The following is a 117,875-nucleotide window of genomic DNA, read 5'->3' as shown; positions in this document are numbered from 1 at the left end:
AGATCTTCAACCAGGTTGTTTATTTTAAAGTGGGACTTAACCTGTCCTAAAAGGCAAAAGCTGTTTTAAGATGAAATACGGAGTCATTTTCTCGCTATTTGCTACCGACTGTCGTGTTAAAAATGTCACACAACTTGACATGTTTTTTGTTGTTGGCAGAAAGCTTGGACCTCCTTTTTTGGCTTGTAGTGTTTATTTTGTATATAAACTTGGCAGAAAAATTAAGGAAACTTGTGTTTGGTAGATTTGTCTTGGTTCTAAATCTTATATTCTTAGAAAGCCTGTTTATTTCCCTTTTAAATGGTGCCACATTTGTAAGGAACATGCATTTGTGGGATGAGCAGCACAGCTGAGTATGTGGGTTCTACCCATGAAAAAATTGCCAAATCTTCTCTGCCAATGTCAAACAGCTTATTTTGCCATTGACTCTTGTTTGGTGGATTGATTGGTTGAAATCTGAAGAAACAAGACATATTGGCAATTTAACAATTTATTCATTTAACCAACAGGAGCCTCAGTAGCATGTGGAAGAACTATACACAGCCACAACAGCCTGGCACCTCCTCCTCATGCTGGTCACCAGCCTGGTCACATACTGCTGTGGGATGGTATCCCATTCTAAATCAGGATTTTTCGCAAGTCAGCCAACGTGGTTGTGTTGGCCACTCTGGTCTAGTACTTTAAAAAGGACAACTACACAAAAAAAACATTACTTCCTTGTTTGAGCACAAAACTGATTAGAGTTTTTCTAACTGGTCACTTCTTCCTGGTGACCCCCCAACCCATCCAACTGTCCTCCAAAATCTGCAGTTAAGTTTAAGTGCACTAGATGCAAGCATTACATTGATATGACCTCTATTCAAGCCATATTACTGGCTGCAGTGCCAATGTCTATCAACAGAGTCGATATCACTGATAGCAATATCGAATCAAGTATCTGTGCATCCCTGGCTAATTCCAAGCCCAGGAATGAAGCTTTACTTAGTGGCCCTGTTAGAATAAAGAGGTACCACATGAAACTGGAGTACTATGCCCACCCTTCAAATCTGAAGTTCACTGGCTGTTACCAAGACCGCTCTTCTATCCATCCATTTTCTACACCAGTTATCCCGTTAAAGGTTGAAGGGGTCAGGAGCCTAGCCCAGCTGTCATTGGGCAAGAGACAGGGTGCACCTTAACTGGTCACCAGTCATACAAAGTGCTGACATAAACACCTATGGCCAAGTTAGAGACACCAATTAACCTAACGAGTATGTCTTTGGTGGTGGGAGGACGTTACCAGGAGAGGCCATGCATGCACTGGGAGAACATGAAACCTCTGCACAGAAAAAAGGCTGACATTGCTGATGTCAGTATCAAACTGATGTGTCGGTGCATACGTAGTTAGAAAAGCTGATGCACTTTTCTGAAGTTGTTTTTTTTATGATAATAGAGGATGCCAGGATGCTCGTGTAAAACTGTCTACTGTCTTAAAACTGTATGAAGACTTGATTAACAAAAGCTGTTGATTGGATCCATATAGACAGTCTGTAAAATGACTAAGATTGTTTCTAAGGTTTGAGTCTATCTTTATTTTTATGAAACTGTTAAAATAAATGTGTGCCATGTGGAATTGGAGTACTAGTACTGTGCCCATCCTTTACATCTGAGTTGTACTTACAGGTGAATGTCCACTAGGTGGTGGTATAAAATCAAAAGTTGTGCTGGACTCTGTGCTCTCAAAGGGCAGACTGAACTAAATTGAAGTCATTCACAAGTTTTTTGATGCAGTGGCTGCCTCAATCAACAATATCTTCATTTATGTAGCAAAGGGACGAGACAAACATAGAGAGCAAGGATATTAAAGGTTTATAGAGAAGACGTTCTTATACAAACGGCACTCCTATTCAGAGTAGCGGCTTGGAACAAACAAGAATGTTTTTGGGGTCAACATGGTTTACATATTTGAGTTACAAACAGCAGAGTGTGTTTGGTTGGTTTAGGTCTAAACTGATCGGAGCAGTTTCTCACTTCTCAGGTCAGCTGTTCTTCTGCTGTAGGTCTCAAATAGCTTTTCACTCTACTCCATGTTCTCTTTTTATTATTATCTACATTATAGATCACCCATGACCACAGTCCTGCATTATGTAAACGAATAACCCCCTTTAAAACTGTTCTCCCTTAACTTGTTTCAGTGAAAATCTTATTTACATGTTTGCATGTAAGGTGTAAAGAGGAACACTGAGTTTTCTGTTTCTGGTGTTTTAAGTTTCCATTCCCTTTCTTTCCTTTCTTTTCACAGATGCAGTGTTGAAACCAGTGGACAGGATGGAAATAATCAAATCAAAAACCACAGATCTGATCAACAAGGATCTGCTGCTTATGTGAGTTAGCTGTACTTATGCTATGTTTTCAACCAGAGCATTAAATTCATGCTACATTACTGTTTTTCCCACAGACTGAATCACATGCATTCCTCTGACATTTCATTCATGCTCAATCCATAGAGATTTTACTCGTTTTTTTACCCCATAATACCAGGATTATCTCCGCACATGTCATTCACCATCTGTTCAACCCAACATTCCCTGTCACATATTCTATATCCAGACACATATGTGCACTATACGTTACAGAGCGTGCTTGTGTAACAAAAAAACAACATAAGACACAGAAGGGAGGGTTAATTGTGAGTGAACAGTTATTTCAGTGTGCCAACGCCCTCAAACACTGCGCTGGTGGCTGCCTTGTGTGTAATGAAACAACAGTGAGCATCCTTTCACTAATCTGCTTAGAATCAGCATCTGCCATCTCTTCCTTGTTCTGTCAGTGGTCCTGCATTGTCACGAATACAAATATATGAACAAAAACACTAATTGATGCCATGCTGAGTCCTTGGATGCAAATTTTGGATATTCTTGTTCACTGTTTTTCTACTCTACATAGGTTAGACTTCTAATGTAAGAGGGGGCTTTTCTGTGTGCCTCTGTTCCACACACAGGCTTGTGGTTTACCACAGGGCGTCGACTCTTCAGCTTAACTGAAATAAAAGCCTGTCATAAACGTCTTTGAAGCTTTATTTCCCCTGTGACACTATGCATACAGCTACAAGAACCTGCATGCTCCAACTCCTTTTATTTATGCACTGTAGATACCATGATTCTACTTTGGCTGGTATGCAATGACGTAGCAGCCTGTGACTCTTGCATCAACAGGTGGCTAATGTTTCATCTGTGTATGCAAAGTTACAACCAGGAGCTGAGTTCGGCATTCACCTACCAGTCAAACCAACTTTAAATGAAGTTAGACCTCATATCATTTTACCATCTCGCTGCACAAACAGGACAGGATGTGGAGGAAAATGAAGGATTACAGTTGTTTTCTCTGTTCCATGACCAAATGTTCCCTCAAAATAAACTCTTCTCAGGAGGTTATTTGTACAGCTCGGGGTTATACCATGGTTATTATCTATGAAAATACCCACGCGGTTTTAAGATAAGATAGTCAAAGGCACGCAAACCATGCAGGTAACTGCGTCATTGATAGGCATGCACATGCCCAGTAGGCACACGTACAGACAGCAGTGGAAAAAGGGACTCTTTAATTAAATTCAAACATGAGACAGTCCATCCATTCATAACTGCTGATATGAATATTATGCTCGTAACTTCACACGATTTTTTAAATTGGTCAGGAAACAGCCTTGGTGAATACATAAAGGCCAAAAATAAATAAATAAATAAATATAGTTAACTGTATGTTAGAATCAATTAATAAATTTAATGAATAAGGATTTTTTTTCTTTTGCTTTTTTTATTTTGGTGACCTTAGTTCATAATAAATGAATGAATGAATGAATGAATGAATGAATAAATACATAGATTTTTTTTTTCACTTGATAACCTCAACCTATAATGGAAATATGAATAAATGAACAGAAAAAAATTTAAATAAATAAGTGAATGAATAAATAAATTATATTTTTGATTACAGCTACCTTAAACAATAATGAATGACTGAATAAATAAATAAATAATAAATAAAAGTGAATAAATTGATAAATGTATAGATACATACATGAACAGAAAATAATTAAATTGGAAAAATAAAAAAAATAAAAAATAAAGTGTTGCACACAAAAAGTTTATATTTTTGCTTTTGTTGAAATTGCCTGCAATAATATGAATAAATAATAGATAAATAAATAGAAAAATGACAAGTAATCAAACAAATAATAGATAGATAAATAGATTTTTTTTTTACTTTGATTCACATAACCAAAAATTAATGAATAAGTAAATAATCTACATAGAAGAAAAACATGAATGATTGAGTGAATAAATGAATTATTAGAAGAAAATAAATATATACATAAATTAATCAATAAGCCAAAAAGAAATACTTTCCTATATTTTGATGATCTTAACCAGTAATTAATGAAATTGATAAATAAATAAACAGAACAATAAATAAATAAGAGTGAATGAATAAATTAATTAATTAATTAATTAATCATCAATAAATCGATGATTAATTACATAAATAAATAAGTAAATAAATGGATAAAGGGGTCAATACATAAATGAGTGGATAAATAAATGAATGAATAAATAAATCTTTGTTGCACACAAAAAGTGTTTTTTTTTTTGTGTCTTCTTGTTGATCTTTGACTATCAAAGAAAGAAAGAAAGAAAGACATGAATCAGTAATGGTCCATAAAAACTAGACTGGTAGGATCCCAAATGAATGATGCTGATCAGTGAACATATAAATTCATATGTAAATGTATGATGTGTACATACTCATGCATGTACTGCTCATTTAGCCCTTGTTTAGAATAAAAGTGGTCATTATGTTTCTTTATTATGAATATATTACGGCTTTATATATCTATATATAAATGCATCAATTAGTTAGTGCCACTTAAACTTTTAAAGTTGCACCTGGTAGAGGCTAGTAGGGGCGATTGTTTTAAAACTTATATACTGTTTGGCAGTTTTTAATGGTGCTGTCAAGTTACTTGTTGATAATACTTTGGGGTTCCTGATCATCATTCAAGCAGTTTAGTTCTTTTAGAGTCAAAGCTTCTGTGACTTAGTGATGAAAAAAACGGCCTGCATTCAAACCCTTTCTAAGGTTAAGGCACAAGTGTATTAGGAGCAACATTAACATGCTGTGAGTGCTTACTCTGCACATAAAGGGCAACACGTCTGTTTATTATTTCTAATGCTTGCATATTAATGTATGAGCAGTTCTATTGAATTGTCAAGGAGGAATTACTTCAACTACTAAACATACAGGCACTATTAAGTAGCCACATTCATATGCAAGAGGAAAAACAAGCTCTGCAGACCTAAATGAAACGATGTGAGAGAGGAAATGTGTCTTTGGTGTAACTTGTAACATCAGAGACATCTAACATGAAGCCCCAGCCAGAAACGTCTTTTTGTTAGCTGTCAGTGAGCCGAAGTTTGTGATGAAGAGGATTAAACTTAAGTAAAAGTGCCTCAAAACTATTTTAAGTAAAGTACCCAGAGGGAGGTCTTTAGCTGCCTCACCAGTGAAAGGCTGCTTCTGAAAAGAGTCTGGAAACCAAAGATGTCAAATGAACTAAAGTAGCTAAAGTAGACCAAGATATTAAACAAGTGCATCTTGAAAAGGTTTCCAGTGCAGTTTTTGGGAGAATATATGGTTTCATTGTTGTTGCAGCTCAGTAGAGGCGGTAGTTTCTTCTCTTAAAGGTCAAGCAGGCCAGCAGTAGTGATGGGACACGTAGCCTAATTAGATTTAGAGCTGTTCTAAAGGAGACACAGATAATCCCAACACCTTGGCCGGCAAGAGACGCCCTGCAGTTAACTGTCACCACTCATAGACACAATGTTCGACTGTTCTTCATCCCTACATCTCTGCTGGGCTGGGCAGGGCTTGGCCAGCTGGGTTTGTAGAGTTTCCCTGCTAGAGTCAGGCTATTTAGAGAGATGTGGTCATAGTGATGTCAGAGGTGTGGCTCAGTGGGTTCAAAAGCGTGGGCCGCTGCTGACCCCTGAGTCTGAATCACCTGAATGGACCTTAAATCCTGTCAAGACAGCCTTCCAACAAAGCTGGCCCCTGGACTATTCTATTTATGTGTTAAACAGGGTCCAGGATCAGTGTCTGCAAGGAAACAGGGGCCATTATTCTTACGGATTAGTGCTGTTCTGATGTCTGGCCTTTGTGAGCACTCTTGTCTTAGCACTGGTGATGATGTGTCTGTCCGTTTTTATATTTTTCTGCCTGTCACCAAGTGAGTGTGACAAGAGTTAAATGGTATTAAGATATCCCATCTATGGAAATCTGAGAAACTTGATCTGTAATCCAAACGTTTTAACATTAAAGATTAATGTAGTTTATAGTTTAAATATTACCTCTCTCACTGGGTTTTAAGATGATTGCTTCCTTGTAATTGTGGAGATTTGATCTATGGTGACAGCCTCATTAGAAGAATATTTCAAGTATGTAAGCTGAAGCATACAAATTATTGCTCAGTTATTTTGACATACACTTTTGAATAGGAAATGTGTGGCATTGGACACACAGCAAAGAACTGAACAAGAATCTGTCTAAGTTACCTATAGACTTTCAGTAATGGCAAGGCCACTCATAAAGGGGGAAAAGAGGAAAACTTTCTGGGACCCAGTCCTACATATAGTCCATCCTACTTTTAAGCAATGACAACCACATTTTATTGTTAACATAAATAGAGTTTGTGTATTCATAGCTTTCACATGATGTTACACACTCATGCTGCCTTTATGAGCAGCTCCCCGGCAGGCCAAAAAGACTTCCTACCGTGTGAAGAAGTTGATGGTCTCGTTGTCACCTACATGTTTTAAGCCAGTTTTATCTGTTTTTTTTTTTTAGTGAAAGAAAGCTTTTCAACTATATGCATTTCCTGGTAAGAGGACAAGTCCAGTTTATTCTTCTACAGAGCCCCATCTATGACAGAAAGCCTAGAAAAGAGCAAATAGTGGATTCATTAGATGCTCTGCTGTCTCTGTGGGTTGCAATGGACATTAGTACTGAATACAATAATTCAAATCCTGCTGTCAAATATTGTGTTAACTTGATTAAAAAATTACTGCTTTTTTTTTAAAGATTTGTTTTTGGGCCTTTTCAAGCCTTTGTTTGATGGAGGGGGATGGTGGATGGGCTCGGGGATGGGGGCGGGGGGCCTCAGACCGGATTCGAGCCCAGGCTGCCCGCGGACATTGTGTGCGCCTTAACCACTTGACTACTGGCGCCCCCCCCAAAAATTACTGCTTTTAAGTAGCATTATAACATCAAAACACTGACAAAGAGCAACAGCATAAACTATTCTTAAGTAACATTTATAGGCTAATGTTAGGTAACTTGATACAATATCATATAATACTATACAATATGATACAGTATGGTCTATATCCTTGGTTCCCAACCTGGGGTCTGGGACGCCCTTGGGGGTGTGTGATGACCTGTCTGCTCTGAGGTTGTTAAAATGAGGTTCACTCACACTATCTAAAATCATGATTAAACCTATATGAATAGCTCATACCAAGGTATTTTGCTAATAAGACTTGTGGGTTGGGCTATTGAGTTTGGCTTTAAATGATGAAAACAAAGTTATTTAAGTGTAAGTAATTTATGTGCATTTTTGACAGCAATATGACAGTAATATGTCACTTTTCTTGATGTGGGTCCTGATGGGGGGCAAGCTCTTCTTAAAAATGTGAAGGGGGGGCTCAGTGGAAAAAAGGTTGGGAACCTCTGGTCTATATGATATTGTTGTTGTTATAGTGTGATTGATACGATACCGTATGATTTATACAATATAGTTTGATACAATACAATCCAGTATTGATTGATACCATGCAATGCGGTATGATCTAAACAATGTGATATGAAATGGTAAGATCATTACAATATAATTAACACAATGCAATATGATATGATTGAAACAATAGGATACAATACAATACAGTGTGATCGATGCTATAGAGTACAACAGATAGGATACAGTACTATTGATACCATGTGAGACAGTACGGTAAAATCGATGTAATACAATATGATACGATTGATACTATGATATGATACAATATGATATGGTGAGATCAATAGGATACAATACAAAACAATCAATATGATACAGTATGATTAATACAGTACAGTACAATCGATACAATATTATCTGTTATGATAAGATCAATAAAGTACATTTTGTTATGGTATGCTAAATATGGTACAGTGCAATCAATATGAAACAATCTGATATGGTTTGATAGAAACATATAAACGATATAATATGGTCAGTATGATACTGTATAATTGATACAATACAGTACGACGGATATGATACAGTCCAATTGATATATGATACAGTGTAGAGTAATGGATATGACATGATCAGTACGATACAATGCAATTCAGTATGATCGATATGATACAATATATGATATCACAGATACGATGCAATATAGCATAATCAAAATTATATGATACTATTCGATGTGATAGGACACAAGACAATTGATACAACACTATCTGGTGTGATAAGATCAATAAGATACAATATGCTTTGGTACAATCAATATGGTACAATCAATACATTATGATACGATATGATCGACATGATTCTACATGATATAGTCGATACAATATGATCGATGCAACAAAGTATGACTGATATGATACAGCATAATTGATGATACGATACAACAGTCCGATGGCTATGATGTGATCAATACTTTACAATACGATACAGTATGATCGATTAGATATTTTACAATACAGTATGACTGACAGATACGATACATTGCCATACAACTGATATCTTACAATAGGGTACGACCAGTACAATACATGATATGACATACAATATGCTTGTATTGTCCTCTTGGGGAAATTTGTCTTTGACTCCTAGTGCTGCACATATTTAGCTGCCAACATTACTACATATACTGTAAGTAATAAATATATACAAATTATGAATTAGAAAAATGGCAACAACAATCCACAAGTACATGGAGTAGCTACCAGACTCCAGTGAAAAAAACACAAATGAAAAATGTTGCATGTAACTGTATTGCACAACATTTCACAGAAATAGTCAAGATGACTTTAGGGAAAAGACAAAATATATTTATGTTTTAATTCTGAAGACTTTGTTCACTTTTCACTTTCCAAACAGCAGCATTATTGCTCCCAAACACACCCAGAGCACATAAAACCATGTGTGATTTTGTAGACTTTCATTCTTGCAGCAGCATAAAGGGAGAGATTCTGCACTACTGTGGATAAAGTACATAAACATCCCCAAAGCAAAGTTCTGGCTGGGACTTCCCTGATTTTCATGAGCTTCCCAGATGCTGTATCAGGGTCCAAACGAACAAAAAACTAACTGTTTAAAATAGTATCTCAGTTTTTCTGCGTTTGTCAGATGATGTAAAAGATGTGACGTCTTGAGGAGGTAGAGAATGAATGCCCCGGTGCTGCAGCATCACATGGTTTTCAGTGGTAGCTGCCTCTCTTCCAAGCTTTTCTGCCCTCCAGGCCTCTGCACCAGTCACATGACTGATAGCCATGAGTTGCCATACAGGACCATCAAAAAAATCAGGGAGCCATAAAGAAAGGAGAAGAAGAGGAGGGAGCTGGCTTGCCCTTATGATCACAACAATATTTTTTGTAACAAGTTTTATGTCACTCAGCTTTAAAATCCAATCTGAGTGAGGCCAAAAGAAAATTTATCCCAAAGGCACATGTTGAAATTTTTAATTCACATCTTATTAGAAAACATTCTCTGGGGGGGCCAAGCCATTTATTTGGGCGAGCCTCATGGTAAATGTTTCTGAGGGGGACTTCTTTTTTGCTATCAGGTAACATATCTTCACACAAATGTAGATGCCAGTGCTGATGTACGACTGTCTGTGAAGGCCCAGAAAGTCTTTATATGAACTTCTGAGACATTATAAAGTATGCGTAGACCTAGACTATGTCTTATATTGTTCATATAGTTTTCAAGTGGGAGAAAAGCTTATTTTTTATTGATCACAGTCTGAAAGCCCAGGTCGTGGGGGGAATAGCAATAAATCATTTAGTCCATAGGAATAACAGTGTAAATCCAGGTTTGTTGTTCTTTGCATCTGCAGCCCATTTGATGGAGAAAACATTCATGAGATCCAGTGGAGTCAGACTCGTGCTGCTGCATGTGGGGCCCTTAAAGGGGGAGTAACATTAGGACTCAGAGCAGCCACACATGATGCATCATCATTTCACAGAGGTAGGTGGTAGCGGGAGGTACAAATAAAATGCAGAGCTATTGGAGTATTTCAAGCTTCGCCTATAGCTACATTTCTCTTTCTTAAATCATTCAGCATTATGTGCTAGTTCTTGTCAATTCACAGGCTAGCCATCCTCATGACGTTTCAGTGTTGTGTGAAGGGTGATTAGTGCCTGAGTGGGGAAAGTGCAAGTATAGGTATGAGGGGTGATTAAGGAAGAACATTTCAATGCAATTACTGCTATTTCCAGGGGATTGGTGGGCTAATGTCCGTAATATTATTGCCAGTTGTGATGTTATTGGACTGTAAAATTTGTGGATGGAAACATGAGTTCCAAACCATTTATTAGCCTTCAAACTTGTGGACTCAGTTGTTTTTTCACTGACTTAGCTTGAGTGATAACTTTTGCTACATCAAGTGTGTAAGGATACTGTTTATTTTTTCATGAATAGAAATGTATTATCACCCTCATCATTTTATATCTAAACCTTGAAAGTCAGTGAGGTTTCCCTTTTTTACCGTGATGTTGGGGCACAAAAGGTTCAGTTACAACCAAGGCTGCCTATAAGAGGGATAAAGGGGAGAGCTTTTTGGGGCCCTGAAAAAGAACATTATTTATTCATACTGTAGTAGCCTTTTTTTAATGTAAACCCCTTTTTTTCCAAACAGAATGATAATGTTTATATATGGATGGGCATATTGAGTAAACCATTAGAAAAGAAATGTTTGACTTTATAGCAAAGCTATAATGTGCACAAATGTCAGGATACCAGAAAGTAAAAAAGTGGCAGAAATTGGATAAGGTGGCAAAAGAAGTGACAAAACGAGCAGAAAGTGGCAACAAAAGGGCTTGCATTGGCTAAAAAGTGGCTAAATTAGGTAGCAAGTGACAAAAATAGGAGAATAGTTTCACAAAGGGGTTAAAGTGGCAGAAAGAGGAGGCAAATTGTGTATAAAGTGGCAAAATTAGGGTTAAAGTAGCAAAAAAAATGTGCCACTAGTGGCAGAAATGGGCAAAAAGTGGCAAAGTGGACAAATATGGCAGAAAGGCATAAAAATGTCAAACTACACAAAAAAAAGTTAAATGGTCAAAAAGTGGCAAAATGGGCAAAACGTGCCACAAAAATGGGTAAAAGTGGCAAAATTTGGGTTAGAGTAGCAAAAAAAGTGGCTTAAAGTGACAAAAAGTGTAAAACATGGGCAACAAGCGGAAAGACTGGAATGAAAGTATCAAAATAGAGCAAAAGGTGTCATAAGAAGGGGTCAATTTGGCAGAGAGCAGTGGCAGAATGGGCATAAAGTGGCAAAAGTGGGTTAAGAGTTGCAAAAAAGTGGCAAAAATAGATAATTATTTGCAATAAAAGTGTGAGAAAAGTGGCAAATAGAGGCAAAATGGCTAAAAGTGGCGAAAATAGAGAAAAAGTTGCAAAATAAGGCCAAAAGCAGCAAAATGGGTCAAAAGTCTCAAAGTGTTTAAAAAGTGGTGAAAATGTTCAAAAGGTAGCACAAATTAACAATTTCAGCATCAGCACCCAATAATGGCCTCACACACTTACACTTTTAAAATGAAGTAACTGTTAGCCAGGATGCTAGCACCAATGCTACTGATCCAACACCCATTGTATCGACATAATCATTAACACAGTTGGGCAGGGCCCATTCACTGTTTATTTTTTTTATTTTTTTTATTTTTTTTTTTTCAGAGGCCCAGTAAATTCTGTGTGGACTGATTACAACAGCTAAAACATACAAAAGTTCTCTGGAAAATTAACCACATGCTGAGGTGAATAGATTTGAAGAATAGGAAGGTTTCTCTGAAAATGCAGTGCTTTTTTTCTGTCCGAAGTTTGGTCTAGATGCATAGCAAAACAAATATGAGAATGAAATGCTTCCTATTCATGGAATCTACGAAAATCAAACAACATATACGACCAAAAGAGGCATGACCTTCTTTGTTTTAACCAATTCAAAGATCTGAAGGCAGCTCCCATTCTCCAAGCATTTTTATGAACTGAAATATCATTCATAACAGCCTAACTACATTAAATGTCCATTTTTTGCTGTGTAGACTTACTCAATGAAGTTTAACTTTATTATCTTGAGTATATGTCTGGGACAGAAGGCTGGACTTGGGCTCTCAACAGTTTCCTCAATGACACCACTTTCTCCGCTTTGTGGCACGGTTCACCCTTCATACAGAATCAGTGGGCGGTAGTCTTACAGGACCACGCCCCCTTGGCTCGGCGCTCTGTGCTGCTGCTGCGGGGATTGGAGCTGAATCTGCTCTCCTGTTCTCAAGCAGCCAGCAGCAGCAGCATTGGTAGGCTCGGAGTATGGTCGCTGTCCGGAGAGTATAGATGTGCAAAACCCCTGGATTATCCGCGCGCTGGAGAGGCCACAACCGAGCACCCTGGAGGACTGTTTCTATCTAGCCGTCAAAAGGGAAAGAGCCACGGGGGAAGCATGGCGGTAGAAGAAGAAGGTCTGCGGGTTTTCCAGAGCGTTAAAATAAAAATAGGTAAGGAGAAAAATCCCTACCCCCAGTCTGAGCGCCTCAATGGATGGCTCCGTGTTAACGGGCCAAGCAGCGAAGGCTGGAGGGGGACTGATCTGTCTTGTTCCTGCTGTTATTGATATTCAAATCACACGTTTTTCTTTCCTTCAGAACATGGAGTTTGAGTTGAAAATTGTAAGATCGTAAAGAATAAAGAAAACGAGATTCAAAGCCTTGTGGGAAATTGTGGGAATTTGGCAGCTGGCATCAGAAGCCAGCTCTACATGATCTGAAAAGGCTGTCTGATTTTAAGCAGACTGTGCGACATAAAGGCTCCACAGCTGCACATTTCCAGATGTTTTTTCTAGTCACTTAACAGCAAATATTATCACAGCTTAGCTGCAAACACCCAATCCGCGTAATGTTTTTAACCCCCCCCCATTCCTTTCCCTCTCACAATATAACCCCCACCCCCTTCTTCCAGCTTCATGCTTAACTGTCTAGCTATTGATTGTTAGCCCACATTTCTATATTTAGATATCTAGCTGGTCTCCTGTGGGTACTCTTGGTTTGTAGCAGGCATGTGGTGCATGCATATCTTGTGAATGGAGCCATGAGGATGAGTGCAGTGTGCAATGGAGGACAGTGGTTTTATGCAATTCAGAAAATGGCATGACTGTAGGAACTTAATTAGAATGGGATGGAAGAAATTAATTTTCCAGATCTTGAGCTGAAGTGTTGTAATTATATAATAGAGTATCTGACCACATGTATTTCATATATTGCAGGAGATTTTGGTGAGAAAACTGCAGGGAAGATATGATAACATTGAGACACATGTACTGTTAGAGTTAGGGTTTGGAGGAATGAAGATTTTTCAGTCAGTCGTAGCTCATTCAATCGGTGTTCATACTTTAAAGTAAAAGTTCAATCCCAGCTCCCCTTCAGAAATATGCATTTATATTGATTTATAGTGATTTATAATGGTTAAACCCCAATCAAAGCCACATAATTTGTGTCTGTTTTTCTGGGGGAGTTATTTAAATAATAAATTAATATTGTAAAGGTTGAAAGCTATTCAACTACTTGTAAAAGTGATTATTATTAAGGCCAGGAAGTCCATACCTTTCAAACTTGATCCCATTTAATAGAAAAATATTGAAAGCACGCCTGCTTCCTCTGCCTGCTCTGTTATCTGGGGTCAATGTTGGATGTTTTCACTGACATCCGGCACCCGACTCATCCTGACTGACCATGCTGTCTGGTTTGTTTTGACTCCAAACACGCGACAGAAGGGATAAGCAGAGGAAAAAACAAAATATTTGACACAACAGCCACACACACAAAAGCTAAAGGGAAGAGGGGGTTAGTGATGCCAGCCAGCATTACACAAAAAACTGGTCCAGCTGTGTTTTTAAGCTCCTAACCTGCTGTTTAAACTGGCTGCAGGGTCCCAGGGAAACAGCTGGGAGAGTATACCAACCCCAGATATCGTGTTCAGACCTGAAACTCCACAGAGAGTTGGAGTGTTGAATCATAGAGGCTTTGTCAGATTGCCTCACTTTCTGAATGAACCATCAGTCCGCCGGCAGCGTTACTGTGAATGAGAACCTAATGACTGCATGACAAACATCTTTCCTTTAGATGTGACCTTCCTCTGAGGTGAAGGATGGGGTGGAGGGAGTATTCACACCCTTTACTTAACCCTTTACAGGGCAATCATTGAAATACTTGGAAATTCAAAGTTTAAGCCTTATAATGTTATTGGTGAACATCCCAATAACTTTTTTACCTTTGTCCCGTATATATTTTTCATTATGGTGAAAATCAACAGGGTGACCATATGTGGTCCCTTGCCCATTTATGGTAAAAAAAATCCATGTGTTGTATGCCTATTTATATGCTAATAAATGAAAAATAAACACATTTAGAGTCTATCAAGTATTTACTTGCACATTAAAATCTTGTTTAGATACAAAATATTCATTTTACAAGACATGGTGAGGTTGTCTTTAGATTCTGACCTCCTTTAGAGGCAGAACATGACTGTCCTCAGAACAGTGTATAAGTTGTGTTGGTACCACCAGCTTTTTCTTATAATCCCAACAGGACACCTTTAATAATCACAAATACTGAATAAGAAAGTATATTTTAGCAGTGATGAGAGTCATGATAAAAATAAGAGCTGATTTATGCCATTTAAGTTTATTAAATTGTCACACTGTTGTAAAACGGACTGATATCACATGTATTTCACTATTTATGCCACTTGTTTTTCTTTAAACTTCAACCAGAAAACATAGGAAATATAGACTTCATTTATGCCCTAAACAGGCGTATGTCCAAATATGGTTCCTCCATTTTTTGCGCTAAAATTTCAGTAATTGCTAGAAACATTCAACAAAAAAACCTATCATGACATTTAGCACTACTTTTCACCTTGTATTATGTGTAAGTTTCATCATCTTCTCATGGTTAGTTACGATCTCAGGACCATTTGTTTGAGACCAAATGAGATGTACAGCTGCTTTCTTGGAGCTCTGGAGAAAACAGGAAGTTTGAGACGATCTGTGTCACTGCTGATTGGCCGGTCACTTTCTGTGACGTTAACTGCTCTCCACTGATTGGCTAAGAAAAATCACTTTTGGTTCTACAGTATCAAAGAGAGTTGAGGTAAGGCTACAGAGGTAGTTGTCCGAAGTGACCACATATGGGTTCTTGACCCATAAAGAGGTAAAGATTAAAATGTCATATACAGCGAAATTTTTACTAATAATTCAGTGTATACTATCAGGGGTAACTGACAAATGGGCTGTCAAACATCAGTATGTGCATTTTAATTACTGATTATTGATTTCTTTCAATTTTTTTCAAGCAAACTGCCCCAAAAAATAATGCCCCAGCCTCCAGCATTTTAAAGTCAACTTGGCTTTCTTATGATATAACTATCTTATAATAGAATTTGGCTGTTGTTTGGACAAAACAAAATATTTAAAGTCTTAATCCTTACCTCTTTGAAATTACAACTGGTTTTACAGCTCATTTTTTAACATTTCATTGATAGAGTACAGTATATTAAATTTAAATGTAGTAAGCAGATTGATGTGGTTGGATTGAATGGAAACGTGTGGAAAATTTGGCTAACATGGAAATTGTGTCTAGATGCTGTCCTTGTACTTCAGATTCCTCCATCAGCCTAATGTTATGCTACGTAGAAAAGACTAGAGCTTTATAAACATGTCTTGACTTGTTTTTTATGGTTAACTGACGTTCATGAAGAGCATTTATGTTGTCATCACTTCCAAACATTGACTCCACAGCCTCCTCAATCTGCTCTTCTGTAACATCGCACAGTGACAGCAGCAGAGTTTACACCGTGTTGTTACCTAGCAGCAGTCACACTCGCTGTCAGTCCGCTCCCCATGGAGCTCTTCTCCTGGTAATGTCGGTGTAACACTTGCATCACATTGTTTTCATCAGAGCCTTGTCCTTTGGCATGAGACTGCGGCTGGCTGATGACTCAGAGCTGAAAACCTGCCACATATCTGTACGGCAGAGTTATGATTGTTGCGGTGATGACTCCTCTCAGTTTCCTGGAGGCACACGTGAATTTCGGAAACCGAACAGGGCTACTGGGCCCAAATCCGCGGTGTCTGGAGGAACACAGGAAACAGGAAACTACCCCCCAATTCACTTCCTGATTGGCTGGAATAGACTACAAAAAGAATTGTGTTTTTTCCTGCATGGCAACAAGCTAATGCAAAGCAGATGTAGTGGGACGGAGAGCAAGGGACAGAGGTGGTGTCTCACATACAACAGCGGGGCTGTGCTTTATCTGTCAGCGGCTGTGTCCCGGTCAGTGCCCAGAAAGACGGGAGCTCTCAGTGGCACAGCTGGGGTCGAGGCTTTGCTCTAATTAACAACAACATATGTGCATTCAACTGCTCTGTCATTGCTATAAACATAGTCAGGCAACCATGATGCCAGAGATGCCTTAATCCACATCATTATTGTGCACATTACTGTAAAAACCTTCAAAAAAAGTGTGTTACAAATGACTATGAAACATAATAAACACATATAATCAACATCTAAAACCTGATCGTGATATAAATTCATTTTAGACAGTCAATCTCAGTGCAGACTGCTCAGATATCCAGTGCTGCTTTTGAACATCTGTTCTCAGGGCTTAACATTAACGTTGTTGCTCACCAGCTACTGTGGCTAGTAGTTTTCCAAAATTGATAGCAACTGTGAATTTTCTCTAGCCACTATTTTCTTGTTGGAAAAAGCACCAAATATGACCAAGGTTGACTATGGCATGCAAAAATTTACTTGAACTAGATCTGCACTCCAAATGTAAATTAACACTGTACTTGCTACTTTTCTCATTCACCTAGAAAATACACAAAAAATGACCAAAAAGTTTAAGGTGTGATAGAAAGGAGGCACAAATCCAGCACTTGCATTTCTTGGGGAGAGAATGCCCTCTTTATGCATGAAACAGCCTCACTGCAAAAGAATCTACCTCTGTAACAATGTTCACAAACACATTTCAATCAGGAGAGACCAGTGACTGATTTAAAGATAACCTTTATTTTACATGTGAGATAATGAATAATATTTATTTACATGGATGTGATGTTGAATTATTGTCAGAGTCCCTTTGGCGCTTGAACCCCACAAGGACATAGCTTGTGATCGAAGGGTGTCTGCCCTGAGCGGCGGAAAGATCTATCCCCCTGTGGAGTCCAGACACTGGTGGTGGCGGTGATGGCTGAAGAAGTCCTCTTAGTCCATAGTTGATGGACTCGTAGACTTGGCGGTGATGGGGAGGTGGAGGGTCGCTCGGAACCACGCCATGAATGAACTGATGGGAGAGAAAGCCAGATTTAAAAGGGGCAGCAAAGATTTGATAGGCCAACAGTGAGGAAGTGGAGCAGTGCTATTGGATAGGTGTGACCAGGTGATGTGCACAGCTAATTATGATGTGACAGAGGGCAAAAGGAGGGAGTACATGAAATAGTCCAGGCATAAGCTACTAAACCCGCGTGGAGAATATGGTCTTCCTGACTGAACTTACGCTAAGCTTTATTTGATGCCATGAAAACAGTATGATTGGATATGATATGATACACACAGCACCTTCTCATCTTATGTATTTCTCAGCAAATGAGAAGTAAATCCTTCTATATTATTACCAACACAATATTTGGTAGATTATTTCAACTCATTGCAAAAGTGATATGAATTATTGTATTGAAAGGAATGATGGTTTTTCGCCTTTATCCATTTTAATAAGACAGACACATACAAAACAAGGAAAGTAGTTTTTTGCAAATTATTCTAGAAAGAAATGACACTTAATTGTTTGCATGCTGCGTCCAGTATAACATCTGTGCCTCAAAAAATGTATTAAACTGGTATTTCACAACAAATTTCAGGTCAAGGAAACATTGCACATTCTACGATTTCAAAATTGCAGGACATATTATGATTTAATCTAAATTTTGATCAATTGCCCAGCTCTCATATGATACGATACGATACATATGATTGGATAGATACAATATAAAATGAAACGTTACAATATGACATTATGAATAAGATGCGATACATTGTAAAATGATACTATACGAAATGGTACATTTCATGATACTGTATGATTGGATATGATATGATACGAGACGAAACAATTCAATACAGATATGGATTTTTGCATGCCAATGCCAACTGCAGTATAAAGGAATAAAATATTACAACAGCTGTTATATCAGCCAATTAAATTTTAACTAAATATTTTGATTATTATTAAATTAAAAAGGCGGCTACAACAGCTAGACTGTCCAAAAGCTTTTAACTCTTCTGTATGCTTCTTATTGAGGTGGTACTGGGTGTTGGTGTGAGGAGCATCATATTGATGAGTCTGTGATATTTTGCCAACTCCACTCACATACACCAGAGGGTCAAAATATTAGGAACACCTCTTACAACAGCAGTACTCACTATAATCTCAGTATTAAACATAACGAAGAATGAATCATCTCTCAGACAGCGTCTACATTTACAAAGTCATACATTTATTGAAGTAGAATTCATGGCAGAGATGTTGTTATTGATGTGCATGACATTGCACAGATGTGCGTAATGAGTGGTTCAGTGAGTGCATTTGTACTTGATGAATGCATTTTTATCTGTAATTAATAGGAAAGTGGATAAGCAGGGTCTGAATGAAAACAGTGTGGAGCATGAAACCAAGCCAACATGCATTAATAAGCTCCACTAACCCATTTCACATTATACATCTGATGATTTTTCAGTGACACCTCTGATACTATGAAGGAATATGAACCGTTAAAATGACAAATTAATCTTTGAAGGGCTTGTGGAAATGGGCAAAACCCCTAGTTTTGGCTAATTGATTGAAAATAGAGTTGTTGGAGTTAGGGGATTGCTCCATGTGAGACTGTGTCAAGCCACCAAATTTCATAATTCTGGGGCAAAGTTAAACGAGAAGGCTCCAACTTTGAAAACAGTTATTGAGGCAATCTGGAATGTGCGTATTTGAAACCCACAAAATATTGCATTGTTTGCACAACTTGGTGTTTACAGACTTTGACGACTTTTTTCAGCATTCAGGGGCCCTTAAAAATCCAATGAAAGAGGGGACGAGTAGGGATAAATTTTTCTAAAATTAAATCTAGCAGACACTTTTAACCAAAGCAACAAACATCTAAGAGTAAATAATAAAAACAAGATCTAACCAGGAGGAAATGACATCAGTAAGTGCCACAGAGTTCTCTAAGTCCACTTGGACACAGATACTGCCTTGCAGTGCGAGAGGCTATGAAGCTTTCTTAACTATAAAATCAGCAATGAAACGACAAATCATTAACACGAGACCTATCATCATCATCATCATCATTAATTACATTGCCTTCACCAGCAAATATTGCACTAAAGTACCAAGTACTGGGTCATTCACATTGCCCAGCAGACATGCTCTTGTTAATAAGATAATTCTCCACCTGTACATACACAAGGTCAGAAGTCCAGTTAAACAACCCTAGCTCAACTTTACTATGCATTTAATATCTAGAGTATTTCCCAGGATCTAATTGACCTGAACTGCTAAAAATGTGTACAACTACATAACAGCAAAGTTGGATATAGCTTTTAGAAAAAGTTGGACCTTGAGTGGACCAACATGAATGAAATAGTAGATGATTCTTCTTTGTAGAGGAGATGAAGTGGAGGTTGAGGAAATTCAGGCAGCTCAAGCTGGGTAACTCAGGCCTGGGAGGGAAATGCTGGTTTTTAGCGACAAAGACCCCCCCCCCCCCACTCCTTCCCTTGACAGCTGGCCAACAGAGGTTCCCAAACTTCCTCCTGTCCAGACTGAATAGGAGACATGAAGTGACGGGGAGAGGGAGGGCAGGAATGTGTCTGTGTTGAGCACTCCAGCTTGTGTTTTCTTTAGGTAAAGCGCTCAAGATCTGTTTAATTTGTTGAGAAAAATAACAATCTTCGCGAGGCTGTTTTAACATTTTGTTCAGTTGGAGTTGTGTGTGGTTTAAGCTTCCACACCACTAGAGTATGCATTCAGGCATTAATGTATGAAACAAGGTCCTGTTTTTTTCCTTGAAGGCAGCTCTCTTGGAAGTATAGTTTGCTGTAAACACGTGTGTTGTCTCTTTAGATGCATAATGTGTTTCGGTTCAGGCAGCTTCAGGCTGGAGGACTCATCCGGGCAGCAGCAGCTCCCGTTACCCTCACTAATGGAGAACACAGTACTAGGAATAAAGGGGAAGTATCGAGTAGGGCCAGCATGCAGGGTCAGCAGGGGTAAATAAAGGGCCAGATAGTGCCACTCCTTCAGGATGTCCTTCAGATGCCCCGATGGGATAAGCTGACTCCTCACTGGGATCACCCCCCTGACAGCAGTATGAAAACATTATAGATACTGTAAAGATATAGTTCCAGAGTAAGTTACAGTTAACCATATTGATACATCAACCATTTCCTCTGGTGTTCAGGGTGGGAACAAACAGTAAATGCTGTTATAGTCCTGTTTTCCAGGTTTTTGTTGTATACATTTAGGTCATCTTACAATTCAAATGCTTCTTGATGAATTCAGCATAGGAAAAACAACAGAAAATTCTTAAGGACAGTGGCTAATACTTCAATTAACATATTCAGTCAGAAAACAGCTGTTAGGTAAGTTTAACATTAGCTAGCCTGCTAGCTAATGCTAGCACTCAACCACTAGAACACACCCCTTAAGCTATGGAGTAAAATCCTTGCTAAAAGCACAGCTAGAAATGTGAGTCTTTTTTGGTGTTGTTAATAAGTGACATTTCCAAATTTTCAAGTCAATTTCTCTAACATATGAACCATAGCAAGAGCGTAACTAATGCTAGCGTTCAACCAGTTCTTAGCTAACAGATGAACGCTATGTTAGCTTTGGATTAAATTCTTAGCTAAAGAAACACTAAACACTAAATTAGCTTGAAATGCCTTGTAGGCAGTTGCTATTCCTGTAGTACTCCTGAAAATCATTTATAGAAAGTTAGTTTCACTGTTTGGCAAAAGGTCATGCATAGAAATTGGAAATGTGTCAGCATCAGAATGATCAGTCGGTTGAACTATCTATGAACATTTTTTATCAGTTCAGGCCAACAATGCTGGTCAATTGTCCATCTGTATTGTTGCCCAGCCACCCACCACTAGTGGCCACTGTAGCTGTTTTTAATGACTACTGCCGAAAACAGCTGGTGGTCTCTGGGTATACCACAAGGGGGGCCTGGACAAAAGCTTCCCCCCCATTCGAGTTGTTGGATTGTATTGTGGCCAATCCAGTCCCATTATACACTTGACTCTACATTTTGTCTTTTAACATCTACATTATGTCAGTTGGCCTGGAAAATCTTTCTGGATTTTCACTTAAAACTTCCAGTTAAATGGAAAAGTGTTTCACTGATAAAATTTGTCCAACTTGAAATACACCAGAACCCAAGTATTACTGCATTCAAGCTTTAAACCAGAAGGAAATTTCTCTAGATACCATTCAATTTCATTTGTAAAAGAACTTTGACAGAGAGGGACAAAAATTGGTCCACACTCACTGATTAAATCAGGTGTTGCAACAGTGCGACTCTCCTCTGGCAACATAGTCAGTGTCAGCTTGCCACACACTCAGACTAACACCCAACTTACTCTCCCTTCCTGTGCTTGCAACAGATAGCATATCTGCTCCCCACTGTGAATGCCAAGCCTGTGAGAGCGTGTCCATTAAGGGGAGAGTTGTCCTCATTTTACCCATTGAATTGAGTTTCTTGATGTGAAAAAATACTAACATTGTTTTGAGAAGTCTGTCAATGGACAAGGAAGCTAGCAGGAATGTTGAGATTACAGCACGTCCTCTACTCTCACATCCTGAATGAACATTTCTAAAATTTGAGCTGATTTTGAAGCTGATTTTTTCTTCACTGTGTCTGTGCTGCATACGCCCTTTGTGTGCATGTTTGTGGTTATGTATTTGTGTTTTACTCAACTTTTCCATCGAGACTAACCGATGTGTTTGAACATTAGCTGCAGGCAGGCTCACTCTGGATACGGAGTTTGATGAGTAACTGAAGGATGGTTTATCACACAGACTGGTGTGCATAACAGAAAGATCTTATAAACTCTGACTTTTCTTTCTCCCTGTTATTTCTTCTCATACTGCCCCAACTACTGTCATGGTTTATGGAAACTTCTGCAGAGAACAGCTCAGCTGATCTCAGAATAGTGGACAATTCATGATAAGCTGGGCCGCTTTTAAACATTGGCAAGTGGCAAGGTACACCCTTAACTGGTCACCAGTCAATCACAGGACTGAAATACAAAAAAAAAAATCTGGCAGTGACACTCTTATTTACTCTTTGTGTCATGATATAACCTATCGAACATGTTTTTGGACTGTGGGATGAAGCCATAGCATTCAGAAAGAACCCATGCATGCATGAGGAGGCCTGTCTGAAGGGGACTTGAGTCAGGAACCATGTTTCTGTGAGGCAACAGTACAAACCACTGTACCACCATGCAACCCCTATTTGACATTTTGCAGAATCAAATAAAAATAATGAATGTTATAGCTTGTTGTTTACATTTTTGTTGAAGATGAATTTATTTCTCAGATTTTTTGGGTGATGGTTCATGATGCACATGCATACAAGTTTGCTATTAAAAATGAACTGTTTTAGACTTGAAATGCATTACTCTGAGTAAGTTACTTTAGCTGATTATGAAACAAGCAGAATCAGGCATTGGTCTATCTAACAGAGTATGGATAAAGTATTTTTTAAATCGTTTAAGGTGCGTCAAATGACAGATTTCCATAACTGTAATCTTTTGTGTCCAAAATCTAGAAACTTTATTCCGTCCAACATCTCAAACTTCATCCTCAAAAATGCTTTCCTGGAGTTTTGTCTTCAGACACATGTCTGAACATATCATATAACATATGATATATCAATGTAACCAACATGCAAACTGACAACAGCTACATTTTTTGCATCAATACACCTGATATTTAGCTTAGTAATTCATGTTGATAGTCTTATTGTTGCCATGTTGAACAGCCAATCATTTAAAATTTTATTGACTCTGATTAATCATAACAGTTATTTACTTTAAGAGACATTCCTAGCGTTTTACATATAAACATGTGCAAGGAACTCAGTGGGAGTTGTTGTCATTAATAGTTATCAGAGTTTCGTCCTCAAACTCTAATTAAAAGGTATTTGTTTCGTTAGAGTTATGTTTTTAAAAAATCAGGCCCAAGTTTTTAGATTATCTGATGCAAAACCAACCACACAAGATTTCACATCTGCTCAACATTAGAGCTATAGTCTTCACATTACAAAGTAAACCAACAGGAATGAGCACTTCCATGTGTGTCTTGGTCAAAGCAGCACCTTTGAGCACAATGTTGCATTGTTACAAAAACATTCGCCAGTTTAAGTCTGAGATCAAGCACCTGCTTCATTAGCATAGTATGCTTCCTTATACAGATTTTATAAAGCTATGCCTTAGCTCTCATTGATGTCTGAAGGTCTTCATCTGGTGTTTGGTTTCATTTGATTTTCCAGACTTTAATATTTTGTTGGACCTCCAATTTGCTTAGATTTGACACTGCAAATGCAGATATCCTGGTCTTATGTTTATTTTCATATATGAAGGTCCATGTTTTTTGTAGATTTCCTTCAGAAATGTGTTTGGTGTAGCTTATTTTACATTCCCTGTTAGAGACTGTGCTCACTGTCAGTTTAAATGTGATGAAGATAGAGTAGGTAGGCAACGTCTTTACACCAATGAACTTGCATCCATGGTAGTAACAGAGGTGTGTTTGACAAAATGGCATCATTGAAGCCTTGCCAGCAAGACAGAAGAACTCTATCTTCAGTGACCTGATTTCCACCAGGCTGTCAGTAGAGAATAATATCTGTCTGGGTATTGTAAATGTTTGCAAAATTATCTTTATAAAATGCTATTTGAACATAGGCTAAGAAAAGGAAATCAATGTAACTTAACACAAATTCTGTAATGTGTTTCTTGCCTTTCATTCAGGGTGGCAGGTTAAAGAAATGATGTATCAATATCTGTGGGGGATTGGAAGGGTCGGCTGCCTGATGCGGGAATAGCAACTGGCTTTTACAGGCACCTGGTATGCTTTCCTGGTCCTGATCCAGCTCACTGGGTTCCTGGGACCCGGTGAGCTGGTCCAGACACCAGGGGATACAGTGGGCAGCTGGGTGGATACCTGAGAGGTCATCAGGAGGCCGAAGCAGTACAGGAGGCGTGATGTGCCAGACCAGCTAGGCACCCATATCTGACCAGACCTTTTGCCTGGCATATAGCTGTTTATCACAAGTAGACAAGCTTTGTTTGACAGAAAGCAGCACTATTGTTTTGACCAATCAACAGACTGCTGTGTCTGGCTTCTCCTTCAAGGGTATACATAGTACCCCAAGAGAGGGATGCAAAAAAGTTTGTGGATATGGATTAGTAATGTTGGTATCTTTCCCAACCTTTGATCAGTCCCTACACTGCTGCCAGCCACAAGGGGGCGACTGAGACATTTTAGCGTGCTGTCCGTATTTCCATATTTCTCGTGAGTGGGCGTGGTTTCAGCTCTGCCTCATTTTTCACGAGTTTTATAAAACTTAGTTTTATAAACATAGTGATGTGTTTTTCATGACTGATATTCGGCCTGGTGGTTCATAACTCATAGTAAATAAAAAAGTGAAGATTTATCACTTTACAGGGACTTTAAGAAAAGATAGGTACTGTGCAATTCTGACTGCTGCCATGAAGGAAAAAAATGCCAAAACATGTTTTGAATGTAGCAGCTGTGGCCTAAAAAGGCTCCATGAAGTTGCATTATGGGAAGAGAAGGATTTAGGGCTTGGAAATTTGGCCCAAAGTTAAAGTCGGTACATCTTGTCGTGTTGTGTTGATTATTAGCCAATGCTGTTTTGATCAGTCTCCTACAGTTCCTCGTGTTTATGAAGAAACTTTTCAATATTTTACTTTGAGGTCTGAACATTTCTTTTGAATTTTTGGAGATTTCACAGACTGAATGAGTAACAGAGACAGCAGATTGAAACCGGGCCCTAGTTTCAGTGTTGAAGAAAAGAAATGTGTAAATCTTTTATGTTTAGTCTCAGAAAGACATGAACGACTTACAGTTTTGTTTCGGTTCATGTTTTGACTCTTGACTTGGAAGCTTTAAAGGAACTGAGCATTTACTGTGGGATAATAAATTGTCACTGTAGAAGTTTCAGTCCTTCTTTCCATTCTCACGGTGTCACAAACACACATGCAGTCTCAGCCACTCAGGGATAACCGGGTTGTTCGCTGCTTTAAAACTACATCTTGGATCCAGTTGAAATTCCTTTCTCCTCATCTCATTTCCTGTTGTAGCTTTCTGCAGAGTGAGCCACTCTCCAGTTTTCTATCTGACTGACTTCTCTCTCTCTCTCTCTCACCCTTGATTGACTACACTCCTTGTGTTTTTCTCAGTGACCCCCTCCTCCTTTCCTTTCCTTAAAGCCTGAGTTTCACAGGCCAAACAGCCACCGAAAGCATCCACGCCTGTGTATCCTCGAATGTGTTCATGTCAGAGAAGATTAGAGTAACGAGAGCAGCTCTGCCTCTGTAACCGTTTGCAAGAGTGTGGCCGATTCAAACCAGTCGACAGAGGAGGAAGAGGAACAGAACTACGCATTCACTGAGTCCATTATGCTATTTCAAACACTCATGCTTCCTCATTTCTTCTCCTTTTTCGTCACTCACTTCTGCAAGAGTGAAAAAGGAATTGTCTTTTGATTTATCTCTCCAATCTCACTCTGGTTTTGTCATCATTATTTCACTGCAGATCTTCGCCGAACGTCCCCGTGTTTTGCGTTCACGCTGCCACATAGCAGTCACACACACGTGCCGCGTGTTTGTGTCTTTTCACTGAGCGTTTTTGCTCGTATACTGGGACGAGATATTCTCCACATGAAGCTGCAGTGGTGCACGATGAAAAGACAGAGCTGCTGCTGTTTTTATTTTCTGCTTATTTTGACTCCCAAGGAGGGGAAAATGCATCCAAGAGAAAGAAATAGAGGGAGAGATTTTGTCCTGAAACAAAAGGGAAGTGACTAAAAAAAGAGCAAAGTGCAATGAGGTGAAAGCTAATTTAAAAAAGAAATTGAAAGCGACTGTGCGGCACAAGCCCTACATGGATGGAAAGGGAGAAAAGGGGGGTTGAGATCAGACAAAAAGGAAACAAGAAACCACATTGACCATAGAGTATGAGAGAATGATAGGCAGACTCAGACGGAGGATTACACCCTCTGGTTTTATAATAAAGTCTTTAATCCTTATGTGTTGAATGAGAGGTTACTGGAGAGGCTAAGTCTTTCTTTTTTGTACCAGACTAACTCCCCATCAAACACAAACATACACATGCATGCACAAGACTACGTAACATGCAGGTAAAAGTCTCAGTGAGATTAAAATTAGACCTCTGTGCAATAGCAGCATAAACATTTTAATAAAATAAGACTGCACAACAAACAAGGAAACAATTTCCAGTATAACATATACAAAACGGAAACTTGTGTACTCCACCCTGGCTGTGGTCGTAAACTTCCCCAAACCCTGTCAAACCCTCCGGTATGTGCGCTGCTTATCAACTCATCCAGAGAGACAGCTGTCCGGCACTTCCTCCTGCCCTCAACAGGAAGCGGTGAGATGTCAACCTGCCTCTGTAACAATGCCAATGATGCGGTTCATTCTGCTCAAGATACAGTGATAACGGTTGCTAAACGCTGTGTTTTGTTCTTTTTCTGATGACTAAATGCTGAATCATCAAGCATTTCAGACTGACAGATATGGGTAATTAAAATGCCCTTTTCAATACAAAAATGTACATTAAGAAAACTCAAATCTGTTTGAAATAGTGAAGTGAATATTTGTTGAGATCTCCTTTATTTTATGTTTTTTTCAGTCTCCCTTTGTCAAGCTTCACCCTCCTTGGTTATTGTTACAAGGATAAAATATCTTGTCGTCAAGCTCTTTATCCCTATTATTTTTTTTAAAGATTTATTTTTGGGGCATTTTGTGCCTTTATTTTGATAGAGGAGGACAGTGGATGGATTTGGAAAGAGGGACAAGAGTGGGGAGAGACATGCGGCAAAGGGCCACAGGCCTGATTCGAACCCGGCCCCCCGTGCGCTTGGGGTACGCCTTAAAACACACGACTATCTGCGCACCCCTCTTTCCCTATTATAATATTTGAAAATAGCTGTTTAAATGTTTTGTTTTATTTTTCAAATTTATTTTTGTCAGGGAAAATGTACAAAATTGAATTAGTCTCAAAAAGAGAAATGATGGGGCGTGCAGATGGTCGAGTGGTTTAAGGCATGCCCCATGTACGCGGGTTGCTCGGGTCTCCCCACTCTCGTCCCTGTTTCCGAGTCTATCCACTGCCCTCCTCTATCTAATAGAGACACAAAAGGCCCAAAAATAAACACACTACTTCTGTCAAGCTCGTCACAAATAATGTTCACGGCTGTTGTTTTTTGAAACGCTTTTATTGTCAACACCTTCACCAGGAAACGTGCTGAAGTCATTGGCAGCTTAACACACATCACCAGGATAGAGATGAAATGTAAAACTTCAAGTGCAGTTAGACAGAAGTTAGACAGAAATAAAACAAACAAAAAACCCCACATTTTTTCTGTGCTCCTATGCTTAGACATAAATTGAGTATGCCATCAAAGGCTTGTTTTAAGGGGAGAAGGGGGTTTATGACACTTTAATTTGGATTGAAAAGCATTATTTTTAATTTTGTAATACTGTGATATAATACCATTCCGTCAAAGGCAAGAAAAGTACAGTGATAGGATTTTTTAGGCCACATCTCCCAGGCCTAATTCAGAGCTGCATCTGCTGCTTCCTTCTCACTCACCTGCCCCCCTCCCTTGCACTGAAACTTTACTTTAAACACCGTAATCGGGCTGCTGGTTCAGCTAAGTGGGTAGAGCAGGCGCCAATACAGAGGCTAACATCTTCAAAGGAAGCGCTGTTTGGTGCATGACTTCCCCACTCTTTCCCCACATTTCCTGTCTCTCTTCAGCTTTCCTGCACCAAAGGAGGCAAAAAAAATCCCCAAGAGTAATCATTAAAAAACTCTGATTTGTCCATTATAGGGAAATAAGCAATGAAACCTTATGTGCCAAAATTTGTACTTTCAGCCACACAACTGGGATGAATTTAAAAGTTGCACCCATCTCTCCAACTTGGCACAGTGCTGTGACGTGCTAGCTGGTGCTGTATGAAGATCTCCGTCAGGGGTGGATGGATCCATTGTTTTTCAAGATGTCAAAGAGGCACTCTTTTTTTCTTTGCAGTATTAAACAAGTTCCCACATTCTACAATTTTTTTTGTTTGCAGTGAACACAGCTAAAAGGTAGTGTGCAAGATTCAATTGTGTGATTTTTTTTTTTCAGATCACAGACCCAAAAACACCTGAAAGTAACAGTCTCAGTGTGCAAAGACCTTCATGACAAAACATTGTAGGATGTAAGAGGATAACTCCATATCTCTACAGACTAGCCTGATGCTGATGCTAGGGGATGTCAGTTAACAACATCTATCCCCTTGCAGCACATCAGATAAACTCAACATGCTGATGGGCCTTAGTAGAGCAGCAGCACTTTCCAACAGTGTACAGATAACAAAATTAAAGTCACAGTTTCACCGCAAGTAACTGATAAGACTTAACCAGGGCAAAAGTTTGCCGGATTAAATGTAAAGCAAGGGTAGCTATGACAGAGAGCTCTCTGATTGGAGAGTCAGCAGACCAATCAGAGAGCCAATGAAGGGTCACTTACAATGAATGAAGCAAGTCAGAAAAGCTCTGTACAGCCTGATTAGTGATACCGTAGGTATAAAAACACAGGATATAACAATATCATGGAATATCCTCCTTGAGTGTAGGCATTGTGATTTATGTTCATCACATTTTAGGAAAACTATCATATAAAGAATGAACAACTATATGCATTAAACCTGACTGAAAAAATGCACGATTTTATTCAGACGCAACAGAGAGAAATGCAAATTTGTATTTCAATCCATGTAGCCATGTAACTCTACTATTTGTTAAAATTGTGCAAAGGAAATAACAGTTGTTATTAAAGAAAAAGGATGAAAGTCTTTGAATATTAGAATGTTTTAATCCATGCATTTTTTGTTAGAATAGATGAAGTATCAATAACCACATGCTATGATGACAGAAGTATGTTGGAAGTTGGAAGCAACAGCCTTCCTGATGTCTGCTTAAACACAGTGTGTAAATGTGCTTACAGTTTCAGAATAGGAACTTTATTGTCATCATCTGAAGTAGTAGAAGCTGACAATATAACAAAATTATGATGGCTCCCTGTGTTGACTATAAGTAGATAATCATATAAGGCTTAAATGCCTTTTTAACTTAAAAAATAGCATACAAACTGAACCAACTGTAGCTGATGTGCAGACATGAATTAGACAGCAGCACACCACCATATGTGAACAATCACAGTTGTGAGGCACCCGGGCAAAGCATGGAAGGTACGGTTCCACTGAAGAGAAAAATAAAAATGTGAGTCCATGTATAGGTGGGTGGCACTGACTTACACATTATGAAAGAAAGTGTTGCAATGTCATAAGAAATATGATATTGCAACACTTTCTTTCTGTAGTTGCTCCTAATGTGGACATTTTGTGGATTTGTTTACTGTCTTAGATGAAAAGCTTTCATCAGTTTATCTCTGCATTCTTTCAGATTGACTGGTCATGTGACACCTTGAGGCAGGAGCAAGAGGTGGTAGAGGCTGTTACAATTAAAAGAAGTTGAAATCAGAGACCTTGATATTCTAAAATGTACTTAAACTGTACATTTTGTATGCTCTTGCTTTTTTTCCTGGGTTGGCTGCTGTTTAAGTTTATACCTTTAGGAGCCCCATAGTTTTGCTTTTAGAGCTAGAGGGTATGGTTGATGTCAGTGTCTACAAGTCACCATCTTTGAAACATAAATTACCTGCTTTCTACAATGTCTGTCATTATTTCTAATACAGAAGACGTCGTGTGTGTGGAGGATTGGGCTGAAAAGCTGAAATGAAAGAACAAGTACCTGATTTTATTTACAAGAACTGCAGTGTAAAAGGATAATGTTATATGAGAACAGTCACAAAGGTAGTCAAGATGAGCAGAGCAGCTCAGATTACTGTGCATTTGTATGTCCAGGTACAGTGTTTATACAATCATACCGTTGTTTATTATCACAGGGTGATGGGATCTCACCTCTCAGGGTTCAAATATGAATTCTTTGGCTTTGTTTAAGGTTGTGGATGTCACACCAGTCTTTGAAAGAAGAGATCTCATTGTCTAAAGGATGATGATAATTCTGCATATTTCTGCATCAGAAACCAAGGGCGCTGTAATATTAAGCCCAGCTCTCTGGTACTTTTCTGTAGCTGCTTGTCCCCCCTACAAATACATTGTCACTTTTATGACACACCTGCAAACCTAATACAAATCTGTCTTCTTTTAGGTAATACATTCCCACAAATGAAATAGCAATTTGTCTGATTTAAGGTCTTTATCACTGGTGCTCTGGTTCTAATAAAACCTAAATGTGGTACCTTCGAATGTCAGCCCTGTGGGAGCTGAAGGAAAGGGGGACTCCGTCATGTCTGCACGTTAGTACCAGTTATCCTCAGATTCCAGACACACTCTGAGATCTTCATCTGCTCAGATGAGCTCTCTAAAGTGCTCCCAAACTTTGTTGTAGGTCCCATCGGTTTAAAAAGTCATCAAATGCTGAATTCTATGTTGAAATGGGCATTAGAATAGATGCTAATTAGCACATTTAACAAGCTTACTGGCTATATTATGATGTGTTCAAGGTCAGCTCAGAAATTTAAATTATGTTTATATGTCAAAATATCAATAAAAATCAATAATCTAGTATTTGCAAAATTTATTTCAGTATTGGAAGAATGCTTATTTAAATGAAATTTATTTCACCAATTTTTTGAATATATTTTTTTATTTTATTTATACAAAAAAAAAAAACTAAGAAGGCCTGAGAGCTTTAACTGTCAATTCTGCAATTTCGACAATGTGTACAAGGAAAGTTTCAAAGTTCCAAGTTAAGAAAAAGAATTCTTTGTTTGCTTAAATCACCAAACCGAAAACGTACCAAACCAAAACTTCAAAACTGAGGTATGTATTGAAACAAAAAATTTCTGTAAATTTTCTGTTTTACATTTACAGATGTTCTGTAATTTTGGAAAAGATCAAAATTAAAAGAGCCCCTTTCAAACTCCAAATGACTGAATATATGACAAAAGGATGACTTTATGTGATAAACAAGAGCTAATAATGCAGGAATTTTAAGCAAACTCAAGTAGATTAGTTTGATAGGAAAATGTTAGACTGTGTTAGTGCTTGCTTGTTTCTCATGTGGGATCCACCTACGCAGGGAACTTTTCCCCTCTGTTACTGCACGTCAATTAAAAAATAAAGAAATAAAGAGGACAAAAAGTTCATGGTGATGGATGACTTATCTCATATGTGTTTCAAGTCTCTGCAAGTTGATTTTCATACCATATTGACATCAGTCGAAACCTCCGGTTGTTGAAAAAATGCATTCATCAGTCCAAGAAAGTTTAAGGAAGGGTGTCAGTGATGGAAAAAAAAAACAATTTTTTTCAAGTAAACATGCAAAAACACTTGAACAGTCATTGGAATGTGTTTGTGATTAAGCTGAGGCCTTTAAATCACAACAAAGATTTTTTTGGTGTTTTTTCCTTATATGAAGATCTTTTCAGTGCAGACGAGCTCTCAGGAAGTGGCGCTGATCTGTTTCGTTACTGCCATGGTGCAGTACCTCACAGGTCATGAACTGGAGAGCGCCTGAAGTGAACTCAGGGTGAACAAGGACGATTACAGGGGGAAAATAAAGCAGGAGAGTCAATGAGAGATGAGCTGAGAAGAAAAGTAGGCAGGAGGAGGATCTAATAACAGTGGGAAGTGGAGAGGATAAACCCAGTGACGTTATAGCCCTGCCTGGCATATCAGCACAGACGGAGCTGGAGTCTGTAACAACAGATTTAACCTGTGGATCACCTGTGTGTCATCTTTACAGTCCAGGTGTCTGTTAAACTTGTGAATGAATGATGTTGTGGATTGTTTGTCTAATGATCCACACACTGGATGAATCAGCCTACAGAGGAGCAGTCATAACAGTGTGTTGCATAGAGGGCTCTTAATCGCCTCTGTTAGTCTCTACATGGTTTATATTTATCCTCAAGGCAGTACTATACACTAAAGGTGGACAAATATGATAAAATCATCACAGATTTGGGATGTATTTAATAAGAAATGATCAAGGCATTTCAATTAAACACACCTCATAAAGGAGGGGACGTTTTCAAATTCAATTTGCCATCTTTATCCTGACATATGCCAAAAAAGTGGCTCTGTTACCAACTGCAATGCTTTTTTGTCTGCTGCAGACTGGTGAGCACAGGGAAATGCTATTAATTCCTTCCAGGGGAGTCTAAAAATGTGCTGGGTTAACCCTGTACTAAACATTAATCACTTCCGGCTTTTCACTCCAACCTTCCAGTGAATCCATCTGGAACAACTATAAATACTTTCAATTTCCGACATAGTCAGGGAACAAGAAGAGAGGCCACCATGAGGACATTTTTACATCGTTTAAAACACCCAGGACAACACAGCTGTTTTCATTTACAGTGGATGTTATAAAGGAAAAGATGTTCTTTGATGACAGCAGAGCATTTCCTCTAACAAAGTGTGTTAGAAAATCCCTGGGCAGTGAAGTTTAAAGCGTGAAGTTGGTGAATAGTTTATTGATAGCGCACTATTTTCAGCTGTGGGTTAATTCACATATAGAGCTCTTGAGTATTTAAGGCAGCAGAAGGTATATGCTGGATTGTCTCAAAATAAAGTGCAGTTTGCTGAGCAAACCTGCCAGTATGTAAATGAATCACAGGTTCTATCCAAACAGTGTAATTGAAGGTTAGTGGGTGTTTCATAACTAATGTGACTACTCACCTTCTCTCAGTTATGCTACATCATATGTTTTCATTATTTTGCGTAGCCAGCGTTTTCCTCCTGAAGTATGTCCCTCTAAGAAACTTCTGTTTGGTTATTTTAAGGTGGCAGCCTTGGGAGTTGTTAGTGTGTTGATTCTGAATTTTAAACTTGAAATGCAACATTCATGCACAGCTTCACTGATCAGAAGAATCTAGCCCTCTATATTGATGTTATACAGTCATTTTCCAGTCATCAGTGCTCTCATCTTCCTTTTCCAGGGTTGTTGAGACTGCAGTGTTTGAACGCCTTGTGTTCTTCTGCAGTGTAGCTCAACATTTCCTCTGCAGGGTCTATTTAAACACTTCTTTGTGCTGCAGGAGAAGCTTTTGTTCTTTTAAGAGGCTGTAGAAATGATGATCGGCTGTTTTTTAAGTTATTTTTAAGCACTGAAAGTCAAAGGGGTGGTAGAAAGTTGCACCTTATTGCAGATGTTTACTGGGGTTTGTTCTTTATTTTTACTGCTTTTACAGTTTAACAGATTCTACAAGCACTGGGGGCTCTTAATGTGATAAAATAACAACTTGATAAAACAAAAGAACTAAAACTACTGCCTGGTGGTTATATGCTCTGCAAAGTAGACAGTTGCCAAACATTGAAAGCACACCGCGGGATCAAGAAGAGAGGCTGAGGTGATTTCTGTTGTGGTGTGAAATCTCATGGTCATTTTACAAAGGATGGCCATGACACCCCTCGATGCCCTTGACCTTTGACTTCCAAAATCGAACCAATTTATCCCTGAGTCAGAAAGGAAATTTGTGCAGATGTTGTAGAAAATCCCTTCAGATGTTGTATTCACAAGCACGGAGTGGACAAGAAGTCCGATTACCTTGTCTTTGACCGATGACTTTCAAATTCTTCTCAGTTAATCTTTGAGTCAGAGCAGACTTTCCTACGAAGTTTGAAGAAAATCTCCAAAATGTTCTTGAGTCAAAAGATTGGCACTGGATTGGTATGTTTGTACTGATTGAGGATAACCTGAAAACGAAACACCTCCAGCCTTGAGAGGGGCCTGTCTGTAGACGGTACAACATGTTTCCAGTTGTAGATTTTTTTTTTTTTTTTTTTTTTTTTGTATTCAGCTTTGTTCATTGACAAAGTCTAGCAGTTACAATCATGACATAACCACAATGCAAACATAACAGACTGAGAAACATTTCATAAATAAAACAGAGAAAAAAAGTCAGGGGTCTAATTCAGGGGTCTAATCCAGGATACATGAACGGTGGCTCAGTTTAGCTTCATTAACTTTAGCTAAAGCTAACATAGCTACGCTAGCTATGTAATTGATGTTACTACATAGGCTAATGTAGCTAAGATCGCCTTAGCTGTAGGGCTGAACAATTTGCGAAAATAATCTAATTGCAATTTTTCCCCACAATATTGCGATTGTGATTTAATATGCGATTATTTTTAGGTTCCTAATCTTAAGGATTGTACAGCAAACACAAATAATAAACCATTCTATATTAAAACCAGCACAATAATAGATAAATAAAACTAGGGATGGAAGATGTAGAAAAAAATCTCATTATGATTTTGGCTCAGCTGATAGCAAATTTGACATCAATTGCAATACTGAAGGGGATGATGCAATTTTTTTCTCATTTTTTGAAGAAAATAATATACATGACCAAAAGTAAACTGTTGCAAAAATGGTCATTTGGTATGTAAACATAGCGTGTAGAGCATAAAATGTCTGCTGCAGAAAAATGGCATTTTGACACATTTCAGGTCAAGGAAATATTGCAATGTCTGTGATTTGAATATAGCAACAGGGTAAATTGCAATTTAATCTCATTTCTGATTAAGTGCTCAGCCCTACTTAGCAGCATGAGCTTTGGCAAACTTAGCTAAAGCTGACATAGCAGCGTAGATCCTGTATGTTCAGAGCTTACATGGCTGTTTTGAGAGCTTAATTTGAGATATTTTAGCTACATAGCTATGTAGCTACATTAGCTACAAAGCTACATTAGTTCTAGCTATGTTAGCTTTAGGAACTAAGTTTTAACAAATGTAGCTAAAGCCAACTTAGCTACTAAGTTGATAACCTAGATACATAGCTCACGTAGCTTCTTTGTGAGCTTATCTTTAGCCATCTTTAGCTTATCTTTAGCTACATTTACTGTGTTAGAATGTTTTCAATAAAAAAAAATGTTTATTAAACCTTTTGTAATCAAGTCTGCAGGTCAGGTTTTTTTTTTTTTTTTTTTTTGTAAGATTTATTTTTGGGCCTTTCCGTGCCTTTATTGGATAGCAGAGGACAGTGGAGACTTGTAAACTGGGGCGAGAGTGGGGGAGAGACATGCAGCAAAGGGCCACAGGCCAGATTCGGACCCGGGCCCATACATGGTGCGTGCCCCTGCAGGTCAGGTTTTTAACTTTTAACTAGGGATGCATGATATTGGTTTACTGCCGATATCCAATATGCCGATATTTACATATTCATTTTAGCCAATACCAGAATTGATACCGATATTTAAATATGCTTTTCTGACAAGAAATTTCAGTATTTTTGGACACACTTTAAGGTTTGAGGATGACCAAGGAATCAACCTTAGTGCTTAAAAACACTTAAAGTGTAAAGAATGAGGATAAATAAAGAAAAAACCTCAACTGGGGTCTGTTGGTTCAGCCTAAAACTCCACTAATTTATAAGTATATATGGACAAAATTTACAGTTAATATATGCTGAAATACACAGGCAAAATATTGGATGTAAATATCGACTATCGGCTATCTGCCGATACTGATACCAGACCAATAATATTAACTTAACTTTTACCCTAACCCTACACGGAGGTTCAATCTGATTTTATTTCATAAGTTTTATCGTGTTTTTCCGTTCTGAAATATACTGTGTCAGATGAGTGGCTGTTAGAAATGAACGGTCTGCAGCCATACTGTCTTGCCAGTCCTGGCTGTCACTTGCAAAGAGCCAATATAATCATCATACAATCAAAATATGATCAGTTCATCCCTGAGTCAGAGAGGACTCAAGGATTGAGTTATGTTCAAATGTGTTCAAAAGATTGACTGAGGGACATCTGAAAACATGATGCCTCTGGCCTTGGCTGTCACTGGCAAAAAAGTCATGAAAGTAATAATTCTGTTGTCATGTTTTGTTTTACTACAGTGGGGGTTTTGAGAGATTTACTTAACCTTTTCATGAAAGAGATTCTCCCAGCTACAGCTGTCATTATAAAGAAGTCACTCTTTTAAAGTCAGGAATAACAGTGTAAGATTTGCTCTTGCTCAGCTTGTCAGCTCTACATCAGCATCAGATTCCTGTGCAGATCATTTTCAGTGCTGTTGAAGCAAACAATGAGCGCAGAGGACTGACACACATGTAACTATAGACCACAGAGTCCTCAGGGTCCCCAGGGTGAGGAGAGTGAGACAATAAGAAACAGAGAGCTTACTAACATGAATCTATGGCTTCATAAAGGAGGATGTATTGCTCCTGAGGGAGGACTGCTGCACCACCTGTGTCTGTGTCTGTTTGTGTCTCAGTGGGTGGTTGGACCACATTCTTGTGAAAGGGAGTGCTATCTGTCACACGTTTGATGAACAGATCTGGATTCAGGAAATATCCCACACAGATTCTTTCATTCACAGATCTGACAGCACTGACACACATGCACTCACAGTGAAGACACAGCAGTCTACATGTTTTCAGTGTTAAACTATAATTTGTGTCTGTTTTTGAAAACACAGCTTTATATTGATGTCACCCTGGCAGACCTAATCTCCTCACACATGCCGTCAGATCATTCAGGGCTTAAACAAGCGTGAACTTACATAATGCTATTTTCATTTACACTCTGCGTGCTTCCAGTGTCTGTAAATAAGTAATCACTTAAGGGCATTAGGCTGAATCAACGCTTTTTTTTTGCCGACATTGTTCCAGAATATAAGTGCTCCCTTTCTCTACTTCTTTTTGCAGGAGAAGCAAAAAACATCCCTCCATACCCGGGGCCAAACAGGATGAGGGACTGCTACTGCACCGTCAACCTGGACCAAGAAGAAGTCTTCAGGACCAAAATCATTGAGAAGTCACTTTGGTATGTTTGGGGCCCCCTGTGCATGGATTTTAGGTGCAATGAGGAAATCCCAAAAAACTGTTTTGACTTTCTCAGATGTCAATTTCTGAACACGTTATATAAATGTTATCAGGTTATTTTTATGTAACTTGCTGTTTTTTAGATCAGAAGATTTAAGGTTTAATTCCCAGGTGTCAGGGCACATGCTAGCATTAATGGTGGAAATATCAGATATACCAAACCACACTACAAAGAAAATATTAAAAAGTTTGGATTGTAAAGCATATTGTGAAAATACTAGGGATGGCCCAATACCAGCACCGAGTATTGGTGCCAATACTAAGCCAACACACCTTTATGCAATATTTCTTTAAACTGATATATGTGTCAAAATACCAGTTTGTTACTTTTTTTTGCAGCGGGGTTGTTAAGCTCTACAAGTTATCCAAACATTGAAGTATCAAATTTCTTAGAATAGTTTGAAAAAAAAATCCTACTTCCCTTATTTTTGTGTACATTTTCTTAGTCCAAAATAGAATGACATAAAAATAATCACTCATTCCTTCAGTACAATTCAAGTCAGATTTGCAATACCCTGACCAGTCTCCCAGTCTCTGCTGCAGAAAAACACCCCAACCACATGATGCTGCCACCACTGTTAGGATGGTATTAGACAGGTGATGAGTAGTGCCTGGTTTCCTCCAGACATAACATTTAGAATTGAAGCCAAACACTTCATTCTTGGTTTCATCAGACCAGAGAATCTTATTTCTCACAGGATGAGAGTCCATCATGTGTTTTTTTGCAAACTCCAAGAGGACTTCAATGTGTTTTGCACTGAGTAGAGGCTTCTATGTAGCCACTCTGCCATAACCCCATCAGTAGGAAGCTGTAGTGATGGTTGTCCTTTTGGAACTTTGTCCCATCTCCACACAGGATCTCTGAAGCTCAGAGTGACCTTAAAGGTTCTTGGTCATCGCATTTACTAAGGCCCCCCTTCCCTGATCACTCAGTTTGGCCAGGTGACCAGCTCTTGGAAGAGTCCTGGTTGTGCCAATCTTTTTGTGTTTAAGAATTATGGAGGCCACTGTGCTCTTGGGAACCTTCAGTGCAGCAAAAACAATTTTGTAGCTTTCCCCAAATCTATGCCTTGCAACAATCCTGTCTCAGAGCTCTGCAGGCAGTTCCTTAGACCTCATGGCTTGGTTTTTGCTCTGATATAGGCTGTCAGCCATGAGACCTTCTAAAGAGAGGTGTGTGCCTTTCCTAATACTTTCAATCAATTTACAACAGGTGGACTCCAGTCAAGGTGAAGAAACATAACAGTAACAATCAAGAGAATGGGAGGGACCTGAGCTAAATTTAAGGTGTTTTTTTTTTAAAGGGTCTAAATACTTAAGTCAATGGAATTTTTGTTTTTTATTTCTGGTAAATTTGCCAAAAAAACCTCAGAATTTCTGTTTTCATACATGATGAAGGTGCTGTATCAGTTTATAAATATTCAAAATGCTTGACTAGATTGTGATATACATTTTCTTTCACAGGTACAATACTTGTTTATTGTAAATATACCAGAGTTATCCAAAAAGATAGTTTCAATCTGCAGTTTCTGGCCAGATTATGCCACAGAGGGACTAGGAAAAAAAATCCAAAAAAGAGCAGGCTACATCTTTCACTGAAACATAACTTAAAACTTCATAAAGGAATAACATGACAGCGCTAGCGCAAGCATGTAGGTAGCCCAAGGCATGATATACATAAGGCATACGGGAAAAAACAACTTGCAGCATTTAGCATTAAGCAACTTGTGGATTATTTTGGCCTCCCTGGGTCACTTTTGGCCTGCCAAGACACAAACACAGCATTTGAATAGAAGTTCACATCAAAGAAATATATATTTATTACCAAAACAGGTCAAAATTGAACCCTGGACAACATGAAGGTTTTAAATGCTGCATAGGATGCTTGTTCCATCGATGCATCCTCCCTTCCATCTAGCTCAGTCCATCTGTGTCTGTACTGAGCAACAGAAGAACTCAGTAATTGTTATCAGCCGGCCCGAGGGCTCAGCTCACAAGATCCTCATTGAGTTGATTTCTGTGGTCATCATTTACAGTAGGTAGCACTGAGTGTGGCAGCTGTTGATAATCACAAACAGGCCATTTGTTGCAGAGTAACACATGATTTATGGCAACATGTACATACATATGGTCGGTAATTAAGTGGTTGATAAACAACAGCAGCCATCTTGGAGCAAAAATGTGATGCTAGCATGACAGTGCAAGTCCAGTGTCAGCCAAAATAAAGCTGATTTATAAAAGGCAAGAAAAGGCATCAGTGACAGCAGAATGACACTAATCAAGTCAGAAGCAGAATAAAGGAGGAGCTGGGGTGGAGGACAGATGTCAAAAAGCAGCTTGCAGAAAGAGCAGCGAAGCATAGCCATGCTAGAGCAGCTTAAAAAAGTCAGCATGAGTGCCTTTAGCAAATAGCGTGCTTAGAGACAATCAACTTTCTGTCAGCTGACAAGGGCTTGCGTGTGATCAGCTGATCTAAATTATATGGCAGCGCTTGACTCTGTGGCCTGTCTGAACGAATGCTTTATGCCATGATTTTTGAAACATTGTTTTTCATATTCTGTCTGTTGGATTGAACTCAAAAGCCTCTTTCAGTAACCTAACGGCTGACGTCACTACAATCTATGGCACACAGAACACTGCACTCTTCTGCTGGCTCCACTGATCCTGTTCTCACTTTTATGCCTTTGTTACTTAATCCAAAGACAGCACAGAGGACAGATCATCATGTTCTCCCTGACATTCATTAATATCACAGCTTTAAACAGCTCTGTGAATAGATCACACTAGAGATCATGAGAGGTATTTCCTTTTTAATACAAAATTTTATTTTGTTTACCTGACAGTTCAAACATCTGCTTTGTCTTTCCAGCATTCATTCATTTCATCTTAAGACAGCTTTAACAAAATACATTCATGTCTCAAATAAAACCACCCTTTAGACGAGAGGAGTGTCTAATCCTGGTTTCCTGTTTGTCTGCTCTCACCCTTAGTCCGTTTTATGGAGAGGACTTTTACTGTGAGATCCCACGGAGCTTCAGACATCTGTCCTTCTACATCTTTGACAGGGATGTCTTCAGGAGGGACTCCAGTATCGGTGAGTTACCAGCCGCTACACCTGTATAGATCCTTTTTGAAAAACACTGATAAAATATTCTATAATGAGGACATACTAGTATCAAGAAAAACATGAAAAAATAATCAAGCATTTGGAATCTGAACAATTTCTCATGGTTAAATCTTCGCTGTGTTTTACATTAGCTAGAGTAACATATCCAGATCCCGGGCCTGTTTGGTGCATGTGTTCCCCCACTCTCTCTTCCCACACTTTCTCTTTCTTGAGCTCTCCTATCTATTGAAGGCAAAAAAGCCCCCCCCTCAAATGAAAAAAAGAATACGTTAAAGAAAACATGAAAGCTATTTCTGAAGACGATTTGTTATATTAGAATCACAATTTTTCCTTTTTTGCCTCATTTGTTATTTTTTGTTGTTGTTTGTAGTTTGTCAGTGTTCAATGAAAAGACTAATCGGACTGTCAGATAGCCTGTTTCAAATATCCGTGACATGATGGGATATATTTCACATCCATCTCGGCAACACTTCATAGATGGTGTCTGGGATGGGCAGACCCTGATTGGATGAACATCCCTCAAATCAAAGCTTGACAAGCAGTCTTTAATGTTGATTGCTGTTATTGAAGCCAGTTGGTGAATTGAGCTCTTGCTTAAGCTTGTTGGTAGAAAAGCATAAACATCTTTTTCACCAAGATTTCAGTTTGGATCTTAGAATACACAGCAAAATTAGCACAGTTAATTAAACTAATAAAGGGTTAAATTTAATACTTTAAAAGTTTTTGATTGATCCACACTTCATATAATTTAGTTTAACTACACTTTTGAAAGTGTTAAATATTTTACAATATGGCAAAAACTTCTGCAAGCCAGAATAAAGCAGAGAGTCATCCTCATAGCAAGGTAGTGCATACTGATGAAGAATATGCCCTATGCATCCTTTGGGACAGTGGTTCTCAACTGGTCCAGCCTCAGGACCCACCAATATCTTTGATGATGAATTGCGACCTAAATTTCCAAAATATTTCAAAAATGCACGCTTATTAAATACAAATGTTGCACTTAAGATCTTGGGGGAACAGAATTTATGATAGGAAAAAGAAAGGGCAAAACTGGCATGTTTTACATCCCCTTGCCCCATGATAATGTGTACATTAAGCCATTTTTTTCAGAGATCTTGAGAAATTACTTCATTATCTTGGTAAAAGCAGCTTTTTCATTGCAAGAAAAAGAGATCAATGAGTCTAAATATTGATAAGAAATTTACATTTACCCATTATCACAATGAAACAGAGTAAAATAAAAGGTATGCACATGTTATTCAGACTTTTGCCACCATTTTTTTCAAACAAATTCCCACTTTTGGGTCCCGACCCACCAGTTGAAACCCACTGCTTTAGGAGCACCTTTAGTCACAGGCAGCTGCTCTAACTCAGTGGATGTCTTCACTCAGGGTGCAAATGTGTCTCACATCAAAACAGCAATCCACCAGAAGCATTCAGCAAAAGAACCTCCAAAGGGTACTATATTCAAACACAACTGAACGCTATAAATACATCTAAACACACTGCCCAGGAGCATGAGGGAGCTGAACTAACACTGGTCAGATATCACTGAAGACCATTTTACTCAGAATGGACTTAAAATTACACATTGGAAATTAAACTCAACCTTAAAATGTTAAACCCTGAGATTCCAACACTCCAATTTTTACTGTGTACAAAAGCTGTTTAGACTATCGTGTAGTAAACAAAAGTTGAAAAGCACAACAATATTGTACTATTGTAAATGCAGTTACTCTGGTGTTAAATTTTACTTAAGTAGAAGTAAAAGTACTGATTTCAAAATGCACTCAAAAAAGTACACAAAAACACTACTCATACATTTAATGAGTTACTGTCAATCCCTAAACTGCAAGATAACAAACATGAAATCTGACAAATTCATTGGCTTTGCAAGATTATGAGATGACCTTTACAACTGTGGACACACAGTTATCACTCTGTAAGCTTAGAGTAGTCTAAAGACAGTCATGATGGGGAAATCTGTTGTCCAGTTTTCATTTTAAAATCTTCAAACAATACATTTAAAGCTAACTTTTGAATGACTCTCACATAACTGGTTAATTCCATAAAAAAACAGTTTGATCTATGTGGTAGGATCAGTTTTCCCCATGGTTTTCTGTCCTTTTTCAATGCTGGGTGAAAATGTTACAAGAACAATCCTAGTAAACTTGTCATTTTAAAGGTGTTTGTTTGTGTGTGGCAGGATGTTTTTAGCTGTGTTTTGGGTGTGCCATTTTCCTGTTTGATAAATTTAATGATGAGTTTGCAACCACCAACAGAAACTGAAAAACTTCTCACCATGGTGTGAATTTTACCTTTAACATAATCACAGCTTCTGTGAGTGTTTCTTTCTCTGTGTGTTTGTGGGGGTGTGTTTGTGGGTGTTGGGACAGATTGGTGAACTTCTTAGTTTCAGTACAGATATTACTGGTTCATCTTCAGGCCACTCATATTGCACTCTGGGAGTGTCTCTGCACCTGGTGCCTACGTGCTTTAAAAGAGATTGATGATTGTTAGAGGTCTTTTTTTTAAATGTATATTTTACACACCTCTGAACATGTAGGCTCTTTGGGAAGATTTGAGCTCATTTGTCTTTCTGTGTTTTTTGTGTGTGTAGGCAAGGTGGCAGTGAAGAAAGAGGACCTGCAGAAATATCACGGCAAAGACACCTGGTTTCAGCTCCAGCCTGTCAGCGCTGACTCAGAGGTGCAGGTCAGTACGGAGAGAAGACACAAACACGCACACAGACAAATGCCACAAAACACCCAGGAAAATAAAAATCCCTAAGTTTAAACAAAAACCTGACATCTCGTGCTTAACAATCGAGCCATTTTATTTATTTTTTGAAGCTTTTTTTTTTTTTTACAGATAGTTGTGGACATAATGTTTAGAGCCAGTGAGATATTCAATAAAAATAAACCACAGTAGCAAAAAGTATTAATGTTTTTATTGCTCTGGTATTACAGATTCATTTATTTTCATTGCTGCTCTGCCAGTATTTGCTTAGCTTTAAAGTATGATACTAGTCTGCATGATCATGTTTCCACCAAAGCAGAACCCAAACAAACACTGCTTGTGTGCACCTGAAACATCCGAGCTGCAGGGTCAAAGTCACTTGCTGGATTTTCTTTGTACCTGCTGTAGTTTTTGAAATGATTTCTAATGCACAGCACTCGTGTTTAACAGCACCAAGGTTATCGAGTAAAGCTTCAAAACTGATTAAAAGCACTTTGCAGATAGGAGATAGGACAGTGGATAACTTTAGAAATTAGGGATAGAGCAACGGAACTGGCCTGTAGAAAAGGACAACAGTCTCTGTGCATGGGGTGAACAGGCATAACCACTAGGCTACCGGCACCCCATATCTGCTCTTTTTTAAGGCTAAGATTTATGCTCACTTTGGGCTAATCACTGTATTGCAGCCTAGAAAAGCACTGAATTGTTTATAGTTGGATATTGATGTAATGTCACTCTAGCTTTTAAACTGGCTACAACAGCTTGCACTCTTCTTGGAAGGCTTTCCACAAGATTTTGGAGTGTTTCTGTGGGAATTTTTGCCCATTCATTCTGTTGTGCGTTCATAAGGTCAGGCACTGATGTTAGACATGAAGATCTGGCTGGCATTCTCCATTCTACTTCATCCCAGAGGTGCTCGATTGAGTTGAGGTCAGGGCTCTGTTCGGACCAGTCAAGTTCTTCCACACCAAACTTATCAAACCATGTCTGTATAGTCCTTGCTTTGTGCACTGGGGCACAGTCATGTTGGAATAAAACAGGGTGTTCCTCAAACTGTTGCCACAAAGTTGGAAGCATAGCATTGTCCAAAATGTCTTGGTGTGCTGAAGCATTGAGATTGGTCTTCACTGGAGATAGGGGACCTAGCCTAAACCCTAAAAAACAGCCTCATATCATTATCCCTCCACCAAACTCAGACTTCCAAACAGAGAAGCATAATTCATCAGTCCACAGAAGATGTTTCCACTGCTCCACAGTCCAGTGTCCATCTGGTGCTTGGCATTGGCATTGATGATACAAGACTGACTGCAGCTGCTTGGCCACATGGAAATGCTTTCCATTAAGCTCCTGCTTCACAGTTTTTGTGCTTACATTAATGCAAGTTGTAGCAAGTTGCTGCTGTTCCTTAATGCTGCCACTTTCTAATAATATCACTTACAGTTGACCGTAGAATATCCAGCAGGAAGAAAATTTCTCACACTGTCTTGTTGCAAAGGTGGCATCCATCACTGCACAGCTAGGTGCTTGATTTTATGCACCTGAATTCAATAATCAATAGGTTTGGCCAAATACTTCTGTTCATATAGTGTATATGTGTTTTTAATTTTGACATTGTTCTATGTAGTTTTTGTGCCTTGGTTGTGTTTGCCTAAACATAACTTGCATTTGTTCAAATGTATCCTCTTGGAAAAGCTCAGTAAATATAACAGAAAAAGGTGAAGGCTAAAACTGAGAGAGGGATCACAGTTGAGTTAATAGACAGGCTTTTTGCCAGGTGACTTACAGCCCACCTCAGCTCCAACTGATACTCAGTTGACTCAAAGTGCATTTGAGACAACATTTCCAATATGGCGACTGCTGTTGTTTGGCTTCAGGATGACCCTGAGACTGTGATCATGTTTTTATTCAGTCTATGAGTAATACCAGGTCATAAAAAAACATGCTGCTAGTTTGGGGGCATATGTTAAGACTAATCATAGCCTTTTTGTACCCATTTGCCCATTCACAAATTTTTATTCTAGCTTTCAATTTGACCCCTTTTTGAGGAAATTTGCTAAGCTGGCAGTTCTTCCAAATGGTGTGATTATCTTTTCTGCTTCACATACATTCGGCCACATCCTGAGGTCAAAATGAAACAGGAAGAAAAGCATGTTTCCTCAATTGATAGGCAGTAGAGATAGCACCTCCTTTTGGGTTTTCTCAACAACTTATAAACAAGCTAAAATATTGAATAGTGCATGCATGAATTTTTAAAGAAGGACTATAAAAAACCCTAGAGGTAGAGAAAACTAGCTTTACTTTGGTAGTACTTTTACTGCAAACAGTCTATCTGTGATTTATAGAAGATGTCGAGTAATCAGGCTTGGAGCTGTTGCGTGCTCATGTGATTATTTTCTTCCATTCAGTATTCAGCAGTCTCACTCACCCACACACATGCACGCACCGACAGGAATGCATATGCCCAGTTCATAGTGTCACATGCACTCACAGACACACGCTCACAGTGACAGACATTGGGATCCACAGCGAACAGTAACATCTGCAGACAGATGGGTGTGTGTAGCCCTGGAGCAGCGATCTGAAACAGAGACACATTCATCCGAGGAGCTGGGGAGAGGAAGGATGTGTGAGAGAATGAGAGTAAAGAGAGAAAGCAAGGGAGATGGATCAAATGAAGTAGGAAGATAGAGTGTCTCTCTTCTCTTTTCAATAGAGGATGCATTGTTTGGCCTGTGTGCACATGTGTAAGTGTGAGTGTGAGTTTGTTCCCCCCTGCTTGAATCGAGTAGAAAGAGAAACGCCTGTGAGTTTGCATACTGATGCTGCTAATTAATGGAGCTTTTCTAGACAGCTGCACCACCACACTGTCATTATGTCATTAATCCAATCACTTCCAGGGTAAATAACTTCAGCATGACTTCAGGCTTCCAGCGATTTTCTTTCAGTGTTTCTGTTGGTGGAGGAATGCCACTTTTTCATGGTTGTGCCTTTTTGTTATGTACAAGGTAGAAACATTGTTTTAACATGTATAAATTACTTTCTATTGACCTAGAAAGTTGTTACAACTGCTTCGAGCTGCAACATTGGCTCAGCCAGTGACACAAACAGCTGAAAGTAAAGCCAAAACACCTCCACAAATCTCCACTGATGCAGAATAAATCAAGTCAATCACTATAGAAGATGCCATCTTCACATCAGTAAATGATTTAGTACCAGTGCCTGGTACAAATCTGTTTTGCCTCTAAAGCCAGTTTCCCTAATCATGAAACATGTTCTGAGGATAATTATTCAAACAAAGATAATACCAAGGATTATATGCATCACTACAGGCTTTGCTGTGTTGAGTGACTAATGGATGCGGCCATCTGCTTGAGGTTTTTCCAAGCTGATCTTCGGCTACCTACCACATATGTCACTGTCTGCATGGTAGACACCTGCAATATAAAGATTCTGGAATTCCCATGGATACATAAAACACCTCCAAACATTTAAAATTACAAGAGCATGCAATTAAAGTGTCTATTTTGGTGATTTTTTTTTTCAGGGAAAGGTGCACCTGGAGCTGCGTCTGAGTGAAGTCATCACAGACAGTGGAGCCATAAACCACAAACTGGCCACACGGTGAGACTGCACAAACGCTCAAAAACAAACACCTTTGTACACTTTGTGTTAGTCACAACTCTTGTTCCATACATGTGGGTATGGACTAAAAAGAATGGCCAAAGTTAATGTAGAGAGTTGAACTCATAACTTCCTTTTCTGCCACTTCCTACTATCACCAAACTTAATTTTCTACCCTTCTGAATGTTTTTTAATGCTTTTATGCCTTTGTCTTGATTGGCAGATGGAGTAGGAAGTCAGGGAGAGAGAGTGGGGAAGAGCATGTGGGAAAGGAGCCATGAGTGAAACACAAACCTGATTGGCCCACTCCATATATGGGGTGTGACCCAAATGCTGTAACCAGATTTTCCTCTTTTTATAGAAAAAAATAACATTTTCAGTAAACACAATCTCACTCATTGTAAAATGTATTTAACTCACTGGATCAAGTCCAGCTGTACTTCTCTGTCATCCCAGTTGATTCTGGATTGACATAGGAGTGCGTCTTAGCCCCTGTGTTCTTCAGTACCAGTACTGGATAATTGGGCAGGTAACAGGGGCAACGAACTGTGCAGTGTCATTTTGCAATACCCAGATCCCTGTTCTGGACTTTGCTGATGATGCTGTGATCCTTGCGGAGACTGTAGTTGTACTTGTTGGGGCTCTTAACTTCCTGAGTGAGAAGGCCGCACAACTCCCGATCCAAAAAAAAGATCCAGGAATTAAGGGGTGTCTTTGATACTGCCATTGAATCTGTGTCTGTGATTGATGAGAGCATGGAAGTTGTAGGAGGAAGTTCACCTCCCTTGGCAGCGTAAACCATCAATCCACTGACAGCAAGGCTGAGATCAACCACAGACTTGGACTCAGGCATGGGGGATTGGTTTGCCGAGAAAGACAGTCTTTCGATCCTTGGTCCTTCTGGTCTTACTATACTCTTGTGAGGCCTGGACATTGACTGGTGGCCAGAAGTGCCAACTGGACTCCTTTGTGTCTAATGCAGATGTGTTCAGGAAAGTGGGGACAGGGAGGGTCAACTGCCTAATGCAATAACAGCAGCTGCGCTTTCCTGGGTCTGATCCAGTAAAGCACAATGCGTACTGGGTGCCGAGGACCTAGTTGGCTGGTCCAGACACAGGGGGCAACTGCGTGCGTCATGGAGGGAGCAGCTGGGGGTGCACCTGGAGAGACTGGGCATGGGTATGGGCCTGGCGCAGGGCTGGATGATGGACCTGCTGGATGCTGAACCAGCATTTGTTCCCCTACCTGACCTGTCTATACGCCTTAAAGCCACACTTACTGTAAGACTTCTTTCAAACCGTAATACCTCGAAAGCAGTTGGATGAATTTTATTAAAATGTTTGCAAAATAAATCCAGATTACTTTGGTGATTTTGGATTATTCTTTCTAGAGCTGCCATTAGGTCAAAACTTGGTCCTGACAAATGACCAAATCATGCAAAAAACTAACTTTGCAAATCGGATGGATTGGCAAGATTCAATGATTGTCATCAGGTGGGTCTATCTGACCCATGACTGGACAAATCGGTGTCATGTAAGGACAAAGAGGCAAGCTATGTGTATAGTTTAGCAAGGCAATGGTGGCAAGTGAAGAGATAAGCATAGATGCAGCTGTAGTGGCAGTTTTATCAGAACCTGACAATATTTTCTTATTTGAAGAAGAGCAGAGAACCATGCTGGAAGCTTTTCTTGGAAGAAAAGAGGTTTATGCTCTCCTCCTGACTGTCTTTGAGAAGAGTTTCATTTACCAACTGGCTCTATTGATAGTGAGGAATAGAATACGGATGTGACAACTGCCTGTTCAGCTCATGTTAAGTAGTTTACTTGTCCGTTGTGGTGCATTCCTACTACATCATGTGTTTTGTTTCTCGGATTCGCTCGTGACAAATATGGTAGACAGAATGTTTGTCCAGTTACCCTCTAAGGTTTGTTGGGAAAGGCTCTACCCTTCCCTAACACTGTGTATGGGTTGTTGCCCGGATGGATGTGAGATATATCCCAAGTCATGGATATGTGAAACCATCTAACACAGTGTGAGGTTAGCAAAAACCTGCAATAAGCTGCAGCTACACTCTGTGTTTGTTTGTTATGAAATTAGGATGCTTACTCTGAGCATCTTAAGAACCAAAACTGATATTTTACTTGAAATAATGTTTCAAAACCAATACAAAACTTGTGTTTCTGTCCTGCCCAGCTCTGCACAAACATTTTGTGTCACTATGTTTCAGATAAATGTTGCTGTTTTTAAATTTCAGGAGCAAATTTTGGTTGTGTTTTTACCCTCAGACCCCCATACAGAGCAGGAATTGAAATTTCTAACAGCTTACCATGATTTTCAAATCATTTTTATTGTAACTTTAGGGTACTTCAATCTTTTCAGCTGAAGGATTTTGTCAAAGCACTGTATAGTGACTTAACTGAGGTGACGTGCTTCAGAAATCGCTCAGAGGTGCATGGCTTGTTTGAAAGCAACAGCTTTGACCATCTGAGAGCTTTCTTTTAACAATGAATCTGTTTCTGAATGTGTGAATCAATATGTTGTGGTACTTAAGCCATCAACTCGTAAATCTGCCCCACTAAACAGTCTCTGTTTTGGTTGCGGTGTTAGTAAAACAAGTCTATGCGGTGTGTGTGAACTTGAGTGTTTGCAGAGGATCAATGATATCATTTAGGCTGGATTATTCTGTGTGTACATGTGTGTATGTGCTTGTTTGCTCCCGAGCTTTTCTTCTGTAACATGCAGCAGTGAAGTCAGATGATGAGCCAGCGTGGCTGCGTTCCCAGAGCGCATTGTGGGTAAGGAGCTTAGAGCAGGAGGTCATCTAGTCAGATTTCTCTAGGAAGACACATGGACGAGGGAGACGGAGCTGTGTCCATTCAGCTTTAAAGATCAAACCAACCAGCTGAAAGAAAATGAAATCTTCACATCCTCTTTCATACAGAGGGGGGGCAAAGTCAAATAGGCTTAGTTTTAGGTAAACTGACAAAATCTAAAACAGTATTACGATTCAGGGTCAGCAATTACAGACAACTTTTTTTTAATTGAAGCTACTTATATCCAACATGCTGAGCTTAATTTGGAAGGGTATGATTTACTCCATTCATTTATGAGATGGAAATGTTATGTTATTTGTATAAAGTTGCCATTAAAATGATGTCTCAGTATTTTTTAATTTGGTTGTACGAACATCGAGTGATTTCAGTGAGTGTTGCCCTTTCAAACAGGATGCACTGGAGGAATCTAGGCTACTCAGCAAAGCAGATGGGTAAACTTTCTTGGCGTAATTGAGTGAGTTTTTGGTGAAAAAGACCCAAAAAACAACACTCGCTCAACTCAGCATATCTAATCAGCTGTTTTGGTCTGTGGGCTTTAACAGAGACAACTACACTTCCAACAGCTGACACAGTGTTTTCATTGCGCAAACATATTGTGGTGACTGTGGCTTGTCTATTCATCAGTTGTTAAAGGGACAGTCATGAAATTACTTGGATGACAAATTTCTATTTATCTCTCCTGGTCAGGGTCAGTTTTTCCAATTTGTCTTCAAAAAGTTGTAGAAGGTCCATAAAACACAATCTTTCAGTAAGGCAGGGAACTCAGGATGAGGAGTGATGCAGGCTGTAGGCGTCTGTGAGCCGCAGTCCTCGATCAGAAATGTCCAGAAGAAGTGTTGATAAGTTACACTAGTGACAGCAAGAGCTCTCTTTGTGGGACGGGCTCACAGTTTTCACACCTATACCCGCAGGTAACTCTGGGGTCCTTCCTTCTAACCAGTCTCCACTTAAGTGTCTCTCCTCTCTCTTTTTTCCTGCTGAGTCTTCATATGTGAAGTTGTTCCTCTGTGCAGGTTTACACAGGTATATGGAATTTACCCACTTATTTTAGTCTACATAGAGTATGCCCGATTCTCAGCCCCCTCTGGAGCACATCATTCAAGAATATGATGCATTTTTCCCAAGGATTGTGAAGGCATGATCCACCTTTCTCTGCTTCTAATTGGCTAGTACCTATCATTGTCTTCATTGGGTATCAAGGTAAGCCGGTCAGAGGCAGAGTAGGGCAAGCTGTATTTTGCATTTCTCTAGGATATCTTGCAATGCAAAGAGAATTAGTGGTGCTACTTTCTGTCAGCTTTCTTCACTCATCTTAAGTTCATAAAGATCCTCACTACCTAGGATCAAGCAGTTGAGTGTCAGTATGCAAATACAAAAGGCCTATTTTAGGTGTGTCAAGAATGCAAGAGTAGTTTATCACACAGGCAGTTTATTCTTCACTGAATGGGCCACTGAAACATCAGGGAGCATTTAAAATATACCAACTTTTGCAGACCAACACTGTGACACTAGGAGTACCAGAAGCCAATATTAAATTGATTGGACACAATGGATAGTGATCTGTTAATGCCACATTGTTTGCTGATGGCCGATATTGTCTGATACCCACAATACACAGATGAATCAGTGCATCCATAATAAATCTATTTTAAAATAATGGAAAGTGTAAAAATTTATCAAACTGGGACTGGTATGCTGCTGAGGAAAGAGAGGAAAAAATGACGAGACATAAGCAGCCCACAGAGTTAACACTGGAAAGTCTAAATCAACTTGAAGAAATCAAAAAGATGGGTGATTAAAACACAGAGACGTCCTTGGATGGATTTAAACTTTGAATACTTCCCTGCTGATGTTCTGAACCTGAGTCATGTTATCAGATTTTCTTCAGCTTATTATGGAGATGTTGAGACTATTTAGAGAAAAAAAAAATCAATGGAGTTGTCTTCAAAAGTATCTCAAGCCTAATTATTCACACGACATGCATCTCAATCAAATCACATGACTTGAATCCTCCTAATTTAGTGGTCTGCTGAAGCTGCAAGATTTCCAGCCTCTTCCTCTGCTCTGTTATTGCCTGCTCTGTCCTGAATCAGCACTGTGCTCTTGCTTTCAACCCACCTCCACCCCAGCATCTCACCTGTTGGCTCTGACTGGGGGGTTTAAGATGTTATCACATCACTCCTCAAATACTGCATGTAGATTAAATCTGTGAGGAGTGGGGAAGTCGGAGCCTGATGCCAAACTTGTTATGTTATGACGCTATACATCAAAATACATCTTCCACCACTGGAAAATGCCATAAATCAGGCAGAAATGTTTGACATGTCATGACTGAAACACAGTTACTTTTGAAAGATTTTCAACTCCCTGTTGTGATTAAATTTAAAATTTAGATAAATTTTCTTGCAAGTCTCCAGCAGTTAATCATCAATTACAGTGAGTCATAATCACATCTGCTTTTTGAGCCTGATTTTGGCACCCTAATGACATTTATTTCCCCTCTTGTTCAAAAGAAATTGTTTTTGACAGGATATGTGGGCTGAGAGAATGAAACAACCCATTAACCTAATATGAGTAATGTCGACTAAAACAAATAAGTCTGCTTCGCCACCGCTGTCTGGCATGTCAGCACCCACAGCAATGAAGAGAGAGAGAGGGCTGGATAGTAGGCCAAGCAGGGGTTATATAAACAAGCTTACTGGACAGGAAGCGCTCTGGCATTAGCGATGCTTAACCCAGCCCACTCCTTATTCCTTATTAGGAACCTGTGTGTGTGTAAAACTGTGTGTGTGTATGTGTCAGTACAGTTGTGTGCTGATTTGCTGTGTAATTTCCCATGCGGTGTGGTGTGAGTAGTGGTGCATCACCATGACACACAGGAAGTGATTCGTCCTGCTGGGTGTCCTGTCCTGTTTGGGTGCTAATCCCCTTACAGCATGATGTCATCGCACAGTCGTGTAAAAGAACAGACATGGATAGATAGATAGATAGATAGATAGATAGATAGATAGATAGATAGATAGATAGATAGATAGATAGATAGATAGATAGATAGATAGATAGATAGATAGATAGATAGATAGATAGATAGATAGATAGATAGTTTTATTTATTAACCTTTGATCGGTCTTTTAAAGTGCAGGAATTAAATGTTTATGTGCTGCAATTTGGTTTCAGTTGTTCCTTTAACTTCTCTTCATTCCTGTCAGAAATGATCCTGCTGCCAACATTTTCTTTTGCCACTAAACTTGTGGTGTAATTAGTGGTGCTCATGGTTCCTTCACTATTAAATCCAACTAAAACAAGACTGTCACAGAGGGGGAATTTGTTTTGCTACCAAGTAAAAAAAAATAGAAATACACAGAAAAAACAGACACATAGACACTGGCATTGAAATAAACATTCATTGAATTATGAAAGAAATACATTAAGTCAAACAGGACATTAAGCTCAATAAGAATATCATTAAAACTTAAACTGAAACCCTTCATAAGTCATGTGGGTCACCATTAGAATTCAGTAGTTTGATGGCCTGAGTAATAACAGACTTAACGCCCGTCACAAGTGCCATTATGAAAAGTCATGAAGTGGCGATAGTGAGTCAGATATGCTGGGAAATGTGTTTCAGGGAGCTGTACTTTTGATTTTGACCAGCGAATGGATAATTGTATTTCCCACATCATTATAATTCTGAACAGATATTTTGTCCCACCTTTAGACCTTTTGCTGCCCCATCACCATTTTTGTATCACTCACTGGATGCTGGTGTTTTAGTCAACAGTTTTGTTCTCGGGGTATCAGGGAGCAATAAAAGTAAGAGGACACAAAAAAATAGAATCAACTCACTCAATAGGAATATCAGTGACTCCTTTAAATAAAGTGAGGGTGCAGACAGAGAGAAACTTGTGAAGAGTGGACTGAAAGAGGCGTTCTCCTTATACATTCAAAGCTTTGATGCCTAAGTAGCCATCCACATACACACATACACTATATGGACAAAAGTATTTGGCCAAACCTGTTAATTATTGATTTCAGGTTCTTCAATAAGACCTGGTGCCACAGGTGTAAAAAAAAAATGGAGCACCAAGCCATGCAGTCTACATTTGCAGACATTTTGGATCACAAATGTGTCGTTCTGAAGAGCTCAGTGACTTCAAGAGTGGTACTGTGATGGACACTACCATTGCAAAAAGAGAGTTTATGAAATTTCATCCCTTCTGGATATTCCACAGTCAACTGTAAGTGATATTATTGGAAAGTGGAAGCTTTTAGGAACAACAGCAACATGCTACCACTGGCATAAGCACAAAAACAGTGAAGCAGGAGCTTAATGGAATGAATTTCCATGGCCAAGCAGCTGCATGTCAGCCTTACATCACCAAGTCCACACACCAATACTCGACTGTAAGGAAGTGGAAGCAGATTCTGTGGAGTGATTAATTATTCTTCTCTGTTTGGCAGTCAGATGTCAGAGTCTGGGTTTTGCAGATGTGGGGGGAATGTTACCTGCCTGACTGCATTGTGCCAACTGTGAAGTTTGGTGGAGAAGAGATAGCGGTATGGGGCTGTTTTTCCAGTTTGGCCTAGGCCCCTTATCTCCCGCCTCCAATCTTAATGCTTCAGCATACCAAGACATTTTGGACAATGCTATGCTTCCAACTTTTTGGCAACAGTTTGGGGAAGGGCCTTTTCTATTCCAACATGACTGTGCCCCATTGCACAAAGCAGGGACTATACAGACATGGTTTGATGAGTTTGGTGTGGAGTCCTGACCTCAACCCCGTCAAGCACCTTTGGGATGAAGTAGAACGGAGAATGCGAGCCAGGCCTTCCTGTCCAACATCAGTGCCTGACTTCATAATTTCTCTTGAGAATGAATGAGCACAAAGTCCCACAGAAACACTCCAAAATCTTGTGGAAAGCCTTGCAAGAAGAGTGGAAGCTGTTATTGTTGCAAAGGGGGAGGGTAACTTCACATTAGAGTACATGTATTTGAATATAGTGCCATTACAGTCCCTGTTGGTGGTCGAATTCTTTTGTCCATATAGTGTATATCCTTCTTTGTTCAGGATTAAATTAAAATGTCAAAATATGCTCATCAGACTGTGAGAAGGCAATCAGTAGTTCTCTTTCTGTGTTCAACTACTCATCAAGTTCAAAGTAACAAGTAAACGGGGTCACATCTAGTACTGTTGCTAGCGTTAGCCCATTCATGGCTTTTGTTGTGAATGAGATTTGATGAAAAATACTGTTTTAAGCTTCATAAAATGATTCACAGGCATCTAATACTGACTTTTCAAGCTTTCTAAGCCTCTGTATGCAATACAAAGATTACTGCTGGAAATTAGTGAGCAGGAGCAATGGTCTCCACTAAGTCACTTGCTTGTTTTTCCATCCAGGTAGGGGCAGAATTTGCTGTGTTAGATGCAATAGGTCTAGACTAGAACCTACAGAAGGATAAACTTTGTATTGGTGATACCAAAAGGGTTTCTGAGGCCAAATATGTGAGGTTTTAAATGAACGTAAATTAACATGGTAGCAGCACACTGACTATATTAAAGGAACATTTCAAATCAGAAGCAATATACTGAGTAAGAAGGGCTTACATGTCATCTGTTTCTCACTTTTCCTTCCTTATATATCTAACTTTGTGGAATGTGGGTGTATACCTTAAAAAAACAACTCTAAATTCAATAGTAGCAGTACAAAAGTGATCCATGCATCAATTACACTGATTTTTATGCTCAGACTTCCCATGTCATGAAATTTCATGAATTGTTTTATCACAAAATAATGCAAACTTAAAGTCTCTTCTGACTCTATACACAAGATCTTGTCAATTCATGAGAGTTGCTGGTAGTTGCTGTGGATCAGATGAAATGAATATGAAGAGTTGTATTGACAGTTTAACTACATTTTTTTTTTACTCATAGATTTTCTTTCCTAATGAGTGTTTGAATATTTACAATCATAAATGTATTTGCTGTGATTTTCAAAAGGAAAGCTTAAAGGTTTTGATTTGTGATTTTTACCTCTTTTGATGTTTTGAATGAGATTCCGTTGACCAACACTGGTATTGAACTGATATTATTTTGTTTCATCTATCTTCCTTGTGTAACAATCTTTGATTTCTCCATGACAGAATCAGGATTCTGTCCATCTTCCTGAATGCACAGTCTCCTCCGCTTCTTCATTTTATTTTGTCTCTACAGTGCTCTTTGTTCAGTGTTTGTAGTTGCCGGATCACACAGGATTTAAAATTGGCACAGCGCTCAGCCAACAGCTCAAATGGAATTACTTTGCTCCATCTCTTTTCATCTGTCCCGCTCTCCGTTTCTGCACTTCTTACATACAGACACACCTCACATCCACACAAGGGGCCATTTTCACACTGTGGGAAAAATATCATAGAGCTCTCTACTCTGCGCAAAATTTAGTAGCAAAGTCTCCCGGCGTGGGAGTGAGCTGCAGTGTGAATGGACCAGATGTTTTATGTCTTTGAAAAGGAGACACTTTTTCTGGGCTGCTTGAAATAAAACTTTGATTAGATGTGGCTCTGCACTTATATTTCACTTCACAAGCATTAAAAAGAAATGTTTTCACAATTGTCACATAGGTGGGTCCATATTAACTTAGTATGGTATCTGACCCTATTGTACCTTACTGTATTACCATATTGTATCATAACTATCCTATCCTACCCTGCCCTACCCTACCCTATCCTATCGTATCCTATCCTACCCTATCCTGTCTTGTCCTGTCCTGTCCTGTCCTATCCTCCATCCCATCCTTTCCTATTCCATCCTATTCTATTCAATTCCATCCTTTTCTCTACTATCCCATCCTATACCATCCCATCAAATCTGAACCCATCCCATTCTGTCCTGTCCTGTCCTATCCTATCCTATTGTATCCCATCCTATCCCATCCAATCCTTTCCTATTCCATTCTATTCTATTCTGTTCTATCCCAATTTTTCTTATCCCATCCTGTACCATCCCATCCAATCCCAACCAATCCCATTTGGTCCTGTCCTGTCCTATCCTATCCTATCCTGTCTCATTCTATCCTGTCCTATCCTATCATATTGAATACGATGTCCTATCCTTATAATTAATACAATCAGTACATTTTACCAAGAATTTTCAAGGCAGAGAACTGAAGAGGTTTAGAATAAATATAAAAGATATATGGGCATGCTGTTTACACGCCCTGTAAGAGATATTGTCTTTTTATTTCTTTGCCTATCCATGATTTTACCTTTGGCCTTTTTCATTTTAGCTTTGAGGCCTGTTAGTCAGAGAAGACCTCCGGGCAAGCTCTGGCACTTCTAATGCTGCATTAAAATTCACATCACGTTAATGTGTTACAGATGTGTATGCGTCTTTGCAGTGTGCTTATTCATTAATGGTTTGTGTGTTTCTCTACAGAGTGTTGGAGTGCCAAGGCCTTCCTATCGTAAATGGCCAATGTGATCCCTACGCTGCAGTCTCCTTACTCGGACCTTCAAGGTCAGACCTCACACTCCAGTTGGAATGATTTCACTCATCACTATCTAAAGTTTTCTTTATGGGATGTTTAGATGTGGACAAATGTGATTTTGATTCAACTGCCTTTCCACTTTTTTCAGGTCAGAAGCAAAGAAGACCAAAGTGAAGAGGAAAACCAACAATCCACAGTTTGAGGAGGTGTTTTATTTTGAGGTAAAGACTTATTTTTCGTTTGTTAAAAATGAACTTTGTCAGATATCCAAATGGATTTGTTAGATTTTTATAACTCTATAACTAAAAATGTTTGGCTGTAATTAAATTTTCCAATGTTTTCCTCTATTTTTTACCTGGACAGTGAAATGTAATGACTACTTTTCGCTTAACAGGCACAAAAACAGGATGTAGCATAATCAATTAGCTTTAAAATGTGAGCTAATGAGAAGGTAATTTATCTCATTCAACCAGCTAAAGCCAGTAGAGGAATATTTTTATGTTTATTTTAACTGTACCAAATATGTGTAAAGATGAATGTTTATTTAGAAATACAGCTACATATAAAACCAAGAAAACTAGGTTTGTAGATCCATCAAAATTTTAACATGAGAATCATGGCTGCTCATTACTAGTATGTCTTTGAAAAAAAAAAACGATAAATCATTTTCTGTCTACCTTTTATATAAGTTTATAAAATTAAACGCCATAACAAGCTTCCTTTTACACCATTTCTAGCTGAAATTCATGTGATAAAGGTTCCAAATAATTATAAAAGCAGCCAGTAACAAAAGTGTATTCACCTCTTTTCTTCCATGAATGTTTTTTAAAAAAACCTACAGTTTAAATTAATTAGTATTCATGAGTTTATATTTAGAGGTATTTTTCACACATCCATATGTTCTCTTCCACACTGCCCCCGTTAACCCTCGCTCTGCAGCAGCTCTGACATTTTTGTGTCGGCCCTCCCTCTGGCCTCCACACTGCTGCAGCACCAAAGACCACAGGACAAGAGTATGATTGATTCGGACAAACCACCAAACAATCTGGCCCATTGATTTCTATCTGACAAGACCGTCTCATTTATTCCCCACCAGCACATGAGCAGCACTCCGCCTGCAGCCCCCCTCTGATTCACACACAGAGACGTCCACACACAAACACAGGCCGTCCATCATGTACATCTGCCATGTGATTGTTCATTTTCCAATACTTCAAATTTGATTTTGTTAGGCGTTAATTCTCACATGTATCCCATGTATCATGGCCACTCTGGATTCGGATCTCTCTCTGACAGCATAATAAAAGGCAACAAATTTAACACATATTTGTAGATTTGAATGTCATAATCCCACAAAACATGCTCAGTTTCCCTTGAATATAGCAGCAGCCTTCTTCTGTAAACATCACAAGTCATTTCCTGCAAATGTGATAGCTGTTACATTAAATTAATGCAATTACATTACATCAATTTAATTGGAATTACTTATTATGCTTGTAATAGGTAACTGCTATTGCATATTTTTAGAAATTTATATTTAGGGCAGCAGATCTGTATTATGTGTCTGTTTTATTATCTGTTATAGTTGTGTGACAAGACAGATTCTGCACTGTGCACATTAGAGCTGTAGCTGGCATTTAATCAGTTTGTCAATCAAGGAAAATATTTCACAGCTATTTAATCCAGCATTTAAATGTTTCAGTCATGTATGAAATAAATATTCCAGTTTTTTCTATGTTTTTGTGCTCAATAAGTTTATATTATTTAGAGCTTATTAATTGATTGTTGAAAAATATATGAACTCCTCTAACATCCTGTGACCTAAGCTTTGGTTTGGAATGCATTTTTAGTTTCTCCTACTTACTTGGAAATTTTTCATTTCCAAAATCCAAACAAATACCCTAAAATTTTTAAAGAAATTACTTAAAATTTATTTGAAAAGTCTTAAATATGTTTTTAAAGTATTTGATAAAAAACTAATCCCAAATTTCTATAAATATTCCCTAAATGTTTCAGGGAAATTTTATCATAGAGCCAAAGATTTCCAATTTAAAAAATCCCCAAGAAGTTCATTTCAATTCCTTAACATTTTCAAGAAAATTCCCAAATTACAAGGCAAATTCCGACTAAAATTTCGTAGCAATTTCCCAAACATTTGCAAGCACAATTAGAAAATTCCAGGAAGTTGACTGAAAGAAAATTCCCAAACATCCATACAAATTCCCTAAAAATTCTTAAGATTTCAAAGGACACCCCTCCAAATTCCTAACAATCAGAAATGCAGATCCCAAATTTCCATTAAAATGCCTGAAAACTTCCAAACAGATTTCCCCAAACCTTCAAACAGATTTCCCAAATTCCCATGAAAATGCCAAACTAAATTCAAAGCAAATTTCCCCCGGACTTTCAATAAAAGTCTTCAATCTATAAACATATCCCCTAAGTTTCCAAGAAAATAATTAAAGATTCACAACAAATTCCCCAGAATGTTCAGATGGCAAATTTTTTTAACATTTCAACCAAATTATTTGAACTTTAATAGACCTTCTGAACAATTATATCCAAAATTCTAGTAGAAAAAATTAGTAATATGTTGTAAGAAAGCCAAAATGTGATCCTCACATGTCCATGCAGGGTCTTAGGAGGTTCAAAGTGATGTCAGTGAGGTTTTCTTAGTTAAAAAAATAGGCTAAATTAAAAAAAAATAATCATACATTTTCTGGATCCAGGACCTCATAATGGAAGGATTTCTTTAATATTTATAGTAGAATAAAGTGTTGTTAGTATTTTGTCTGTTATGTAAAGGTTAACACAGTTTAAACATGTTACACCTTACAACTTTTCATACTTAGTCTGCTGATAACTTGATAATGAGAAATTTTGGAGTGTCTGTTTATCACACAATATCTCAATCAGAGAATAGAAAAAATGTAATATCTAGATCAGGTCTTCCACTTTGAATTACCTTCATTTTTTAGTAAAGATATTGATCAATAATTCAGAAAAAATGTCATACCAAACACGCTGAAAATCTCTATTTTATTCATTAAACTGTGGAAAAAAGACTAAGATACAAAATCCTGCACCGAAGGGAGAGAAAGCTCTTAAAATTCCTGTTTGACTCGCTGAACTCATGGCTGAACCTATTTTCTTCATCTTTACTCCAGACCCTCTGTGACTGCTTCCCCCAGTTTATAACGCTCTGTGTTTACTCTGTCTGTATTTCTAGGTGACACGACCGTTAAGCTACACAAAGAGACAGTTTGATGTTGAAGAGGAGGACGTTGATAAGCTGGCGCTGAGGTGAGACAACACATATTTTTAGATGAGGTTTCTTGGTGTCCTTAAACATGCCCCATGATATGAACTGTACTGTGTGTTTTTATATTCAGGGTGGATCTGTGGAACGCCAGCAACCTGAAGTTTGGGGACGAGTTTCTAGGAGGTGTGCGTGTTCCTCTGCGGGTCCTGGGTCAGGCCGGGGTCCACGATGCATGGTGAGAGACACATACACAAAATTGTCCCCTTTCACTTGATCCTTTTGGTCGTTCTACAATTTGATTCTGTTTTATGGTTTTACCACTGAACAAGCAGTGCTCTGTACCCCTGCTGTGACGGGGAGGGTTTGATTTCATTATTGTTGACATTCAGAGTATTTGTTGCAGTAGCAACAGCAGAGCAACAAGCATCAACATTCACAACAGAGCTGCTTTAATGTTTTTATTCAATCAGGGTAGATTTTGCTGAGCTTCAGTGATCATCTCCAACAACAGGGCCTGTTGTGTTTTGTTTATTTGGGAAACTTTCATTCCCTCTATAAATAATGAGAGCTCTTCTTTGGAAATCTGAACAAATAGAAAAGTTAATAGGCTCTGTTAAGTCAAAACAAGATTTTTCCTACATGTAATTCAAATAGATTTAGTTTCAGATTGATTAAGCAGACACAAATTGTTTCTCAATTAGTACATCTAAAGTCCATTATCACGCATCTCTCCTGACCGTGGATCTTATTCTCTTCTTCTGCAGGTACTTTCTCCAGCCGAGGGAGAATGGAGGAAAGTCAGTGAAGGTAGAAGAGCTCGGCTCTCTGCGTCTAAACATTGTTTACACCGAGGACCACGTCTTCCCCTCTGAACACTACACTCCCCTAAGAGATCTACTGCTGCACTCTGCTAATGTAGGGGTACGTCTACATGAGTGTCCCACAAACATTTTAGTGTCCTGCTGCATCTTATACTGTACTAAACACCCATATGTAAATACTCTGTTTGTTCACTTCTCTGTGTCCAGCCTGTGTCAGCGTCCACGGCTCATATTCTGGGGGAGGTGTGTCGAGAGAAACAAGAGGCTGCCATTCCCCTTGTGCGACTGTTTCTTCATTACGGCAAAATTGTGCCTTTTATTAGCGCCATAGCTCATGCTGAAGTCAACCGCACACAGTGAGTATCATGCAACATCTTTGTAATTTATATAAAACCAAGAACCATGGTGCAATTTTCATTAACAATTAACTGAAATAAAAAGGTCCCACATCAGTGATAACAATGCATCAGTCAACTCTGATTTTTTTTTGGGACATTCTGTATGGTGTAGCTTTTTATTACACCAGCAGGACACAGACCATACGTTCAGGAATTTCCATATCAAAAAATAATATTTGCTAAGGCAAGATGCTTTCCCCCGAAAATTTCAAAATAGATACGACAAGAAATTTTACAAAATATTCAATACAATAGGATACAATAGAATACGATACGATATGATTCGATACGATATGAAATGAAACGTTGCAAAACAATATGATAAGATGCGATTTGATACGATATGAAATGATGTTATTTTACGATACGAAATGATACCATACCATACCATGGCATCGAAATGGTATCATTTCATTGCGATATGCTACTAACTGATATGATAAGATGCGATACAAAATGATACAATGCGATATGAAATAATACGATGCGATATGAAATGATACAAAACGATGTGATACGATACGATACAAAATGATACGATACAATACGATATGACGCAATACCATACGGTAGGGTATGATGCAATGCGATGCCATATGACACGAAATGATACGATACAAAATAACACCAAAGGATGTGATGTGATGCGATACAATATGATACGATACAGTATGATATGATATGGTACGGTACGGTATGATACAATATGGCAGGGTATGGTACAGCACGGCACGGCACATTGTAATATGATATGATATGAGTCAGTGCCCTACAACATGACTAATGTGCCAAATGCAGTTTGTTGTTTTTAGTTGAAACAATGAATGTTTGCAATCTTTTCCCCTGTGTAGAAATATGTGCCACATTAAGTTATAAAGTTAATTATTTCTAATAATCTACGATACGAAATAGCTTTCTTTACAGTGAAAAATAAAAGTGCTTTGTTGTTTTTATGTATCATAATTTATTTTATCACATAATTTTAGGATTATTAATTTAGTTGACAATAGAAATGTGGTCATCATATGGCCATAATTACAAGCTTAGTATTTCAATATTTCACCATCCCTGTGCAAATTTAGTGAGCCACAATAATGCAATTTATTAAATGTCTCATAAAATGTGGTTACTGGCTTATTTGGCTTCCTCTTTGTGCATTGAAAAACAATCCAACCTCTCTCTATTTGAAGGGATCCTAACACCATTTTCAGAGGAAACTCGCTGACCTCGAAGTGCATTGATGAGACCATGAAGCTGGCAGGAAGGCACTATCTACAAGTCACACTGAAACCCATTATAGATGAGGTATTTTTCCTCCTTGAGCCACAGTATTTCCAATTCTGTAACAGATGTCAAACTTTTAGTCTATAATCTAATTTGTATCACATGTCTTAAGATGTCCTGTTCAATAATTTTTTGAGTGGTTATTTCAGTACTTTTAAATCTGTCACAGATCTGCACAGAACACAAACCCTGTGAAATCGACCCTGTGAAGCTCAAAGAGTCAGAGAACCTGGAGACAAACAGGGTAAGGAAAAGATATTGTATTTCTGCTGTTGTGCATTTGTTACTGTATGGTTTTTACTGTATGATCTGACATATCCGCTCCCTCCTCCTCCTCAGGAAAACCTTCGTCAGTATGTCGACCGGATTTTCAACGTCATCACCACCTCTGGCGTTCGCTGCCCTACTGTCATGTGTGATATCTTTTTCTCTTTGAGAGAGTCTGCTGCCACTCGTTTCCAAGGTAACTCATCTCCTGAATGACTTACCTGAGAGGAGAGGAAGAGTGTGAGAGAGAGAAAGCAAACTGCAAATAAGAAACAGGAAACACACAATAAAGAACAGGATGTACCAGATGTCCAAGGACACTTTCCTATTAGCACTCTGCTATTTGTGTCAAACCTGAGAACAATTAAACCTCCTACATGGTCGTTATGAATCTGGCTGAGCAATGTACTATCAGAGACATATACTCTTCTGCCCCCTGTTGGCTGACAAGAAGTACTGCAGCCACATGAATTATGAGCTTTTCCAGATAGTACAACATATTTAATTGGTATGTCTACATTGTATCAGACATGTGACCCAATATGAGCTGAAAAACAACATCAGCATTTTAAAATAATTATTTACAACATTTATGAGTCAATTATAATCCTGATCAATAGATTTAGGTATTAAATGAACTGCCAAGAGTATGTATTTATTCTTAAAGAGAGAATGTTATGTTTAAGGCTGACTAATTCGGGGATGTCCAGACTATGGCCTGGGGACCAAATGTGGCCCATGGTATGTTTTTGATTGGCACCCAGCAAAAAAAACAAACAAACAAAAAAACATCAGAACATAAGTCTTGTGCTTAATTGTATTGTAACTCTTAGTTTCAGCACAAGGCAGTGCTACTATGCTAATAGTGTAAACAAACATTTAGACGAGAATAATTTATCCCAATGATTTTTCTTGATTAAATTGATTAATTTCAAATATGCTTGCAACCAAAATAATAACATTATCTTGTTTAATAATTCCTTGATAGCTTACTGCAGCAAATATCAGTACAAAGTGTTCCAAGAGCAGGACCAGTGTTAGCCAGGGCCCCTGAAATCTAACTGGCTTACCCAAAATCCTTAAAATAATTGGCCATTTGCCTATTCAGCCATTAACTAGCCATCTAAAGCACACATAATTTCTAAGAATATCTTAACTTTCATCAGATTGTTTTTACTTTTATTAACTCAAGGTGAGGTATGTTGAAGCGGCCCCACCATACTTATATTATTCAGTGTGTGGCCTTCAGTGGAAAAGATTTGGACATTCCTGGACTAAAGTTTGTTTTCATGGTCCTGAAAAAAAAAACAATTGGAAGGAGGATTTTTATACTAGAAATTGTGCTTTATTTTATGCTCAATAATGTACCTTTTTTCTTGCAGACCAGTCATAGATCATGCCCACTGGATGAATTTTATTGCATCCTTATCAATACTTTTTTCTTGACATTTTTCTGCCCCCCCCCAGTTGACCAAGACGTCCGGTACACAGCAGTGAGCAGTTTCATCTTCCTGCGTTTCTTTGCTCCAGCCATCCTCTCACCAAACCTGTTCCATCTAAGGCCACACCATCCGGTGAGTTTGATATTTTTAGAAAAACATATTAACAAGAGGGTTTTCAGGTCAAGTGTGGGCAGAATCTCAATTCCTGATATTTCTTTTCATGTCCAAAAAAAGATACAACCTTTTAATACAATAAACTCAGCCAAACGCGTAGTCAGGTGTGCTGCCAAATGTATGAAGTGCAGTTTTTCTGATCTCTGTTGCACTTCATATCCCTACCATTTCAGTATAGATTAAAATAGTCCCTCTTTTAGATTCTAGCTCACTGCTTTTTTCTTGGCTGGTCTGATTCCTTGCACTATTCAGAAATAACCCAGTCTGAAGAGTGATAATGCTCCTGTCTCCAGTGTTTGTTCATGTTTCCTTTAAATTCAATTTTCTGCATGCTGTCTCTTCATGCTGTGTGCAACAGAAGCAAAATAATACTTAAACAGAATGATATTTAAGATGCATAAAACACACAGACATTCATGTAAAACTATTGTTTTCTACACTTTTTTATCTTTTACATTTTACACAGCTGTAATAAACAAGTTTACAAAGGTCTCTGGAAACAAGTGCTGCCAGAAAATATTGCTTATATTTGAGATATTGTTAAAGGACCATTTCCAACATTATTTTCCATGTTGGATTGCCCACTTCATTTCGCACGTCATATAATATTTTAGTCTACAGTAGATGTTGTGTGTCCAGGTTTGAAATCAAGGGTGCCCAAACTTTTACAGTTGAGGGCCACATACAGAAAATTATTCAGATGGCGGGGCTGCCTTTATACATCTCACCTGTAGGACATTAAGATAGTAAATCCAGTCCAATTTAGGTAAAGATGTGTTTAAGGATAGGGTGCTTACATGGCTAGTTAGCAGCTGACAAGACAAATTGCCAACCATTTTAAGGATTTTAAGGAGGCCAGTCAGATTTCAGTGGAGCCCTGGTTGGCCCTGGCTACCACTGGCTCCTTCCCAGTTAGGATGAGAATGATGCTTCATGCTCCAGAGAAAGGAAACTGACTGTCAGTATGCTTATTGTTTGCAGTTTAGTCCAGAAAAAAGCACATCAATAAATTCTCTTTGTCAAAATGTTTTTTTTTTACAGAATTAGCACAGTAGCTAAAACTAATATTATACTACAATCAAGCACAAGCTTCATGTTCTAATGTAGACCGTATTTCATTTTATGTTTAGAATTTGCTGCAGGCCAATTAAAAATGGGTCAGAGACCTCATTTGGCTCATGGTCCATATTTTGGACACCCCTGGTCTGAATAGACCATTGTCATTGATGGTGGTATTTTGTGAAACCGTAAAGCAGCAGTTCTGATTTTTCTGGATTTCGTTTTTTTTAATTTCATGACCTATATTTTCCTCTTAGGATCCCTCGACCTCACGAACCCTCACCCTCATCTCCAAGACCATCCAGACCCTGGGAAGTCTTGCCAAGTCTAAATCTGTGAGCACCTCTGATATTAAATTTTATTTCTGCGTTCTTCTGCCAGTGACTAAAGTAGACGTCTTTTGTTCTTCTGTCTGAGGAGTTAAATTTAACACATTTTGCTGATCTTTCTCTCCCCGTCACTCGTTTCTCTCTTGCTTTTATTCTTTTCCAGGCCAATTTCAAAGAGTCTTACATGGCTGCATTTTATGACTACTTCAATGAGCAGAAATATGCCGACGCTGTGAAGAATGTGAGTGTTCGTCTTCTCTTCTATCTGCACTAGAAATCTCTGCCAGTGTGTAGACACATTGTCAAAGTTCTATTTTGTATGCCTTACAATGATACCTTGAAAATATGAGTAATAAAACTGTTCCTGCATAAGCAATCATAACTTTATTTATATAGCACTTAAAAACAAGAGTTGACACAGTACTTTGAGATGAAAGAGAACAAAGCATTACAGCTCATACAAAAGACAAATAAACAATCAACCAACAGCCAAAACACCCAAACAGCATCGACAAAACCCCCAAAAGTAGAACAAACCAAAACTCCACCAACATATTTAACCCTAAACACCATGAGAACCTAGATATCATAAGACGACACAAACTGTAGCAGGGATTTGGTTAAAGTGAAGTCATAGTATAGTTTTAGCTGACCTCAGATACCACTGTGATAAAGTTGTTGACATATAGCATCCTTTCCTCCCCTCCATAGTTCCTAGATCTGATCTCCACCTCGGGAAAATGGGACCAGAAGAGTATTGAAACACCAATCATGCTCAAAGAGGGGTAAGGACCCTTTTCATTAATCAGATATCTATAAGAATTAACTCACATTTTACAAATGTGGAAAAAGGCGTAAAAAGCTATTTCAAGTATCTTAATTGTAGAAAAACTATGTTGAGTAGGCTGCTTGTCTCATGTCCATTCACTGTCTGTCACCTTTTCAGCTCTAATTTATATGCTTCTATGTTTGTCTTCTTATGGTTTGATCATGAATGTCTTTGCACAAGTGGCACATTAAGGCTTAAATGTCTATAATGAGACTTTTTGAGAAATGCTGATACCACACTTCCCATGTCCTCTGTAAGCAGCTGGTTAGCATGATGATAAAAAAGTGAAACAGCTGGGTACAAGCTTGTTTAATGGTAACTTTATCCATCTATCAGCACTTGTAAAGCTAAATAATTCAGTCATGTGTCTTACTTTTACTCGTTCAAGAAGATAAAACGAGGATTACGGGTGTTCATATCTTGTTTTTTTGGAAGGGCAAAGTAGTAGCAGAGATTTTTATCCTTTGAAATTAGAAAAAAACACAAAACATGTATTTTCTCAAGTGAGTGCAGTTCTCTTTAATATGTTTGAAAGGGCTTTAGCAGTAGCCCAATACATCTCATGTTTTCCGAAAGCAGCTCAGGTGTTGTTTGACTTTCATGTCAAAGGACGGCGCTGAGACTCTGAAGCATGTGTAGAACACCTAGTCATGATAAGGCATATGCATGCGAGAGAAAATCGATGTGCAACTGCTTTATCTTGATATGTTAGTCCAAAGAGCAGTTTTATCAGATTAACATAGTAATTAAACTTTTTCTGCCTGTAATAAACATACTGTTTTTGGTACATAACTTTATAGAAGAGCATGTTTATTTCTGTGCTAATGAAAAGCAAGCTATAACATATTAATGGCTTGGTTCGAGATAATCTGAAACGTATTACAGCGTAAATTCAATATATTCTATGCATATACAGTACTGTGCAAAACTTTTAGGCATATTTGAGCCAAAAATGGAGGCTGAAGCAAGGCATAAATGTGGCGAGTGAGCTAACTGAGGGCACCATCAGGCAGGAATTAGCACAACCCTGAAATGCCAGCGGGCTCTGGGTGTATTACCAGAGGCGCAAAGTCCTGGACAAAAGAGATGTGGTCGAGCTGAACCTGTGTCAATATCTATCTAGCTTGATTCTGCCCTGAGTTTGTAGCATATCAGGCTCAGTGATGAGTCCTTAGCGCCCTACATGCCTAAAACGTATTCACATGACTGTTTATTGCTGAGTAATGACTTCCTATAAATAAAGAGACGTAAAACTCTTTTTTTGGTTTGTTGTTCTCAGCACTGTGTTAATACTCATGGTTCTGTTCTTTCAAGCATTCAGCTTGTTTATGTTTCACTTAGGCACTATAATTTGTGAGCTTTACATGTGCTGTTAGACTGATTTGCTACAAATGAACAAAACTCCACCTGTTGTTTTCTGCACCATGTAAGCGAAAGCTGAGCTAAGCTAACCAGCTGCCTTGTAGCGTTACATTTACCTTACAGACCTAAGGATGATGTTAAATATCAAACTCTCTACGTAAACTGATTAATCCCATTCCCAAGCTGACACAGAAGAGCTTGTTTTTATCCTAACATGTTTGACCCTCCTTAAGTAAATTCAGGATTCCCGTGACACCTGGGCTGCTGTCTTGATGATTTTTCTGATAAGGCTGTAAAGAGGAGGAGAGTTGACAGTAGTTGTGTCAGCACCTCACTCACCAACACCCCCACCCTCTTTTGTTTGTGCTACCCGGGCGTAGGAGTGTAAAACTCACTATACAGAGGGTTGATGGGAAGGGGTCAAAAGGCACGAAGGGCAGGTAAGAGCTTCTCTGTGTAAAAGCTTTGCCCTTGTGACCCCCTGTGTGTGCACTGTAACCCATCCAAACCTAGTCGGCTGTTTTCTCTCCCAACATTGCTACTGTAGATGCTGCTGCACTTTACTTTATACCCAGCCTGTATAAAAGCAACCTATCAATGAACTGTTATGTCCTCAGACACTGTGATGGTGCTTTTAGTCTCTCTATATTTATAAGGCAGTAGTGTGATGCCTTCAGGGACTGTAATGGTATAAAGTAAAGTGTCTAACTTAAAGCCTGCTTATGTAGGAGGTGTCACTAGTGCTAGCAGCTCTATTCGTCATGCCAGACATGCTTGGTGTGACAGCAGGGGTTGGTTACTGTACAAACATATCTGTCTGCATCTTGACCCTTTACACCCTTTGTGCAGACTTTGAACAAGTCACCGACGTAACACCGGGGTTTTCAGCATCGCTCCGGGCAGTTTGACAGCGGCTGAAATGTGCAGTTGTAATAGAAAAATATTCTATAGGAGAGTTGAATCTGTTATTTTGTAACCCCAGTGCTTTTTACTTGTTGTATCCTCTGGCCCTCAAACTCTAAAACAAAAATATCCTTGTGTTTACTCCTCAATTGGACCAAAAACAGTTGTTTGACATGTTTTATCCCTTTGAGAACATAATGTTATGCCTCACTGTCAAATAATTTACAAATTATACTGTAATTTTGAGATTATTTGCAGGAATGAATAGCACTGAGAAACTTGAACTACTGAGTTTGGAAACACTCTTGAAATAGCTAATCCATCATGGAGGAACCATTAAAAAGTCAGGACATATGAATATTAAAGATTCAAAATACTAGTCTCAGAAAGGCAATTCAGTTTGCAGCCTACCAATAGAAACAAAAGTGAAAAACATAGTCAGCAGCAGCATACACATGACAGTTACAGCAGGAGCCTTAACTTTAAATTAAAAAGAATACTTTCATACAAAGGCCTGCTGGAGTTTAAATGGAGCTGGCCTATAGGTCACTTAGGGGTGTTAGCATAAAGCAGATAGTTGTAGGAATACAACAGGGTTTTTCCCCTGGAATTGCAAGAAAGTGCCGTCCTGGTGGCATTAAGAATTAAAACCAAATGATCTCTGAGTGAACAATCAGAATCAAGTTTTATTTCCAAGCACATTTTTACATACAAGGACTTTGAATTGGAGTTTGGTGCAAAACAGATAACGTAGAAGAAGACTAAAAATTAAGAGGCTGATAAAAATAGTAAGAGGCTCAAAAATGTAATAGATTATTATAGAAATATATCGTAGCAAAAAGAATATTGAATACAGTATTGATATCACAAAAAGTATGTACAAAGGTGCAAAAAAAATCAAATTAAACCTATAAATGAAACAGCAAACTATATTTAAATTAGAGGTCAGATTCTCTGTTCAAGCCTGACAAGGCCCAGACGTGAAACTGGGTCAGACCAAGATCCCTGCTTCTCCCTTCAGTCCCAGGCTCAAGGGGAGTCAGAAATGTCCCTTTTTTTTTTTCAAATTATCAAAATGTTCCCTCGGTACAGATCCAGTGCACAAATTACAAAATGCACCAGCCAAGTCTGCTGGTCTCTTAAAAACTACACTCCAAGCAATATATTTACATATTACATCCCTGCTTTTTTATTTCTGTTTTTGACATAATGAGTTAGAAAAGCTGTTAAAAAGCTGGCACTGCTAGCTAGCTCCACTTTGCTTGAGATAGTGCAGTGGGGGGCATATTAGGATAAAAAGGAGCAAGCATTCAGTTGGTCCCGAAGGAGGACAAAGAAGCAAATACTTCAATTCATGATCTGTTTTAATGCAACTCACTTTCCCAACAAAGTGAGTGAAATGCAGTGCAGACTTTAGCTGTCTAATGTACTGATGCTCTCCTAACAGCTCCATGCGTTTAGTGCACAGCGATGGCTGCGCGTCTGCTCCTCATCCTCACTGCTCTGAATATCATAAACAATAAATAGGCCACATCTGTAATACAGGTTTCTGTTTTTTTGCTCTTTATGATCTCATCTGGATAGATTCTTGTCAGTAAAACAAATTAGTTTGTTTTTTTGTTTGTTAAAACTATTATTATTAAAACCACATTGTTAGAAAAATTCCTGCTTTAAATCAGGCCTGAGCAGCGGTACAGGTCAGGCTAGAATAACTAGGCTAAACAAATCTATTACATTTTTTCTGCAAATTTTCTTTAGATTTTCTTTCTAATACTGTTTAAAGGCCAAGAAAATACAATAATAAATAAAATACTAGCACATCCTACTTACTGAAGGTCTATAAGCAGTAACAAAAAAGATTAAAATAGTTGCCAGTTATCTTTGAATATGGTGTCTGTTTATCTACTTAATTCAGCACTAGTTTCTTACATTTTGTAAGTACTAACATTCAGCGCTCAGCTCAATGGCATCCTTTCACAAAGAAACAAGAGATGTTAGCTAAATATTCCCTGTCAGTGACAAATGTAAGTGACATGATATCTCAACCTTGTTGTTTTAAAAACATGTCATGCATTGTTGAGTATGATGGATTAGCTAGTTCAAGGTTCAAGTCTTTTCACGTTGATTTTACTGAAGTGCTTTAAAATGAGACTGGTGGGAAAAAATATCTCTAATCTTGTGTTGTGATTCAGCAGATGTCAGTTGTGTTTTATGATTAATGAGTTAAGGGGTAAAACATGCATAAAAATGGACACCTCTTATCTGCTGACAAGTTTCCTTTTATACTCGTAGGCATTTAATCTATGAGTTTTTACAAAACATGAACAGAAGCAATAAAAGGAGAAATTAAAGCATGTGAATGAAATGATACATTTACTGAAAGGAGTCTTTCAGCTGAAAAGGAATGACATTTTTATGCAACTCTAATACCTTTAGGTAACGCACTAAATTAGTTGTGTAGACATACTCAAGGAATGCATCCTGCAAGAGAATACAAGTATTTGAATGCACTGAATATCTTAGTGAAACACAAGCTCTTCTATCATGGTTTCAACTGGATATTTTCTTGCTGTTTTTCTCTCAGATTTATGATCAAGAGGGCTCAAGGAAGAAACCGGTTTGGAATGAAGAACTTCAAGAAGAGATGGTTTCGCCTCACCAACCACGAGTTTACGTACCACAAAACCAAAGGTAAGGCCAAAGGTCCCTCAGGATCTTATTTCAGATGCTTTGTGTCTTTTTTCTTTCTGTCACCGTGTGAACATTTGCAAGAATCAGCAGGAGGGAGAGAATCTGCTGAGTCTAAATTTAGTCTGAGCACATTGTGTGTTCAACACATGGTGGAGATTAAGTTACTGAGGAGGAGGAAAAAAAAACGTTGCTGCATCCAAACAAGCTCAGGCCAAAATTTACTCAGTTTTAACATCTTTTAGCGTTCTTTTTAGCTGTGCTGTTGATGAACTCTGTTATCATAAAGCAATGCACAAAACAAAGGACAACATGCTCATGGATACTTAAACTTGAAATAGATTGCATATCAAGATGGAAAAGTGCCTAAGTAGTCATAAGATCACAAATAGCCCAATGTGGAGAGAATTTAATTGGAAGGTTAAAATAAGGTACTTCAGGACTCCTCGAATATTGTCTAGGTTTGATGGATCAGTCTCACCGCCATGCTGGAGAGGCTTTTGCATGACTGGGGATCACTCCCATATTTTCTGGGACTGTCCAAAACTGCAGAAATTTTGGGACGATATTAAAAATGAGATAATAGCTATTTTAGCCATAGACTTACCTTTGAATCCATTATATTACATGTTGAAATGCATACCAAAATGTATACTACATGGTGATAAGTTGTACCATCTTCTGGATGCAGAATCTACCTCCCATGGTGCAAAAATGGACTAGAAGACTAAAACAAGTGTACATTATGGAGGAAATGACTGCACAGCTGCAATTCAAAAAGGATATCTTTCTATGTAGATGGGCACATGTAACTCTGTATTTGGCCGAATAGAGGAATATCTTTGATTTTTGTTGCCATCATTATATATTTTGCTCACATTTGCTACTTATCTTGATATTAATTTCCTTTCTGAGACCAAAAAGGTAATATCAATAGAAAATGTTGGTGTTGGAAGAGCTGTTTTTGTCAAGGAAGTTTAAATATTGTATGTTATCAGTGTTTGGCCTGAATTGTCAATAAAACAGTAAAAAAAAAAGATGGAAAAGTGCAAATATTTTTAAAGTATTAGTCTTCTGAAGTCATAAAGTGTAATTCCTGAGTCCTAGCTTACTTGAAGTCACTTTCCCTTTTTTATGAGACTGTAGGATATCATTTTTATTTTATCTTAAGAGTAGTGCACTTTAAAGATTTCTAGATCAGTGATACTCACTGCCTAGATCTTGAGCCATGTAGCTCTTTTATGACGTCTTTGGCTCTTTTAAGTCTTACATGGAAAAAAATCCCCAGAAAACCATATAAAAGGGACGTTTTTGACTACAGAAGTCATATCAGTCAGTTTGTTTCCCAAATGTATGCATTTCATGATTTTCTAACTTTATCTTTGATAAAAAACAGATTAAACTAATCCTTTAAAATAAGAGTTATTATTGCATGTAGATTAGCTGGTATTTTAACAAATAGGCAGAATAAAAGAAGCAGAGGATAATGCAAAAAGAAAAACATCTGACAGAGTTGACCATGGGGATCAAAAGTTATGGCTTTAAAAAATACAAGTTATGTGAAGGTATGTTTCTTGTGTTTCCCCAGGTGAGGGCGCTCTCTGCAGCATTCCCATAGAGAACATTCTGGCTGTGGAGCGGTTAGAGGAGGAGTCTTTTAAGATGAAAAATGTAAGGAGCCAAACACCACAACCTCCTATAAAATGACAGGCATTTTGCCCAAATCTCTATAACAAGCTTTCAGACTCCTTCATAACTTTCTGTTCCCTGTTTCCCTCCTCCAGATGTTCCAGGTTATTCAGCCGGAGCGAGCGCTTTACATCCAGGCCAACAACTGTGTGGAGGCTCGTGACTGGATCGACATCCTGACCAAAGTCAGCCAGTGCAACCGCAAACGTCTGAGCACCTACCATCCTTCAGCCTACCTCAATGGCCACTGGCTCTGCTGCAAACTCTCAGCAGATACAGCTCCTGGGTGCTCGCCCTGCACTGGGTATGTAAAGTTAATGATAACTAAATGTTTGATCAGGGTTCTTTATTTCTGCTCACACATCTTATTGTGTGTGCATTCAGTGGCCTCCCTGCAAACATCCAGCTGGACGTAGATGGAGACAGAGAGACTGAGAGGATCTACTCCCTCTTCAGCACATACATGACCAAACTAATCAAGATGCAAGGTTAGATAAAACATTTTGAAATGTTTGCAGCATTAGTTTTTATTTCTATAAGTCACGCTCATCCTCTGTCGGTCTTCCCTCGCAGAGGCCTGTGGCAGTAAGTCGGTGTATGACGGGCCTGAGCAGGAGGAGTACTCCACGTTTGTCATTGATGACCCCCAGGAGACCTACAAGACTCTGAAACAGATTGTTTCAGCCGTGCAGACGCTGGAGCAGCAGCACACCAAGTACAAACGCGACAAGTTCAAGAAGACAAAGATAGGCAGCCAGTATGTATTTTTTTTAATTTTGTATGGTACAACCTCAGATTACATTTTATCCATAACTTCACTTATTGGTTAGGGTTGGCCTAGAAGTAAAATAAAAAAGAAATGATTGAGAGCAAGTTTTGTGAGGACACTTGCTCTTGATGCTCACTGAGGCCCAGCTCAGTGCAGAGTCAGGCGTGTGGGGCTGGATGGCCTTGCTGAGGACCAGGTATGGGAAGCTTACTAAGCTCCAGTGTTCTTTTCTGACTCATTATCTCAACATCAGAGGTAGCGAGAGCTTCTCTGTATTTTCTCATGGTTTTCTTAAATATTGGTCTACCAAAGCACTTCTGTGGTTTCCCTGATTTTACTAGTTGCTTAAAGATTGTAGGGGGTTGATGATGGATTTCCTTGTGCAGAACTTTTAATTCTCTCATAACACCAGTCTGGTGGCCTTTGTGTTTTTATTTCCTTATGAGTGTTTCCTCAGACTCCCCAGGAATTTTAGTTTCTAATCAGCTGCTTGGCAGCTGTGGTTTAGTTCCTAGTTTTTTCTCAGTGTTATTCAAAACAGGAACTTTTGATTTGGGATTTTCCCATTTTTGTTTTAGTTTGTCCCCCTTTCCAATTATTGTTTGTGATTCTAGTGGCTATCTCTTTTGTTAACTGTCAGGGCCAATCCTTTTTCCCCTTCCTCTTGCCCCTTGAAACAGAGTGGTAAGGGGCAGGGGTGAAAACATTCCCCTAAGAAATGAGATACTATTTGATTGCTGTTACATCATCACACGCTGCCGATAAATTGCTACGTAATCAGAGGTATCTCATTCATACTACAGATCTGTGTAAATTTTCTTCATATACTTATAATTAACAGCCCTTGTTTACATGTGCACATGCCAAAAATACAATAAACTCCCATCCCTAGTAGCTAAAGATTGAATACATGGACAAATACAAGTATAGATGCCATAAAAAGGTATATTTATGCACCTCCATCATAATCCATTGTGCCATTTAGCAAGAGAATGCGGTGCATGGTGGAAAATTCATCATACCCCTCAGTTTCAAGTGTGGCCCTGGATAATGCTCATTTCAAGGACTATGCAGCCCTTGGCCCTTTGCCTGAGACCTTGATTAAAAAGAGAACTGGGATACCTCTTTACCTAATGTGAACATGCAAAACCAAAGGGAAAGTGGGACTGGCTCTCACATGACTGGGTCCTCTATTGCGTCCCTCCTCCCCCTTTCCTGACAGGTTTTACTTTTATTTTATCAGTAACATCTAACAGAAGTAAACTGAGTTTCGTGTCTTCAATAGTGGACTATGCAGTTTCAGGGGAGTATTTAGTTTAAGGAGAAGCATGAGGAATGCTATTGTATTTTATTATATAATATATCAATACTATTGTACGTGTGTTTACCTTAGTTTATTATATCAACTGTTTCCCTTTACAGACAGCAGATCCATTCGACAAATAAGGTAGAATCGTAACAGTCATGTTAGAAAAAAGCTACATTGCCCTGTTTTTATTAGATAATATTGTTTATTTTATTTACAGGCTTTATTCTAAAACTTATTGTAGGGTTTTGGCACAAACAATTTGAATTTACTTAACAAGCGGTTGCATAACTCAGGCAAAACATTTTTATTGTGATGCAGCATTTTCATCTAGTCCATTCTGACAAAATCTAGATTTTTTTTTTTTTCTGAATCAAGATTTTCCATGAGTAAGTTTTATCAATATTGAAGGATTTATCGCCCAGGCCTAGAATATACCATGCAGTACCTGAAAAGTTTCAAAGAGAAAAATCTAGTTCAATACAGACTAGCTTCCTCTGTGGGCCAGCAGGTGGTGCAGACACACAATCCACATTTCCCTACAATCAATTTAACATGAACAATGAAGGCTGGAGATTAACAGTACCACTTTTAACATTCAAATATATCCAAACCACACTTTCAGTCAGTGTTGGGGTTTGGATCAGGATTTTCCCATCTCATTAAAGTTTGGTTTAGACTTTTCTGGAAATTTCTGCCTCCACTTCACCTCCTGGCTTAGATTTCTCCTCTGATAGTGTTCCATTCTTCCTCCACAGTAACCCAAAATATCTTCTCTTCTGTTTGTTTCTTCAGGGAGCATCCAATTGGAGACAAGAGTTTCCAGTGCTACATCCGCCAGCAGTCTGAAAGCTCCACCTACTCCATCTAGAAGCGGCCCTGTGTACCGTTTTCTATGATGCCCAGAACCAGCATATCTTACTTTGCTGCAATGAAGTCCATCATATCAATGCTCTGTGTCTCGTATTGAAAATTGAAATCTCTATTCTTGAAAGCTGAAAATTTGGAAGCAGGTTCAATAGATTTGAGTGGCTTTTTTGGAAAGGAAAAGAAGAGTTTTAGACACAATACTGGACTAAATGAGCTGATGGACTAGTTGGACTTCTCTTTTCAGTCTCTCTAAGGTGCATCACTCCAACTTTGGAGAACAGACCTCAAATCAACATGAAAATAGGAACAATTGTGCATGAAAGGAGGAAAATGATTGAAGAGATAATCACGACATACATCTTTTTGAGGACTCCCTCCTGTGATGTGACGAAAGAAGAAACAAACGTTTTCACTGGACAGTTTTGACAGTGACCAACACGCACTTTAATTGCCTCCAAATCTATGGATGAACAAGCCTCGCAGCACACTTTCAAAAAGCTTATTTTATCTGTTTGATTTGTATTTGTGTATTTTAATGCTCATTGAAATGTTCCGTTGTATTTCACTTTAGAAGGAAGGAAGGAAGGCATACTATTTTCCCTTTTTGAGCGGTGTTATACCCATACACCTGTTTTGATTTGATTTTATTGCTTAGTCCCAAACTTTCTTAGGAAGACTGTGAAGGTCAAGGGCACTCAAGAAAAAGGGATCGTTGGGACTGAGCACAGGCAAGAACAGCTTATCTAAAATTACTCCACAGTCAATTTTATCTCTGATTTGTAATTCTTTTAACACAAGAGTCATTTAGCTGTGGTTGGAAGTGGTACTCTTGTGAAACCAGAAGCAGGGTTTAAGGAACATTTTCTGCCAACACTGGGGGAAACAAACATGGGCGCTTGATTTTTATCATTATTGACTGATTTCTTTCTGTGGCTGAGTTCAAACACATAAACCTTTTAGGAAAGACAAAAACGCCAAATTGTAAAATAGATGAGCTAAACCTTGTGCGCTATATTCAAAGAAGTGTTGAAATCAGGACCATATTGACCCACTTATGCTCAAGGTTAAAGATGCAGTGAATTCCTGTTTACTGTCATTAACTTTACAGGGGGAGTTAGCACAAATTTGCAAAGAAAATATCAGAATTTGAACATAATATAAAGTGAAATAATGATGTGCTTAACCAATTTAGACCAGATGCAAAGTTGGTGTGCTTCAACATCTGCATGTGTAGGATAAACCCACTTTTTATAACAATGACCCCTGAACTGCAACATTATTGGCATAAGTTAATGTGTGGAACGTGGATGGAACAGCAAAGAAGGTTTTGGTTTCAGGGACTTTAGCTTCTTCATCTATGCAGAAAAGTTAATGAATTAAATTTGTCTGCAGGACTGTTATGCTCCTCATCTGCTCAGATTAGCCATAAACTTTTTTAGCAAATCTCAGTAGTTAAGAGTATTGCTGAAATATGCTGAATAAGCATAAATTAGCTCACTCACAATATGATGTTTTCAAGGTCTGCTCAGCAAAATGACAATTAGGCAAATGTAAGTAAAATTTCATGATGTGTTCAAATGTACATCAAAGAAAGAAAAAAAATACCTTTGCCTTAGAGTAGCTTTAACATATGCATTGAAATTTATATTCTAACTTTTAAAGAGCTGTTGATGTTTGTTGAGCTCAGCCCTGCATACAGACATTTCAACGCACACTTGTTTCTCTGTGTAAGCAGAAAAACTTCCAATAACAAAGTAATGATTGGGTGTAAGCACAGCTAGCACATGGATGGTTTCAGCTCGGCTTATTATTAATCAAACATCTTAACACTTAAACCAGTCTTGTCTTCAGTTTCGGTAGTAAAATGGATAGTGTCTTACTGGTTGTGTTGCCCCGTCGGCAGCCTAATTATTCACTTTTTGTGAGTTTAGCCTCGTCTTATGTCCCCTCTGTAGTTTGAAACTTTCTCACATGCATTCCTCGGACAAACTGCCTGCTGTGAATCTTACCTGTCAGAATCTGTCGAAGGTAGACCATTTATTGATGTTAAACTTTTGTGTTGTCCTATGCGTTAGCGTTCACACCCATCAGCGCTCACTCTCGCCAAACCAGTGCATGTGAAGTGTAGTTGTAGTCGCAGCAATGGTAGCCTCCACAGTCACTTTTGTATGACTACAAACCAACACATTTTTTAATGTATTTTCCAAAAAAAAACAAACAAACTGGTTATGTAGCCTCATGGGTGTTCACAGGATCCCGAACAGTGCCAGTCATCACTTTTATACAATTCTCTTTTTGAAAAACCAACAAAAAAAATCATTGTTTCGATGTTTTTTATATCTGAAATCGTTTTAAAGAACAAGCAATTATTCCAACATCACCTTTTTTTTTTGTCGAATATGTTGATCCATGAGGAGACAGATTTGACTGTTTTCTATCTCCCTCTCATCATACAGAGATCTCGCTGTGTATCTGAACTGAATGACTGAGTTTTGTGCGTGTTTGTGCGTGTGCATTTGTCCGTATGTGAAGGAGTGATTGAAATGATGGGTTGTATTGCCAATTGAGTAAACCCAGTGACAGGTTAGGAAAGGAAGAGTCTCACTTGTGGGAAAAAAGAGAAAATCACTGCCTGTAATCGTACTAAAGACTAGAAGGACTGTGGAAACCTTTACTCCTCTCTGTCCTGCTCTAATGTCTCCCCTTTTTCTTCTTGTATAGAACCACTATTCCTTTTTAAGGAAACTTTGCCAATATAATCTCCCAAAAACATTTTTTATATGTAACACCATAATAACATCAAAAAAACAGCATTGCTTTAACCTCTAAACTTTTGTGAGTGTTTGTTTCCACCAGTTACTAACTCTCCTCAGGTTTATCAAACTCAGCAGCTTTTTTTGCCAAAACCAAACACCAAACAGTTCTGTCTCTCATCTTAAACTTGGTAATCATATTTATTATCATTTTCAGCTAAACCTTCCCAGAAACCTTCACTGAGCTGGTGAGGTCACGACATTTACAGTAATTGTTAACTCCTCCACCCGGAAACCCACAAAGGAATGACTTATGCAATAATGGTGTTTTGAGCATGCAATAATATGAACAACCCCTCAATAAGCCCATCAAATTATCAACAATTAACGCACATCTGCAGCAAAATGCCTCTTCAGATAAACTCATATTATAAAAGGGAGAACAGTGTATTTTGTACAAATATTTTAAAAGTATTAAAATAAGCCTGTTATATGTGTATATAAAATGTTGAATGAATGGTGATAATGTGATGTGTTTTTTTTCCTGGATAACTAAATGAAACCAATAATATTGCAAATGTAAGTGTCCGAGTCATTTATTGAACATTTTAGTCTGTCTTTTCATGCACTGCACACATTCACAAGGTAAAGGTGTATATTTTTACACTACAAGCCCCAGAAAATACATCAAGATCAAATTTAAGTGCACCCTTTCGAAATATCTTACTGTGACCAAAGAAAAATAAATCTCAGCCGTTTATAGTGAAATGGCTGGTTCCCTAGCCTTCTGGCTAACACTTGCCGCCTTTTGGTGCTGAAATGTATCTTAACAAAGTTCTTATTTCAGCCAGGACCTTTTTGTCAAAAAACACATGATTTGTGGTCCTAAATACATTTCTTATAAGTAGTTATTAATTTGAACTCATTGCTGTTATCTATATTTGGCAGTGTGACTGTTTCACAAGCCTAGGTGGAAAGCATCAAGCAAGAACAGCACACGTTCCTGCCTTTCCTATGCCTACAAGGAAAACCTTGTAGGCATAGGAAATGTGCACACAAAATGTGCCAAAAAGCAGAGGAAATAGGTTGAAAGTTGAAAAAATGAAAAAAAGGTTAAGAATGGCAGATTTGTGACTAAAATGGGCTGCAATCGGCAAAAATGGGTTAAACATTGTTAAAAAGTCACAAGAAGTGGCTTAAATGGGTTAATAGTGGAATCAGTGGCACAAGAAGGTAAAATGGCGAATATATGCCAAAAGGGGGCAAATAAAGAGTGGCTTAAATGGTTTAAAAAGGCTGAAAGTGGCTTGAAGCTGCTAAGAGAGGCAAAAAAAAAATGGCTTAAAGATATTTACATTTTTTTGAACATGGCAAAAATTGGTTGAATTTGACTAGAAGTAGTAGCAATAGGAACAAATGGCAAAAAGTTGCTTAAATTGATTAAATGTGGAAAGAAAATGATTTTTAAAAAATTGGCTGTAAGTGGGGAAAAAGTGTCAGTTTAAAGATGGCACAAAAGCGGTAATAACAGTTAAAAAGTGGTGAAAAGTGTCTTATGGGTTAATAGGTCATATTCCAAGTACACTTTCATTTAGGGCCATGAAGGGCACGAGAAATATATGGTTTCAACTAACATTTTTTCATCAAAAAAAGATGAAAATGTAATTGTCATTACGTGACACGTCAGTTGATATAAAATTCTTCTAAAGGAGATTTTTTTTTTTTTTGGAAACTCAATAGATGAAATGCACTTGAAAATGTCAGAGGGATTTCAACTGTACCGGCGTGTCCCCTTTTTATCTGCTTGAATTTGGCATGTTACCTTTAGAGTGACGTTAATTTAAAAACAAGTACATTTCTTATGTACATTAATATCGTTAGTCTTTATGTGTGTCAGCAGCTCAGAGACCACCTGAGCCCTCTGTGTGTCATTAGTAAACCTATTTCTTGCCTGAACTCAGCTCGCGCATCAACACTGTCCTGTGAGTAAACAATGGTCGTGTGGGTGAGTGTGTCAGCAGCGCTCCCTAGCTGCCTCCCCTCACTCCCCTCTGGATCTGCTCTCCTGGCGCCCTCCGCCACTCCTCCCCTCCTCTCCCTACGAAAACATTTTCGGGAAGAATAAAGTTTTTTCCCCCCTCTCACGGACCTGAACGCAGCCAGCCAGCCGTTACTCAGAGCCAAACCGTGGCCTAGCAGGAAGAACGGCTCGACTATGTGGAGAAAGAAGCGGGCACTTGGGGAATCCTTGGCTTGTCTCGTATTTCTTGTGACGCTCGTCGATGCTTATCGATGTAAGTGTTTGCGGTTTACACTTTGAACCCAGCGTAGTGGAGTAATTCACGGAATAGCTTGTTAGTAACTGTTTGAAAGAAGCTTTCAGCCTGGATGTGAACACGTTTCAGGACTTAAAAACTACATTGACAGCCGTTAACAGAAAGTATGAGGGGTTATGACTCCCGTCTCCACCGTGAAATTGTGTGGTCAATATGAGCAGCTTGTTGCCACCACAAAGGGTCATTTCTGGGAAATTACGGTTTCGCAATGACCCTTTTTCCAGGCCAATTCATAGCAGTTGTCTACTTTGTCCATCCAGGCTGCAGCTACATCAGCCATCTGTCATGGTGAAACAGAGGACTGAAATTCCTGCTGGGATCAGTCATGTGTTGTTCTAATGTAGCTGCATGTGCCTGCCTATATTAATCACATATGTGAGAGTAACCCTGAGGTAGTAATAACAGGACTCTGCTTGTTTTGGTTGCAAACATCAGATCAATTAAACGTGGATCCATGCAGTGTATTTGAATGAGTGAGTGATTTATGTGTCTGTCTCTCCAGTCCTGAGCCAAAGCAGAGCCTCCCAGTTCCTGAGCAGGCACAAGAGAGCCAACTCTCTGTTTGAGGAAAGGAAGCCGGGCAACCTGGAGAGGGAGTGCATAGAGGAACTGTGCAATAAGGAGGAGGCCAGAGAGATCTTTGAGAATGAGCCTGAGACGGTAAGAAAGGGGGCTGATATTAATCTCACTGATTAGCCACATCTTATCAGATTAGTGACAGCTGTGATGCTGAGACTAAAGAAATGAAGACAGAAAACTCAAAGATAAGCGAAAGAACTTGCAAGCAAGACATGATCCCGGGCTAAAGCCTTTTATGTGTTTTATTGTTTTGACCTATATGTTTAAGAAAAAAGCAAAAATACATCTCTTTTTCACAGATCACTGATGTAATTTAAAGTAATATTTATAAAGCCCCATTCATAAACAAAGAAATTCAGTGCTTTCTTGAATAAAACTGAACATTTTTAACATTTTAAGCCTTAAAGGACAGCACACTTGCAACAAAAGCATATGAAAATAAACTTAAATTGGGTATCTGTTTTTACAAAATTACAGTGTTATAGTGCTCTTTCTTTCCCAGCCAACTCTGATTCAACTGATGGTCTTGCCTAATTTCAATGGATTCCAACCCCAGATAGTCTCACTCAAGGATTTAGTCTCATGGTTTGCTCCATCTGTGTTGGGCACAGCCCTAAGCTGCCCCAGAAGACCCTCGCAGGGGTCCTGTGCTGAAAAAATCCACTCAGTCTTCACCCTTTTACTCTTCTTCAGTTGTAGCTGAATTCTTTTGACATAACTTAATTTGTGTTTTACCCTACTTTTAGCACTTGATTTGATTTCACTAGTTCAAATGACTCTGTCGATTATATCAGCATTGGGTACACCTCCCTACCTCAATTCCTTCTTTTGGGGCTTTTGATGAATGCTTCATATTAAAACTCATTTTGTTGACTAGAATCTTTTCAGCTATAAACCAGTATTTGACACATCACCTTGTTGCATGCCTTCTCCTGTTTACATCCTGTTTTCTTTAGTATCAAACATGAATTGAAGCATTTTCTGTTGCCTACTGTTTTTTTTTTTTGTTTTTTTTTCAGGAATACTTCTATCCCAAATATGTTGGTGAGTTTGCAGATTTCATTGTCCTTGTACACATGTTGTGGTATCGACTTTGCTTTTCTCACGTTGTCTGATAAAACTTGTTTATCACAGCATGTCTGGGTTCACACCGTGTCGGCATACCCAGCCAGAACTCAGATTCTGCCATTCCATCCGACCTTCGTACCTGTGTGACAGGTGAGAGGCTTTTACTGAAAAGTCAGTGGTTATGGTTCAGCCTTTAGAGATCATAAATGCACCTATGGAATTCTTCATCCCTTGCTTGATTAACATCTTGTTTGTAGAAATCAGCAATCAGTGTACGCCGTATCCGTGCTACAAGGAGGGCTCAGAGCGCTGTGAGGATGGTCAGGCCTCCTTCACATGTGTGTGTAAGCCTGGATGGAAGGGGCCGCGCTGTGAGGATGGTGAGCTCTAATACATTTATTAAGATTAAAATGTTTTAGTCCAATCACAAATAAAAACTAGTGACACTCAATGACTTATGTCTAGCATCCCACATAGGTTTTGAATGCTTTGAATTAATTCAACTGGACTATTGTATGTCACCTTCTGATATGGCTGAACTCCCTGCTGATATAAATTTCATTTGATCCATAACTCTTAAGATATCGACGAGTGTTTGGATCCTGAATTTCCAGCTGGATGTAACCAAAAATGTAAAAACTTCCCCGGCAGTTTCCACTGTATGTGTGAAGAGGGCTACTTCATCACTGACAAGATTAACTGCGTGGGTAAGATGCTGATGACAGTTATATTCCTTAATAATGCAATGTCACACGAGAGGGAGGGATGTTGCTTTTAGACAACAGCTCTACAAGCATAAAACAGCAGTACAGAGCCAAATTTGATGCCTTTTTTCTCAACCATCTCAACTTTTTATGCATCATTACTGGAACTTTATTATTGCCAGGCAACCCTAAACATCCGCCTGCACTCAGCCATATTGTTTATATCCGTGGTTAATACAGACTAGCTCATTTATATTATGTACATTTTAACAGACTCTTTTAAACTAATAAATAAAGTGTCTGCTGTACGTATGGTAGACTGCATCCTGGCACTTCAGGTCCTCACTGAGTGCTTTCGGGAATTCAGTAGAGGGTTGCTTCCAGCCTTTGTTGACATCCGGAAAGCGTTCAACTCAGTGAGTAGAGATGCCCTCTGGAGTATTCTGGAGCTCTGCACATCCAGCTGATATCTGCCCTATATTCTGGTTCAGAGAGTGCTTTGTATGGACTGGATAATGGGGCGGGTAACAGGGGCAGCGATCTGTGTAGTATCATTTGGCGATGTCCGAAATACTGATCTGGAATCGCTGATCACCAAATCTGTGTCTGAAAATGTTGAGAGTATGGAAGTTGTAGAGCAGTTCCCCTACCTTGGCAGAATACTCCATTGATCTGCTGACTGCAAGGCTGAGATCAACCACAGACTTAGACAGTGTGGCGTCCCACTGTCCCTCTATCTGAGCATGCATATGAAGGTCGGGGTCTTGCGGTCCTTGGTCCTTCCAGTCTTACTATACTCTTGTGGGGCCTGGGCACTGGCTGATGGCTGGGAAAGCAGCTGGGTTCTTTTTTGATGGCTTCTCTTAAGTGCATCTTTGGGTACCTTTGGTGGGGCCGTGCATCTAATGCTGATGTGTTGGATGAGAAGGGTCGGCTGTCTGATATGGGAATGGCAGCTGCGCTTTTACGGGCTCCTGGCGTGCTTTCCGGGGCCTCTTCCACCTGACTGCATACTCGGTGCCCAGGACATGGTGGGTTGGTCCAGACAACTGGGCTGTCTATGTGTGTCATGGAGGGGGCAGCTTGGAAGATACCTGGAGAGATGGGGCATGGGCCTGGAGGATGGCCATCAGGATGCCAGAGCAGTACAGGACCAAGTTTGACGCAGCAGAGTGCCAAACCAGCATATGCTACCATGCCTGACAAACTGTTGGCAATTTGAGTTTCTCTAGGGTTGATAAGAAGGAATACTTTAAAGTTTATTTACATTTTAAAGGATTGCAGATCTAGTTCATGTAAAGTTTAGCACCCCATAGTCAGCTTTATCATCCATCCATTTTCTAGACTGCTTATCCCGTTGTGGGTCACGGGGGGGCTGGAGCCTATCCAAGCTGTCACTGGGCAGGAGGCGGGATACACCCTGGACTGGTCGCCAGTCACTCACAGGGCTGGCATAAAGAGACAGACAACCAGGCACACTCAAATTCACACCTACGGCCAATTTAGAGTCACCAGTTAACCTAATGAGCATGTTTTTGGTGGTGGGAGGAAGTGGGAGTACCCAGAGAGAACCCACGCATGCACATGGAGAACATGCAAACTGAAAGGTCCTGACCGGGAAACAAACCAGGGACCCTCTTGCTGTGAGGCAACAGCGCTAATCCCTGCGCCACCATGCAGCCCCACCTTTATCATATATAATGTTATTTCCAACAAGAAAATTGTGGCTAGAGAAAACTCAGAGTGGCTAGTAACTTTGGGAAACTACTAGCTACAGTGGGTGGTGAACAAAAAAGTAAATGTTAAGCCCTGATCGAGTATCAGTGCAGATACCAAGCTAAGTACTCATTCTGGTACTCATAAAACATTGCAGATAATATACTGGGTATCATTTTAAAGCATGATGTTAGCCTCTTATTAAGTCATGTCTCCAGTTTGGTGATATCTGAACATAAATGAGGATGACAGAAGTAGAGGAGAATAAATTATATTCATTGATAAATTGGCAAGAGATGGGATGAAGAACATATGATAAAAACAAAACAAACTTAAGGCTTTTTAAAAGAATATTTAATGTATTACTAAGTACTTATATTTGAACTGGGTTTCAGTGAGTACCCAAAAATCAGTACTTGTACTGGAAATATGTGTTATCAGTGCATCCCTATTTTTTGTCATTAAGCACTTGATTCATGTATATGTGGGCAGTTTAATGCTTTCCATCAGTGTGTGTATGTACGTACAAGTTAATGGCTTACATTACATATGTGAAGACATCGAGAAGGACATAAAGTGCTCCCAGGCAGCTGAGCAAACACTAATTCTATGCTGTGTATTATTCTTTGTTATAATGTCCTTTATATTTATCCATATGGACGAAGGAACGCTACGTACTGCAAAACAAAAACTCTGCCGTCCAGCTGTTGTCCTTGGGGTCTAAACCATTTGTTATTTCTCAGCTGACCTGAGGTGAACCCTTGTGAAAGAGAATGTGAAAAGCTTTTACTGCATGAAAAGATGGCCCATTATTTACACAGTAGATGGACCATCAGCCTCATATCTCTTATATTTCAGAGCTGTTTGAACCTGCTCCCAGTTTATACATGCTTGGATCTGTCCTATTTTGTGTGGGCAGTGCCCTCAATGTTTGTCTGTGAGTTTGTCGAATGCCTGTTAAGTACAAAGTCTTGACAAACATCAAAGTGAGTCAGTGTGGCACATTTGCTTATCCTTTTTTTGGTGTCAATGAGGCTCTAAAGGGAGCTAAATCTCATGATCGTTTCTGGTTTAAGGTTGTTCTTTCATTTATTTTGTAGTATTTCTTGATAACCCTTTGCTGTTTTAATGCCTTTGTATGTAAGCTTTGAGTATTGGCAAAGATCATGTATTTAATCTCCTGAGATCATTTAACTATTTCTACTTACGACTGCCTATTTTCCAGATATTGATGAATGCATCTTGTACCCAAGTATCTGTGCACAACCTGCCCAGTGTGTCAATACACCGGGCATGTACGAGTGCCAGTGTCCTGAAGGCTTCAAATATAACTTCACTTCCAAGACCTGCAATGGTGAGACTTCTCATTGTTGCCACATATTATAAGCACTAACAATTATTGCTATTATATTATAAGCACATACCTTAGCTGTAAAACACTATATACATCAATCATGTGCCTGATTTCCCCCTGATGTTGCAGATGTAGATGAGTGCGAGGCTGATGTGTGTGACGGGAAGTGCTTCAACACAGTGGGAAGCTATGCGTGTCACTGTGATGGCCGTGAGGGTCTTCGTTTGGCCGAGGATCATCGATACTGTGAGAGTATCCCTGTTTGTGTGGAGCTGTATGATTACAAACACCCTGAGATGCTTTACCTGGGGGAACAGTTTGCTGGTCTTCCAGTCATCTTCCTGCGCTTCCGTCTGCCGGAGAACACAAAGTGAGAGTCTGTCACACTCAAATGTACGATATCTAAACCTGTGAGATAGAGGTCAAAAGGTAAAAAAAAGTCCTGTTTGAATATGAAATGGCTGAATAAGTATATAATTTACAATCTTAATGAAGTATTTTAAAAAAAAAAAAAAGGAAAATTATTGTCAGTCTAACTGAAACAGAACTTTTAAAGGCATACAATATGTTAAACCATGTCCTAACAGCATGCGAGTGTCAGATATTACATTGCATCATGCAGCATTGCACACTTGCTGTCCACACTGGATCCATTAAATACTCAGTACTGAATTTTTAGTGCGATTTTGGAGAAACAGGAGTCTGGTGCTCTGTATTGACAGACTTTTGACGGCTGTGAGATGCCTAACATTTCCAACATGGATATGGAGGTTATTAATGCACAACAATTTCCGCTTTCACAAACAAGCTATAAGCCTCTATTGAGGGGAAAAAAGTGAAAGTAAACCAAAAAGATCTTTCTGTCCAACACTCCTGATGCATTGCCATCTCCTACTTTCCTTGTTCCTTGTCCATGTTAACATGAGCAAGGGAAATAGGAACAAGTTGACGGGGAAAATGTAGTGCCGTGTTGCACTTTATCACAATGCGTTGCATATGATCTGTCAGGATACGACAACAGGAATCAGTGTAACCAATCTGATTTTGTCACTGATGCTTCCGGTGTATGTACAAAATGTTTGGAGCTGTAAAGTTTGTTCAGGCTTTCACCTTTTGACATATAACTGGGTAGCTGGTCACAAACTTGAGTGAGCTAGTTAGCACGGCCAACCAGATGTAAGTGTTCTGCACATGTTCCACAGTGACTGCAATGGACTTTGACCCAGAAGTTCCATCCAGCTATCCATTTTCTACATCATCTATCCTGTTTCGGGTCGGAGCCTATCCCAGCTATCATTGGGCAAGAGGCAGGGTACACCCTGGAGTGGTTGGCCTAGAAGTTGATGAGCATAAATGCTTATTATAGCAGTCTGGTAGTCATCGGTTTCCAAATACCACCATAAGCTAAAAGGATAGCATGCATAGCATTTGTGCCAAAAGTAAATTGTAGGTTATGAATAAAATGTACAGAGCTTTAAAATTTGTTAATATCTTCACCATCAGACATGTACCAAGTCAACCTCTTAGTTACCTGTAAGCATGGTCAACTGGAAAGTGGTCCATAGTCACTTGCTTCGAGAGATTGATGCCGAGGGGCTAGTGGAGTTAGACGTACTGACTCCATTCCATTAATTTATTCTCCTGCTGTGAATGTATACTGGGACAAGCACAGTAGTCGACAGCAGTAATTGCCTAATCAAACCATAGCTGTGGCTCAACTTAACTATGCATGTAATTGTACTGACAGTAAATATTCAAAAAAAGAAAAAAAAACAGAGGCATGATTTTTACATCTACTACTCTTATGCCATAACAAAATGGATAGAACTTGCAAATGCTTGGGGTAAAGCTGTTCACAAATTGGTAAATTGTGAAATATATCGTTTGAATGCTAATGCTGAAGAAAAGGGGCCTGGAATAATACATGGCAGTGTGAATTAATAATTAAATACCAGGAAAAAGTCCCCTTTGGCTCTGCCTCAGCAAAAGTCAAATGTTTTCTTTTTTACCTTTGTTTTTGAAAGGACAGCTGAAGAGATAAGAAATATGGGGAGAGAGAGTGGGGGGAAGACATGCACTAAACAGCGCCAGGAATAGGATTTGATACTGCTACCAATGCATTGAGGACTATAGCCTCTGCATTTGAGCACCTGCTCTACCCAATGAACTGGTGTCCAAGTCAGAAGTATTTTATAATAGAATAGAAGTATTCTAGTATATTTTATATAGTAGTATTTCTGAATATATGTAAGCGAAGAAATATAGAATTCATTAGGAAAATCAGACTTTAGATTTGAAATGTATTCAGAAAAGCAGTTCCTAACAAATTTCTTGATTAGACCGTTAAATCAAGTGATTGCATTTTGCCTGAGAAAGAGTAAACAGTCCTTGTTTGTGGTGTTTATCACTCTTAACAAAACACACGAGCTTCATTCTATTGTCATAACAGGCTTTCTGTCAGCTACAATTCAAACTCCCGTTGCCTTCTTGTGATGGAACCACCGTGATACGTGCATGTTAAGAAAACAAAAATATGCTATTCATGCAGCAATCTATAACACATAACATCTGTCTTTCTATTTCTGGCTCTCAGGTTTGCAGCAGAATTTGACTTTCGTACATTTGACCCAGAAGGAGTCGTGCTGTATGCTGAGTCATCCCAGGACTCGTGGTTCATGCTGGGGCTGAGAGGAGGTCGCATTGAGGTCCAGTTCAAAAACCAGCATACATTCAAGGTCACCAGTGGAGGAAAAATTATCAATGACGGTCAATGGCATGTGGTAAGAAGAGTCTAGAGTACACTATGTCCCTACACATACACAACTTGTTGCCCTATAGCTATCTTAATTGGTAATCAATAAAAACGAATTAATGGAAGTAGAGTGTGTCTGGTAATAAAGTGCTCTAATCTGGAGTGCTTGATCTGGAGCTCACTCTTTGTAGTTAGACTGTGTCACTCACTGCAGTATGTGTAATCTGCAGATTTCTGTGGATGAACTGGAGAGCAGCATCAGCGTGAAGATCAGCAAAGAAGCTGTGATGAGCATCAACAGCCCTGAGAGTCTCTTCACCTCAGTGAATGGCAAACTAGAAACCAAGGTTTACATCGCTGGTCTGCCAAACCGCACCGATAACCTTGTCAAAGCTGTAAGCACGGCTGCTCAATAAATGGAAATTCTGTTGCTGTGACTACATACAGTATAGTAGATGAATGAGAATCACCTTTGTAAAATTCAGGGTTAATATAAGGACAGCTTTCTTCCATTGTTTTGTCCCCATGCACCCATTAGATCAATCCCCGCCTCGATGGTTGCATCCGGGGCTGGAACTTAATGAACCAGGGGGCGTCTGGGGTAAAAGAGGTCATCCAAGAGAAGAAGAGTAAACACTGCTTTGTGTATGTGGAGCGAGGCTCTTTCTTTTCTGGGGCAGGACTTGCACAATTCAACATTGACTACAGTGAGTAAGTTATACTTTATACTTATGTATGCGGAAACATGGCCTTTGCTTTCATTCCTTAATTTTGTGTGCATTGAGCTGCCATAGGAACAGAGCTGCAGGATTAAATGCAGACTTGAGCATGCCTTTAAGGCAGCAACAAGAGTGTTACCAGACATGTCTGTGTTTTAGGGTGGGAGGTAAGTGAAGCATCTGGAGGAAACATGGACAAAAGGAATGTAATATTAAAAAAAGACAGGCTCTACTCAGCCTTAGTTGGTTTTCTACATAGACCTACTTTGCGTATAAATAAAGATTAGCACAAATCAAAAGATATAAATGAAAATGGTGCTCATAGAAGGGATTTTTTTCTACCAAGTTTATTCATGTTTCAGCGACTTAAATAATCATATTCCCTAATTTTCGTTTTTGTGTAATAAGTTGCCAGGGGGAAAGATACAGGTGTTATACATAGTATGCAGGTGGATGTAAAAAGTATACCTAAAGTCACAGGATACAACTGTCAGAGTTCTCATTTCCACCCTGACAGAGGAAATGTATTTGTGTCTGTGTCTGGGTGTTTTACCAGGTGATTCTGGGAGCTGGAACGTAGATGTAATAATGAACATACGCCCATCCAGCAGCACAGGCGTCCTCTTTGCTCTGGTCCAAAACAACACAGTCCCCCTGTCAGTCGCCGTCATAACACAAGGAGAAGAAGAGGCAGTAAGTTAATTCACTCAGCGTGTCTTCACACAAAGTGAATTTAAATGTGCATGATGAAACTTTGTGATGTTGTTGACCTTTATACTCCAGAATCTTCAAGTGTTCCTCGACGGCGTCTCTGTGGCTACACTCGACTCACTCATGTTGTGCTATCCTGACCGGCTAATGGTGCAACTGAATGTGACTCCCACAGAAATCAGGATCTTGGCCAACTCATCAACTGTCACCTACATAACGTCTGAGGCCCTGCAGAAGGCACTGGAGCGTCTAAACAACACCATGCAAAGCCCCGTCAGTACATTTGTAGGAGGAATACCAGGTCAGTTTCAGCAATAAGTTTAGAGCAGAGAAGTAACCTCTCTGAAGATGACTACTAGTGCAGTTTCCCTAATGTGACTTCCTGGTAATAATAGTTTTAATATGATCACCAAACAACCCTGATCTGGTCATTTGATTAAAATCAGGTGATTTCCGCCAGCAGGGATAAAAAAAAAAGTTCAACCAGACCTGAAATCCATGAAATCCTCTCCACTGTGCTGAAACAGCATAGCTGTTTTTATCTGCTGCTCTGAGCTCAATGCTGCTGTCTGGAGTTGAACTGGGGGGCTTCTGGGCTGAGACTTAATCAGGCACATGTTCCATCAACTGAGTTAAGCAAGCGTCTCTACAGTTTAAATTTTTGACCAGATGATGGTGCTAGATGAAAAGTTTAGAACTGACAATTCATCCTATGGAGGACAGAACTTTCTGTACTAAGTTTTAATGCAGGCGGTTCAAAACTTGCTGAGGCTAAAGAAAAACCAGGGGCTCGCATAAAGGTACAGTGTGTAATATTTAGCTTAGTAGCATTTTTCGGAACAAACTTGGCAAAAATGTAACAGAATAATTACAAGTAGGCCTATCTAAGTCAGTTTATATATATATATATATATATATATATATAATTTTAATTGTTTGGTCACATCTGTGGTACTGTAGATGCAAAAATCCAAAATGCCGGGGCCCATGGAGGGCTAAATGAATAAAGGCCTTATTCTAATGGCTTCTAAAAAATGTTTATATTGCTAATATAAGGCTTACTTATAAATATTTTGTTCCATTTTTACCAGGTTTGCATTGCTAAATGCTACAAGGATAAATATTACATACTGCACCTTTAAGTCATATACCAAATTTATGATACAGAGCAAACATATTTCATTAAACTTAGTAAGTTGAGGCCCACTGAGGGCCAGGAGCTGAAAATGAGCAGAATTTATGAATTTTTTGTGCAATACATCAGTTTCATGCTCTGCATTAAAATTTGTTGAATTGCATTACCCTTTTAAAATGAAAGAAAGTCAAATTCAGTTTTTAAAAAACACATTTTTAGAAACCCTGACTTTTTGTATAAGGAGTAATAAAAATTTGAAATTAAATACTGAAGTTGTCGAGGTATTTTAGACCAAAACCAAGGTGATTTAATACAAATGGCTTGATGTCAGGCAATGTAGTCCTTCAGCATCACTGATAACATGACCTTAAAATGACATCAGAAGTTACTTTTCCTTGCTTTGCACAGTAAAACTTGCTTTCTGAATTAAGGATGCAAGATATTAGATTTTTACCGACATACCAAACTCATTTTAGCCAATATAGATAACACATACTTACATGTACATACCTCTTTTATTGTAAAGAACACCAAGTCTCCTGCACCACAGTTAAGCTGTTTGTCCTATTGCGTGAGTCTATTTGTCTGTATTTAGAAATAGACATAAAACAGTACAAACAAAATTTAATTCTGCCATAAATAATAAATGGCTTCTTTTGTAAATTTAGACATTCAGAAATGAAAAGTGAAGAATGTCTTTGTTTAACATGCATTATATGCAAAATGCATTTTTAACACCAAGCCAAATCCTGCCTCAGCACTATATTGACAGTAAGCTCTATAATGCACAAAGTAAGAAGTTTCCTTTTTAAAATAATAAAAAAAAAATGAAAGAAATAAAAATAACAAATGAGGATAACAAATACAGACTTCAGCTGAGGTGGGGCTGTTGGTTCTGCTTTAAAGTCTAAATTATTCATGCTTTCTGTCAATACAGGTAGTCAACTGTTTAAGCCATTATCAGCCGATATTGTTATCCTGTTGTTAATATGGTGCATCCTTTGATTAAAGAACAAGTTGAAATATTGGACTTTTGAGTGGCTGCAGCTGTTGTGAAGATATTACCTCTTAACTGGAAGAGAGCTCTTGGAATCACAAGTCGATGTGTCCTTGGACAAGGCACAAACCAAATAGCTTCCACAGCTGTGTCAGTGACATGACCATGAATGGGCTAAGTCATTTCTGATAGCAGCCTCTGTCATCGGTGTGTGAATGGGTGAGTGGGACCTGTAGTTTAAGTATTTAGCCATCTATAGAAGCTCATTTACCATCTTCTAAATACATTAATTCAGTATAATTCAGGCACTTTTATGCCTTTGGAGGCTGTAACAAAGGTGTGCTGGGGAGAAGATAGTGTTAGTGTATAACTCTCGAACAAGCAAAGACAGAACAATGATCTGAATCTGCATGTTTGGGTGTATGTTTATGAGAAGCTCTTGCTGTGTCTTGTGTTTTAATAATGCCATTATTTAAAAAAACACTTGGACACCAAAACTACACTACTGGGATGTACTGACGTAAGGACATCAGTATGACAGCTGAACTGAATTACGTTACAGTGCTATTTCAGTAGTGAAATCTTTTAAAGGTATCTTGTTTGATATAAAGAACTTGTAACTTCATTCAATAAATTCTGACTCACCTCCATTCTGGCTAAAATGTGACGATTTATCTATTGACTGAAACTACACAACAGAAAGTTCACTGGCTTCTAGTGAGCTTAAGAGTTCAAATACAAGGAGGGGAAAGCTCCATCGTGTATTTAGGAAATGTCCTCCCCAGATAATATCATGATGCTGCTTGAGACAAGTCATGAAAGGTTGCTGTCTAAGGTCAAGAATATGAAGACTTCCTGTCAGTGATCTTAAACTTAAGATTAATTTGTTATTTTGATTACAGTGTCACTTTTTCTTTGTCTCTAATCATCTCTCCCTTTTGCTCTCACTTTAGACTATGTCCCATTACCCTCCACCCCTGTGTCAGCGTTTTACCACGGCTGCATGGACGTCACTATCAGCGGCCAGCAGCTGGACTTTGACGAGGCCCTCTTCAAACATAACAGCATTAAGTCTCATTCCTGTCCTCCTGTTTCTGCCCCCGAGAGCCACCCTGAGGCAGCAGATCTGCAAAGAAAGTGACTCTAATTAAAAAGCCATCACACTGAAAAGACATCACAGGAGAACACATCCCACTGCGACCACTTCTTGGGATATTTTGGAAAGACAGAAGATTAGATGGAGCGATGGGAATGAAGCGAGGAGGGAGGATAGATATAGATCTTAATAGTCGTTTTTGTCGACTTTCTGTGATGGGTTGGTTTCTGAAGTGTCACATGCTTTTATCATACAGTATTATTGTTCCCATCATGGGAGTCTGTTTTTTAATTAGTGAAGCACAACGAAAGCTGACTTGTCAGTGAGCTTGTCAAAAGCTGGATGGGTTGATGACGTAGTTGTAGCATTTTGTTGCAATGAAATAAATGCTTTGTAGCAAACATTTAAAAAGAGCTGAGCTCTATAGCACACATTCCCTGTTTTGAATAAGAGATGGTTTTTGTTTATGTAGAAAAAAATGAACAAATGGTCGGTGTTGACCAGGCTTTGGGACCACCTGCATCTTAATCCCTATTGCTGAATCATGGTACTATCTCTGAATCCTGTTCACTGTGGCTGTTGGTGGATTGGCGCTGAAAATAACAGACAAGAAAGCTGAGGCTTAGTTTCCAGATCTGTTGTATTTTCTTGTTTGTAACACAATCTCTTTTCAAGGTCAGTCTCTCAAGTATAGCAGTGGTTAAACAACTTTTTAAGCACATTTTGTCATTGCCAGAGCCACTATAGTTTTCAACAGATGTTAACACTTCGCAGTATAGAAAGTCTGGTCCAAGGACAGTCGACAGCTTGTGTTTTTCTTTTGTTTTTGCTGGATTCTCCTTCTTGCCCCATGTTCAGGATTCATCTTGTATATAAAACAAGCCATCTTTAATATATAACTTAAATGTAGTTTTTCAGTGTTGTCTTTGTTGTATGTTGTTTTATTAAAATTGGTCAGAGCAGCCTTTGAAAAATAGTTTTGAAATTTGTCATTGCACTTATCTTCTTTTTTGAGGTATTAGAAAACAAAACTTGGCATCATGACTTTTCCCCTCTAATCTCTGGTGCTGCTAAGTCCTTGGTGACACAACAAACATTAAAAGCAGTTATTAACAAAATACAAGGTGTGTTTGACTCCAAAGTTAGTTTATTTCTCATTCATTTGGAGCTGCAGTTCCCAAACTTTTTCTGCAGGGCCCCTCTTTGACAGATCAAAACATTTTCAAGTCTCCCCATCCATCATCAGGCATATCATCACACAACATATATTGATATACATTAAAAAAATCACTGAGGCAGGATGTGGCAGGAGTGTGACACTCTCTTTAGTATCAATCATTACACTGGAAAGGTGAGGGTGGATTCATTTTTGGTCCTACATTAAGGCTAACTGCAAGTCCTCTCGCAACATTTACCAATGCTTTGCTCACAATGCAATATGGTGTGCATTGATTTTATTTAGCCATACCAAATCCTCCAATCATAGCTTTGGCCCCTACCTGTAAGCAGGTTTCACTTTGCAAAGCACTGATTTATAGTACCTTTAAAACCAATCAGTCCAGTTTAGTTCAGTACAATTTGGCAAGATAAACCCCTAGTCTTGCTTCCTTTTCCACAGCCAACTCCACTCTTTCTCAGCTTTGACAGTGAAAACTCAAATACCTTCATACTCTACCAGACTGTAATGGCCTGATTGGTGGAAACAGCTGTAGAGGTTTTAAGAAGATTAAGGAAGTAGCAGGGAATTGCAACATTATGCTCCATTGTGTCACTTTAGCCCGAGAGGTTGAAATCATAATTGTCATTGATTTGAGCTTGTACTTCACATGATACAAACTGATCAGATTTTATTTGTGTTATCATGGCTGTGAAGCTTTGAAACATATTTTGTCAACAAATCAGTTGATTTCAGTCATTTGGAACAACATTTGCACTTATGTAAAAGGTCATTTTACATGCGCATTACATGTGCATACAGTATCTTCTGACTAACCCCCCCCCCCCATATTTCAAGATGTGACACACTTAAGCTTACAGGCAAAGATACTCAAGAGAATTCTGAGGAAAAGCAAGTGGAACAGAAAGAGAAAGGATATTTTTACCAGGAAAAACTCTAAAAACAGACGTTAGGTCAAACAAGATCAAGAAAACTAAACAGAAAGAAAAACTACCGGGAAACAGAAGAATTTGTGAGTTGGGTAAGTACTGACTTTACAACAATAGTCGTAAAGACAATAAGCAAGAGGTCCTTAGAATCAAAAAGAGAGTTTACCAATGTATTTTTTACTTATACATTGAAACTGCAGTAAAATATTTCAGCGTACATACGGGAATCTAGGTAGCATAGGTCATATTAGTATTAACTAATGACAAAGTGAGATTAGATTTCTACACAGTAATGTCAAACTAAAATATGTAATGTAAAATAAGTGACTGCATAAATATTCACTTCCTGTAAAGTGACTGACCTAATTTAACAGAGGTCCAGCCAACTGGTGCTAGTAGTCTCAAAATTAGTGAAGTGGGGATCACCTGAGTGTAGCGAATGTGCCTCTAGTGATTGTTGTATAAAGACACCTGTGTCTGGAAGGTCCAGTCACTGGTTAATCAGTATTCCTGGCAACCATTACACCATGAACACACAAAAACACTTCAAGCAACTAATAGAAAAAGCTATTGAAAGGTACAAGTCAGGGTTATGGGTACACAAACATTCCATGGCACTGGACATCCCCTTGAGTTACATCCATCGTCAAGAAATGGAAGGAATATGGCGCATGCATAAATCTGCCTAGCTCACGTCGCCCTCACAAACTGAGTGACTGGCAAGTAGAAGACTAGTGAGAGAGAGACACCTATTACTACTCTGAGGGAGTTACAAGCTTCAGCAGCTGAGATGGGAGAAACATACAACCACTGTTGGCTGGGTAATTCACCACTCAAAGCTTAATGGGAGAGTGGAAGAAAGTTCTTTGGTCTGATGAGACCAAACTGGTGCTTTTTGGCCATCAGATAAGACACTTTGTTGGCAGACAACAAACACTGCACATCTCCACAAATGCCATCCCCACTGTGAAACCTGGTGGTGGCAGCATCATGCCGTGGGGATGCTCTTAGCACCCAGTCCTTAAAGGGATACATCAACATTTTGGCAAATTTGCCCATAGCCATAACCCGTATAGTCTTAGTAATAGGTTCGTTACCTTTAGTTGTCCGTGCAAGCTATTTTTAGATCGGCACTACCGAGTTCGGAGCTACTGTGTCAACTCAATGGAGTCTTATGGCTTTCCCTCATCAAACTCATCAAATACACAATCCAACGACTCCAAAACACACTTGGGGACAAGTTGTGACCTACACATTCACCACGCTATGAAATAATCATGGACCATTACGAGATGAAGATGTTTTAAACTAAATGCAAAGCCGAAACTACCAAGTAACTACGGCACTGCCACAGGAGCACACTGTGTCACTCCGCCCAGTGGTTTACTCAGAAAGTAGTTGCGAGTATTTGCTTCATGTGTCATAATGTTACATAATCATATGTTATTATTTCATAGCGTAGTGAATGTGCAGGTCACAACTTGTCCACGAGACCATTTTGGAGTTGTTGGATTGTGTATTTGATGAGTTTGATGAGGGAAAGCCGGAATACCGTAAGACTCCATTGAGTTGGCACTCCAGCTCCGAACTCGGCTAAAAATAGCTTGCTCCCTTTAAAGGCTTACAAAGGTATAGGGTAAAATGTATATGGCAAAATATAGGAAATTTCTAGAGGACAATCTTAAGATAAGACTTTATTGTCTGATTGCTCAGGCTGTTCATGCCTGATACCCGTGTGACCTGACAGAGCTTGAGCAGGTTTTCAAAGAGGAATGGAGTAAAATTGCAGCATCCAGATGTGCAAGCCTGATTGAGACCTACCCACACAGACTCAGTGTTGTGATTGTAGCCTAAGGTATATCTACCAATTTCTTACTTGAAGGGGGTGAATATTTATGCAGTCACTTATTTCACCTAACACATTTTTATTTAATTGACATTACCTAGGAGAAATCTGTTTTCATTTTTACATTTAAGGGGTTTCTTTTGCAAAAAAAAACAAAAAAACAAAAAAAAAACAAAGCCAAATCATATTTGCCATGGTTGATTTAGAAGATCAGTGAAAGGGTAAAACATTCAAGAGGTTAACACATTTTTTGGGCACTGTATCTATTATTCTTATTCGTCTAATCTAGATTTATTAATCATTCACTACTTACTTTAATTCATTTAGATGCTTCACTATACTAATAATGCCACCAAATCAAAAGATTATTCAACAATTTAACTTGAGAGAAAGTACTTCTTAACTTTTTACAACTTCAAAAATTTACCACTAAGGCTAGGTAAATCACTATTATATTTTTTAAAAATTATAATGATTAAAGCCTACCGTTGAATACTTAGCTTTAATTTCCCTCCAGTGTGATACTTGGAGCACACACACACATAGTGGAGGAGGGAGGGGAGGGATGAAGGAGAGGTGTCTGAAGGGCTGCATCGGTACAAACTCTAGCCTGCACTTTTCAGAGCTACACCCCCTCCTGAAGCAGCAAGAGGCTTGCAGTCTTTCTCTCCGCAGAGTGGATACTACAGTCCGGACAGAGATACACGCGAGAAGGGTCAAAAATAAAGTGCAGACCGCAATGGGGACGAGCTGAGCCGCAGGAAAAAGGATAACGAACGCTTAATTTGCCCGTATGGCGTACAATATGCGGGGATAACGCACGACAGTTTTAGCACGCGACGCTCCGCGGCAGTGATTTTAGATCAAAAGACGTAAACGACCAGCGGTCGGAAGTACCTGAGAAATACCTGCAGTGTTTCGCTGAAACGTTAGCCTCGACTTGGTGCAAACAGCAGTGACATTGAAAGATTGGGGGAGACAGAGAGGAGAAAGTTTATAAAGCTTGGCGCAGACACAGCGGTTAAACAATGCGGTTGACCCCGACAAAGTCCCTTTCATCAGCAGCCCTGCTAATCCTGCTGGTTGTCCGCTGGTCCGACAGCAGTAAGTAAACAGTTACATGCTAGGTGGCTAGCTAGCCCGCTAAGTCCCCTTTGACATTTGTGTTCAAGCTGGTGATGATACATGCCCCAACGTCATTAACGGTTCTTAAACGGCTGATATTTCGCAACCGCTCCTTAAGTGTTTTGTTTTTAAGTAACCCAAATGTTGCAAAACAAAAATATTTGACCTTCTATTGCTCTTGTGTATTAATTAACGCATTCCTCTAAGTGTCTTACCTCTTTTTTATAGTTTCACTGTCTCACCAAGAGGCAAACCAGTTTCTGAGCAGACACCGGAGAGCAAATCAAGTTTTTGAGGAGACGAAGCAAGGGCACTTGGAGAGGGAATGTGTTGAAGAGAAGTGCACCAAAGAGGAGGCCAGAGAAGTGTTTGAAAACGACCCAGAGACCGTGAGTATACCATATATCGTGACACCTAACTATAGTAAAAAGTTTTATTTTTTAGTCAAGATTGCGTGCAGGTTTCTCCATTTTAAAGCAATGCTACACCACACCTTCATGTGGCATCCTGTCCATTAAGATAACAGAGAATGCCAGTCCATACATAGTTAAAATATACTGTTTGTTTCTCCAGCACTGCAGTTTAACCAAAAACCTAAAGCTGCAAAGTCTGTTGTTTACATCATGTTCATACTGACTGCAGCTTGATGATGGTAATGTACCAGTAGACTAATGATTCACTGTCTGGGCTGTCGGTGTTCATGCTCCAATAAGTCCAAAACACTGATTGCTGTCAGAACACATACAGTAATACTCCCATGTCAAAAACTTGGCCTCTTTTCCTTTTGTTTATTTCTGTGACAGACTGAATCATTGTGACTAAGCTCAGGTTTGTGAAATTCAGTTGAAGCTTTTCTTTTCCCATAACTTGCACACAGCCACTTGTGGGTCTTCTTTTTTAGGTTTCATTAGTTGTTCGTTTTCTTCCATCAGCCAACCCACAGCCAGACTCTAGGTCTTTCAAATATATGAAACACCTGGATGTCTTCTCTTGTCTCCATTTGGACATCTGTATTGCAATATGTGCCTCCTCTTAAACATACATGTGATTCTGATTGGACTCTTTGGGAGCTGATTAGCAGTTTCCCGTCAGAGAGGGAGCATGTGGTAAGTTGCGTGTTTCATTGAACACAGCAGTGCACACGACGTCACTAATCTGCATTTATGCTCCCGCCCACCTTTTCCATTTGGTGTTTACCAACAAACAAACTGAAACACTGTGTGTGCTCAGAAACATTTAGCAGCGATTAGTTTCTAGTCTGCATTCATATATGTGCAGATTAACCTTTCCATCCATGTCACCAAATAAGCCTATTGTTTATGCAAAAAAACAGAGGTATAAATAATGCAACGTGTCAGAAAACGTGCAGCTTCAGTTTGAGAGTGTCTTGCAAAACTATCAAAAGAAATCGATCTGGAGTGTGTTGCATTTGCGTATGAGAATACTGCTAAGGTATAATACAGTGGGTCATTTTCAGTGCAGACTGTGACCCGGCCCCTTAGAAATATCAGCAACAAGTGCTTCCTATCATTGTTTATTGTTTTCTTTTTATATTTGCAGTAATGCTGCTTGATTTATAATGGAGTGAAGTGTTAGCAATGTGTCTCTAATTCTATTCTTTTTAACGATTTCTCTTATTTAAGAAGTTTTAGTGTTGGGAATCCTGTTGGAAACAGAGAATTAGGCAATCGATGACTCAGTGATTACTTGTAAGATTAGCCAAATGGAGAGACATCATGACAGCCCTGGGAGGGAGGATTAAAGGGAGACTGAGCTGGGTTCAGAGACTTTAGCGGAAAAGGTGAAGTCAGGTGATGGCCCTTCAAGTTGCGTTTTAATCAGCTGGATGAACACCACCAGCACAAAAGCATTTTTTAAGATTGAACTTTTATTTCATGCCGTGCTACAAAGCTGCTGTCTCATTCATAGCTGCATTATTCATTCTCAAAGTGCTTGTCTCTGACTCTGCATTTCCTTCTGCTGCGGCTTCCTGGCTCTGCAGAGAAGAGAGAGTGGGGTGTCCCTTGATACTTGTGATAATCCTTGGAATCACGCAATCACACCAACTTTTTGGTCTCTTGCTTGTCAGGTGAACTTTGAAGTGAGAAAGATAGCCGATGAAAATGTTTCACATTTGAATATTATGTTAGTTTATGTATAGCCATAAACTAGCTCTGTCTGAGTTCTCACCACATGATCATCAATTTTTGCAAGATACTTTTCTTCACCTGCATGTGACTCCTGCTGCAGTTTCTGTGCCTCAGGTGCTAAACTTCCCAAAAAATTCTGACCCAAATGTGGAGAATTACTGCAGCCAGGAGGTGGGTGGGATGCTACTACTATCAGGAATGCAGAGAATTCTTAGGAAGCCTTTGGCAAAAGGGCGACACCCATTAGAGACAGATTAGAGTTATCATAATGTAATCTCTCTCTGGGTACTAACCACACACATTCTAACACACACAATGTCTAAGGCAAATTAATGATTGTTCGTAAATTACTTTGAACTCCTGTGAGCCTAGAAGCAAATCATAGATTATGTCAAGTATTGATAGAACCACCAAAGCATTTATCTGGATTATCTTTCTCTGTTTTGGGTTTTGTTTATATGACTATGTAACTTTATCCCTTTCTGTTTACATCTGTTCTCCCTAATTTAGGACTACTTCTATCCAAAGTATTTAGGTAAGAAATTATTTATGTCTGAAGCTTTTGACAAAAGAACCAATCATATTTTTGTAAACTGTAAAATCCTTTGATTTAATTTCATTGTTGTTTCTGTCTAGCGTGTGTGGAGAAGTTTGGTGATGCTGAAAGGAAGAAGCAGGATCTGATTACATGTGTCCACAGTAAGTTTCATACTTTATAATTTGTATTCTGACTAATTTTAGAGCTTGATGAAAGATTGTGTCGTTCTCACCCTTTCTGTCTGTTCACTGTTTTAGAAAATCTGTTATTACATGCAGAGAGAGGCAGACAGTTGTTGTGCAGGGCAGGACTGCACTGCAGCATCACTGCTCTGCATTGTGGTAGTAAAAAGGAACGATAATGAGCAGGTGCTGTGGATCTTTGGTCAGATTTCTTAGCGTGACACACCTAACCTTTGACTTTGAAGGGGAGTGAGTGTTTGGAATGTCTTTGTGAGCCCAGGTATCTATGAGCAACATTGCAGCACTCTGCTTTAGTGATGCTGCACATTGGTGAATGAGTGACACACCCCTTCAATCGTCACACACTAGCCCACTCGCACTCTCACTGGGTGGCTGCTGCAGCTCTTCAGTGACGTGGCAGAATGGTTTGACGTGAGTGGAGCACAGGATTTCTGCTGCATCAGGATACAGGGAGCGACCCGGCTTTGCTGCTATTGGCTGAGGAACCTCGAGGGGGGGTTTCCATGACTCAGCTGCAGCATCGTGGCATGGCAGCTCTTTTTTTTCTTTTTATCCGTCAGCACACCCTATCTCTCTCACCACCCCTTTCTTATCTCCCTTACTCAAATCTCTGCCCATCTGTCTCCTGCACTGCTTTTAGTGCAGATCATGAAATACCACACATTCCATTTATAAAACATTGCTGACATTTAGTGTGATAAACATGGCATGTTCGGGAAAGATGTGAGCTTCATATTTGCACATAGCAAAGCAAATTGTGTGTTGAGCTCAAAAGACAGTGTTTAGTCTCCTTCCTCTTGTCTGTTTCTCTTGATTGGTCAGCATTTTCCTGAAAGATAGTCATTTAAAATACATTTACCCATTCTCTAGTATGTGATAGGAATAGCTGCTGTTCTCTAAACTTGAGCGAGCTTTCCTAAATTGTTTTTTGTGTAGTCCACAAGGTGTGATTTATTAAATAAATTTAAGGTTTAATGTGCTGTTCAGGGGCCTCTAAAATTCTAGCAGAGGAAACAAGTTAGGCTCTTGCTACTAGCCCTGCTTGCTCACAGACCCCAACATATCACTAACAAGAAACTTTGGACAGATCGGTCTCAAATATTGCAGCAGCTCCAAAACTTTTTTTCTGCCAGCTCCCCTTGGGCACATCAAAATATTTTCAAACCCCCTAACCACCCCTCACCATACACATCAACCCATATACGAAAATAGATTCACACAGAAAAACCCATCTCACGTAGGTGAGATATGTTTAAAAAAAGGAAAAGGAAGGAGTTTGGCTGTCTGTTTGATAACCATTGTTATACAGGTAGTCTAACATTCTTGCCTGTTTTGGTTGTCGTAAAATTGGTGTAGATTCATTTCTAGCCTCAAAATTACCTGGAAGTCCTCTCCCAAAATTTGCTGTGCTTTGCCAGCACTCTTTTTATTAGGGATGCACAGATACATTGGTTTAACATTAGTATCAACCAGTATCAGCCTGGTTTATAAACATCAGCCAAATAATGTGGCATGAACAGATAAAAGTTCTGCTGTTTATCTGTTGTTTCCAGAAGGGCTGGGCAATTAATCGCAAATAAGATTAAATCGCAGTATGACCTGCTGCAATTCTCAAATCGCAGTGGTTGCAATATTTCTTGAACTTGAAATGTGTCAAAATACCTGTTTAATAAATCAATTTTTTTTGCAGCAGAGATTTTATGCACACTATGCAAACATTCAAGTGTCAATTTTTCATAATGGTTTACAAAAATCCTCCTTTTTGTGTTTTATGTTTTTATGTTTATGTTTTTTCTTAATCAAAATGAGTGACACAAAAATGATAATGCCCTTAAACAAAGAAAATGACATCACATTTGCAACACGAGCAAAATAATTTCTATCTAAAACTGAGGAAGACTAGTGTTACTACACGAAAGTCATACCCTAGCTGCGATCAGCTGGTAGCCAGCCTCATCTCCCCCACCCCAGCCACCTCCTTTATACCTTAAAGTTTGTTGCACCCCCATATTCAGATTCATGCTAACATGGATTAATTGCTTCTGAAATAATTTGATTGTTTTCAATACACATGGTCTTATTTATGGAATTATTTATTGCTTGAATTTGTCAAAAAATCCCAAGATTAACCCAAGAATGATTGCATATTAAATCACAATCACAATTTTTGGGAAAAAAATCGCAGTTACATTATTTTTGCAAATTGTTCAGCCTTAGTTTCCTGTCAATTTTATCCTGGTATCTGGTATACCTAGCTGCCAATTCAAATAAGAGTTTATAACTGGGCAGAAAAAGTGACCGGTTAGACAAACTCTGCTCTGCTTTCAAGGTCAAAAGTTGAGGAAATGTTGGCACACTAGTGATGGAAAAAAACATTAATGTCGACATCGGCTAAATTGCTATGTTGGAAATGGGTATTGGTACTTGCCCTACTTTTGGAAGTTGGTGCATCTGTGGTTTTAATTTTGCTTTGCTTAGCCCTTTTGCTTAGTCTCTTTTTCATATCAAAACTAAATAGTTCCCTATGATCAACTATGGCATTTTATATCATTTCATATGCAAAAAAAATATCAATGAGTTGCCACTGCCACTGGTATTAACTAAAGGTAGATAAAAACGATTTGATGTTGCTGTGAGAAGGGAATCATCCTCTTTTATTTCTATGTTGCTACAGACATATTTCTTTAAGTTGGATGCACCGCACATTTATTCAAAGCATCATAGTAGCTCACTGGTACCAGTTTTCTTGAGATAACAGGCATTTTATTTTCTTGTCTCAAACTTGATTAATCTAAACTTAGAACAAAAAGTAAGGAAATTTGTGTTTGGTACATTATTTCTTTGTTGTAACAATGCTTCTTGGTAATAAATCTTATACCGTTGGAAAGCCTGTTTATTACCCTTTAAAATGGTGCTGCATTTGTAAGGAACATGCATTTGTGGGATGAGCAGCAGAGCTGAGTGTGTGGGTTGCAGCCATGAAAAATGTGTCAAATCCTCTCTGCCAATGCCAAACAGCTTATTCTGCCATTGACTCTTGTTTGGCGTTTGGTAGATTGGATGATTGAAGTTTTAAGAAACAAGACATATTGACAATTTAACAAACAGGAGCCTTAGTAGCGTGTGGAAGAACCATACACAGCCACAACAGCCTGGCTCCTCCTCCTCATGCTGGTCACCAGCCTGGTCACACACTGCTGTGGGATGGCATCCCATTCTTCAACCAGCATTTGTGGCAAGTCAGCCAACATGGTTGTGTTGGTCACTCTGGCACAAACAGCACGCTCAAGCTGATCCCACAAGTGTTTAATGGGGTTGAGGTCAGGACTGCTGGCAGGCCATTCCATCCTCTCCTCTCAAATTCTGGAGGTAGTCTCTGATAAACCCCACTCTCTGGGGTCGAGCGTTGTCATCTTGGAGGATAGAGTTCTTGCTGACTGGGTGAGAAAGTGGTATTCTTGGGTTGTCATCTTCTTGAGATGCCCACTTCACTGCCTGTCTCTGACATTCCCCGTTATATGGAACTTGGCCTTCAGTTTGGAGATGGTACTAGGGTTCACTCCAAACAATGCCGCAACTTGGTTTTGTGGAACACCAGCTTGACGTTGCCCAACCGATGGGCCCTATCCTTATCAGTCAAACGTGGCATGCTGATTCTTGAAGCAGACATCTACTGACCACTGTAGCAGCGCCCATGCTCACAGGTGCTGCCAATCAGGCATCTGATTGGCAGCACCTGGGGCTACCAGAAGCTCAAAACAAGAGTTAATAGCAATGGCAAAATAGGCTGTTTAGCATTGGCAGAGAAGATTTGACACATTTTTCATGGATGCAACCCACACACTCAGCTCTGCTGCTCATCCCACAAATGCATGTTCCCTACAAATTTGGCATCATTTAAAAGGGTAATAAACAGGCTTTCCAGCGGTATAAGATTTATTACCAAGAAGCGCTGTTACAACAAAGAAACAATATACCAACACAAATTTCCTCACTTTTTGTTTTAAGTTTAGTTTGTTATCACTGTCTATTTAGATTATCACTGCTAGAGTCTGTAAACATCATTACTATTAGTTGGCAGTTTATTTTTATTGATAGAGTGAGCATGTTGTTATTGTAGATCAGCTTCACTGCTAAGTGATATGTGAAAAATGTTGATTTCTCTTAAAACAAATTTAAATTAAAGTATTATATGCACAGTTCAAACCAGCAGCCTGGTGTTCACATTTGAGCTTATCTCACTCCTGTTCTCCTCATTTTTCTCCTGACACTGTCCTTTTCTCTCTCTCTGCTCCAGCTAACATGTCTAGACTTGTTGAGCAGTCAAAAACACTGCTCAGGAAAGGAAACTGTGTGGAGGGAGAAAAGATTTGCACATGTGCTCACTAACACAAGCCTGCACTGAAAGGGAAAGCTCAAGTATTTTTTTCTGAGAGACAGATTGGCAAAAAGTACTGAGTTAAATATCGATTTGATCTTGTTTTTCTGTCAGCTAGAGGACAGGTATGCTGGCAAAGATGGAATTAGGGCATCTCTGACAGAAGCGCTGAGCCAGCATTAGTCTATTTATATTGAACTCCTGATATGCAGAACATAAGAGATGCCCTTCTGCTGTCTCATATCAGTGTATAGTTACACTAACTGCATTCATCCACTTAACAGACTCAATATTAAAGCTTTAACTACTCTACTTTGTCTGTGTCTGTCTGTCTCTGTGTTTTTTTCTCACACTACAAGATATTCCAGACCAGTGCTCTCCACCCCCCTGTAATCCCAGAGGTACGGTGCGCTGTGAGGACAAAAAGGGCGACTTCCTTTGTCACTGCTTCACAGGCTGGACTGGAGCCACTTGTGAGGAAGGTAAAATCATCTCTACGAGAAGTTGACACTTTTTGCACTGTCACTCAGTGTCATTCCAGCAAACAGATTTTAAAGTCACTCTGACCTTGCTTATGACAGCCAAGTCCCATCACAGCCACTGATAGAAAGATCTGGCTTCCCATCACTTTCAATAGTTACATACTTGTATTGTTTCCATGTTGTTTTTGGCCTTTCACCTCTGCTTCTTGCGCTACTGTTTCAATTTTATCTTACAGTCGCTGGCTTGCCTTTTAATATCCATCTGCTGCTGTTGTTAATGATGTGTTAATGGAGTGTCAGCACAATATGAACTGCATGTACAGGAATCTGTCTTTTTTAGAGGTCAAAGCTGGTTGCCGTTTATAGATGTGGGAAAATGCTTTCTTCTGAAACAAAAGTGAAAAGGATTCCACTTTTAGAAGAATGTAGCAAATATTAAGTGTTTAACAGGAACTGAAAAGCACACATAATATATATACATATACACACAATTCCAGTGAGAGAGGGAAACATGTTTCTCTGATTTATGGTAAGCCATCATTCCACACATTTCCACTGTGACTCATCCTGCCACCTGACTGTGAGAGGAAACCAAAACAGATTCAGTTTGACTCCGACCGAGCCTTTTCCACTTTGAGACCACACTCCTCCAAACACTCAGCTGCAGCACTCAGCTGCATTGACATAATCTGTTAGTTATTTGTCAGTCAGTAGACTATGAATACTAATTCATAGATTTTTTAAGTGAACTTTCTAAACTTTTTTCAACTTTCTTTCTTAAGAATATCAGACTTTCAAAGTGTGATTCTGTAGCAGTGGTGGAAATCTCAACACGAGCCAAATAGCATAATGCTGTACACAGCCCATGATGAACATTTTCCCTGTGCTCACGTTGACCGCACCACCCTCCTATTTGCAGATGTCGACGAGTGCACCAAGAGAAACGGAGGGTGTGACCATGAGTGCAACAACACCATGGGCAGTTACCGCTGCTCCTGTCACCAGGGCTACATGCTGGTGGGACGCCACATGTGCAATGGTAAGCCACAAAATATAGACGCTGATTGACTATTAACTGAAGTCATGCCAGTTGAACATAAAACACACTTGAAATATGTAATAATGAATTATTAATGCAGTCATTGCCTTTCATATTTGAGGATCTGAGAGTTTTTCTTGGTTGTGGTCCTTGTAGTGATCCAGTCTGTCTTGTTACATAAGTGTAATTGCTGGTTAGGAATAAATTATGACTCAACAAATAAGACAAACATTTGAGCCTTAAAGACCCTCTGAATTACAAGCCCATATAGAAATAACTACGAAATAAAAATATCTGTTTGCATTTTATCCATTGTAATAGAAAACAAAAAAATAGCTCTAAAGTGTAGATATTTCTTCAAGTTTTCTAGTTTTCTATACATTACACTGTAGAAAAGAAAATCTTTTGCTTTCACTTTTGATCAGCTTTGGGGAAAGTTCATTATGTTTTAATTCAAATGATCAAGGGGTTTGATTTTCCATTTCTGAAGTTGTTGATGACAATAATAAGCAAGGAACAAATAACCTCCTCAGATCTTATCTTTCCAGCTGAAACTGCACTCTTCTTGTTGCTTCTGTTGAATTTACTGACTACAGTTTGTCTCTTCTAGACGTGGACGAGTGCGAGGACCCAGGCGTTTGTGGAACAGCGCGGTGTGAGAATAAAGAGGGAAGCTACGAATGCTTGTGCAATGCCGGCTATTCCTATGACAATGAAACCAAAACCTGTGTCGGTAAGTGTGTGTATATGGAAATGCACAAACACACATCAGTTTCATGAGAACTGAGTGAGGAGCAGCTTTAGCCTCAGCAGGACTTGATGCAGCTGTGTTGTGAGGTCAGGAAAGGAATGCCAAGACATTTGGAGCAATTTTGTACAAGTAGGTGACAGGTCACGGTCTTGAAGCTTTTAGACTAAGTTCAGGAGTAAGATACACAGACTGAACATGTGATGCGTTTTATGGGCATTCTTATCAGTGAAGGATCTATATCATGTAAAATTTGTTCAGGGTGAGCAAATGAGTTCTTAATTGCTGTAATCAAGAACACTATCAGTACTACTACATTATTGACACCAAATCATCAAGTGGTTGTGGACATTACAGTATGCAAGAGCACAAGATGAACAAATGTAATTCCATGTCTTTCACTAAATCCCTAGTAAGCAGAATTAGTTAGACACACCCAACACACAATTTAATACCCAGCAAAGGCCGATAATGTCTGTCATCTGTCCAATAAGATAACATAAATCAGTCATTTAAACTGTTTTTCTTTGCTGCAGAGCCAGACTTTTTATAACCTCAGTGTTCTTCCTCTGAGAATTCAAGTTTGTTATAGCTAACCTTCTCATGGCCATGTAAGGTTGTATACAGAGCTAAGCCAATACCACCCAGACAACGTCAATGACCACTCGACTAAAGTGTTGTTTGCGTTCCTTGATATGTTGACAAGAAAGAATTCTGATAAATTTTTTTTACATGTTGTGAAGGTAACTGGAAGTTCATGTTTTTTTTCTTGAACTCTCTGTAAAACATGGCTTATACTTGTGTTGAATATTTGCCAGAGCTATACTGTAATAGGCATTGTGTCTGTGTAGCTCTCACCAGAGCACACATAATATATCTGTAAACATTACTGAGGGACTGGCAGTCACCCCAGTTAGTCCAGCAGACCAATCACAGGGCTTGAGTGGTGTGTTGTGTTGACGAACATTGGGCTATGAGTGTCTTCTCAGGGTCACATGAACTTAGATTCAATGTAGAGCTATAAATCAGGCTCTGATGAATCATAACTCTTTCTACTCCACTCATGACTTTCATCTCTCCTTCTCTTTTATCTCTTCTACCTGCTGTCACCTGTCAGATGTGGATGAGTGTGTGACAGGTGTGTGTGCGGAGGAGTGTCTGAACACTCCGGGGAGTTTCCGATGCTACTGCGATGGTCGTCAGGGCATGAAGCTGAGCCAGGACCTCAGGAGCTGTAAGGTGAAACACATGAACTGTTGAACTGTGGTAATCTTATAAACTCTCACTTCTATTATTAAAATATGAAACTACTCTTCTGATCTGTTACATAATATAGATGAGACAGTTTATGGTTAAATAAAGGGTTTCCATGGTGCAGAGTACGTTATCTGGGACTTGTTCTCTGTGTTTGACAGCCCCTGACTCCCTGTATGTCACCATCTCTGAAAAAAAACTCTCGATCTCTCTACCTTGGCCGCATGTTCAGTGGTGTGCCGGTGGTGAGGCTGCGTTTCCGCCGAAAGATTCAAACTGGGTAAGTGAGTTACTGTGTTTGAAATGTAGTGACTTAGAGGCTGACTGAACCCTTCAAGTGTAAAGCTAGCCCAGAGAATCAGTTCGTCCAATGTCTGGGGGGGGGTTTTAATGTTAGTAGTTGCACAGTAGGATTGTTGTAGATGCTTCTAATTCCAACATCCGTTTGGAAAAATGCCATTCACTTTGTTTTGACAGTGGAAGGGGAGGCAGATAAAAAGTTTTAAAAAGGAATTGTGTGTCTCTCCTGTTTCTCACGTGCTTTGTCATTCCCCGCTTTATTTTAATACAGCTTTTCAGCTGAATTTGACTTCCGCACCTACGACCCTGAAGGGGTGATATTCTTTGCTGGAGGTCATCTTAACAGCTCCTGGATTGTGTTAGCAATGCATCATGGGAAGTTGGAGCTACAGTTAAAATATGGCACAGTAAGCAGGGTCACCAGCAGCGGGCCTGTCGTCAACGATGGCCAGTGGAGAAAGGTTGGTGGTATATTTCATTAGCAGGAAAATACTTCTATGTACTTACAGGTTTTAGTCAGCAGATTTAATGTCTTTTTTTCATCTCAGATCTCAGTGGAGGAGCAGGGGCGGAGTCTAGTTATTAAAATTGACAGAGAGGCTGTGATGAAGATTGCAGTAAACGGTGATCTGTTCACACTAAAGAAGGGGATGCATGAGCTCAACCTCACTGTGGGAGGAGTCCCCTTCAGAGAAGACGGCCTTGTCAATCAGGTATGTTTATTTATATGTGCTTGTGTGTTTTCCTCAGTGTGTTCCAAAACGAGATGTTCTTTCCACATTTCTCTGCTGCTGCGTGACGTAGGTGAACCCACGTCTGGATGGCTGTATGAAGGAGTGGAGGTGGTTGACGGGAGAAGATACATCCATACAGGAAACCGTTCGTGCCAATGAAAACATGCAGTGTTTCAGCACAGAGGATCCTGGAGCGTATTACCCCGGCACAGGCTTCGCTCTCTTCAACATCAGCTATGGTACATTTTGTGTTTGCGTGTGCATTTGTAGTGAGTCATACAAAGCAGGGCTGAGATGATGTAACTGATCCTACGTGCTTCTTCCTGAAGTCATTAGTTAATGTTTAATTTGTTTGGGTATAAAGTTTGTTGGCCTCCATTTTTGCCTACTCTTTAGTCAACAATTTGCCTCCTTTTTGTTTGTCATAAAGTTCATGACCTGCTGTTTTCTCTCCAGAGTCACAGAATCTGAGCGTCCGGTTTTTCCTACGTCCAACCTCTGCTATGGGAGTGCTGTTTGCACTTGTTTACCAGGACAGAGTCCCTCTCTCCATTGCTCTGGCAGACTATAATCCCCTCACTGATGAATGGCGAGATGTAAGCACTTAAAAGCATAGCCTGTTCCCGTCACTGTAGGATTTGTGTTGCTGTTTGATCTCAGAGCTGACCTTTTGTGTTGTGTGTCTTTTCAGTTCATTCTAGTGTCTGTAGATGATGTTATCATTGCCAGCTCTCCTGCACCCCTGTGTGATGGAGAGAGTCATGAAATCCAGGTGACAGTCTCAAACAACCAAACCCAGCTGCTGGTTGACGGGCGCCCTGGGCGTAGTGAAGACGCTGAAGTTCCTGTTGATATTCTGTCACAGTCAACCACCTTTATAGGAGGCATACCAGGTAAAGTCACTTAAGTATTGTAGTTGTAGGTGTGTAGACAGTATCCACATATTTTGCATGTTTAAGTACACAATAATTGAAATATTAGTGTAGTGTGCCAAAAAAGTATAGTAGTGATGCTTTTTTAGGAAGAATAGCTATAGAAAAATTTTAACCTGGCAGATACAATTTAACATTAATGTGAAAACCGAAGACACATTCAAAAGGAGAAATCAAGTCTAACATTAACATGCACACTATTAACTTAAAACAATACTAAGGTTGTTATCCACCTTATTCCTAGCCTTCAGGATACATTGTGTGAATTGTGGGAGTGACTTCCTGCAACTTCTATGAAACCAGGAGGGGGGGGGGTGGGGGGTGGGGGTGGGGGGGGTTGAATTTATTTTGATAGGACAGCTGCAGAGAGATGGGGAAATATAGGGAGAATGGGGGAAGACATGTGCTGAGACCAGGAATTGGTCCCACAACCAGTGCATTGAGGACTATAGCCTCTTCTCTACCCACTGAGCCACACCAGTGCCCTGAAACCAGGATTTAGCAGAGTAACAAGATGCTAATCCTGATTAATGGAGTGATTTGGGTAAACATGATCTGTTAAATCTCAAACTGGATAATATCATTATTACTCCACATTCTATTAAGAGGACAAAATAAAGAAATTGCCTCTGATAAGATACACGAAAGCAGGGGTTCTCAGTTTTCAGTGCCAAAGACCGGGGACTCCCACATCCCTGGAGGTGGTTAGTGTACATGATGTTGCACAAACAACCATGTCAAAATTTACATTTTAAGGAGTTTTTTACTTTCATTTCAGCACAAATCTCACTTAATAGCTATGGTTTTATTTTAAATTGAACTCAATTTAAGAATATTTTTTATAATTTTGGATAAAATATACCACTTTCAATTATTTCACTGTACTATAATATTTAGCTAATTTATCAGCTTTGTATTGTAGTTTTTGCAGTTCAATATGGATGATCGCATTTAGCTAAAGGAGGTGGGACATGACATGACATACTTGTACAACCCAGTCAGAACTTTAACATTGCTCTCTTAAGTTTGTGGGGTTTTTGAAATTCTTATTTCACCGACTAGTCCCTCTTTGATACCTGAGCTTTATTTATATCCACTTTTCACTTGGTCAGTTCTTCAATTTGTTAAATTTAAAATTCTGAATTAAGAATTGATATTAAATTAATATGAAAACAATCACATCTCTGATGCATTCAGACAGGGAAAAGCGTGTTTGAATAGATATTAAAGACACATATTTAACTTTGTGTAGTTATTGGTAACATGAACTGAGCAACTCAAATAACCTATAACTTTCAGCTTTTAAAAACACTTAGGTGGATGCTTTATCTAAAAGAATGAGGCAGTAATTACCAAACTGAGAATTTATTAATGTCAAAACAACCGCTGTTGGTGCTAAATTACCATAGTAAGCCAGGAATAAGGTGGACAACCACTTTTTGTGCATTGATCAATTGACTAACATAAAGATGTTTTCCTTTAAAGGTGACATATTTTACCCTTTTAAGACAAGTTTATATTGTTCTCAGAGGTCCCCAAAACAACTTTCCTCCAAGTTGAGGAGGGCCAACCAAACCTGGGGACGGGTGCTAAGGGCACCTGGTGGGGTCACTAGATGTAAAATCTGAGAACGGCTTGTTTCAGCACACATTTTCTGAAAGATGGAGAGACAGAGGGGGAGAGGGAATGAATTTTTCTGGTACTTGAGGGGATTATGGGCAGGCCAGGGGCACATATTTGCGTTATAAAAGCCTGAAAAAGTGATTCTTGAATAATATGTCCCCTTCAAACTCTCTCAGTTAAAGCTTTCTTTGTTCTCCCAGACTCTAGATCATCTTTTCATCATCTTTTAATTCTTTTCCATATGAGATACCTGCTCAACTCTCCTCAACTACAATCTGTTTTTGCACTTTGTTGTCCATAATTTTATATACTTTAATACTTGTTCAACATTGGTGGAGTCATCATAATATGTTTGCACAAAACTGTAGTGAGATCCAATGGAGGATACCGACGCGATAATGCACTTGGTTGTCAGTCTGAGGCTGAGTATGAGTCTCCTCAGCAAGGAGTTTTGTTCCAGAGAAGATTGAAAGCAGGGAGATAAAAATGTTTTGAAAATACAGAATAGTTTGGGAAGTTGTACTGCAGTACAAATTACAAAGTCAATGATAAAAAGGGTCTGATTGTGACCTGTGATGCTCCAAGTGACGATATTCTCTGACCACTCAGTAGTGGCAGTGTTCAGACATCACAATTTAGTATTGGCTCAGCTCACATGGAACCTTGCCAGAGGGGAAATTAGAAATAGTATCAAGAAGCAGGTACAATCCCTGACGGACAAAAACAAAATGTTGATAAAAGAACGAGTAAAATCAGGACGAATTGAGCCAATGCCACATTGTGGAAAAGCACTGTAATGTCTGATGAGAAGAGCCAATGATTCCCAGTTCTTCCAATTATTAGTGTCTCACATACTGTTTATACCCAACCATGACAATGTTGTAAGTGAAGTTAGTTCTAGCAAGACACTATCCAGTTTCCCAAAACTGAAAAGAAAGCACAATAAGGATTTTGTCAGTTTCACCAAAGTAAACACTTTAATAACAGTTTTCTAGTATTCGTGCTCAGTGACTCGAGTCTGTCAACAAACATAAACTGTTTTTACGATAATTGTTACACTAAGCACTGATAAAGTTCATGTTTGTTATTTTCTATCATTTCTCTTCCTCAGACGTTCCTCTGGTGTCCACGCTGGTATCTGCTTCCTATAGCGGCTGTATGGAGGTCAGTGTAAATGGACGGTCCCTGGACTTGGACCAGGCCATTCACAAACACAACGACATCCGCTCACACTCCTGCCCCCTGCTGGACTCTCTCCAGTGACAGCAACCAGTCTGCCAAAACTGATCCATTAGCAGTTCTTTGAGGCAATGAGAATAATTTCCAACATATTTATAAAAGTTTTTGACCAGTGGGGAGATGTTTTAGATTGGAATGAAAAAAAAAGCTTGACCCGCTATCATTGTGCAGCCAGAGCCTTAGCCCAGGACCCTGTCTTTTTACTGGGATGACACTGCTGCCTAGAGGCACAAGCAGGGAATTTCACAGTACTGTAAATCAACCAATAAGCAACACCTCTACTAGGCAGAAGATATGGGAATAAATGCTGCTCAACATTGCCTCAAAAACTGCCCATGTATCACAGCCTTGTTAGCCCATAAGAACACACAGGGCCTTATCTAGATCAGTGTCAAAACGGTTGGTCTTTAGTCAGCCTATTAAACACCTGGTATCCTGTGCTTAAATGCAGAAGCGACTGGATTTTAGTAGGCAAAGCTGCGTTCATATTGCTTACATCCAGTTTACCTACAGTAAGGCCCGTGCTCACAAATCTCGAAATAATCAAGTGCTTGTTTTGAATCCATCAAACTGACAAAAGGGGACCAGACAGGTAGTCTAACATCAGCTACCTGACACAGAGATGTTGAAATATGTCCTCACATCTGCTTGAATGATTTAGGGGTTGATTAAAGCAATATTATTTTTCCCCAAAAAGTTGAATCCCTTGCAGGGAGGCGTGGTATCAGGCACACTTTGTGTTCTGAGAAAAAAAAAACCTTGCACATAGTTGCAGGTAGAAATGGACTGTGTAAAGCTATTTTCTTGATTTCTTCTCAACTGAAGCAGCACTCCATGTCTGCCTGCAACCTTAAAAATCAACCATGTGCCTCCAAAGAACAACTAACCCAAACTTATAACAGCTTCCCTCCAGACAGGTGAATCATGTCACAAAGGTGCAGTACTGTAACACACAAGCAGAGCTAGTGCTTCTCTTAATAATATCTTGTACTCGCTGCAGTAAATACACTATGCATTCATCTGTGGAGTATTACAGTCTTGTTAACAACTGACTGATCGTTCAATAATCTTCAGTCACTGATCTCGTCACAAAGGCCCCTTCTTTCCCTCAGAATCACCCACTCACAGTTAAAACCTGCCATAAAGCAATCTAAGGATGATAATAAGTCACAGAAGCACAGGGACAAGAGGAGGGGCCCTCTCTGTATAGGGGAGACAGTGAGCACTGCATCGAACGCACCACACAAGCTACTGAAAGTAAAAAAAAGAGTGCGCTGTAATATACTGAACATGTAAATAACGTGACTGTACAATGCTTTTTAGAAGACAGAAAACAAACACTACCTTATGCTCATCAAGGTTTTCTGCACACTTCAGTTAATCCAAAGTCAAACTGTAATCCAAGTCTCTCAACTTCATCTGCTTTCTTATGGAAAAAAAAATAAGCTTGAGCGCCAAAATCAATGATTGTTTTAATGAAAAGGAAATTGGAGGACTGTGAGAGCAAACGCCAGGTATCAAAGTATCATAAACTTTTAATAACTCTGTTTTTAATTTGATTTTATAGGTGCTAGCAAATCAAAACACAATAAAAAGAATGTCAGAGGAGCATTGTGATTGAATGCCAAAGGGCTCCAGTGTTATTTTTCCTTCCCTCTGTGATGTATCATTTCTAGTTTTCTGATGAGTGAATGCCAGATTATAGAGCTTGACAATTTACTGTTTGTTTTTATCTTGTGTTGTATATTGAACTTTAGTTTTTATTTTTCACTTTAACTGCCAGTATGTGTACAATGCTGAGAGGAGTCTGCTTTTGAGTTGAAACTTTTCTCAACAGTGAAAATCCTATTTAAAAACAAAAAATAAAAGCAGTTGTATGAACATCATAGAGTAAAATTGTATTTTCAAAAGAAATACTTTTGTATGCTGTGTGGTTCTGTTAAAACATAAACGTTTTATGTGTTGCTCCATGTGTGACATGTTTTTAATTTCCAAACTACCATTCATTTGTGAACTCTGTTCAAACCAGTATCTAAAACCATTTTGTGTATGACTAATTAAGTATATTTCTCTCCCTAGAGAGAAAGTCAGAAAGTGTTGACACCCTTCACTTTTTAAAACTTTCTTATGTTGCTGCCTGTTGTGAAAAGAACACTTTTATTCTCATGAATTTAAACTCAGTAAGCCATCATGGCTAAGTGGAAATAGATTTTTTAGATATGTTTGCAACTGTATTAAAAACAAAAAAACTGAAATATCTCATTGACATAAGTACTCTGACCCTTTCCAACAACACTTTCAGTTTCACTCAGGTGCCTCCCTTTACTCTTGATCATTGCTGAGATGTTTCTACACATAGAGACTTCCGTTTAGCCTCTCTGCCATTAGCCCAGATCAGTGGAGGGT

At 39.0% G+C, this 117,875-nt stretch overlaps 3 protein-coding genes across 4 annotated transcripts; all 3 read left to right on the top strand.

The window, feature by feature from the left end:
- Nucleotides 1–12,567: 12,567 nt before the first annotated feature.
- rasa3 (RAS p21 protein activator 3) lies at nt 12,568–80,174 on the top strand. The gene is made up of 24 exons (XM_041788649.1): nt 12,568–12,792; nt 37,418–37,535; nt 40,585–40,688; nt 43,345–43,439; nt 47,008–47,084; nt 57,349–57,429; nt 57,549–57,621; nt 60,630–60,703; nt 60,793–60,897; nt 61,427–61,583; nt 61,691–61,839; nt 63,072–63,186; nt 63,335–63,409; nt 63,505–63,628; nt 64,900–65,006; nt 66,365–66,442; nt 66,600–66,677; nt 67,148–67,221; nt 72,115–72,221; nt 73,807–73,889; nt 74,003–74,211; nt 74,292–74,395; nt 74,481–74,664; nt 76,778–80,174. The coding sequence occupies exons 1-24, from the start codon at nt 12,738–12,740 to the stop codon at nt 76,851–76,853; spliced, it is 2,502 nt and encodes an 833-aa protein (XP_041644583.1). The 5' UTR covers nt 12,568–12,737; the 3' UTR covers nt 76,854–80,174.
- A 1,433-nt stretch (nt 80,175–81,607) lies between these two features.
- pros1 (protein S) lies at nt 81,608–95,748 on the top strand. Of its 2 annotated transcripts, none has more exons than XM_041787199.1 (14): nt 81,608–81,899; nt 82,444–82,601; nt 83,540–83,564; nt 83,655–83,738; nt 83,846–83,908; nt 84,170–84,295; nt 87,234–87,362; nt 87,492–87,732; nt 89,956–90,142; nt 90,345–90,509; nt 90,653–90,821; nt 91,390–91,526; nt 91,617–91,845; nt 94,630–95,748. In XM_041787199.1, the coding sequence occupies exons 1-14, from the start codon at nt 81,821–81,823 to the stop codon at nt 94,815–94,817; spliced, it is 1,980 nt and encodes a 659-aa protein (XP_041643133.1). In that variant the 5' UTR covers nt 81,608–81,820; the 3' UTR covers nt 94,818–95,748. The 2 variants fall into 2 exon arrangements, with proteins under 2 accessions (XP_041643133.1, XP_041643125.1); XM_041787191.1 differs by having other exon boundaries at nt 81,609–81,899; nt 83,846–83,968.
- Nucleotides 95,749–99,330: 3,582 nt separating this feature from the next.
- Nucleotides 99,331–117,434, top strand: gas6 (growth arrest-specific 6). The gene is made up of 15 exons (XM_041784646.1): nt 99,331–99,828; nt 100,078–100,238; nt 102,510–102,534; nt 102,636–102,698; nt 107,478–107,600; nt 108,520–108,639; nt 109,250–109,372; nt 110,505–110,626; nt 110,803–110,921; nt 111,213–111,402; nt 111,490–111,654; nt 111,746–111,914; nt 112,132–112,271; nt 112,367–112,568; nt 115,342–117,434. The coding sequence occupies exons 1-15, from the start codon at nt 99,753–99,755 to the stop codon at nt 115,491–115,493; spliced, it is 1,950 nt and encodes a 649-aa protein (XP_041640580.1). The 5' UTR covers nt 99,331–99,752; the 3' UTR covers nt 115,494–117,434.
- The last annotated feature ends 441 nt before the right edge of the window (nt 117,435–117,875 follow it).

Source organism: Cheilinus undulatus, linkage group 1 (genome assembly GCF_018320785.1).
Source record: "Cheilinus undulatus linkage group 1, ASM1832078v1, whole genome shotgun sequence".
NCBI classification, from domain to species: Eukaryota; Metazoa; Chordata; class Actinopteri; order Labriformes; family Labridae; genus Cheilinus; species Cheilinus undulatus.
The sequence above is the reverse complement of the archived record's forward strand: the minus strand, read 5'-3'. Positions and strand labels throughout refer to the sequence as shown.

Coding starts and splice junctions, on each gene's coding strand:
- rasa3 (XM_041788649.1), top strand. CDS start 12,738: ATGGCGGTAGAAGAAGAAGGTCTGCGGGTTTTCCAGAGCGTTAAAATA. Junction 37,536..40,584: donor ATCATTGAGAAGTCACTTTG/GTATGTTTGGGG, acceptor TCTCACCCTTAG/TCCGTTTTATGGAGAGGACT. Junction 40,689..43,344: donor CAGGAGGGACTCCAGTATCG/GTGAGTTACCAG, acceptor TTGTGTGTGTAG/GCAAGGTGGCAGTGAAGAAA.
- pros1 (XM_041787191.1), top strand. CDS start 81,821: ATGTGGAGAAAGAAGCGGGCACTTGGGGAATCCTTGGCTTGTCTCGTA. Junction 81,900..82,443: donor GCTCGTCGATGCTTATCGAT/GTAAGTGTTTGC, acceptor CTGTCTCTCCAG/TCCTGAGCCAAAGCAGAGCC. Junction 83,969..84,169: donor GGGGCCGCGCTGTGAGGATG/GTGAGCTCTAAT, acceptor ATAACTCTTAAG/ATATCGACGAGTGTTTGGAT.
- gas6 (XM_041784646.1), top strand. CDS start 99,753: ATGCGGTTGACCCCGACAAAGTCCCTTTCATCAGCAGCCCTGCTAATC. Junction 99,829..100,077: donor TGTCCGCTGGTCCGACAGCA/GTAAGTAAACAG, acceptor TCTTTTTTATAG/TTTCACTGTCTCACCAAGAG. Junction 112,569..115,341: donor CTTTATAGGAGGCATACCAG/GTAAAGTCACTT, acceptor TCTCTTCCTCAG/ACGTTCCTCTGGTGTCCACG.